This window comes from Diaporthe citri (genome assembly GCF_014595645.1).
Source record: "Diaporthe citri strain NFHF-8-4 chromosome Unknown scaffold_1, whole genome shotgun sequence".
NCBI lineage: Eukaryota > Fungi > Ascomycota > Sordariomycetes > Diaporthales > Diaporthaceae > Diaporthe > Diaporthe citri.
Genome location: NW_025064846.1, coordinates 11,388,180 through 11,522,069, shown reverse-complemented (window position 1 = coordinate 11,522,069; position 133,890 = coordinate 11,388,180). Strand labels below are relative to the sequence as shown.

General features: G+C 34.5%; 25 protein-coding genes across 25 annotated transcripts; 12 read left to right on the top strand and 13 right to left on the bottom strand.

Moving 5' to 3' along the window:
• Nucleotides 1–25,615: 25,615 nt before the first annotated feature.
• On the bottom strand, nucleotides 25,616–26,271 carry INS49_002991 (uncharacterized protein; the record flags this gene model as incomplete). Its single annotated transcript, XM_043163791.1, has 2 exons — nucleotides 25,616–26,052; nucleotides 26,112–26,271. 2 exons carry the CDS (start codon nucleotides 26,269–26,271, stop codon nucleotides 25,616–25,618), a joined length of 597 nt encoding a protein of 198 aa, XP_043032297.1.
• A 3,361-nt stretch (nucleotides 26,272–29,632) lies between these two features.
• On the top strand, nucleotides 29,633–31,102 carry INS49_002990 (uncharacterized protein; the record flags this gene model as incomplete). Its single annotated transcript, XM_043163790.1, has 1 exon — nucleotides 29,633–31,102. One exon carries the CDS (start codon nucleotides 29,633–29,635, stop codon nucleotides 31,100–31,102), a length of 1,470 nt encoding a protein of 489 aa, XP_043032296.1.
• Nucleotides 31,103–49,920: 18,818 nt separating this feature from the next.
• INS49_002989 (uncharacterized protein) lies at nucleotides 49,921–50,709 on the bottom strand (the record flags this gene model as incomplete). The annotated part of the gene is made up of 1 exon (XM_043163789.1): nucleotides 49,921–50,709. One exon carries the CDS (start codon nucleotides 50,707–50,709, stop codon nucleotides 49,921–49,923), a length of 789 nt encoding a protein of 262 aa, XP_043032295.1.
• Nucleotides 50,710–53,329: 2,620 nt separating this feature from the next.
• Nucleotides 53,330–54,142, top strand: INS49_002988 (uncharacterized protein; the record flags this gene model as incomplete). Its single annotated transcript, XM_043163788.1, has 1 exon — nucleotides 53,330–54,142. The coding sequence occupies one exon, from the start codon at nucleotides 53,330–53,332 to the stop codon at nucleotides 54,140–54,142; it is 813 nt and encodes a 270-aa protein (XP_043032294.1).
• Nucleotides 54,143–54,810: 668 nt separating this feature from the next.
• On the bottom strand, nucleotides 54,811–55,765 carry INS49_002987 (uncharacterized protein; the record flags this gene model as incomplete). The annotated part of the gene is made up of 6 exons (XM_043163787.1): nucleotides 54,811–54,827; nucleotides 55,076–55,088; nucleotides 55,142–55,277; nucleotides 55,331–55,389; nucleotides 55,453–55,625; nucleotides 55,687–55,765. The coding sequence occupies 6 exons, from the start codon at nucleotides 55,763–55,765 to the stop codon at nucleotides 54,811–54,813; spliced, it is 477 nt and encodes a 158-aa protein (XP_043032293.1).
• Nucleotides 55,766–75,643: 19,878 nt separating this feature from the next.
• On the top strand, nucleotides 75,644–77,055 carry INS49_002986 (uncharacterized protein; the record flags this gene model as incomplete). Its single annotated transcript, XM_043163786.1, has 3 exons — nucleotides 75,644–76,097; nucleotides 76,164–76,318; nucleotides 76,738–77,055. 3 exons carry the CDS (start codon nucleotides 75,644–75,646, stop codon nucleotides 77,053–77,055), a joined length of 927 nt encoding a protein of 308 aa, XP_043032292.1.
• Nucleotides 77,056–77,242: 187 nt separating this feature from the next.
• Nucleotides 77,243–79,702, bottom strand: INS49_002985 (uncharacterized protein; the record flags this gene model as incomplete). The annotated part of the gene is made up of 4 exons (XM_043163785.1): nucleotides 77,243–77,344; nucleotides 77,433–77,617; nucleotides 77,741–79,385; nucleotides 79,448–79,702. The coding sequence occupies 4 exons, from the start codon at nucleotides 79,700–79,702 to the stop codon at nucleotides 77,243–77,245; spliced, it is 2,187 nt and encodes a 728-aa protein (XP_043032291.1).
• A 1,057-nt stretch (nucleotides 79,703–80,759) lies between these two features.
• INS49_002984 (uncharacterized protein) lies at nucleotides 80,760–82,766 on the bottom strand (the record flags this gene model as incomplete). The annotated part of the gene is made up of 1 exon (XM_043163784.1): nucleotides 80,760–82,766. One exon carries the CDS (start codon nucleotides 82,764–82,766, stop codon nucleotides 80,760–80,762), a length of 2,007 nt encoding a protein of 668 aa, XP_043032290.1.
• Nucleotides 82,767–83,731: 965 nt separating this feature from the next.
• Nucleotides 83,732–86,688, top strand: INS49_002983 (uncharacterized protein; the record flags this gene model as incomplete). Its single annotated transcript, XM_043163783.1, has 6 exons — nucleotides 83,732–83,776; nucleotides 84,223–84,308; nucleotides 84,382–84,490; nucleotides 84,554–84,841; nucleotides 84,901–86,576; nucleotides 86,643–86,688. 6 exons carry the CDS (start codon nucleotides 83,732–83,734, stop codon nucleotides 86,686–86,688), a joined length of 2,250 nt encoding a protein of 749 aa, XP_043032289.1.
• Nucleotides 86,689–87,169: 481 nt separating this feature from the next.
• Nucleotides 87,170–88,345, bottom strand: INS49_002982 (uncharacterized protein; the record flags this gene model as incomplete). The annotated part of the gene is made up of 2 exons (XM_043163782.1): nucleotides 87,170–88,224; nucleotides 88,321–88,345. 2 exons carry the CDS (start codon nucleotides 88,343–88,345, stop codon nucleotides 87,170–87,172), a joined length of 1,080 nt encoding a protein of 359 aa, XP_043032288.1.
• A 2,045-nt stretch (nucleotides 88,346–90,390) lies between these two features.
• Nucleotides 90,391–92,415, top strand: INS49_002981 (uncharacterized protein; the record flags this gene model as incomplete). Its single annotated transcript, XM_043163781.1, has 2 exons — nucleotides 90,391–90,466; nucleotides 90,683–92,415. The coding sequence occupies 2 exons, from the start codon at nucleotides 90,391–90,393 to the stop codon at nucleotides 92,413–92,415; spliced, it is 1,809 nt and encodes a 602-aa protein (XP_043032287.1).
• Nucleotides 92,416–93,091: 676 nt separating this feature from the next.
• Nucleotides 93,092–93,583, bottom strand: INS49_002980 (uncharacterized protein; the record flags this gene model as incomplete). The annotated part of the gene is made up of 1 exon (XM_043163780.1): nucleotides 93,092–93,583. The coding sequence occupies one exon, from the start codon at nucleotides 93,581–93,583 to the stop codon at nucleotides 93,092–93,094; it is 492 nt and encodes a 163-aa protein (XP_043032286.1).
• A 1,025-nt stretch (nucleotides 93,584–94,608) lies between these two features.
• On the top strand, nucleotides 94,609–96,223 carry INS49_002979 (uncharacterized protein; the record flags this gene model as incomplete). Its single annotated transcript, XM_043163779.1, has 3 exons — nucleotides 94,609–94,646; nucleotides 94,747–94,913; nucleotides 94,995–96,223. The coding sequence occupies 3 exons, from the start codon at nucleotides 94,609–94,611 to the stop codon at nucleotides 96,221–96,223; spliced, it is 1,434 nt and encodes a 477-aa protein (XP_043032285.1).
• A 1,194-nt stretch (nucleotides 96,224–97,417) lies between these two features.
• Nucleotides 97,418–97,887, bottom strand: INS49_002978 (uncharacterized protein; the record flags this gene model as incomplete). The annotated part of the gene is made up of 2 exons (XM_043163778.1): nucleotides 97,418–97,737; nucleotides 97,815–97,887. 2 exons carry the CDS (start codon nucleotides 97,885–97,887, stop codon nucleotides 97,418–97,420), a joined length of 393 nt encoding a protein of 130 aa, XP_043032284.1.
• Nucleotides 97,888–99,486: 1,599 nt separating this feature from the next.
• Nucleotides 99,487–100,197, bottom strand: INS49_002977 (uncharacterized protein; the record flags this gene model as incomplete). The annotated part of the gene is made up of 1 exon (XM_043163777.1): nucleotides 99,487–100,197. One exon carries the CDS (start codon nucleotides 100,195–100,197, stop codon nucleotides 99,487–99,489), a length of 711 nt encoding a protein of 236 aa, XP_043032283.1.
• Nucleotides 100,198–101,252: 1,055 nt separating this feature from the next.
• On the bottom strand, nucleotides 101,253–103,361 carry INS49_002976 (uncharacterized protein; the record flags this gene model as incomplete). The annotated part of the gene is made up of 2 exons (XM_043163776.1): nucleotides 101,253–102,996; nucleotides 103,246–103,361. 2 exons carry the CDS (start codon nucleotides 103,359–103,361, stop codon nucleotides 101,253–101,255), a joined length of 1,860 nt encoding a protein of 619 aa, XP_043032282.1.
• Nucleotides 103,362–103,782: 421 nt separating this feature from the next.
• On the top strand, nucleotides 103,783–105,828 carry INS49_002975 (uncharacterized protein; the record flags this gene model as incomplete). Its single annotated transcript, XM_043163775.1, has 1 exon — nucleotides 103,783–105,828. One exon carries the CDS (start codon nucleotides 103,783–103,785, stop codon nucleotides 105,826–105,828), a length of 2,046 nt encoding a protein of 681 aa, XP_043032281.1.
• A 273-nt stretch (nucleotides 105,829–106,101) lies between these two features.
• INS49_002974 (uncharacterized protein) lies at nucleotides 106,102–109,911 on the bottom strand (the record flags this gene model as incomplete). The annotated part of the gene is made up of 6 exons (XM_043163774.1): nucleotides 106,102–106,357; nucleotides 106,482–107,125; nucleotides 107,230–107,429; nucleotides 107,525–107,666; nucleotides 108,529–108,898; nucleotides 109,109–109,911. 6 exons carry the CDS (start codon nucleotides 109,909–109,911, stop codon nucleotides 106,102–106,104), a joined length of 2,415 nt encoding a protein of 804 aa, XP_043032280.1.
• Nucleotides 109,912–110,758: 847 nt separating this feature from the next.
• On the bottom strand, nucleotides 110,759–113,799 carry INS49_002973 (uncharacterized protein; the record flags this gene model as incomplete). The annotated part of the gene is made up of 6 exons (XM_043163773.1): nucleotides 110,759–112,195; nucleotides 112,258–112,335; nucleotides 112,392–112,463; nucleotides 112,522–112,629; nucleotides 112,690–112,705; nucleotides 113,066–113,799. The coding sequence occupies 6 exons, from the start codon at nucleotides 113,797–113,799 to the stop codon at nucleotides 110,759–110,761; spliced, it is 2,445 nt and encodes an 814-aa protein (XP_043032279.1).
• A 4,495-nt stretch (nucleotides 113,800–118,294) lies between these two features.
• INS49_002972 (uncharacterized protein) lies at nucleotides 118,295–121,897 on the top strand (the record flags this gene model as incomplete). Its single annotated transcript, XM_043163772.1, has 5 exons — nucleotides 118,295–118,479; nucleotides 118,579–119,171; nucleotides 119,225–119,932; nucleotides 120,038–121,413; nucleotides 121,475–121,897. The coding sequence occupies 5 exons, from the start codon at nucleotides 118,295–118,297 to the stop codon at nucleotides 121,895–121,897; spliced, it is 3,285 nt and encodes a 1,094-aa protein (XP_043032278.1).
• A 976-nt stretch (nucleotides 121,898–122,873) lies between these two features.
• Nucleotides 122,874–124,277, top strand: INS49_002971 (uncharacterized protein; the record flags this gene model as incomplete). Its single annotated transcript, XM_043163771.1, has 1 exon — nucleotides 122,874–124,277. One exon carries the CDS (start codon nucleotides 122,874–122,876, stop codon nucleotides 124,275–124,277), a length of 1,404 nt encoding a protein of 467 aa, XP_043032277.1.
• A 1,542-nt stretch (nucleotides 124,278–125,819) lies between these two features.
• Nucleotides 125,820–127,148, top strand: INS49_002970 (uncharacterized protein; the record flags this gene model as incomplete). Its single annotated transcript, XM_043163770.1, has 1 exon — nucleotides 125,820–127,148. The coding sequence occupies one exon, from the start codon at nucleotides 125,820–125,822 to the stop codon at nucleotides 127,146–127,148; it is 1,329 nt and encodes a 442-aa protein (XP_043032276.1).
• Nucleotides 127,149–127,929: 781 nt separating this feature from the next.
• Nucleotides 127,930–129,784, top strand: INS49_002969 (uncharacterized protein; the record flags this gene model as incomplete). The annotated part of the gene is made up of 6 exons (XM_043163769.1): nucleotides 127,930–128,137; nucleotides 128,199–128,345; nucleotides 128,411–128,799; nucleotides 128,862–129,373; nucleotides 129,525–129,652; nucleotides 129,780–129,784. 6 exons carry the CDS (start codon nucleotides 127,930–127,932, stop codon nucleotides 129,782–129,784), a joined length of 1,389 nt encoding a protein of 462 aa, XP_043032275.1.
• Nucleotides 129,785–129,876: 92 nt separating this feature from the next.
• Nucleotides 129,877–130,311, bottom strand: INS49_002968 (uncharacterized protein; the record flags this gene model as incomplete). Its single annotated transcript, XM_043163768.1, has 2 exons — nucleotides 129,877–129,984; nucleotides 130,033–130,311. The coding sequence occupies 2 exons, from the start codon at nucleotides 130,309–130,311 to the stop codon at nucleotides 129,877–129,879; spliced, it is 387 nt and encodes a 128-aa protein (XP_043032274.1).
• A 2,006-nt stretch (nucleotides 130,312–132,317) lies between these two features.
• INS49_002967 (uncharacterized protein) lies at nucleotides 132,318–132,766 on the top strand (the record flags this gene model as incomplete). Its single annotated transcript, XM_043163767.1, has 2 exons — nucleotides 132,318–132,651; nucleotides 132,759–132,766. The coding sequence occupies 2 exons, from the start codon at nucleotides 132,318–132,320 to the stop codon at nucleotides 132,764–132,766; spliced, it is 342 nt and encodes a 113-aa protein (XP_043032273.1).
• Nucleotides 132,767–133,890: the final 1,124 nt, after the last annotated feature.

Sequence of the window (133,890 nt, the reverse complement as noted above, 5' to 3'; positions counted from 1 at the left end):
TATATATAAAGAAGGTTTGCCTTATAAGTAGTATTACGTAATAAATTATACTTACGTAATACTATAAAGGATAAGTTTTATAATAATATATAAATATCCCTTATAAATAAATCTTATGTAATATAAATAAATAAAGAAGCTTAAATATATATAAGAAAAAAAAACTTATTTCTTTAATAACTTTATAATTATAAGGGCTAAAGGGCTAAAGCCTATATATTTATAATATTAATAATTAATATTAATATATAAAAATATATTATATGCTTATATAATTAGCTTATATAAGCAAATTTTTAAAATCTTATATAATTTAAATAAAAAAACTATATATTCCTAAGTACCTTTTTAATTATTCTTAATTTATAAGCTAGCCCTTTAGCTTACTTAAATAAAATTTTATATTAACTAATTATTACTTAATTATTAGCTAATTAATTATTAATATATATTAATAAATTAATAATTTAAAATCTTATAAATATTTTATAAGCCTTAATAAAAGATATATATAAAATAACTTTTTATTAAAAATAGCTTATATTTAAAGTAATTAAGCAAGTTAATAAAAATATAATAATAATTCTTTTATATTCTTTTATACCCTTATTTTATATATATTATACCTTTGCTAATTATATAAGCTTTAATAAATTATAAGCTTAAATATTTATTAAAATAATATTGTAATTTATAAACTTAACTTTAACTTTTTAAATATATAATAATAATTAATTATAATAAATAATTTTTAAAAAGCTTATTATATTCTTAATTTATTCATTATTTAAATGATTTATAATAATATTTTTATATTACTTCCTTAAATATATATAATTAAAGGAATTTAATATATAATTTATAATTTACTTAAATAATGCTAAGAAATCCTTTATTTATAACTAAGTTTTAAAAAGTATTATTAATTATTTATATTATATATAAAAGGAAAGCTTTTATATTAATACTTTATTAATATATATATATATATATATATATATATATATTTACTTTAAATATATAAATATTATTTATATATTTATTTAAGAAGTTTTTTAAAAAGTCTTTAATTAAAATATATATTATATAACTTAAAACTTTAAAGAAATTATTTTTAAAAATAAATTTAAAATTAATTAATTTAAGGTTTATAAATTAAATAATAATACTTTTATTATTATTAATTAAAAAAGGCTTAATTATTCAATTACAAAATTTTTATATATTTTATAATGGGTTTATGTATTGCAAACGCTAAATATTATTATAGCTAAGCTTAATTAAATAAAGAGAAAGAAAGAAAAGGTATAAAAGCTAAATTGCCTAAATTTTAATAATAAAATATTAAAAACCTTAAGTTTTAAGCTAAAACCTAAAACCCTTATCTTAATAAGTTATACTTATTACATTACCCCTTTTCTACCCTTTTTTTAAATTCTACTTATTATATTAAAAGGCAGTGAAAAATTATTCATAAATAGTAAAAACCTATTTATAAGGCCCTTTTTGCAACTATAAATATTTATTAAAACTATTACTTTCCGCTCCTTTCTTTCTTTTTATTAATAATATATAAATTAAGTAAATACCCTAAACCTAAAATTATAATTTTCAACCCTTAATAATTAATATTTAAAGCTTTTTAATTAAAAATTAATAATCCTTAAAATTAAAAACTTATTATTTATTATACTATTTATTATTATTTATTTAGCTAAATTTAAGAATTAGGTAAGTTTTTAATTCTTATAATTTTTAATAATTTTTATTTAATTTCTTAATATTTTCTTAAAGAAATTAATATAAGTATTTTTCCTATCTTTTTAATAGCTATAACTATAATTCCGTTATTAATAAGAATGGCTAAACTTTAAAGGCTTATAATAATTATTAAAAGAAAAAGCATATAATTTTCATAAAAAAACTATTAAAATCCAGCTAATATTTTTAATTACTTATAATATAATTCCCTTACTTATTCTTATTTATTAAAAAAAGCTTAAGAATAATGGCATTAACGTTATTAAAATTTATATAATAAGATTTTTATTAATTTTTAAGGAAGGATTATTAAAATTTACTAACTTTTTTAAAATGCTTACTTTAAGAAGCTTTACGCTATATACCGCGTTATATTAAAGTATAAGAAAATAAGTATTTTCCTATTATAAATTGTTTTTCCCTTAATTTTTAAATATTTTTTAATAAAAATAATAATTATAACTTTATTTACTTTATTAACTTAATAGTTTAATATATTAATATTAATAACTAAGACTTTTTTAATATATTTTATTAAGTTTTTATAGGTTTTTATTTAAATTCTAGATTTAAGTAGCTTAAGTTTTAATTAATTAATTTATAAATTAATAATGCTTTTAAATTAAGAGAAAAGGATTTCTTATCTTTATATTTTACTTTATTATTATTTTAAATATTATAAAGATATCCCTAAAAATCCGCTGTTTTCCCTTAAAATTTAATATATTTATATTATTGCTATAAATTATTCCTTTAAGGGCTGCCTTTTATATTTTCCTTAATTAATTAATAAGGCCTATACCTTATTTTTTATAAATATATACCTTATTTCTTTATGCTTTATTTTCTTTAAAAGTAAAGAGCATATAAAAGTAAATTCCATTTTCTTATTGCTATAGGTTTTATTTTCTTTATTTAAATACTATAAAATTATCCTTAAATTTTAAATTTTTCTTAACCCTATTTAAAATTTTACCTTTTTTATTCTTTCTTTCTTTCTCTTTTATTTTTCCTAGCATTAAATATATTCTTAATATCCCTTAAAAAAGGGATATACTTAAATATATTATCCCCCCCTTTATTTCCTTACATTCCTTTTTAATTACCTACATTATAATTTGCTCCCTTTTTATTAATAATTATATATTATATAATTATTTAAAAGCTTATTAGCTCTTTATAAGTTTTTATATTTATATTTAAAGTTATTTTAAGCTATAATATTTACTAAGTTTTTTAAGTTAATTTAATTAAGTTCTTTATACCTTACTTATTTTATTAAGCTCTTTTTCCTAAATCCCTTATTTATTTGCTTTAAGCATATATAAAGCAACTTTTTTATTAAGTACTCTTAGTGCTTATTAATTATTATTATAAATAGCTAGGAATTCTTTTAAATTTAATTAAATAATAAGTTTAAAGCAATATATTATAATAGTTTTATATAAATCTTAGCATGCCTTTTATTTAAAAATTTAAATATTTTTATAATTAAAGAAAATATTATGCATTTTATATAGAATTTTATATGCTTTTAATTAAGTTTCTTTTTATATTAAAAAAACTTATAATTCTTTAAGTTTACTTAAATTAAGTTTTTTACTTAAAATTATATTATAAGGTTTTCTTGTAATTTATTATAAACTCTTAAGTTTATATAATAAATATTATAATAGCTTAATATAAGTTTAAGATTTATTAAAGCTTTTTTATAAATGCCTTTACTTTTTCTTTTAATAAGGTAATTAAATAAGTTTCTTATTTAATAGTTTTAAATATTAAAATAATAAAATTAAGTTAATAACTATAAGTTATAAAAAAGGCTAATATTCTTATATTAATATTTACTTAATTATTTAATATTATTTATATTATTAATATTTATTTTACTTAATTTTTTTAATTTTAATTAATAAAAGTTAATAAATAAGCCTTAATTTCCTAATTTATCCTTTTTAATTTTTTATTTATTTTTAAGTAAAATATAATATTAAGCTATTAATTAATTTATAATAATTAATAAATATACTTTTAAAACTAACTTACTTAATTTAAGCCTTAATTAAAGATAATTATACTTAGTTATTAATAATACCTTATTTAGCATTATATAAAGCGCTTAATATATGCTTTTATATTTATAAAATATATAGATTTTAATATAATTTCTTTACTTAAATAATTATAAATTATTTAAAAATATTAGTAACCTTAAAAAATAAAAATACTCTTAAATTTACCCTTTTTTAAATTAAGTAATTTTATAATAAAATCCATAATAATTTCTTAATAATATTAATTAAGAATTAATAAGAATTTTAAAAATACCTTTTTAACCTTTTTTTATATCTTTACTTTCCTATAAATATTATAATTCCTTAAAAATTATTTTACTTTTTATTATAATAATAGTTAATAAAAATGCTAACTTATAATAAAAATTTTTTTTTTTAAGATATTTATTAATATTAAAGTTATAAATACCTTAAATAATCTTTATATATAAAACGTTAACTTTTAGGTTTTTTAAGTTAATATTTTTATATTTATCCTTTATTATAATTAATGCCCTTAAGATTTATAATTTATTACAATATTTTAAGTATTTCTAAGGATTAATGCTATATTTAGCTAATTAAATGCAAAGTTTAAAATTTAAGTTTAATTTATAATCCCTTTATAAGATCGCCCTATATATTATTACATACTTTTAATCTTTAAATATAGCTTTTAATTATAATTATTGTAAATTTAAATTATTAAAAACTTAAAGATTTTTTAACTTTATACCCCCTTTTAATTAAATAATATTAAAGCATTAATAATTAAAAGTATTTTTTAATATTATTTAAATAGTTTTTATTTCCTTATTTATAAATATTATTTAGTCTTAATTCTTTTAAAAAAGGGCATTAAGTATTAATGCTTTTTTATTTAGCTTATATATTAAATTAAATAAAAAGTTTATAAAAAGCTTTATATATTAAGCTTATTTTTTTAAAAGTTATTATTTTATTATAAAATACTTTAAATTCTTATAATTAAAGAAAATAATAAATTAATTTATACTTTTTAATTTTATATATTATTAATAAAAATAGTTTATAATTATTAGCATTTTTTTATTAATAATTTAGTAATTATACTTAGCTATTATTAACTTTTTTAAGTAAAAAGCTATAAATTTTAGCTACCTATTAATCTTATAAAATAATACCCCCCTTAATCCTTAATTATTATAATTAGCCTTTAAGAATGTTTTTTTATTTAAATTTTATTATATTAAGATTAAGGCTTATATAAAAACTTTCTTAAGCTTATTAAAAGCTTTTTAATAATCTTTTATTTATTAAAATAGCATACCCTTTTTAATTAATATTATTAATAGCGTAGCTTTTATAAAATAGTTCTTAATAAATATATAATAAAAGTTAGTAAAATTTAAAAAGCTTTATATCTCTTTAATTAAAGTAAGTACTTCTTATTTTAATATTATATATATTTTCTTAAAATTTAATATATTTCTTATGCTTATTATTATAATAAATTTTAAGTATTTAACCTTTTTTTAAGTAAATTTATACTTATTTAAGTTTAAAAAAAGCTTATTTTTTGTTATGGGCTGGCCCCAAAGGGGCTGCAGGCTAGCTAGCGCCTTCTTTTATAAATTGCAAAGCAGCAACTATTTACGCTAAAAGGTACGTAATAATTTAAGCTCCCTTGGATTATTTAGCCATATTATATAAGGCTTGGGCAATAGCCTAAGCTTATTATATAGCCCCTTCCCTTAAGACCTCTTTAATATAGTAATATAATTACCCCTAAGGCTTACCCATGATATTACCTTTTCAAGCCAGGGATCTTCTTTATGAAAGGGGTGCCTGCGTAGTTGCGATAAATATAACTTAAACCCTTAACCCTAAAGCTTGGATTATTTATTATGGGCTGGCCCTAAAGGGGCTGCAGGCTAGCTAACGCCTTCTTCCATAAGTTGCAAAGTAGCAATTATTTACGCCAAAAGGTACGTAATAATCCAAGCTCCCTTGGATTATTTAACCACACTATATAAGGCTTAGGCAATAGCCTAAGCCCATTATATTTTTTATTAATTATTAAAATACCTTTTATATAATTTTTATATATTAATTATAAGTTTTATTAATATATATTAAGATATTATTTATATAAGCTAAGTAATATTTATTTAATAAATTATATAAAATGAAATTAATATATTATTAAAATATAGTAAGGGTGTTATAAAGATTAAAAAGCATAATTAATTATTTAAAAAGCTTATATTTTATTTAAAAAGCTATTTTCCATTTATAACCTTTCTTTATTTAAATCTTATAAAATGCTTAAATAATATTTATTTTAATAAATTAATAAGCTTTTATTAAATTTCTTAAGATTTTTAAAATTAAGGATAATAAATATTAATTTATTTTTATAATTTAATTTAATGCCTTATAATTATAATAAAATTATAAATCCCTACTTAATTTTTAAATAAAGATTATTAAAAACCTTATTTTATTATTATTAGCTTTAATAAAACTTTTATTTAAAAAGTTTTTAAGGGTTTTTTTAAAAATTAAAAGTTTTTCTTAAAATATATTATAAATTAGCTTAAAAAAAATAAATATTTCCTAATTCTTTTTATTAATTTTAAGGTTAATTTTATAATTTACTTTAAGTTTATAAAAATTAAGCTTATTTACTTTCTTTTTTATAAAAAGTAAAAGCATATTATAAAATTTTAAAAGAATTTTTGCTTAAAGCTTCTTTTTTATAAGCAAGATGTTTATATATAAGGCCTTATTTATATTCTTTAAGAAAATAATAAATATTATAAATTTTATTATAAATTTCTTATAATTCTTTTTAATTCTTTAAAGATATGCTATAAAAGTTAACTTAATAATTTAAATTATTGCTTTTAGCTTTTTTAATTTATTTAAATATAATTTTTAATTTATATAAGGAATTTAATAATTTACCCTTTTATATTAAATTTTCTTTTAATAAAAAATAAAAAAAGCCTTATTTATTATTAATTATAGCTTTTTTAAAATTAAGGGGAATTTTAAATTTAAAATAATATAAGTATAAATTAATTCTTAATAGCTTTTAGTTTTTATAATAAATCTTATAATCCCTTTAATAATTACTTTAATAATCCCTAATATAATACCCTTTAAAGTTTATAATTATATAAATATAATAAGAATGCTTATTTTATATATCATTTTTTTATTAATTATTATAAAATATTTATACTTTTTATTTATAAAAGCAATTTTTTAATTTATATTATTAATAATTATATAAATAAATATAAATTTTAATTTTAATATATTTAGTTTTATTTATACTTAAATATTTTTTATATATTTTATAGCTTATTTTTATTTTAAAGCTATTCTTTTTTTAGCTTAAATATATTAATTTTATCTTTTTATTTATTAAAGAAATTTAATTTAATTACTTAAGCTAAATTAAAATAAAAATTTAAATTTTTTAAGTTATAATTTAAATTTAAAAATAAAGTATAGGAATACCCTTTTTGAAAATAATCTAATATTTTATACTTTCCATACCTTTTGCTTTAAAAATAAACCTTCCTTTCCTTTTTAAAAACTTACTTTACTTATTAATGCCCTTAAAAGCTATTTATTATAAAATGTTTTTTATTTTACTCTTTATAATTTCCTTTCTTAATTATATAATTTATTTTTATTAAGATATTCTCTTTAAAATTTAAAGCTAATCTTTTTTTATTCTTTAAGGATTATAAATTAAAATTCTTATAATTTAAATTAAAAGTAATAATAATTAAAGTAAGATTTTTATATCTTTATTAATATTAATTTATAAGCAATTTAAACTTTTTTATTTATTTAAACCGCTAAGCTATTTATTAAATTATTTTTATATATTCCTTAAATATTATAAAAAGCAATATAATTATTAATTTATTCTTTAAAACTTTTAATATTCCTTAATATAATTATATTATATAAAATTTATTATCTTATATATACTTTTTAACTTTTATTAAAGCGCTTTTAAAATTTATAAAAAACTTATTAAAAGGCTAATTATTTCTTTACCTTAATTAAATTAAGTTATTTTATTCCTTTTCTTTATATATAATTATAAAAAATATATAATTTATATAAATAATTAGTTTTTATAAGTTAAAATCCTTATTTATATCCTTATTTTCTTAAAATACTTAAATCTTAAATTTTTAATTACCTTTTAAGCATTAATATATTTTATATTAAACCTTTTACTTCTTATTTATATACTTAATAGGCCTATTAATAAAGAGTTTTAAAATTAAAAAAGCTTGGAAATTAATATATTTATTTAATTTATTATTTTATATAAGCTATAAAAAAGCTTTTTATAAGAAATTTATAAGCATAACCTTAAAGTTAATCTTAAATATTATCTTTAATTTATTAAATATATATTTATTATTACTAAAAATTACTAAGGTTTAATTAAGAAATAATAAGGTAAGGGTAATTATAAAGTATAATTATATTATTAATATTAAATAAAGGGGTATTTATAGCTAACTTATTAATTTAATAAATTTCTTTAATTCTTATATAATTCCCTTTATTATATTAATAATTACTCTTAATGCGCCTTTAACTACCTATTATATAATATTATTTAATAAACCTTAATTTTATATAGCTGCTTATATTACTTAGCTAAACGCTAGATTTTAAATTATACATTATAAAAAGTTAATTTCTATATTTAAGAATTTAAATCCTAATAAATTTACATTAATACTTAATGCATTATTAAAGTCTTTCCTTAATTTAGCGATTTTTAATAATTTTCTTAATATTTTTTCGCAAGGACTTTCTTTATAATGGAAATTATAAAAGATCCTAAGGAAATTTAATAAATTATAATAAGTTTATATATTATAAATATTAAGCATTATTATAGCTAAGCTTAATTAAATAAAGAAAGAAAAAGAAAAGATATAAAAGCTAAATTACCTAAATTTTAATAATAAAATACCAAAAACCCTAGGTTTTAAGCTAAAACCTAAAAGCCTTACCTTAATAAGTTACACTCATTATATATTTAACTTATTAAATTAATAAAAAATATATATATATAAATTATTTTATAATAATAATATTAATAAATATTTTCTTTAAAATTAATAATTTTATCTTTTTATTATAAAGTTTTAAAAAAGTTATATATTATATATATATAATATAATTTATTAATAAATAATTAATAATAATAAATAATTAATTTTTTTAACTTTACTTAACTTTACTTAACTTTAATTAACTTTAATACTTATTTTATATAAAAAGAATATTAAAATTTAATATTAATTAATATTAATTACTTTAAACTTTTAATTTATAATTAATTTTATTAATTTAAGGGAATTAATAATAATATAATATAATTAAGAATTATTAAAATTTATATAAAATAATCTTTTTAATATTAATTATATTTTATTACTTTATATTAATTTTGCTTTAATTTACTTATTTAAATATTTATTACTTAAAAATTTAATAATTATAATATAAATATTTTTTTAAAAGAAAATAAAATTCTTTTAATTATTTAAATAATTAATAAATTTAAAAAGGATAATATAAAACCCTTTAATATTCCTTAAATAATATAAATCTTTTATATTTTTAAGAAAAGCTTATATAAAAAAATAAATTAAGAATATTATTATAATAAATTATGAATTAATAATTATAAATTTAGTTTAATTAAAAAATAAATATTTATTTAATATATTATTAATTAATATATTTAAAGATCTTTTATATAACTTTTTAATATAAAAAATATATAGTTTATTAATAAATATTAAATTTAATGCTTTATAAATTTAAAACTTAACTTAAAAAATAAATTTAAATATTTTTTAATTATTAAAAATTAATTTAAACTACTTTATAATATAATAATTAAATATTAAATTATTAATAATAATTTTTATAATTTTAATAATATTAACTTTATAATAAATATAAAAATTATATTAATAATTATTAAATATATTAATAAATATATAAAAATTAATTTAATTTAATTTAATAATTAAAAATAAATAATAATTATTAAATATTTTAATATAAATAAGTTATAAATTTTATTATTTATAATTATTTATAATATTAATTATTTTATTAATTAAGTAATAAAACTTAATTATTTAAATAGTTAAATTATTAAGCTTATTTTTATTAAATAAATAAATAATAAAATTAATTTAAAATATATTTAATATTTTAATAAATATATTAAGTTAAAGAAAAATATTAATTATTAAATATTAATTATAAATAATTATAAAAGCTATATATTATTTAAGTTTAATTAATATTATAAAAATAATAAAATTATTATTATTAATATATTATTATAATTATTTTACTTACTTTAATTATTAAATATTATATTATATTTATTTTTAAAATATATATAAAATAGTAAAATTAATTTCTTTATTTAAGCTTTAATTAATTATATTATTAAGTTTAAGTTTTTTTTTATATTTAAAAAAGTTAAAATATTTCTTTAAAACCTTAACTTTATAATTTTTAAGCATAATATTTATTTATAAGCTTTTATATAATTTATTTTTATTTTTATTTAAAATTAAAAGTTTTAAATATTATTTTAAATTTAATAAATTATTAAATAATTAAGCTTTATTAAAAATAAGAGTTTTATTTATTAAAAAAGCCTTTTTATATTAATTATAAATAATATTAATTAAATAATAAAGAATATATAAATAATAATATATAAATTTATTATTTTAATATATTAAGTTTATATTTTTTTAAAAATATATAATATAATATTTATTAAATATTAAAGGGTTAAAAAAACTTAAATATAGCTTAAAAAAGTACTTATAATTAAGAAATTTTAAACTTTTATTTAAAAAAAAAAAAAAAAAATAATTAATTAATAAAATAAAAATAAATATTTATAAAAAATAAAACATTTAATTAATTAAATTTTAATTATATTATAATATATTTAACTTAATTAATATTAATTAATATAAATATATTTATTTTAATAATTTATAATAAATTATATTTTAATAATATAATTAATATTATTTAATATAAAATATAAGTTTTTTTAAAAAGTTATTTATTTTAAATTTATATTAAAAATTATTAAATTAATTAAATATAAAGAATTAAAAAAAATTAATATTTTATTTATTTATTAATTTTTTAAATAATATTAAGATTAATTATAATTAAATAAAATTAAAATAATTAATTATTAGCTATTTATTAATAAATTATATTATATATATAAATTTAAAATATTTTTCTTTAAATAATAAATTTTTTTAAGTTAAAAAGAATTAAAAATTATATAATTTAATTCTTTAAAATAAAAACTTATTTAATATAAAAAGGGTATATTTTAATTATTTATTTAAAAATAATATTAAATTAATTATTAAAATAAATAATAAAATCTTTATAATTTTAAAATTTTTATATAAAAAAATCCTCTTTATTATATTTTAAAAATATAAATAATATTAAAAAGTTTTAAAGAATTTAAAGTTTTTATATAACTTTAAAAGGTTTATTATAAATTATTTAATTTTTTTAAAAGATCTTTAATATAAATTTCTTTAAATATAATATTATAAAAAATAATTTAAATAAAATTAAAAAACTTATAATAATTTAAATTTTAAATAAATTAAGCTTTTTAATAAAATAATTATTAATTAAGTTTTATTTAATTTAAATAATAATTATAAATGCTTTAATTTTAAAATTATATAAGCCTTAAAAAATAATTTTAAAGCTTATTCCTTAAAATTTTATTCTTATTTATTATAAATAAATTTTAAAGAAAAGAAAATATAACTTATTTTACTTATAAAATTAATAATAAGCTTATTTATAAATTTAAAAGTATTTTTAAAAATTATAAAAAATAAAAGAAAAAGTATTATATTTAATATAAATTATAAAAATATATAATAAATAATTATTAATTTTTATATTTTTTTTAAAGCTTTAAAAAATTAATATATTAAAAATACTTTTAATTATAAATTTAATAAAAATAATAAATAAAATAAATATTTTTTTAAATAAATATAAAAAGAATATTATTAATTAATTTAATTAATAATAATATTTTTAATTATAAAAATAAAAAAATAAATAATATTTTATATATTTTATATAAAAATATAATATTTATAATTAATATTATTAATTAAAATAATTTAAATATAAATAATAATTTAAATAATAATAAAATTAAAATAAAAAATATATTTAATAATTAATAATATCTATTAATATAAATATACTTTTTATAAAAAGGGTTTTAATATATTATAAATTTATAAATAAAACTATTTTTAAGAAAATTAATATTAATAAAATAATAATTAAAAGAATAAGTAATTTATTAATTAAATATTTAAATAATAAATTAAAATACTTTATTAAATATATTTATTATATATTTAATTTAAAAATAAATTTATTATTTATAAATAAATTAAAAGATATAAATATTATTTTTATTTAAAAAAATATTATTTTATTAAATAAAAATAATAAAGAAATAATTAATAAAAATACATATAATTAATTATTTATTATTTTCTTTATATTTATTTTTTTAAATTATTTTAATATATATATATATATATATATATATATTTAATAAAAATAAATATAATTATATATTATATAAATAATATATAATATAATTTATTAATAAATAATATATATTAATAAATAATATACTTTTAATAACTTAATTAAGTTTAAATAATAATTTTTTTTTAATTAAATATAAGCTTTTATTAAAATAATTATATAATTAAATAAGGCTTTCTTTAAATAAAGGTTTCTTATAATTTATAAGGTAAGGTTATAAAGTTATAATTATTTTATATTAAGTTAAAAATTATAATTTAAGGTAAATATTATATTAAATATAAAAAAAGCTAAAAAACTTAATAAAATTAACTTATGCTTTTTACTTAATAATAATTTAAAATTAATATAAAGTTTTATATATATACTTTATTATAAATTATATAATATATTTTATTTTTAAAGTTAAAATTAAATTTTTTATAAAAATAAATTAAATAAAAATATATTAATTAAAAATAAAAATTTATTAATAATCTTTAATAGCTCTTTAAGTACCTTTTCCTTATATTTCCTGCAAAAAGCTATAAAAATGCGCTACTTATTAATATACGCTATTTATTAATAAACTATATTATATTATAAATATATAAACTTTTTTTTAATAAAGATATTAAAAAATAATAATATATAATATAATAAATAAAATAAAAAAAAATATAAAAAAATATAAAAAAATAATTTATAAAAGTACTTTAAACTTAAAATTATTAAAATAATAAATAAAATACTTATAAATAATAAAAAATAAATATATATAAATAAATTTATAATAATTTAAAAAAGTTTATTAAATTTATTATATATAATAAATATAAATTATATAAAATATTTTAATAAAAAATTTAAATATTTAAAAGTTTATTTATTAAAATATAAAAATTAAATTATAAAAGCTTTTAATAATTTTATAATTAATAATAATAATAATAATAATAATAATAATAATAATAATAATAATAAATAATAATAATAATAATAATAATAATAATAATAATAATAATAATAATAATAATAATAATAAAAAAAAAATATAAAAATATTTTATAAATAATAAAGAAAAATATATAAATAAAATAAATAAATTTTAAAATAACTTTAATTAAATTAAGAATTATATATTAAAATACTTTTTTATATATTAAGAAACTTAATAATATAATAAAATAAATAAATTATACTTTATTTAATAAAATAAAAACTTTATTATTTATTAATAATTTATTTAAATATTTATAAAAAGAAATATTATTAATTATTATATATATAATAATAATAATAATAATAATAATAATAATAATAATAATAATAATAAAAGTTTAATAAATTTTATTATTTTATATATTATTAAAAATATTATTTTATATATTTATAATTTTAATTTTAATAATATTAAATAAATTTTATTATATTATTTATTATATTCTTAAAAAAGCTTTTAAATAATAATTAAATAAAATTAATAAAAAAAAATAAAAGAAATAATTAAATTTACTTTAATATAATAATTATATATAATTTAATTAAATATTATTTTTATATTAATAATTTTATATTTTATAATTATATATTATATTAATATTCTGTAAATAAGTTATATTATTTTTTTATAACTTTTTATAAGTTTTCTTTATTTTATATAAAAGGGCTTTTAATATACTTTTTAATATACTTTTTAACTTTCTTTTTATTATACTTTTTATTTATTTTTTTCTTTTTTTTTCTTTATATATAAAGCAAATATAAGCTTTTTTTTTATAATAGCTTTATATATATATAAATATAAATCTTTATTTTATTATATAATTATATTTTTAATATACTTTTAACTTTATTTTTTATTTAATTTTTTATTTATATAATATATTTAAAAAATATAAATATAAAAAAAGATATTTAAAGATTATAAATTACTTATATAATTAATTAATAAGTATTAAAATTGCTTAACTTTATTAATAATTATTATTATATAAATATAAAGAAATATATTTTTTATACTTTTTTATTTCTTTTTTTCTTTTTTTTATATTATATAATATTAATATATATATATTTATACTTCTTTATATATATTATATAATTAATATATTAAATAAGTTTTATTATTATTATTATTATTATTTATATATTTTATATAATATTTAATTTTATTTTTATATAATTAAACTTTTTTAATTTAACTTTAATATTATTATTTTTTATTTAAATTTAACTTTTAATATTTAAGTTATAATTTATTTTATTAAATATATTTTTAATTATATTTATTTATATACTTTTTATATTAATATTTATATAATTCTTTTTATTTTATTAATTTCTTATTTATTATATAAAATATTAAAAAATAATTATTTCTTTATTATTTTATAATATTAATATATTATATAATTAAATTATAATTTTTATAAAAGTTATTATATACTTTATTTATAATTTTAAGTATTTTAATATAAATATAACTTAATATATAAATTAATATAATAAAGTAATATTAATATTTATTATTTTTAAAATTATATATAAAGTATTTACCTTTAAAATAATATTTATATAATTTATATTTATTAATTAAAAAACTTATTATATATTTATTATAAAATATATAATATTTTATTTATTTAAAATAAATATAATAATAAAGAAATAATTAAAATAATAATATTAAAATAATATTAAAGCTAATTATATAAAGATATATTAATAAATAAGAATAATTAATTCTACCTTAAAATATTATATAATACTTCCTTATATAATATTTATTTACTTTTTTATTTTATAACTTAAATAAAATAATAAAGATAAAACTTAATTAAATAAATATTATATATATATATAAATATAGCTATATAATAAAGATTATTTAATATTAATTAATAATTACTTAATATAATTATAAATTAATAAAAATAAAAAATAAGTATTTATATAAATTCTTAAAGGCTTTGCTTAATAAAGATTAAATAGCAAAGGTAATTAAATTTAAATGCTTATATTAAAAGCTTAAAGGCTTTTTTTCTTAAGTTATAGCATAATAAAAAATAAAGAATTATTTAAAAAATAAAGTTTATTTTATTTATATAAATTAAATTTATATTACTTAATAAAAATTAAAAAGTAATTATAAATAAAGGTATATATAATTAAAATAAATATAATATATATTATTATATAATAATTAATAATTAACATAAAATAATATAAAGACTTTAAAAAATATTATTTAATATAAACCCTTTTAAAATACTTTTTAAATAATAATAAGTTATAATTATATATAAAGAAATAATATAAGAAAGTATAATTTTAATAATTAAATAATAATAATTTCTTAATTTTAAATTTTAAAATAAAAAAGAAATTAATTTTATAATATTATTATTATTTATATAATTTATAATATATTTTTTATAAATAATTATTAAAATAATTTAATTTTAACTTTAAAATAATATATTATTAGCATTATTAATATTAAACTTTAATAGATAAATTATATATTAATTAAAGTAAATTTTATATTTTTTAAAAATTAAATTATTAAGTATAATTAAAATTAAAGGAATATTAATTAAGAAAATAAAAGTTAATAAATAAATACTTTTAATTTTAAAATATATATAAATAATATTTATATAATTTACTTTTTAATAATTATAATAATAATTCTTAAGTTTTTTATATATAAAATAAATAATAAAATATATAATAATTATAAATTAAAGAAATAATTAAAGAGCCTTAAAAGTATTATTAAAACTTAATATAAGAAAATATAAAATAATTTTAAGCATAAATAATTAATTTTATTTTTATATAATAAATATTATTAAAAATAAAATATATATAAGAAGTAAATAGCTTTTTATAATAATTAAATATTATACTTATAATATATTTAATTTATATAAATAATACTTTATATAACTTATTTTTAATATAAGTAATTTATAATAAATTAATTAATTTATAATTAATTTTAAACTTTTAAAAAACATAAAGAAAGAATTAAAATTATATAAGAAAATTAAATAATTTACTTTATAATAAGGTATAAGTATTTATTAATTATTATTAAAAACTAATAATTATAAAAAATTAATATTATATTATATTTTTAAATAATTTCTTAAGTTATATAAAAGATATTTATTTATATTATATTAACTTAAATAAATATTAAAAAGAATTATATAATTTATTAAATATATATTTTAATATTAATATTAATTATAATTAATATTAAATAAATTAAATAATAATCTTATTTATATAAATTAAAAAAAAGAATTTAAATAAAATATTATTAAAAACCTTAAAAATATTTTTAAATAAGTTATAGCTTATATAATATATATTAAAAAAAATATTAAAAGAAAATTACTCTTTATATAATTATTTCCTAAGCTTATTAAGCTATATTAAAGTTAAAATATACTTTAATAAATTAAAAATTAACTTATAAGGCATTATTTATAAATCTTTATATAATAATTTAAATTATTATAAAAAAGAATTTAACTTAATAATTTCTTATATATAATAAAGTAAATATTAACTTTATAAATAAGTAATATATATTAAATTTAAATAATTATTTAAAAAGGATATATAGCTATCTTAAGCTTTATTAAACATTATATAATTATTTTTATTTTAATAAAAAGAAATTTATATAATAAAAATTTATATTATTTATATTATTTATAAATTAAACCTTTAAATAATTATTTAAATTATATTATATAAATAATTAACTTAAGAAATGCTTTATATATAAAAAGAAGGAATATTAATTAATAAATTACTTTAAAAAAAATAATATAAAATATTAATATTTATAAATATATAAAAACCTTTATTAAAAACTTATTTAAAATAAAAAGAGTTTTTACTTCTTTATATTAAAGTATAAAGAAAAAAAACTAAAAGATATTTATATAAAAAAAGAAATATAAAATTTATAATTATTAAATAATAAAAATATTTTATAATAAAATCTTATTAACTTTATATTTACTTATTATATAATAAAAAAAATATTTTTTTACTTTAAAAATAATTTTAATAAAAAGTATTATATTATATAATTTATATAATATAATATATTAAAAAAAGCTTTAAAATATAAAAATAATAAAAGTATTTATAATTAAAAAGCTTTAAATTATAATATATATTTATAAAAACCCTTATATAAAAATATTATAAAAAAAGATATAATAAAAGTTAAGTTTAAATTAAATAAAATAATTTCCTTTATAAAAATAATAAAAATATTTAATTAATTTAAAAAAATTACTTATTATATTTTAAAAATATTAATATTATTTTTTTTCTTATTATATAATATTATTAAATTTAAAGTATATTTTAATAATAATAATAAATATAATTATATAAGGTAAAATAAAAATCCTTATTATATAAAAATAAAAATATATATTTTTTAATTTAAGTTATATAAAAGATAAATTTGTTTTTATAAAATTAAAGCTTAAAAAATTATATAAATGCTTTAGCTATTTTAAAATAAAGAAACTTTATAAATATCTTAAAAATATTAAGCATAATAATATAAAAAAATTAATTTAAAAAAGAATTTAAAGATTTTATTATTATTATTAATTATATAACTTTATCTTAAAGAAATTTAAATTCTTAATTAAAAATAATAATTACTTTAATTATAAAATAATAATTAATATTATATAATTAAGTAAAAAAATGCTTTATATATAATTAACTTAAATATTAACTTTTAAATAGCTATATTTTTAACCTTTTTATTTATAAAAGATACTTAAAATATATTATATAAATATTAAACTTATATATATATTAATATTTTAAATTATATTATATAAAATTTAAATATAAACTTTATATTTAAAAAATTTAAAAATAATATAAAGATTATAAGCATTTTATATAAAGTAATATTTATTAAAGCTTATTAAGTTATTAATAAGATTAAATAATTATATAAACTCTTAAAGAAAATATATAATATCCTTAAGGTTAAAATTAAATATTATATAAATAATAAAATTATCTTTTAAATAATTATTAAGGCCTTAAATAATATAGCTAATTTAAATAATTTTATATTTATTTTCTTAATATTTAATATATATCCTTAAATCTTATATAACTTATTATTATTATTAAAAATTATATAAAAAGCATTAATAATTTAAAAGATAATAAAAATATTTTATATAATTAAAGTAAAAATAAAAGTTAATTATGCATTAAATATAAGAAATAAGTTAAATATTAAGGCTATATTATCCTTATTATTTTAAAGTAAAGTCTTTATATAAAAAGAAAATAAAAGATAAAAAGAGCTATATAAAGTTAAGATTATTAAAGGTTATATAATAATAATTAAAATAATAAATAAATTAACTTAATAATAATAATTAATTTTAAATTATTATAATGTATTATAAAGCTATAAATATTATTATAATTTATATTATAAATTTATATATATTTATACGCAATAAGTTAAGCTTTATAATAAATAAGCTTATTAAAATTATTAAACTTCTTTATATATACTTAGTAAAAATTAATAATATATTAATTTATAATAATAAATACTTTAACTTATATACTTATATTTAAAAGTAATTTAAATTCTCTTTTAATAACTTATTGCTAAGCATTCCTTTTATTACTTTTTATAACTTATATATATATATTAAGGATATTATTAGCATTTATTATATTAATAAATAATGCTTAAATAAAGGTTTAAGTAAAATAATTAGCATTAATTAATATTAATTAAGTAAGATTTAATATAAAGTTTATATTAATTAATGTTAAATTATTAAAATCTTTAAAATATTTTATAATAATATTTATATTTTCTTTTGCTTTTTATAAAAGCTAAATCCATTATTCTTAAAAATTATATAATTATATAAATTTTATAAGTTTAAGTAATTTATTAATAAATTTTATAAGTTTAAGCAATTTATTTATAAGTTTATTTATAAGTCTTGCATTATTAATAAATTCCATTAATTAAAACATTAATAATACCTTTATTTTAAATAATATATTCTTATTTAGCTAGCTAATTATTTATGCAATCTTTATTGCTAAATTAAATTAAGTAATATAACTTAATATTATAATTATAATAACTTTTTAAAGCAATATAAATAAATAAAAAATAATTTTACCTTTAGCTTTAAATTTTATAAAATATGCCTTTTTAGCTTTATTTAATAATTTCATTCTTAATTTATAAGCCTTAATAAAAAAATAAAAAAATATAAAGTAAAAATATAATTAAAAATATTTAATATTAATCTTTTATTTATAAAATGCCTTAAATAACATTATTTAGCATAATAAGGCTAAATATATTTTTTAATTTTATAAATATATTATATAAGAAATTGCTTTAAATTATAAGAATAAATAAGTTTTATTATAAATTATTATATAAGCATTAATAATAATAATATATATAAACCTTTTAAATATATAGTTTAACTTATAATAATAAAGGGGTAATTTCTTATAAATAATTCCTTATCTTTAAAACATTATAATAATTATTTTATTTATATATTTACTTTTATTATTTAAATTAAATATCTTAACTTTTATGCTAAATTAAATTTTAATTATATTTAAAAATCCCTTAATAATATTTAAGATATTATTCTTTTAAGTAATAAAGTAAACTTAATAAAATTAAGTATAATTATTAATAAATAAAATAAAGTATTAAAAACTTTTTAATAATTTTATTAAGAATTTACTTAATAAATTAAATTAAATATACTTAAAGAATTATATAAATTGTTATTTTAGCAATAAATATAAGCATTTTTTAATAAACTTTATAAATTAACATAATTTATAATAAAAATTTATTTATTTATTTAATATAATATCTTTATCTTTATATAAGCATTAAGTAATTAATTTTAATAAATTATTATAATTAAAAGCTTTATAAAATTTATTATATATTATAAATATTATAAAGTTATTTTTTATTATTTAAATTTTAAAAGTTTTATATTAAAACTTTGCTAATAATATTTTATAAAATTCATTATCTTTTAATAATAAAAAGATATTATTTCTTTATATATTTAATTAAAACCTTTTTTAAATTATAATTTAGCTAAATAAATAAGTATTTCTTAGCGCATAAATCTATAAAATATTAATAAAAATGTTTTTAATAATTAATTTATTTAATAATTATAACAAGATTTTTATAAAGCTAATACTTTTTATAATAAGTTAATTATTATTTATAATAATAATTATATTTAAATATAATTATATATAGGAATAGTATGTATGGGCGTGGCGTGCCTATGCAGTGGGTGCGTACATGCAATGCATAAATTTAAAGGTGCATGGTTTAAACTAATCTTATTAATAGCAGCTATTAGCTAGTGCTAGCTAGCTGCTAGCTAGTGGTTATATGCTTTATATATAAACTACCATAACTAGCTTATAGCTAAATAAGGAAAGGCTATAGCTTTATTATAACCTACCCTTTATATCATAGCTAAATTAATTACCTATATAATAATTATTTACTATTACCCTTATTCTTTATATATATAATACCTATTAATATTAATTAATTGTTAATTAAAATAATTGTAATAAATAATTAAATAAGGCAATAAATCTTTATTATAATTAATTAAGCAATAACTATTAATAATAAAAATTATTTTAATTAAGTTATAATATTTATATTAAATAATTAATATTAGCATTATAAGGGCAGGTAATTATTAATAATAGGGATTTGCTTAATTAAGTGCTAATAATTATGTTAAGATTAAAATTAATAGGGAGGGATAAGTAATGTTTTAACCTTCTTATTATAAAGATTTAACCTATTAATTAATAAGTCTTTAATAATGCCTTAGATTTATTAACTAAATAACGTATTTTATTATATAAATTGTTAGTAATAATAATAATTATAATAAGCCTTAATTAAAAAGCCTTTTTTAATATACTTTTAATTCCTTATAACCTTTCTAAGTAAATGCAATTATATATTATTAAGAACTTTCTTTTTAAGCCGTTTATAAGCATTTATAAAACCTTAAGTTAATTAATAAAGCTATTTATAGGCATTTATAAATATATAATAAAAGAAGATTATTTATAATTAATGCATAATCTTAAGAAGCTTAAGAAGCCTTCCTTGCAATACCCTTAATTATTAATGCCTTTGCTTATAATTAGTATATTAAAAAGCCCTCCTTATAATACCCTTAAAAGCCCTTTATAAGGCATCCTTAATTATTAACGCCCTTACTTATAACTATTATAAAAAGCTCTTGCTTAGCATTTTTAAGAAATCCTTAAAAAGCCTTTACTTAGCACTCTTAAGAAGCCCTTGCTTAATACCTTTAAGAAGCCCTTGTTTATAATTAACGCCCCTTAAAGCACTTATGCAATACCGTTAGGGCTTATAACTCTTTAAAAACCCTTTAAGCACTTAATAAAACTAAAACTTTAAAGTATTAATAAACAATGGTTCTTTTAAGCGATTTATGCACTTAATTAATATGCTTAATTAAATATTTTAAAGTATTAGTTAGCAAAAGCAAGCAATTAATATAATTATCTTATTTATTTAATTAGCTTAAAATTATTAAGGGGAATAATTAAGATTTATTATGAATTTAGCTATATAAATAACTTAATTAAACCTTTAAAATATTTACTTTTTAATAATAATTAATATTTAATTAATAAGCATAACCTTCCCTTTTTTTAATACCCTTTTTATTAATGCCCTTTAATAAGATCTTAAGCATAAATTGCCTTAAAGCTAATAAAGGTTAGTTTATTAAGCAATAATAGCATTTAAGCGCTATTATTTATGGGTAAATGGTTTAAGAGTTGATTATTAGTTTATAAGCATAGCGCAAGAACGTTCTTTCCCTTTTCTTTGCCTTATAATTAATTATTATAAAATTTGCCTTAATAATAATAAAAACAGCAATAGCTTTAATGATAGCAATAATGCCTTATTATTATATAAAAGTAGTGCCTGCTATTAAGTAAAAGTAGCCTTATTATTAAGCAAAAGTAATGCCTGCCATTAAGCAAAAGTGGCCCTGCCACTAAGCAAGAATGACCTTATTACTAAGTAAGAGTAGTGCCTTTTATTATGCAAGAATAGCGTTTATTATAGCCGTGAAAGTAGCGTTTAGCATTAGCTATAAAAAAAAAGCTATTAAAGTAATAATTAATTAATTAAAGCATAGTATTTAAATATTTTAAAGTTTTAAAGTATTAGCAATTAAATGATTTAATTAAGCGATTTAAGCACTTAAAATGTTTAAGTATATTTATATTTAAATACTTATACTTAACTTATTAAAGCAATGGCTATAAAGCACTTAACTTATTATAGCCCTTTAAAGGATAAGATATTTATATTAATTAAGCAATTTAATTAGCTTAGTAATGATTTAAAGGAAAAGCATAATTTTAAAGCATATATATGTATATATATAAAAGATTATTAATGTAAGAATAATATATATAGGCATGGCATGCTTATGTAATAAATGTATATGCAATGTATAAATTTAAAGGTGCATGGTTTAAACTAATCTTATTAATAGCAGCTATTAGTTAGTGCCAATTGGCTGCTAATTAGTAGTTATATGCTTTGCATATAGATTATTATAGCTAGCCTATAGCTAAATGGGGAAAGGCTATAGCTTTGCTGCAACCTACCCTTTATATTATAGCTAAATTAATTACTTATATAATAATTACCTGTTATCGCCCTTACTCTCCGTATATACGGTACCTATTGACATTATAAAAAGCTAAAGTTTTTTATATATCTTATTATATACTTTAAAGCATTTAAAATAAAAATTTATAATATTAAAGTATTTATAATTATTAATAACTTTATTATATATATTAAAATATTAGTATATAATATTATTATATTTTCCTTATTATTATTAAAAATTTTAATAACTTCTTTATTTATAACTTAATTTATAATAATTTATTTCTTACCCTTTTTTTATTCTTAATTAATTTTATATTTAATAAGCTTTGCATAATTAATATATAAATAATTAATAAATATAAAGTTTTATATATAGCATTAAGTGCATTTTTTATTACTTAATATAAAGTTAGTATTTATTAATGCAAACTTTATAGCCTTTTTTATACCCTTTAATGCTAACCTTTTTTATATAAAGAAAAAATAAGCTTTAAATTATTTAATCTTTATATAAAAAATAATATTTATTATCTTAAGTTTAATTTTAAAAAATATTATAAAATTTTAGCTACTTAAGTTATTAATAATATTATTTATAATATTTAGCAATATTATTAAAAAAAAGAAGCCTTTAACTTTATTACTTTTAAAAAGTAACTTTATTAACTTCTTAATTAATTATCTTAATATTAAGATTTTAATATAAAGTTTTATTTAAAGATTTTAAAAGGCATTTAAATAGCTTTATAAATTAAAGCCATCCTTATATTGCAAATTTATTAATTAATAAAAAAGATAAATAGTTAAGTTATTAATATTATAATTAAATTAATTAGCTAATATTCTTTAAGCATTAAAAAGTTTTCCGCATAATATAATAAATATTATAAGGCTTAAATATATTAAACTTAAAAGCATAATAAAGGCTTAATTATTAAGCTTTTCCTATTTTATAAAGGCTGCACCCTTATTTAATTATTTCTTAATGCTTATAATATATTTATTAAGGCTAATAAATTAAAAGCTATAACTTTATACTGCTCTTTAATTTAAAAAGTTCTTTCCTTTTAAGTTTAACTTTAAGAAAAATAATAAGTTAAGCTTAAAATTAAGTATATTTAATATCTTTTAAATAATATTTATATATTTTTAAGCATATTTTAAATAATATTTATATATTTATTTATTTATAATAATTAGTATTAATTAATATAAATAAATAAATAAAAAAGGAGTAAATAATTAAAATATTAAATAAGGTAAAAATGCTAAATTATTATAAGTTATTATTAACTATAATAGTTATTATAAGGTATAATAATAATATATAGGCAAAGGCTAGCATAGCAATATTAAAATCCTAATAATTTAAGTATAAAAATAATTATAAAAATAAAGGTATTAATATTTTCTAATATTTTAAAATATCTTAAGCAATGCTTAGCTTATAACTTAATAAAGCAATGAAGTAAATAATAATTAATTATTATTATTAAGGAGAGAAATTTCCCCGCTATTAAACGCTCAAAAGGAGCCTATTTATAGGCTAGCGCTAGCGTATGGGCATACAACCCTCGCACCTTCCAACGAAGTATAGTAAACTAATGGCGCAAGTGGTTAGCCGCAGTTGGCGATGATCAACCACAAGGAAAAGGAGTGAAACTCTTTTGCGCGAAACTTACTTTTGTGACATGATATGAGGAGGAGGGCAAATTTCTGGCAGGTGATTTGGATCATATCGCAAATGTGGTGGTGAATGAGTTCGCCAAAGATCAAGGCGTCCCTTGAGGTCCTTCAGGGCTGCCTCAGTTATTGGTCGACTACGTCTTAAGTAAACTTAAACAATGATGTCATTTATAATGACCGGGCTTCGGCCATACTATGTTTTTTAAATTAACTGTTCATTGGTTTATTTGCTGTTTACTTAGCTTTCTAATTATCCCTTAATAGCCTTAAGCTTATATATAAAGTTGCATATGGCTTTAAATATATTTTCATTTTTTTTAAATAAAGAAATATTATAATCCCTCTTTTACTTATATTTTTAATTACTTTTCAATCCTTTAAAAGGATATTTAATTATTAATAATAAAGTAGTAAATTTAATAAAACGTAATATTATTATATTTCTTTATATTACTTATTTTATTATAAATATTATCTTTATCTTTATTTAAGAGTTACTTGGCGGAATGTGCGCACAAAACGATAAGGAGGAACTCGGAGTAGTATCGCCCGCCAGTTGCCATATCACCTGTTCATTTGGTCTTTAACACGGTTCAAGTCGCAATATGAAGACCCAGCCGGGTCAGAAGAACCTGAATACTTACGCATGAAAGCTGGACGATAAACCCACATAAACATTGGAGATACCCAGGTCCAGTGAATCTGCAAGAGCTTCGCTAGTGTCGGCCGGGGAATACCAGTCTCGCCGGCGATGTTGCCCAGCGCATATGTTTCCCAGATCGATGACTCTTTTGAGTAAGAAGATAAAAAAGTTCGGGCGCTCATCATCGATGAGAAATTGTCGCAAGTCGACGATAAAGACGTCGGTGTGGCCACTCTGGCGGATTGTGCACGGCCCGTAATAACATATCGTGCCATGTTCGTCGACGCTTAGGTCAGTCGCAATCCGGTCCTCAGGTGGGATTGATATCGTAAGATGGGTCTGCACTGGCTCCGTGCTGAGCACCGTATCATGTTCCCCGAGGTTCTGGCCAGAGGATGTGATAGTGGGCCATGGATGGTCCTCCACGAGGGATTCTGGTGCATGTTCAGCTAGGTTTGGGCCTGTTTCGGGAGATGTGCGCGCCCCAGGGGACCGAACAGGATTGCTGTCAACAGGTGAAGAGGGTTCAGGAGCTTCGGAGATGGAGGAAGAGCCTCTTCGAAGTTCGTTAATGGTTCTTTCGGCATCCTGAAGGCCTTTTGCCATTGCAAGTACTTAAGACATTGGCGGAGCTTTGTCGTATCGGCAATCATCGTGATATACTTCGCAGGTCTTACAGGTAGGCTGGCTGCCTTCGCACCGAACCTGTGAGCCAACAAGAATGAGCGTAAAATTTCGAGAGTTTTGTCAATTTGGGCATGCCAAGGCTTTTCTTTTTTCTCTGTTTTTCCCATTTTGGCGTACCTTTCTTGCGCGACAGTTGGCACATGTTAATCCCTTAGATTTTCGATTGCCGTGGGTCCGTTGTCGGCGAGGATTTGTGGCAGGTATTTGGGCGTTTTTGACGCGGTCTTGGAATAATTTCCCAGATGAAGACTTCCGAATCAGAAGTACAAACACCGCTTGAGAAACTAGAGACGGCTTCAAGTTGCGTTGACGATCAGGCTCTGTATCTGCGAGACTGCTAAGACGTTGCAGCTCCACATCTTTCCCCGCACCATGGGTTCTCCATCCCCAGCTTTCTCCGTTTCTCGATCCCCGCATCCAGAAGATGGATGTGACCCCTGTGTCAAAGCACCGAGGCTGCCAATCAACACTCTCGGCGTTTGGCCGCGGTGACCTTCCGCGGCGGAACCTCCCAGAGGTCGCAGAGCGAGTGACCCGAAGCCTGCTATGCCTAGACATGTATTACCTATGACGCGTTCCGCGCTGCCGCTTTCTTGATTGGTTATGTGAGCCGCGCCGCACTGGCAGCCTGGAAGGTCCTGACCGGTACCTTTCCTAACTGCTGGACAGTGATCAGGCAGTTATGTGTGCTGTAGCCCCTGGCTGAGGGGGCAGTGCAGCAACAGCGAGCTGGGCGCCTTCGTGCGTACTGGCCAACCTATGATGCCCAATCCGGTTCACCGGGTGTTACGCTCAAGGTTGGCGTGATTTCCTAGGATGCTTGAACGAGAACTATATGCTATTGCTTGAGGTAGCCATGGTCATGCTGGTGGATGCGATTCTGGTATACGGCGCCCACACGGATGGCTGTACCTGCACGGTGACTGGTATTACAAAGAGGCTTTGAGACCAGTCATGAAGCTGTACTGGTCATGAGGAGGAGGATGCTGGCCAGTATTTATATGTGACCAGTTACCACGGGAAGAGCAATGACTGGTTATGTAGTTGGTCACCCAGGGCCCAGGCATCCCGTCGCTGTTTAGTCAGCAGATCATGCTCCGTTTTAGTAGGGGCTGCGGACTGAAGGTCTTGTTGCAAAATGTTCCCCCTGACCATCCGCCAAAAACCAGCCCACAAAGCGTCGTGCGTCGGCCCACCCTGCTCTTTCTATACGCCCACCATTAACAACCATGCACATGGACCGCAAGCCGCAGAATTCAACTGCTACCGTGGTGCAAGTCCAGCGGCGATTGACCATCACTGACTACACTTTGGACCATGTCGATCTTCGGAATTTCTGTCCCGTCGACTTTGACACCTCATGCGAATGCCATGGACTCTCGCAAACAAGAACAGGGCTCGGCCAGCTGTGTAAGCTGCCAGTGGAGATCCTTACCGACATCCTTCTGGACCTCGACGTACTGAGCTTGCTCGCGTTCAGGCAGACCAGCCATGCCGCTATCATTTTTGTTGATAACTTAGCCAAATACTCGGTCATACGGCAACATTGTCCTGACATCCTCCGGGCCGCCTTGGCCATTCGTGCCAATTCCTTCAGCTGCAACACGCTCTACGAAACTCTCGCTACGCATTGCTGTGCGACATGCAATCGACCAGGAAATTACCTGTACCTTATCACGTGTAAACGCGTTTGTTATTTCTGCTTCAGGGGACATGTAGACTACATGCCCATGTCGTCAACCAGGGCCGCCAAGTGTTCTGGTCTGTCATTAAAAGAGGTCCAGAAGCGATTGGCTCACGTCCACAGCATTCCGGGACGATATGGAGGCTTGACGGGCCGAAAGTTTCCATCGAGGAAGCTCCTTTTTGATCGCCAGGCTGTGATAGAGGCCGGTGTGTTTGAGCGGGATCCTGCAATAGGCACCGTCAAGGAAGACACGCACGATCCCAGACGCCACATGGCCATAATCACGATACCTTACCTAGGCCGTTCGATTCAAACGCCAGTAGACTGGGGTCTATATTGCCTCAGCTGCACCAGTTCTAGCGATCCGGCAACGCATTTTCGGAATCATTACACTGCTCAGGGCATCTTGGACCACATCGATCACCATCATCCAGGGGCAGTTTTGCAGCTGGTGCCTGACCGCAACAGGGCTCGTCCGTGGGACTTTATAGAATGAGCGTCCGAAGAGACATGGAAAAATCTGCCCTCGCAGAGAAGCTGCTCTGGGATCAGGCGGACAACAGACACCTCAACACCACTGAGGCTTCGGCCACACTGTGTTTTTTTTTTAATTAACTGTTCATTAGTCTGTTTGCTATCTGCTTAGCTTTCCAACTATTCCTTAGCCTTGAGCTCTTATATAAAGTTGCAAACGGCTTGATATATTTGCTGATGGTCCTTTGGGGGAGAAATTTTAAAACCCCCTTTTTTGCCCTTAATTCTTAATTAGTTTTTAATTATTAATGTGATGGGCTTGGGCTGGAAGCCCAAGCCTTATATAGTGTGGCTAGGTAATCCAAGGGAGCTTAAATTATTACATACCTTTTAGCTTAAATGGTTAAAAGGTTGCTGCTTTTGCAGCTTATGGAAGAAGGCGCTAGCCAGCCTGCAGCCCCTTTAGGGCCAGCCCATAACAAATAATCCAAGCTCTAGGGTTAAGAGTTCAAGTCATGATCTCACCCAACCATGAAGAAGATCTCTGGCTTGAAAAGGCAATGTTACGGGTGAGCCTTAGGGGTAGTTATACCACTATATAAGGAGGGAGCCCTGGAGGAAGGGGCTATGTAATGGGCTTAAGCTGAAAGCTTAAGCCTTATATAATGTGGCTAGGTAATCCAAGGGAGCTTGAATTATTATGTACCTTTTGGCTTAAATGGTTAAAAGGTTGCTGCTTTTGTAGCTTATGGAAGAAGGCGCTAGCCAGCCTGCAGCCCCTTTAGGGCCAGCCCATAACAATTAATAATGAAAAAGTAAATTTAAAGTAATATAATATAACTATACTTTTTTTACATTATTTCTTTTATTTTAAATATTATATTTACTTTTTTAAAAAGTTTTATAATAACTTTATATTATTTCTGGGTGGATTACCTTGTGTGGTAAAACCCCCCTGCTCCGCTGATTGCTTTTATTGGCTAAGTGCAGCTAGGTGTGGCACAGCTTGCATGTGCCCTGGAGCTCCCTGCAACTGCTTGTGGATGTACTGCTTATCGCTTATCTGTTAAGGCTGTTGCTAGGCAGCTTATCGCTTACCGGCTTTCATAAACAGAGCCCCACTCGTCTAGCCCCAACCCGACTGTGCGAACTTGTCGTCCACCAACATGGTGCTGCCACCGATTTCAAAGACTGGTATGCCACCTTTGGCACAACCACACCATACGCTCAATCTCATCAACTTCTGCCATCCCGGCTACAGCTATCCTGCCAATGTTCTCTTTAAGCTGTACGCGATCGAGCTTGCGGATGAGCCTGCGACCGACGAGCCCGCGACCGACGAGCCCGCGACCGACGAGCCCGCGACCGACGAGCCCGCGACCGACGAGCCCGCGACCGACGAGACCAATCGACTGGGCGTCCACCATGAGACAGCTCGCATCGCGTGTGCGATACTCGCGAACAATACGTGGGATGGTTACCTCACGGCCAACACACCAGATGGGCCAGCCGTGCCTCTAGATGACCCTGATCGGGTCCTCACTGCCGACCATTACTATTTCCATCACCCGTCAGACCCGAAGTATCCCGTAGTTGCGGACTTTGAGTCTTGGAAGTTCCCTACGTCCACGCCTGGCCAACTGCCGTCTTACTGGCGCTCACTTGCCATCCCTCCGCCGCAAATACCTCAAACCACACCTACTCGTTGCTGCGCAGTCACAGGTCGGCATATACCGCTCGAGTATGCACATCTCATTCCAGTTTCGCAGATAGCATGGTTTGAAAGAAACCATATGAAGGTCTTTCAGAAGCGGATGGGCCAGGACAATATCAACTGGATCAACCAGACATGTAATAAGCTGTCGCTGGCCAGAGATATTCATTACCTGGCGGACCAGGAGCATCTCGTCTTTGTGCCACGTATTCACCGAGGCAAAGGCGACGGAATTGCCACCTACTCGAATGGTAGGCGGGAGGCTGAAGCAGTCGCGCTCGTCTGCTACACACTCAAACCCGATGCCTATTACGAGCTCATTCATCTATACCACCTTCACTCTCTCGAGCCCCTCGAGGATATACCAGCAGAGTATATCTTTGCCAACTTCGCCCATGCTATTTTTCGCATCTGCGAGTTCTTCGACAACGATGGTGAACAGCGGAAGTGTGTCCAGCTTGAGCAAGAGGTGGGCCAGAAGCCACAATACAAAATCAGGGACAACCCAGAGCGCAAAGACTCGGGGACGCTGAGCAGGAGCCCGACTAAGCGCCGGGGGACAAATTACAGCTCACCTGAGAAGCGCGCCCGGAGCAACAACGAGGACGGCTCAGATGGCGAGGACGCCCCGGTCGGCTGCTCGTTCTCAAGCGGGACAACCAATAGCGAGGGCAGCCATGGGTACGAAGACGAAGCGCCGCGCGGTCGCACACTCAAGCGGCGACGAACGCCACAGCCTAACCGATCGCCATCTTGGTCTCATTTGAGCTACTATGACGTACCTAGCTGGTACGTCACTGAGCAGCGTTTCCCCGTAATTGTGGACGACCATGTACAAGATACCGTGGCGGGCCAGCACATCTCGGATCTTCAGGAAACGCTGCATTCGCCGTCACGAAAACGGCCCAGGACGTCTGTTTAGGCATTTCTCTATGGCATGTGATCCACATCGCCACTAATCTTTCATAAAATGGCGGGCGTATGGTAATGTTGATGATGACCTCTTTCGTTTTGCTATGATAGCATTGTTATTTAATGTGGAAGGCTATAATTATTGTGAGGGTTTGAAAGCATGATTATAAAAGCGTTTATTTCCTAAGAGTAGTTTAAAAAGAGGAAATAAAAGAAATTTAGCTATTTAAGCATTTTAAAAAGTAGTTATAAATTAGGGTTAAGAATATATATATAATATACCCCTTAGTTAAAAGGTAATTCTTGCCTTATTAATTACTTTACTTTTTTAAATAACTTATTTATATTTAAAAATATTAATTACAGCTTGCTAAGTAATTAATTATTTAATTTTTCTTATAATATATATATTTTATTATTTAAATTTTAACTATTTATAGCTTTATAATATAGCTTATAATTAATAATTAAATCTTTTTTTTAAACTTTTTAATTAAATTTATATTTAAAAATATTTATTTTTATTAATTTTAAATACTTTTTTAATTACATTAAAAATAATTAAAAGTAATAAAAAATAAGTTTTTAAACTATAAGCTATTTAATTTTTTTATATTTTTAAGGTTTAAAAAACAAATATAAGCATAATTAAATTAATAAGAAAGTTATTAATAAAGATAATAAAAGCTTTAATACTTTTATTAAAATATTATTAAATAATATATTTAAAAATAAGTTTTTTAATTAATTTAAAATTTATTTTTAAAGTATATATTAATTTTTAATATAGCTTTAAAAAATCTTTAAATATATATGAATAATTTAAAACTTAAAATAAAGTATAAAGAAAGAAAAGAAAATATAAAATAATTTAAAAAAATTAATAAGCATTATATTTCTTATTTTTTTTATATAAAAAGGTTTATATATAATTATAATAATAGTTCTTATATAAATTATAATAATAAAGGTAATTATTATTATTATTATAATTAAGGTAATTTTTATAAATTATTTTTAATTTATTTTTTATTATTTATACTTTATTTTTATTATACTTAATTTAGCAATTTTTTAATATTTAAGAAATCTTAATATATTTAAAAAAAGGCTTTAAATATATATAAATATAAAAAGTTTAATTAAGTTTACTTTAATTATATTTTTATAATTTTATTTAATATTTAAAATAATTTTACTTTATAATAATAACTTTTAAAAGTTATAAAAAATAAATATAAGGATATAATAAAATGTTTTTAAATTTAAATTATAATTACTTTAAAATAATATAATAAAATTAATATAAAGGCTTAAAAGCATTAAAATTAAGTTATTAATAACTTAAAAATTATAAAAAAGTATAAAAATTTTATTATTATTAAAATTAAGTTTTTTACTTTTAAAAATAATTTTATAAAGTAAATATTATTAACTTTTAATTTAAAATTATAATTAAGAATTTAATTAAAGATTAAAAAGATTTTTTAAAAAAGTTAAGAAATTATTATAATAACTAATAAAAGATTTTTAATTATAAAATAATTTTTATATAAGGGTTATATTATAGTTTTTAAAAAGTATAATTTTTAAGATTTTTAATAAAAATTTAATAATAAAAATAATTAATAATTAAATTAATTTCTTTTTATTAATTCTTTTATATTTTAAAGATTTAAAAAAGCTTTAAAATATTTAAATTAAATATTATAAGCTAACCTTAAGTTATTTATTATAAAGTACTTAAATAAAGTTTATATTTAAAATATAAAAAAAGAAATTTACTCTTTATTTATATTTATATTAAAGCTTATTTTTATAAGGTTAAAGCTTATTAATTAATTATAATAAGTAAAGCTTAATTAATAATATATTTTCCTTTTTAAGTTTTTATATAAGCTTTAAAAGGTAATTATATAATAAAAATAAAAAATATTATAATTTAATTATAAATTAAATATTATTCTTTATTTAATTATTTAATTATACCTTAATATTTTTTTTTAATATATTAAAGGTTTAACTTATTTTTTATAATTAATATACTTTTAATTCTTATAATTTAATATATTAATTAAAATAAATTAATAAAAAATAATTATTTAAATATAAATTAATACTTAAATTAATAATATTTTTATAATCCTTTAATATAAACCTTTTATATAAGTTTTTTTTATTTAAAATCTTAAAATTATAAATTTATTATATAATTTATAATTAATTAATATTTAATTATAAGTAATTTATTTTATTAATAAGAGATTTTTAAATTTTAAAAGCTTTATAATATTAAATTAATTAATATATAATTAACTTACTTTAAATTTAAATTAATATTAAATTAATAATATTTTTAAACTTTACCTTATAAAAAAAATTTATATTTTTTTTTTAAATAAATTCCTTTTTTTTTTAATTTTAATTAATAAAGATTATATTTTTATTTTTTTATAATAATTAAAATAATTATATTTATAATAATTAAAATAATTATATTTATAATAATTAAATTAATTATATATAAAATATTTAACTTTATTTATTAAAATTATTATAATATTAATATTTATTATTTTATTATTTTAAAGTTAAATATTATTTTTTTTTTATTATAATATTAAGAATATCTTTATATTATTATAAAATAAAATAAAAAATCTTAAATATATTTAATTACTTTTTATAATTAAATTAAGCTTTTATTATAAAAGTTAAATTATTAATTATTAATAATATTTTATATTTATTTAATTAATTTTAAGTTTTTATTAAATAAATTAATTAATTAAATTAAATAAAAGATTTTATTATTTTTTTATAATATTATTATAATATAATTAAATTAAATTTAATATATTTTTATTTTAAAAAGTTTTTAAATATAAAATAAACCTTTTTTAAAAAACTTTTTAATTATTTTTTTAAATATTTTTATAAAATTAATATAAAATAAAAATTAATTATAAAAAGTTTTTAATTAATTAAATATATTAAAAAATTAAACCTTTTTAATATTAATTATTTTTTTATTTATTATAAATTTAATATTTATTTTTATTAATTAAATTATTAAGTATTTTTAAAATAAAAGTTTTTTAAAATAAAAAAAACTTAATAAATTATTATTATTTTTTTTAAATTTTATTATATTAAATTTTATATAATTAATTTAATTATTATAAATATAATTATTTTAATTATTATAAAAAAATAAATTTATATTAATTTAAATAAAATTAAAGCTATATTTTTTATTATTAATAATAAAGCTTTTTAATATTTTAAATTATATTTTTTAAAAAATAATTTTTTTTTAAATATAAATTTAATATTTAAAAAATTAAAGAAATATTTTTATATTTATTTTATTTTTAATAATATTAAAATAATATATAATTTAAAATAAAAATATTAAAAGCTAAAGTTTTTTAAAAATATTTATTAATTTTTAAAAGCATTTCTTTATTTTTTTAAACTTTAATTAAAGCTTAATATTAATTAATATATTAATTATTTTATTATATTTTAATATAATTAAAAAAAAAATAATAATATTTTAAATACTTTATTAAAAAAAATATAAAAAGTTTATTAAATTAAAAAAAAATTAATAAATATTAATTTATATTTATAATATTTATTTATAAAAGAAAATTATATATATTAAAAAATAAATTAATAAAAAAAATTTTATTTTAATTATTATTAAATTAATTAATAAAAATACTTAATGTTTAATTAAATTTTTTTATAAATAAATAAATATTAAAATTTATTTTATAAATAATCTTTTTTTTAATAATATTATTTTTAATAATATAATTAATTAAAAACTTATTTATAAAAAAAATTAAAATTAATTATAAATAAAAATTATAAAAATAAATATAATGCTTAAATTTAACTTAAATTTTCTTTAATTAATAAGAAATTAAAATTAATATTTAATTAATTAAGTATTATTTTATAAAAAAACTTTATTTATTTATTTTTTAATTAAAAGAAATTTTTAATATAAAATTAATTTTATATTATTTAAATTAATATTAATATTATGCTATTATAATTTATTTAAATAATTCCTTATAAAGTATATTAAATAAAGGTAATTTAATTTTTAAAAGCTTTAAAGAAAAGAATTATTAAAATATTTAAAAATTAATAAATTAATAATATTATTAAGGAATTTTATATTATTTATAAAAATTAAAACTTTTTTATAAAAAAAATCTTAATTATTAATTTATTAATAATATTTTAAAAATAAATAAAGTTATTATTAAAAATATCTTTATTTCATTATTAATAAATAAATTTATTAAATAATTTATAATATATAAAATATTATTTTTCCTTAATTATTTTAAAAATATAATTAAATTAAATTAAATAAAAAAAGTTAAAATATTAAAACTTTTTTATTTTAATTAAATTATTTTAATAATATAAACTTATTTATAAAAGTTATAAATTTTATTATTTAATTTATATAATATATAATTTAAATTTTTTATAACTTAATTTTTATAATATATAAACTTTTTCTTAATAATATTATTATTAAAAACTTAAAAATAAATTATAAAGAAAAAGAAATATTTATTTTATTAAAAATTTAAAAATATATAATTAAATATATTAAGAATTTTAATAATATTTTTTATAATTTTAAATTAATTAAAAAAATAATTAATATTATTAATTATATTTATAATATATTTAATTAATATTTATTAAATATAAAAATTATTAAACTTAATAAATAAATTATTTATAAAAATATAATTAAGTTTAAATTAAGCTTAATAAATTTTTATAAAAAATAAATATTTTTATATAAAATTATTATTAAGTTATTATTTAATTTTTTTAAAAAATATATATTTTATTAATAAATTTTAAATTATTAAAAAATTATAAATATTTTTAAAATTATAATTATTTTAAAGCTATATTTAATTAATATTAATTATTTTAATAATAAAATTATTTTTATAATAAATTTAAATTTTAAAAAATATTTTATATATTTTATATAAATTAAAAATAAAATATAATAATTAATTTAATATAAAAGTAATATTTAAATAAAAATTAAAAAGCTATATAATATAATAAAGTATTTATATTTTTATATTTATAATATATACTTTATTTTAAAAATAAATTTAAATATTTTAAATATTTATATTATAAAATAATTAATAATAATTAAAATATTTAATTTTATAATTTATTATATTAAATGCTTTAAAATATAATTATAAATATATTTTTTAAAAAATTATTAAAGCTATTAAATAAAATAAATTATAAATTTAAAGAAAATATTAAAAATTAATATAATACTTTTTTAATTAATTTTTTTAATTTTAATTATTTATAATTAAAAATTATTATTACTTAATAATTATATTTAATTAAAGAAATTACTTAAAATTATTTAATATTTTTATTATAAAATTTATTTTAAAAACTTAATATTATAATAATAATTATTTTTTTATAAAAAGGCTTATTATTTCTTTATTTATAAAGAAACTTTTTAAAAATAACTTAAAAAGAATTTATTATAATAATAAGTTATAAATAATTATAATTAAAAATAAAAGATTATTAAAAATTATTATACTTTTTTAAGTATTATAAAAAGAATATTACTTATTTTTAAATTTAAGCTATATATTATTAAAATAAATATATATTAATATTAAAAAGATTATTATTAATTATCTTTATTATTAGTTTGGCTTTCATATGGTTGGTAATAGATAAATAAAGTATGTAATTAATTTAATTATAATATAAAGGGTAGGTTATAGCAAAGCTATAGCCTTCCCTTGTTTAGCTATAAGCTAGCTATAATAGTTTATATATAGGGCATATAACCATTAGCTAATAGCTAGCTAGCATTAGTTAGTAGCTGCTATTAATAAGACTAATCTAAACCTTACACCTTTAAATCTATGCATTGCCTGCAATGCACTTATTGCATGGGCACGCTGCACGTAATGCCTATACGTATTATTCCCATACTAGCAGTCTTTTATATATATATATATGCAAATGCTTTAAAATCATGCTTTTCCTTTAAATCATTGCTTGGTTAATTAAATTGCTTCGTTAATGTAAATATCTTATCTTTTAAGGGGCTATAATGGGTTAAGTGCCTTATAGCCATTGCTTTAATGGGTTAAGTGTAAATATTTAAGTGCAAGTATACCTAAACGTTTTAAGTACTTAAATTGCTTAAAATTGCTTAATTAAATTATTTAATTGCCAATACTTTAAAGCTTTAAAGTATTTAAATACCATACTTTAATTAATTATTATTTTAATAGCTTCTTCCTTTTTATTACTAAGTTAATTAAGGTGCTTAAGGGATGAATTAAGCTTAAGTTAATGGTAGTTATTATCATTATATTTCTTAGCAAGGAGGCTATTATTGTGGAAAAGGTTATTGCCATAAGGCTTATGCTAAAAGCATTACTAATTAATAAAGAGGTTATAATTAGTAAAGAGGAAGAGGTAGTTACTTTATAATGATTGGCTTTGTTTTAATTGGCTTAGGCTTCTTTTTCTTAAAAAGCTCTTATTAATGTTTATATGCTTTTAATTATAAGTAAAAGGTTATTATTATAAACTCCTCTTAAGGCTATTTAAATATCTTTAGCTAATTGCCTTTATTATTAATTAATAAAGCAATTAATGCCTTAGCTATTAATATGTAATTGCGTTTTATATAAACTTTATAATGGCGAAGTATTTATTTAAGCTTATAAAGAAGCTATTAATTAATCCTTTAAAAGCATTCCTTTATTTATTTATTAAACTTATATTGAAAGTTTTTAAGAAGATCCTAATTATAAGCTAAGTACCTCTTATAGCTATTTAATATATTAATAACCTCCTTTTTATTAAAGGAAGGAATTATTATTAATGCAAAGATTATTGCCATTAAGTAAATCTTATAATAATTAATTATAAGGTAAAAGGAAGGGGAAGAATGTTCTTGCGCTATATTTATAAACTAATGATTAGCTCTTAAATCATTTACTTATAGGTAGTAATACTTAAATGCTATTATTGCTTAATAAATTAACCTTTATTAGCTTTAAGGTAATTTATGCTTAAGATTTTATTAAAAGGTATTAATAAAAAGGGTATTAAAAAGAGGGAAGGTTATGCTTATTAATTAAATATTAATCATTATTAAAAGGTAAATATCTTAAAGGTTTAATTAAATTATTTATATAATTAAACTTATAGTAAATCTTAATTATCCCCCTTAATAATTTTAAACTAGCTAAGAAAGTTACTTTTTTTGCTAATATTTTAAAGTATTTTAATTAAGCGTGCTAATTAAGTGCGCAAATTGCTTAAAAGAAACATTATTTACTAATACTTTAAAGTATTTAAGTGCCTTATGCTTTATTAAATATTTAGGGGTTTTTTAAAGGGTTAAAGGGCTTAAGGCATTAATTAAGTACCTTAAGGGGCGTTAATTGCAAAAGAGGGCTTCTTAAGAGTATTAAGCGAGGGCTTTTTAAGGTTGTTACTTAAGGGCTTTTTTTAAGTATTAAGCGAGGGCTTCTTAAGGGTGCTAAGCAAGGGCTTTTTAAGGGTATTGCGAGAAAGGCTAAGGGTGCGAGAGCAATATAATTAAAAGTTAAGCATTTACTATAAATTAATTAATCTTACTTAAAAGTTAAGCGTTTACTATAAATTAAATGGGATTAAGTAAAGCTTATTATTAATTTATTTAATAATTAAGGGTATTGCAAGAAAGCTTTTAATAATTGGGGAAGGTTGTGATTACTTAAGGGTATATTAAGGAAGGCTTTTTAACTAAGGCTTCTTATAATTATTATCATTGCTATTAATAATCTATGTTAATAAATGCAATTAAAGATTGGGTATTATCGCTATGGATTGGTTTTTAATGCTTAATTAAGCTTTTTAGCGGCTTATAATATTATTATTAGCATAAAGTCTCTTAATGAAATCATTGCAAGCAAATAAGCTTTTAAAGGATAAGATTTATTTCTTTAATACCTAACTATTTATACTTCTTAAGTAAGCATTAATTAATATTAATTTAGCTTTTATACGATTAGTAATAAATAAATAAAATATATAATTAATTTAGCTATAATATAAAGAGTAAGTTATAGTAAAGCTATAGTCTTCCCTTGTTTAATTATAGGCTAGCTATAATAATTTATGCATAAGGCATGTAATTATTAGCTAACAGCTAATTAGCATTAATTAGCAGCTATTATTAATAAAATTAATTTAAACCTTGCATCTTTAAATTTATGGATTGCCTATAGCGCACTTACTATATAAGCACGCTGCATATAATATTTATATATACTATTCCTATATTTATTATAATAAATAAAATATTTAAATTATATTAAATTAATTATTTATTAAAATTTATATTAATATTTAATATTTACTTTTTAATTAAAAATATAATATATTAATTAAAAAATAATATAACTTAATAAAATAAATTAAAGCTATACTTTTTAAAATAATTAACTTAAAAAGTATTAAAAAGTTTTTTATTTAAAAATTTTTTTTAAAATAAAAGTTTTTAATAAAAATAATAATAAATAAAAAATATAAAAATATAAATTAATTTATTTAATATTTCTTAATAATTAAAATTAAAAAAAATTATAATTTTAATATATAATTCTTATATTAATAATATATTATAAATATAATTATTTTATTATTATAATTATTATTAAAAATATACTTAATAAAAATATTAAAAATTAAATATAAATTTTATTTTATATTTTCTTTATTAATTAAACTTTATTTAAGAAATTTTATAAAAAGAATTATTTTTATTTTTTTATAATTTTAAATTAATTATTTTAATTAAATTATTATTTCTTATATAATATATTTAAACTTAAATTTTAAATATATTTATTATTAATTATTTTTTAATCTTTTATAAAATATAAAGATATATATTATAATTTTTCTTAATTTATTTTCTTAAAAAGAAAAAGTTTAATTTTATTTATTAATAAATAAAAAAAAAGTTAATTATTCTTTATTTTAAAAATTAAATTATTATTAATTTAATCCTTTTATTATTTATAAAATTTATTATAATAATATTTATAAACTTTAAATACTTAATAATATTTATTTTTTAAATATATTTTTATTAAAATAATTAAAAAGATTTATTAATTATTTTAAAATATAAAAACTTAAATTTTATATATTTTAAGAAATTACTTTTATAAATATTATAAATAATAATAACTTTTTTTTAAATATTTTAATAAATTTTAATTTATTTAACTTTATTTTAAATAACTTTAACTTTAATTATTATTAAAATTAATTAAATATATTTTTATTTATTACTTAAATATATTAATTATTTATAAGCTTAAATTTATTTAATTCTTTAAACTTTAATATTTAAAATATTAAATTTATAATATATTTATATATAAAATAAAGAAAATTAAGAAATAAACTTTTATAATTTATTAATATTTCTTTATTTTAATTAAATAATCCTTAATATTCTTAATATAATTAATTTAATAATACTTTTAAATTTTAATTAAATATTTATTTAAAAAAAGAATTACCTTTTTATATATATATATATATATATATTTATTATAATATAAACTTTCTTTTATATATATTTATTTATTTAATTAAATTTAACCTTAAATTTAAATAAAAAATATTATATTTTTAAAATATTTATTATAAAATTTATTATATATTTATTTATTATTTTTTATTTTTATTAAAAATTTTTTTTTTTTTTAATAACTTAATTTATTTATTTTTTTTATTTTAATTATTATTTATACCTTATTAAAAAAACTTATTTTTATAATTAATATATTAAAAATTTTATATTATAAAGTTATAATTATTACTTTTAAATAATATTAATTTTTTTATTTTTAAATAATATATAAAATTAATTATTTATTTAAATTATATTATTTTATTAATAATAATTATTAAGTTAAGTATATTTTTAAATATTATTTATTTAATTATTATTACTTTTTATATTCTTTTTATATTATTATATTTATAAACAATATAATTAAATATTTTAATATAATAAATGTAATAAATATAATTAATATAAATATTATTATAAAAATTATATAAAAAATAATAATTAAAGAAAAGAATTATAATAAGAATATTTTTATTTATAATTAAAAAAAGTTATAATTTATATATTTTAAATAATATTTATAAAGGGAAATATTTTAATAATTATAAAAAGTTATAAATAAAGTTATTTAATAATAATAATTAAAGTAATTATATATTATTATTATATACTTTTTATAAAAAGCTTTATTACTTTTTTTAATAATAATAATATTTATATAGCTTTTAATTAAATTCTTAAAATTCTTTAAAAATTATTTTTTTTATAACTTATTAAGAAATTTATTAAATAGTTTTTTAATTATTTTTTAAAAAGTAAAATTAATAAGTTATTAATAAGGTATTAATTCTATTTAATATTAATAATTTTATATATATAAATATCTTTTATAAAGATATTATAAAAAATAACTTTTAATATAAAAAAAATATAAATATTTATAAGAATAAAATATATGGGCATTACGTATAGCGTGCCTATGCAGTAAGTACGCTGCAAGCAATGCATAAATTTAAAGGTGTAAAATTTAAACTAGTTTTATTAATAATAGCTGCTAGCCAATGCCAGCTAGCTGCCAATTAATGGTTACATGCCTTGCGCATGGATTACCATAGCTAGCTTATAATTAAATAAAGAAAAGCTGTAGCTTTGCTATAATTTATCCTTTATATCATAGCTAAATTAATTACATACTTTATTTATTTATTATTAATTATATAAAAGCTAAACTAATAATATCCTTAATTAAAATTTATTTAGCTTATAAATTATAATAAATAGCTTAAAAAAAAGGGAAATCCTTTTATATTAAATTTTTTAACTTTAATTTAAAAAGGTTTTTTAATAAGAATATTATTATAAAAAGATATTTAAAGATAAAAAGATTATAATATTTTATTTTAATTTTAACTTAACTTAAAGGTTAATTAAAATTAAAAAAATATTAAAAAAAAAAAACTTAAAGGAAAAGAAGAAATTTATATATATAAAGTTATTATAATAAAAAAAAATAAGTAATATTAATAATAAGCTACTTTATTATTAAAAAAGTAATTTATTACTTTGCTTTTAATTAAGATTAATTTATTATTTAAAAAAAGTTACTTATCTTTAATTCTTTATTTATAAAAAAGTTATTTATCTTTTTATTATAAAGAGTTTTTAATTAAATAACTTATTTTAATTTATATTTAATAAATTTATAAATTAAAAGAAAATATTTTATAATTAATTATTATTTAAAAAATAAAAAGTTATATATTTCTTTTATTTTAATTATTAATAAAATAATAAATTAATAGCTTTTAATAATAACTTATAACCTTTTTTATTACTTCTTTTTTTAATTAATATAATTATTTAATTTAAAAGTAATAAGTTATTAGCTTTTATTATTTTAAGCTTATATATATTATTATATTTATTTATTTATAATTAAGCCTTTTTCCTACCTTTTTTGTTTCTTTTTCTTTTTACTTTTATATAATTATTAATTAAAAATTAAAGATTAATTATTACTTAATTATCTTAATAAAAATATATTTTTAATATATTAATTTTTTTCCTTATTTAATTTTTATTTAAAAATAAATAATAATTATTTATAAAAGCTATTTTAAGCTATAATTAAATATTAATTATATTTATTTTTTATTTTTAATTCTTTTTACTTTAATTATTTATATAATAATTTTTTTAAAAATATAAAGCTTTTTTTTTTATTATAATTCCTTTTTTTATTATTTAACTTTTATTATTTATTTTTTATTTTATTATTTATTTACTTTACTTAGTTTCTTTATAATTAAAAGTTAAAATATTTTTAATTAAAAAAATAAAAGTAAAAAAGTAATTTTAATTACCCTTATATTATAAAGTATTTTAAAATCTTAATACTTTAATTTTAATAATTAAGCTTATTAATTTAAGAAAAAATAATTTAGCATTAATAATTATAAAACTTTCTTATTTTAATAACTTTAAAGATTTATTTAATAAAGTATTATAATTTTTAAATATTATAAATATATAAAATTAATAAAACTTTATTTAAAAAATAAATATTAACTTTTTTAAAAATTCTTTTAAAATAAAAATTATTATAAATAAAGTTTATTTAAATAATATTTAATAAATTTAAATTTTTAATTAATTATTATTTCTTAATATAAAATAAATAATATTTAATAATAAGCTTAAAAAGATAATATAAAAATATTCTTTAAATATTAATCTTTATTTTAAGTTAAAAGAATTAATTAAGTTAATAAATTTAATAAAATAATATTAAATTTTTTTTATTTTTAATTTTTTTAATATAAAAAAAATACTTTATAAATATAATAAATTAAAAACTTAATTTATTATAATTTTTATAATTTAATAACTTTTTAATTTTTAAAATATTATATTTTTATTTAAAGAACTTTTATATTATAATTATACCTTATTTATAAAATATTAATAATATAAATTAATAAAGAATTATAAATTTATTATTATATTTATTTATATATTTAATTATTAAATAATAATAACTTTTAATAAAATTAATAATTATTATTTATTATAAAATAATTTTATATTAATAAATAAAAATAATAAAATAAATAAAAATATTAAAATATTTATTTATAAATATTTAATAATTATTTTAAAAAATAAAATATAAAAATTTAATAAAAAGTTTATATTAAAATTAAAATAAATTAAAAAAGTATTTTATAAGTAATATATTATTAATTTTATTAAAAATTACTTTAAAGAAAATTAAGAAAAAAATAATTAAAAGATATAAAACTAAGTTAAGATTACTTTAATTAAAATTATATATCTTAAAATACTTAAAATTATTATTAGCATTATTATTTAAATATTTATTATTTAATTAAAGCTTAATAAAATTAATAACATTATTTAAATATTTATATTAATTCTTTTTATTAAAATTAATAATATAAAAATAATTAAAATAAAAAATAAGCTTTTATTATAATAAAAAATTATTTAATAATAATTATTTAAATTATAATATATTAAAATTATTATTAATTATAAAAAAATATATAAAGAAAATAATGCTTTTAATATAAATAAATTTAATAATTTAATTTTAAATATTTAATATATAATAAAGTATAAACTTTTATATAATTTAAAACTTATTAAATTAGAATTTAATTAAATAAGCCTTTAACTTAAATATTATATTATAAAATATTTTAAAATTAATAAAAAATGCTTATCTTAATATATATAAGGATTTTTTTATTTATTTTGTTTAATAATAAATATAAATAAAATTTAAAATATATTAATTAATCTTAAATCAAGAAAATAATAATTAAATTTATTTAAAAATAATTTAAAAAGCTTATAAATAAGGTAATTAAATAATTAAATATAAAATATAAAATTTAAAAATAAAAGCTTTATAAAAAGTAAAAATAAAAATTAATAAAGCTAATATATTATGCTTAATATAATAATTAAAAAAGAATAAATTTACTTTTTATTTTATAAAAATATTTAAATCTTTAATAATTATATTAATATTAATTATTAAATTAAACTTTAATAATTAAAAATATATAATTAATAAATATATTATTAAGTAAATTTTAAAAATATTTAAAGTTTTTATAAAAAAATAAAAGTTATAATAAAATAAATAAATAAGAAAGTAAAGATAATAATAATAATTAAAATTATAATAAAAAATAATAAAGTTTTATTTTAATAATATTTATAATATTTATTATAAAGTGCTTAAAAAGGGGTATATTAATAAAGATAAGAAAATATATAAAGAATAATATTGCATTAAATTTTAATTAGCTATAAAAAGTTAGCTTTTATATTTATTTTAAATATTCTTTTAAAAAATTAACTCCTTTTTTTTCTTATATATTTAATACTTTAATTAAGCTTTTTATATTTTTAAGAATTTTTAAAATATTTACCTTTTCCCTTTTTTTAACTCCATTTTATTTTTATTTTTCTTCTTTATTATATTAAAGCTTTTCCTTAAGTTATTCTTAAAACAGTTTAGCAAAACCTATCCTTTATTTATTTAAATAGCTTATTTTTAATATAAAAAGAATTAAAAAGCTTAATATACTTTTAATAATTAAAAATATTTTATTTATTAATAATAAAAAGAATTAAAAATGCTTTTAAGGATAAATAATATTTTTTAAGGACTTTATATATTAAAAAATATATAAATAAATAATTATTTTTTTCCTTTAATTATTAAAATTTAATGATTAATTTTAAAGTATATAATTAAGAAAATAATAGCTTTAAAATACTTATTTAAAAATATAATCTTAAATTTAAATAAGCCTTAAATTATTTATTATAATAATAAAATAATTATATATTTAATTATTAATAAATATAAATAATTAAAAATAAAACTTAAATACTTAAATACTTAATAAATATAATTAAAATAAAAGTTTTAAAAAAATATCTTTAATATTATATATTTAAAAATTAAAAAGATATTAATAAATAAATTTATTTAAGTTTTATTATATACTTAATTTAAATATTTTAAAGCTTTTTTAAATTTTTAAATTATAAGGAAATTAATAAAAAGAAATTAAGTTATTTATTTATTATATTTATTATTAAGTTTTTATTAAAATTTTTAAAAATTATACTTTTAAAAGATTATAATATAACTTATATATAAAGATTATTTTATAATTAAAAATCTTCTTTTAATTATTATAATAATTTCTTAATTTTTTAAAAAAGCTTTTTTAAATTTTAATTATATTCTTAAATTATTAAGTTAAAATTTTAAATTAAAATATAATAATATTTATTATTAAGAATTATTATTAAAATTAAAAGTAAAACTTATTATATTAATATATATTATATATTTCTTTAAAACTTTTAAGTTATTTATAATTTAATTTTTAAGCTTTTAAAAAATATTATTAAGAAATAAAACTCTTATAAATATATAAAAAAAGTATAAAAATATAAATAAAGATATTATAAATAAATCTTTAATGCTTATATATATTTAAAGTATTTTTTAAGTATATTGAAAATCTTTAAAAGCTAAGAAATTATTAAAATAAATAAAATAAAAATAATATATAAATAATAAAAGATAAATTAAAAATAATTTATAAGAATTATTTTTAATATAATAACAATAATAATTATCCTTATTATTATAATTTATATAAGAATTATTATTATAGCTATATATAAAATTCTTAATATAAGGAAAATAAGAAATATAATGCTTATTAATTTTTTAAAGCTTTTTTATTTTTTTATACTTTATTTTAACCTTTTTCTTAAAAAACGTTTTTATTTTAAGCTTTAAGCTATTTATATAAACTTAAAAATTCTTTATAATTATATTAAGAATTAATATATCCTTTAAAATTAATTTTTAAACCTTATTAAAAAATTTGTTTTTAAAAATATTATTTAATAATATTTTAATTAAATTATTAATGTTTTTATTAATTTTATTATTAAACTTTTTATTAATTTTAATATATTTCTATTTTAACTTTTTAATCTTAAAAGTATTAAAAAGTTAATTAATTTATTACTTAAAAACTTAATTTTTATTACTTTTAATTAATTTTAATATAATAAAAGAAATATTTTAAATTAATAAAAATAAATATTTTTAAATATAAAATAAATTAAAAGATTTAAAAATAAAGTTTAATTATTAATTATAAGTTATATTATAAGGTAATAAATAATTAAAGTTTAAATAATAAAATATATATATTATAACAAAATTAAATAATTAATTATTTAATAAGTTATAATTAATGTAATTTATTAATAAGTATTAAATATTAATAAGTAATGGATTTTTATAACTTTATTTAATTTTAATTAATATTAATATTATTTTAAGGCTAATAAATAAATAAAAAGTTAGTATTAATTAATATTAATTACTTTTAATTCTTTATTTTTAATTAATTTAATTAATTAAAGTAATTAATATAAATATAATATAAATTTAAAATAAATAACTTTTAATAAGAAACTTATATTTTATATTAAATAATATTAATTATATTATTAAAAATGCAATTTATTATAAATTATTAAAATAAATATATTTATATTATTTAATATTAATTAAGTTAAACTTATTATAATATAATTAAAATTTAATTAACTTAATCCTTTTTTATCTTTCCTATAAGTTCTTACATTATATTTAATTTTATTGCAATTATTATATTATTATTTTAATTAATTTACTACAAACCGCCTCTTTAATACTATTATTTATTTTATTAGCTAGCTGCTTTTCTTTTTATTTCTTTTAAATAAAAGCTTAAAATTCCTTAATAATAAGTGCTTTCTTAAGCTATATTTAAGTTCTTTTAGCCCTTTAGCATTTAATAAGTATTATATTAGCATTTTTAAGAATATAAACTTAATTCTTTAAAATAATAAGTTTATATATTATTACTTATATACTCTTTATTATTTAATTAATAGCCTTTATAATTAATATAAAAAAGCTTTCTTAATAAACAAAAATCTTATCTTTAATAAAGCTTAATTACTTAATAATTTATTAAGCATTAAATAATATTTAAGATTTTTAATATTAAGGAAAAATAAAAAGAGTTTATATAAAAGTTTATAAATATATATTAAGCTTAAAAATAATAAAATTTAAGTTTTAAAGTAAGATTTTAGCTTTTTTAAATATTATCTTAATATTATTCTTTATAAAAATCTTATTATAAGCTATTATAAATATAAAAAAAACTTAAACTTAATAATATAATTAATAAATACTTAAATAAAGAAATTAATTTAATTATTATATATATATACTTTAAAAGTAAATATAATATAATATTTAATAATTAAAGTAAATAAAAAGAATATAATAATATATTAATAAAAATAATATTATTATCTTTATAATATTAATTAAACTTAGTTAATATATAGCTTTTATAATTATTTAATATTAATATTTAATATATGCTCTTTATTTATTATTTAATATATTTATTAAAATATTAAATTTATTTTAAATTAATTTTATTATTTATTTATTTATTTAAAGTAAGTTTAATAACTTAATTATTTAAAAAACCTAACTTTATAATATAGCTTATAATATAATAAGCGCCTTAAATAATTATAAATAATAAAATATATTAGCTTTTTATATTAATATATTTAATAATTATAGCTTATTCTTAATTATTAAGCTAAATTAATTTAATCTTTTTATATTAATTAATATATATAATTATTATTAATATAATAATTATATTTATTATAAAGCTAATTTTATTAAAATTATAAAGATTATTATTTATAATTTTATATTTAGCTATTATATAATAAAGCAATTTAAATTAATTCTTAATAATCTTTAAAATTTTATAAAAAGCCCTTTAATAATTATAAAAATAATTAAACTTAATCTTAAGAATAAGTTATAAATTTATAAAGCATCAAGCTTAATACTTATTAATAAATTTAGCATTATATAATATTAATAAAAAGTTAACTATATTTTTTATATTAAAAAGTTATAAAGGAAACTTTTAAGCATTTTACTTAATAATATATTTAAATAAATATTTATTCTTTAATTTAATTAAATTTATATATATTAATATATAATTCTTTGCAAAAGTATTATTAATTTATTTTATAATAAAATATAATTTTAAGAATATAAAAGATCTTAGCAACTTAAATTATAAACAAGGGTTTTATATTATCTTTTTTAAACTTTTAAATTACTTAAATAATTAAAAGGATTTTATTTTCTTTAAATAAAGAATATATTAATAATTATTAATTTTTAATATATTAAATATTTAAATAAATAAATTAAAGCAAAATTAATATAAAAAATTAAGATATAATTAATATTAAAATAAAACTTCTTTATTAAAAGTTAATTGTTTTAAACTTTAATGCAACTATCCTTAATTACTTTAACTTAATTAAATTAATTAAAAATAAAGAATTAAAAGTAATTAGCATTAATTAATAATAACTTTTTATTTATTTATTAGCCTTAAGGTAATATTAATATTAGCTAAAGTTAAGTAAAGTTATGAAAATCCGCTAATTATTAATATCCGCTACTTATTAATAAATTACATTAATGTTTTTATATATAAATAAGTTATTTAAAAAAAATAAGGTAATTAATAAGCTAAGAATTGCCTTTTAATTAAAGGGTATATTATATATATATCCTTAACTTTAGTTTATAATTACTTTTTAAAGTGCTTAAATAGCTAAATTTCTTTTATTTCCTCTTTTTATATTACTCTTAGGAAATAGATGCTTTTATAATCATGCTTTCAAACCCTCACGGCACTTATAGCCTTCCATAGATATGTCGTCTTCTGTTGAGACGGCCTCGTTTTCCGATGAGACGGCCTCGTCTTCTGTAGAACAGGCATCGTCCTCCGTCAATGCCGCCCCATCTGACAGTGCAATATCAATTTCGGCATCTTGAGCGATATCCACAGGGGAGCAATCCTGATCCGGGAAAGTTCCACAATGTCCAGTGCGGTCAGTCGTGTCTCGGACCCCATCGACAACAGGCTGGCCTTCGACCTCCTTGTGTTCACTTATGGCAGCACGCTATTATGGTCTCTGGCCTGCTCGCCCGGCTGCACGCCCACGCTGATAGCCTTGGTGGTATGTGAAGTGTGAAGCCTGTCGTGAAGCCAGGTATGCTGGAAGCAGAAATGCGCGGCAGCGCCCAGGCAGTCCTGGCATTCATACCACTCCCCGTCCATGTGCTTGCCGCAGAATCGACATGGAAATGGAGCTGCCCGATCGTGACCGGTATCCTTAGGTAGAGAGTCCACGCCATCCTCGTAAACCAATTCCTTGTCCTTATCGTTGTGGTTGTCGTCAAGGTCTTGGCTCAACTTGTTTACCTTGTCCATGCCACCGTATACGACAGTCGCCTTATGGTCGGTCGGTCTGAAGGAATGGCCACGGAAGGGGTGAGCCAGCGGTGCGTATATTATGCAGTGCGAGCACAGATACACTGCGGCACAGCTCTGACACTGCTTGATTTGAGCTCTGCTGCCGCAGACACTGCACTGCGGGGGTACGCGGCTGCTCTGATGCCTCTTCGTGGGTGTATCCTGCCCAGTGCTGCCTCGACGCTTGCGCTGCTGAGAGTCCGGCGGTGTGAGAAGGCCTGCACTGCTGGTCCGAGGCGCGTTGACGCATGTCTCCAGGGCGTGTGGCCGGCTGGAGGGGGTGTTGTCATCGTCGCGCATCACACGACCAGTCGGTTTGAGAAGTGATGACTGAGGCCTCTTCTCCGACCGCTCTCTTCGCTGTAGCAACTGTGCAAATGATGAAGGGTCGTAGCTGCGTTCCGTGGCGAATTTGAACGACATCTCGTGTGAGGACAGGCTGGGGGCGCGTGCGTGAGCCAAACGACTTGATGTCGCGTTTGAGGCATTGTGAAACGACGTGATCCCGTGCCGCAGTAAAATGAACGTGGTTGTCTTCTGTTGCAGTGGGAGGAGAGGTTAACTCTTCAAAATCAAGAGGTACAAGTTGTGGTTGGAGGCCAAAGCGTCAAGGTACATGGCCCGTCGTGGCATCCCTAAGATTCGTGGCGAGCTGCAGCGGACTCCACCTCCTTCTTAGGGAACTCCTACGCCGCGCAGCTAACTTTAATATTATAAAATAATTATAAATAAGTATTAAGGAAGTTAATTTTTATTTTGGCTTTTATTAAAGTTAATAGCTTTAAGATTAAATATTAATTATAATAATAGCTTACTTAATAAGGATTCTTTTAAGAGCTTATAATATATATTAATATAAATAAATAAAAATTAAGCTTTTAATTAAAATTATATTTATTGGATTTATTTTATAAAGATTATTTTGATTTTTGCCGTATAATTAATTGCTTAACTTTTTAATTTATAGCGCCGTTAAAAGAAATTCTTGCTAGCCTTATTTATATAGCTATTATAAGGTTATTATTATTTTCTTAGCTATAAGCTATAATTATATTTGAAACTTATTATTATTAATATTGTATTATTTTTTTAACATTAGGTGTTTAAGCGTTTATTACTATGTAAAGGGACTGGATGCATATTGCTTAAGAAGCATACATGTACAGATTAAAAACGAGACCACTCAACACCACTGACGAGGTGAACCATAAGCCCAGGAGCCTGGGCTTCATCACGGAGTAGTATGAGATTTGAGTCACTATAGTCTGCCGAGGAACCTAGAATTCTGTTTCATGGATGCCTGGCTAGACGCTACCAGCTGCTGCAGTCACAGTATGAAACACGAACGACGAATGGCAGGGTGAGAGGAAGCTCCTCACTGAAACGCACTGGAACTGAGATTCGTCTATGTCGACTGAAGCGCTTTCGATTCAGGGAAGACAGCATACTCGTCTCACTATGCAATCATTATCCAGACTCCTCAATTAAAGAAGAACTCGCGAGTTCGCAGACTACCTCCAGATGTTGGATAGTTTGCCTTGAGCAGTTCCGACAAAGTGTGAATTGAAGTGTGTAGGTAGTGAGTTTTCCTATGTAGACCGACTCCACTTTTCTCAAATGGGGATATATCTAATCAAGCCATCTCCAGTTCCTCTTTACTCTGACAGCAAGACCAGATAACTCAGAAGTAATGACTGCATTATCCCTCCGGGATCCTTTGGTAGCTCTCTGCGGTCTCCACGTTGACAGTGACACCTATCTTAGTGCACTTCGGCAACATGCCTGTGCTTCAACGGTGCATCTCGTCCTTTCCCTGCTTGACCATATGTTTCTTGCACATGTGCGCGGAGTTTGGCAGAAATTCCTCTCTCACAGGTGTACATTTGACGTTGGTTCCCAGTCGTTCTTGACATTGGACAAATTCTTCCATCTTCTTGCAACCGCAGGTGTAGTATCGGGCCCACTGCGTGCACATTGTAGAGTAAGGGACGGCACTCAAGCTGTCTTTTCACAATTTCAGCGGACCTTTGCGTACACTCGATGTTAATACTGTCCTAAGGTCTCTCCACTAACGTTAAGGGCAGACACTCACAATATGTGGGATCGCAATGGTTGTGTAGGCAGCTGCGATACTGAAAAATGGGACAGGTAGAAGACTTCAGGCAGGACTTCGGGATGAACGTTGGATGGGGGATTTGTATATCTGGGACTGCGGCCGCCGAGGATGGGGACTTCGACGCGTGAATATATAGTGGCATATGTATCAAGCTTCTCAGTCCATTGAGGCGAACTCATGGTCACAGAATGAGCAGGTCGTTGGAAGGTTGATCCAACATGTTGGTGCTGTTCCCTGTAGCGTGCCTTAGTAAACTGGGCTGAGTCGGTGGCCTTGCTTCAGCTACGCGCTTGGTGAGCCAACAGGTCAGGATGTTGCCAATCAGTATTCATAATGGGAGGCCTTTATTTAGTAAACTTTGGTTCCAATGAAACACGGCGTATCGCCCAAGTCAACTGTATGTCAACAGGAGGATCCGAAGCAACAAGGTTACCCTTGCTTCAACCGGGTTCAAAGTTGATAAGCTGTTGGTTCAGTGGGATAGTAAAGAGCTAGAAGTCAGCCTCCAAGTGAAGAAAGGTGCACGAGCCACCCAATGGCTCGTGCACTACCAACGGACTGAATGTCTTTCCAGTCGTTCTGGCTGGATCGCATTTAGCCCTCCCTTCTTCCTTTCCTTTACGCAGAACAAGACCTTTTCATCACTCATACTATTTCTACTTGTTACGTTATCACGTGATATACCTATCAACACAAACTGACCAAACCTTTAAGCCGACGAGTTTCCTCTCGATTCGGTAAGCATCCGCATCGGTCTACCCTGAACAAATTCTTTGCCACAAGACACGCGACGCTGCCAGCAGGCTGGAGGTAAAAGAAATGTGACTTGCCATAGATACCGATATGTGGCCTAACTGTACATCTAGATGAACGCTGTGCGAGACGTCGAAGCGTTTCCACAGACAGTATCATAAAGAGGCCTCAGCAATGCAACCTGGATCAGAAGGCATCGAGCTCCTAGCGGCTCTTGTGGACCCTGACGGCGTCGAAGAAGACGAATACCGTTTTTTGGTCGACGGAAAGCACGTTAAGTACGTGACTATTGAAGCAGGTGCTCTTCCTGCTGAGATCCATCGTTCTTTCAAACCTGATGTGCTTCGAGCGATACCTGAGTTCCCACACGGCGATTGGACCAAGGGCCGTATATCAAAGGATAACCGCACTGGGAAACCGGTCTTCTCATCGATATCCTCGGACAAACTCCCCGCAGTCGAATCTGTCTGGTGTCCGATCGTCGTTGACCACCTGGAGCTCAAGACAGTGGCCCGCGTCCGCCAGAACATCCATAAAGTCAGCCATGTCTTGTTTCCGGAGCCTGTTATCTTTAAGCTTGCCAATTTCCCTTGGGAAATCCCGTTTATGGAGGTGGAGACCAGAGCTTACTCATGGATTCAAGATGAGGACATTGGACCTCGTTTCTTAGGACATGTGTCAGAAGGCGGAAGGGTCGTCGGATTCCTGATGGAGAATATCGATGGAGCCTCCCCGGCAACACTTGATGATTTAGAGGCGTGCAGGATGGCACTTGCTCGGCTTCATCTTCTTGGGGTGCAACATGGAGATGTCAACAGGAACAATTTTCTCGTTCAAAGACCCGAGGGCAAGGTGACGATAATTGACTTCGAGGTGGCGAGGAAATGTGATGAGCAGGAGCGGTTGCAAGCTGAGAATGCGAGTTTAGAGGAGAGCTTCAGAGATCCATCCAATCGGGGTGGTATTGTTGTCATATCTGCAAATTAGAGCCGAGAACTCAAGGTATCCAGCCAGGGTCCTGGGCAAGAATCTACAGCCTCTCGGCGCTAGATCGGTTTGAAAAGGAAACTTGTAGCGCTTTGATACTGACTCGATAATTTCACGGAGTCCTAATAGACTGATATCAGCTAGCTGTAGTCTACTCAGACTGGCTGGCACTTTCTGACCGCTAGAAATAGCTGCCCTACACTGGCATTCTGTGCACTCATGCTTAGTCGATGGCAGACTGCTGGTGGTTGAGCCCCATGTTCGTACAGATTCAGTCCAACCAAACGGCCTCGTAGGGTGCGTCGTCTCCAGGATAACAGAACTCAGCCACCTGTACCAACGTGTGATTTTGAGGCGCCCATCCCAGGAACCCATCCCAGGACGAACATACATCCTACCGACGTGTCACTCAGATACACATAATCCGTAAGACCTCCAGTTACGATGCTTGTTTCATCCTGCCAGAAAGCAACCCGCAGTCCACCTGCGGAACCCAGTGTTAGGGGAGCCTTGAAAAAGGCCACAGGCTCCTCACTCGTCAGATACCCGGCCTCATTCAGCTGATAAGCAGCGACCCAGCCATTGGCTTCGGTGTTGTTCCAGCCTCGGATGCTGGTGAAGATATACCTGCCGTCGCGGGACGGTTGCACGGTATTGCTCCGATACGTTTATCTGCCTCGGAGGTCTGGTGAAAAAGATGTTAGCCCTGAGTTGTCGTGAAGAGAAAGAAATACAGAAAAAGAAAAACTGTGCTTCATGAAGACGCGTCTCAGTATTCTCGAGGCTCCACTGACCATTGGGAATTGCAGTAGCTCGTTGCTTGTGTTCCAGGCGTGTGTTTCCCACCTCGTATACATCAAGATACTGACCTGGATTTGGAAGAGCTCGGCGTTACTGATTACGAAGCATCATGCATTTCGATGATCAACTCACTATGCTCGTTTATCTGGTGTATTCTATTAGCTTTGTCACCAACTTTTGAGTGCTGTGAAGGCATACAACGTAAAGAAGCTTTCCGTCTGCGGTCTGGTAAGAGTTTCGAGGTCCATCTCCTGACGAGGGACTCAGATTGACGGAGAGCAAATCCGCTTTTCCATCTTCGCCAATGTCGTACATGAAAATGGCGTCCCAGCCACTGTAACATTCAGCCCCGTGAGCAAGCAGAGGTGCGGGGGCGATCAAACTCACATATGAGGGATAAATGCCTTCTTGTTGATGTTCACATCGAAAGCGTATCCACCGTAAAGCTGAAACGTCAAAAAAATCAGCTTTTCTTTCCCACGGCATGTATGTTTGTGAGAAGTCCTTACAACAGCCTGGCGAGTCTTGTCCACATTCGGGATATCTTGCTGGGGAACAAAGAACAGTTCGTTGACCTGTTCCCCAATCCCGCCATCATCAGTCATAGCATTGATTCGTGCACCCGGGCCGCCGGCACTGAAGACGTAGTCCCCATCGTCTGACAAGTAGCAAGAGGAGGTTGCTGTGCAGTTAGTTGCTAGGACCAGGATAGTGGATCGGGACGCCGACGGCCAAGCACTTACTGACGTTAGCGGTATCCAAGTGAGTGAACTCCAAATCCTCTGAAACGGTCCATGAGAAGATGCGTGGTGGTTCACTCATGGTTGTTGCATAGATGCGGTCGCGGGCTTTATTAGATGTGACATATTGGTGCAAACCGAAGCCGGGCACAGTGGTGTTGAGTGTCAATGTTCGAGCAACGGTGTTGAAAGCAAGGAGAAATAGGCTCGTGTTGGTGTATGATCCTGTAAGAAGGTGGTGGACGCCCCTCCTCGGAGTCAGCGTACGCCCACCCAGCTTCCACAGTACGCCCACTCAGCTTTCAGCGTTGGCCCACCCAGTATAAGGAAATTGGCTGCATACGCTATAAAATATACACTCCTCCTACACAATTTTGTCTTAGCAGCTTCTATTAAGGCAATTGCCTAGTATATATTAAATTTATTAACACCTATTTAACGATAGCTATTTATAAATAGCATTATAATAATAGCTTTGCTATTACCGCTAAGGCTTTATACCCTTAAGACCTTAATAAATATAAAAGCTATATTTTTCGCTAACTTTAATGATTTCTAAATTATTTAATATAATAAGCGGTATTACGCTAAGCCTATACTTAGCTTATCGCTACCTAAAGGAGCTATATTAATTAAAAAGAACCTTTTTATATTTATAATAACTTTAATGCTTACCCTTATTAAGCTTTTTATAAAATTTAAGGTTAATATAAAAGCTAAAAATAATATATTCTTATCCCTTATATAAGCATTAAATAACGCCTTTTAATAATTTACTTTTAGCATTTAGCTAAAAGCCGCCTATAAATTTCGTATTAAGTTTAGCATATACCTTTAAAACATAATTATTAAGGAATTAACTTTAATTCTTAATGCTTATTTTAAATGCATTACCCTCTTAATACCCACTCTACCTTTATTAATAAGAAGCCTTATCATTATATCTTATATAAGGGCAATAGCAACCCCTTTACTTATAAAAGCCTTAATATCTTAATTAAAGATATAAAAAGCAAAGCTTACTTCCTTATATTATAAGAATATAAAGCCTAAAAAAGACTTATAAATCTTTTTCCACTTTAATAAATAATTATCTACTTAGCGCTATAACTTTTATATATTAAATAATTTTATTTATAAATATATAAACTTATTACTTATAAACTTATTAAATGCTAATTAAGTTAATATAAAATAAGCTATAAAGTCTTAAAATAAACTTATTTATTAAGCACTTTTTATATATAAGGATAAGCTTACTTAATTCCTAAGATATACTAAGGTAAAGACTAGCATTACTTAATATATTTATATCTTAGCTAATATCTTAATAAGAATTTAAAATTGCAATGGTAAAAAAGTAAATATAGCCAAAGTAATATAAAAGGAAACTTTCGCTTAAATTAATGCTTAATTAATCTCTTACTATTTATCCCATTACTTTAATAAAAATCTTAATATTAACTTTTAAATTATTTTATTTATTAAGCCTTTTAATAAATGCTTTTACCTTTTTAATTAAAGCTTATTTTTATAATCTTTAAAGAAAATATTTTAACTTCCTTAATGCATTAATTACTAAGAATTTTATAAAACCTATAACTATAAATATTGCATTTATTATAATAATTATAATATAAGCAGCCATTATTATAATAATTATAACCTTTTATCTTAATATATTAATTATTACAGCCCTTATTATATTAACTTTAAAGAATGCCCTACTTAATTAAAGCTAATTAATAAAAAAACTATTTACTTAATTAAGTCTTAGCGAAATAAAATCTATATAAAAGGAGAAAAAACCTATCACGCAATAAACCCTAAGGTAATTATTATTAAAAAAGCTAATAATATAAGTAAATATTAACCCTCCTTTCCCTTAGCTTTAAAAATAATTTATCTCTTAATGCGCAAATAAGCTATACGCTTAAGTATTAATTTAATAAACTTAGCTATAAATATTAATACATAAGTATAAGGCTTGCTTACCTTTACCTACGCCCTATCTTATAACTAAGAAATTTCCATTTAAACGCTAATAACTATAGCCTAACCACCTAATATAAAACATTATATTTTAACTTAATATTAATAAAGGCATAAAGAATAACGCTATACATAATATAGCTTTATAACTTATATAAGCCAATAAATTTAATATTATAATAATCCAGGAATCTTAATCTTATATTTTCCTTAATAAGAAATGCATAATAAAAACTTATATTAAATATAATCTTTTTTTCCTAACCTCCTGCTAAACCAATACTTTAAATAAGCTATGTATTGCAATATATATTTACAAGAAACAAAGCTTTATTTCCAATTAAATCTCCTTAATAAAAATATAGGATATTTATTAAGTTAAAGTAAATAAATAGATTTTTATTAATGCTTATAACCAACCCTACCTAATAAATAAATAATTTAAAGTTAAAAAGATACTTGCTAAGTAAACCCCTTTAGCGAATTGCTTTATTAAAGAGGATTTTAATTTTATTTATTAATATTAATAATCCTTTAAACTTATTATAAGCATTAATGCTTTCTTAATAAAATAAATAAATAAATATAATTTTAAACTTTTAAATAAGCATAATACCTTAATAAATAAGTTTAGCAATACTTTAAATTTAGCTTTTATAAACATTTACCTTAGTTTTTATAATATTAAAGAATATTTTAATATTAGCTTAAATTACTTTACGCTTATCTTTAAGCTCCTTGCATTATAAATAAGATTAAAGCAAATTAAGCACATTCTTTATATTAATAATAAACTTAATAGGCTAATAAATATTATTTAAATAAAAATCTTAATGCTTTTAGCAATTAATAAAATTATTTAAAAATTAAAAACTTACGTTATAACCCTTTTAAAGCTTATTTATAACTTAGCAAAAGCCATTAACTATTAAAGCAAAAATATAAGGTATGCCTTGCCTTAATAAATTAATAATCTTACTAAGCTATATAATAAGCTTATTTATAAATAAAAAGTTAATTATAATTAATTTAACCCTAACCTTTACTTAATAAAGATAAAATTTTATATAGCAATATAATAAGTTAAAAGGAATTAAAATAAAGAAATAATTACTAATTATACATTTCATAAGGATATATATAAAATAGCCAATTAGCATTGCTTATAAATAGCAATAGCCCCCCTGCCCTTAGTAATAAAAAATAAGGTTTTTATCTTTTAAAAAAACAAGGCTTAGGCACTTAGCAAAGCAGTGCTTTAACAATATACCGCTAAAAATAATATTGCCAACCCTTAAATTCCCCTTATTATGCATTAACATATCCTATAAAACCCTATAATATCCATAAATAAAGCCATTAACGCTATGCTTTAAACTAATAATATTGCCCTTAATAAGAATATAATAATTATTAAGATTTTCTAAGCAATTTAAAATATAATTAGCAAAGCTATTTATATTTTCCTTAAATAAAGCCTTTAACTTAGCTATTATTTATTAATTTTCCATATTATAATAATGGCTATAATTTTAAAAATTAATAAAAGAAACCTTATAAGCATTTATATATAATAACTTATTATTTTTATCTTTACTTTTAATAAAGGCCTTAAAAGGCTAATTACTAAATGCCTTTTATACTTAGCATTAAATTATAAGGTTTTTTACCTTAATTAAATAAATATATTATTAAAATGCTTAGCAATAAACTTAGCTTATACCCTTATTTATAATATTTATTACGCCCTTTTTATTAATTAAGTAATTATACTTATTATAACTAATATTTAAGGCGCCTTTAACGCAATCCTTTATAACCGCCTTGCTTTATGCATGCATAAGCAAGGCTAATTTAACGACCTAATTTAATATATTATTTCTTTCCTTATAAATAAAGTAACGCGCATTTATTTGCAATAAACTATAATAAATATTATTAAACTCTTATATAGCCTCCTTTAAGGCTCCCTTCTTTCACCCATTTTCTTTTTACTTTATATAAAACCAATTTATAAGCTTAGCAAGCTACATTATTGCTTTAGGTATGTAAATAATATAGCCTTTATCTTAATTAAATTCTTCCTAAAGGAAATTGCTAATATTATAATTAAAAAGCTTAATAAGCTCCTTATTTAAAGCAAGGAAAACGCTATTTAATTTAATTAAGCTAAAATGAAAGTTATATATATTTCTTATATTAAGAATAACTTATTAAATCCCTTAGTATATTATAATAGCTTTTTATATATTATAAAAGAATCTTTATATTAGCTTAATATTTACTTTAATTAGCGCCTTATCTTTATTTAGTATATTAATATATAAATTATTAAGGCTAAAGTAATGGTAAATTACCTTAAGGGCCTATATAGCATAGTTTTTAAACCACCTATTTACTTAGTTTATTAAGCTATATAAGCATGTATTAAGCTTATAGCTCTTTATAAAGCCGAGATTTAATTCTATGGATATAATTGCCCTAGTGCTAAATCTTTATTTAATATTATTTATATAAGCAATAAAAAAATGGTTAATAAAATTAATGCTTATCTTTATCCCGCCCTGCTTTTTATGCTTTTTATATATAAAATAACGCTTATAAACGCTTTTTATTAAGAAATTAATATCTTATATGCTAATATCCTACTTATTATAATTAAAAACTACTTTGCTTTTTAATTAAGCACTCTTAACTTAACATACCTATTAATAACTTAAATTTCACCCCCTAAGGGCCCTTAATGGCTTACCCCCTTTAACCTTAAATATATTTCTAAGCTCTTACCCGCCTTCCTCCATCCTTTCCTATAACCTTATATATATTTAAGGTACTTGCATTTTTTAATTATTAAAATAAATAAGCAAATTACCATAGAAAATTACCTATTATAGCTTAAATTAATACCTTGCTTAAACTTAATAATATACTTAAATAAGTTAAAATAAAACACTAAGGTTATGAGTTGGAGCTTTACCTTTTATTATAATAGTTTACTTATTCATTCTTTAAAAAGCTGCATAAGCAAAGCTAAGGTCTTTAATATAAAGGCTATTAAAGCCCTAAAAGGGCTTAAATTTGCTTTTTATATAGCTAACCTTATTAATCACTTATTATTAATTAAAGTTTATATTTATATTAATAATTCCTTAATTATTTAATACCTATAAGGCACCCTATCAACGTCTTTTTAAAAGGAAATTTATTAATTTTAAGGGCTAGCTAAAACTCACGGTAAGGTTTGCACTCATTAAAGCCCCAGCCATTGCGGTATTAAAGGGAATAAAAAAGTAAATAAACTTGCTAAAAAAGCCTATAACCTATCACTCCCGCCTAGCACTTTAATAATAACAACGTTATTATTAATATGCAAAACTATTTGCTAATAAGCTAATAAAGACTTTTAAACTTAATAATTAGGCAATGCATTAAAAAGATATAAGCCTCTTAGCCTTAAGGCTAAAATTACTACCCTCCTAAAGCTTAATATTCCTTATATATACCTATACTAACTGCTAGTAGTTAAATTAAGCTATAAGGATTTTTTAAAGTATTATAAAAGGTTTAACTATCTTAACGCTAACATTTTATATGCTTATAATCTTTTAAAGTTACTTAAATATATTTTTTAATGCATTAAAATCCCTAAATAATTTTAAAAAAAGCTAATACTTTCTCTTAAAGTTACCGCTAATTAAATAATTAACATAAGCTTTAAATATTTTATTAACTTAGCGGTATGCTTATGTTTTTTTAACCGCGCCGTTAAGTAACTTAATAAACCCTTTATTTCCTCTTTATATGTTTTTATCCCCTTTTATTTAACCATTAAGCCCTAGCAATAAGTTTAGCGGCTTTCTCTTAAAAGACTGCTTTTTAAGCTTTTATAATAAGTTCCTCTTATAAGTTATATCGCTACTTTTTAATATGCACTTAATTAAAATAAAGTGCTTAAAGGTAAATATTTATATGCTTTAAGCCTAACGATTTAGCAATATAAAAATTAAAATAAGCTTAAAAGAAAAGAAAAGTTAAAAGGATAATAGGTAAAAAATAAGAATTAAGGGATTTTCTTTTTTAGTAAATTTAATGCTATTTAGCGCCTTTTCTTATTGCTTAAGCAACCCTATATTTTAAGGCCCTGCTTATTTATAATTAAGCTTTTTTTATCTTTTAAGTTTAACCCTTATTTATTAACATGCTGAAAACAAGCTACCCAAATAATAAAGAATAGGTTTTGCTAAACCCTCTTAAGGATAACTTAAGGAGGAGCTTTAACATAATAAAGAAAAAAGATAGGAATAAAAGGGAATTAAAAAAAGGGAAAAGATAAATATTTTAAAAATTCTTAAAAATAAGAAAAGCTTAATTAAAGCATTAAATATATAAGAAAAGAAAAGAATTAATTTCTTAAAAAAATATTTAAAATAAGCATAAAAGTTAGCTTTTTATAGCTAGTTAAAATTTAATGCAATATTATTTCTTATATAATTCTTTATATTTATTAATATACCCTTTTTTAAGTATTTTATAATAAATATTATAAAAATTATTAAAATAAAACTTTATTATTTTTAATTAAGCTTTTAAATTTTAAAATTTACCTTATTATAATTTTAATTATTATTATTATCTTTAATTCCTTACTTACTTATTTTATTATAGCTTTTGCTTTTTTATAAAAGCTTTAAATATTCTTAAAACTTACTTAATAATATATTTATTAATTATATTCTTTTAGCTATTAAAGTTTGCTTTAATAGCTAATATTAATATAATTATTAAAAATTTAAATATTTTTATAAAATAAAAAATAAATTTATTTTTTCTTTTAATTATTGCATTAAATATAATATATTAACTTTATTAATTTTCGCTTTTATTTTTTATAAAGCTTTTGCTTTTACTTTTACTTTTTATAATACTTTTGCTTTTAATATTTATATTTTGCATTTAATTACTTAGCTAACTTATTTATAAGCCTTTTAAATTATTTTTAAGTAAATTTTATTATTATTTTAATTATTTTAAGTTAATTAATATACTTTAAATTTTATTTATATTTATTATTAAGATAAGTAAATAAGAAAGATCTTTATATATATTAAGGTAAATATTTTTTATTAGCTTTAAAATATTTTATAATATAATATTTAAGTTAAAGGCTTATTTAATTAAAATTATACTTAGCTAATTTTAAGCTATTTAAAAATTTATACCTTATTATATATTAAATATTTAAAATTAAATTATTAAATTAATTTATATTAAAAATATTATTTCCTTTATATCTTTTTTATAATTAATAATAATCTTAATATATTACAATTTAAATAGTTATTATTAAATAATATTTTTTTATAATAAAAACCTACTTTTTATTTTAATTACTTTTATATTATTAATTTTAATAAAAGGAATTAATATAAATATTTAAATAGCTTTATTAATTTTATTAAGCTTTAATTAAATAATAAATATTTAAGTAATAATGCTAATAATAACTTTAAGCATTTTATAATATATAATTTTAATTAAAAAAGTCTTAATTTAATCCTATACCTTTTAATTATTCTTTTCTTAATTTTTCTTAAAGTAGTTTTTAATAAATTTAATAATATATTATTTATAAAATATTTTATTAATTTATTTTAATTTTAATATAAACTCTTTATTAAAATCTTACATTTTATTTTTTAAAATAATTATTAAATATTTATAAATAAGCGCTTTAGCATTTTTATTTATTTTATTTTTTTCATTTTTTAATGCAAAATTATTTTATAATAAGTAATAATTTTTTATTTTATTAAAAATTGTTATTATTTAATAATTAAGTATATAAATAAGTATAATAATAAATTTATAATTTTTTATTAATTTATATTATTAATATTTCTTAAATAAGGTATAATTATAATATAAAGGTTCTTTAAGTAAAAATATAATATTTTAAAAATTAAAAAGTTATTAAATTATAAAAGCTATAATATACTAAGTTTTTAATTCTTTGCATTTATAAAATATCTCTTTTATATTAAAGAAATTAAGGGTAAGAAAAGCTTAATATTATTTTATTAAATTTATTAACTTAATTAATTTTTTTAATTTAAAATAAAAATTAATATTTAAGAAATATTCTTATATTATCTTTATAAGCTTATTATTAAATATTATTTATTTTATATTAAAAAATAATAGCTAATTAAAAGTTTAAAATTACTAAATATTATTTAAGTAAACTTTATTTATAATAATTTTTATTTTAAAGGAATTTTTAAAAAAGTTAATATTTATTTTTTAAATAAAATTTTATTAATTTTAAATATTTATAATATTTAAAAATTATAATGCTTTATTAAATAAGTTTTTAAAGTTATTAAAGTAAGGAAGTTTTATAATTATTAGCATTAAATTATTCTTTTTTAAATTAATAAACTTAATTATTAAAATTAAAATATTAAGATTTTAAGATATTTTATAATATAAAAGTAATTAAAATTACTTTTTTACCTTACTTTTTTAGCTAAAAGATATTTTAACTTTTAATTATAAAAAAAAAAGATAAAAAAAATAAGTAATAAAATAAAGAATAAATAATAAAAATTAAGTAATAAAGAGAAAAGATATAATAATAAGAAAAGCTTTATACTTTTAAGAATTATTATATAAGTAATTAAAGTAAAGAAAATTAAAAATAAAAAAGAAATATAATTAATATTTAATTATAACTTAAGATAGCTTTTATAAATAATTATTACTTATTTTTAAATAAAAATTAAATAAAAAAAAAGATTAATATATTAAAAGTATATTATTATTAAGATAATTAAGTAATAGCTAACTTTTAATCTTTAATTAATAATAATATAAAAGTAAAAAGAAAAAGAAAAAGAGAAAGAAAAAGAGGGCTTAATTATAAATAAATAAGTATAGCAATATATATAAATTAAAATAATAAAAGCTAATAATTTATTACCCTTAAATTAAATAATTACATTAATTAAAAGAAAGGAATAATAAAAAGGCTTATAAGTTATTATTAAAAGCTATTAATTTATTATTTTATTAATAATTAAAGTAAAAGAGTATATAGTTTTTTATTTTTTTTAAATAATAGCTAATTATAAAGTATTTTCCTTTTAATTTATAAGTTTATTAAATATAAATTAAAATAAGTTACTTAATTAAAATTTCTTTATAATAAAAAGATAAATAACTTCTTTATAAGTAAAAAATTAAAGATAAATAACTTCTTTTTAATAATAAATTAACCTTAATTAAAAGCAAAGTAATAAATTATTTCTTTTAATAATAAAATAATTTATTATTAGCATTGCTTATTTCCTTTTATTATAATAACTTTATATATATAAATTTCCTTTTCTTCCTTAAGTTTTTTCTTTTTCCTTCTTTTTTTTAATATTTTCTTAACTTTAATTAGCCTTTAAATTAAGCTAAAATTAAAGCAAAATATTATAATTCTTTTATTTTTTAATATCTTTTTATAATAATATTTTTATTATTAAACCCTTTTTAATTAAAATTTAAAAATTTAATATAAAAAAATTCCTTTTTTCTTTTTTAAGCTATTTATTATAACTTATAAGTTAAGTAAGTTTTAATTAAAAATATTTATACCTCCTTTAAGCTAAAAAGCATTTTTAATAAAAATTAATTTATTAAGATTATTTTTTATAATGCCTTTATAAAAAGTATTTATATATATAAAATTATTAATATTAAATAAAATTAATACCTTGCTTAATAACTTATTAATTTTATTTTTAAAAAAATAATTAAGGAATTATTTAATAAATTTTTTAATAAGCTATAAAAAAAATAATTTTTAAATAATATTAAGAATTTAATTAAAAGCTATATAAATATTATTATTATTAAAGAAAATAATAAAACTTTTTATAAAAAGTATATAATAACGATATATAATTACTTTAATTATTATTATTAAGTAGCTTTGCTTATAGCCTTTTATAATTATTAAAATACTTCCCTTTATAAATATTGCTTAAAATATATAAATTATAACTTTTCCTTAATTATAAATAAAAATATTTTTATTATAATCCTCTTTTTTAATTATTGCTTTTTATATAGTTTTTATAATAATACTTATATTAATTATATTTATTATATTAAAAGATTTAATTATATTTTTAATAAATATAATAATATAAAATAAATATAAAAAGTTATAATAATTAAATAAGTAAAGTTTAAAAGTATGCTTAGCTTTATAATTATTATTAATAAAATAGCATAGCTTAAAAAAATAATTAGCTTTAATATTATTTAAAATAAAAAGGCTAGCATTATTTAAGGTTAATAACTATAACCTTATAATATAAAATTCTTATTATATTAATTATAAAAATAAGTTTTTAGCAAGGTATAAATAATAATTAAAATAAAAAGAAAAAGAAAAAAAATAAATTAAGTTATTAAAAAGAAAAAGAAAGTTTTTAATTTTAATAAAAAAATAATAAATAAATATGCAATAAATTTTATAATATATTTTTTAAAAATATAATATTTTATATTTAAACTTAAAGCTAAATTTAATTAAGTAAATAAATATATATAAAAAGAAATTTTATATTATAATAAATATATATATATATATATATATAAAAAGATAACCCCCCTTTTTTTTAAATAAATACTTAAGCTAAGATTTAAAAGTATTATTAAGCTAGTTATATTAAGAATATTAAAAGTTATTTAATTAAAGTAAAGAAATATTAATAAATTATAAAGGCTTATTTCTTAAGTTTCTTTATTTTATATATAAATATATTATAAGTTTAATATTTTAAATATTAAAGTTTAAAGAATTTAATAAATTTAAGCTTATAAATAATTAATATGCTTAAGTAATAAATAAAGATATATTTAATTAATTTTAATAATAATTAAAATTAAGGTTATTTAAAATAAGATTAAATAAATTAAATTTTATTAAAATATTTAAAAAGGAGTTATTATTTATAATAATTATAAGATTAATTTCTTAAAGTAAATAAAGTTTAAATTTTTATATCTTAAAATAATTAATAAATCTTTTTAATTATTTTAATAAAAATATATTTAAAAAATAAATATTATTAAGTAATTAAAATTTATAAATATTATTATAATAAATCTTATAAATAATAAAAGGATTAAATTAATAATAAGTTAATTTTTAAAATAAAGAATAATTAACTTTTTTTTACTTATTAATAAGTAAAATTAAGTTATTTTTTTTAAGGGAATAAGTTAAGGAAAATTATAATATATATTTTATTATATAGCTTTCTTTTTATAATTTAAAATTAATTTAATTATTACCTTTATATTTTATAAAAAATTAAAAAGTAATTAAAATTAAGAATTAAAAGCATTTTAAATAAATATATTTAAAGTTTAAATTTAAATATATTATATAAAAATAATAATTTTAATTAAAATAATTAATTTAAAGCTATAAAAAAGATAAAAGAAATTCTTTTTATAAAATCTTTTAAATAAAGTTTAATTAATAAAGAAAGTATAAGGTAAGATTTATACTTAGCCTTTAATTTCTTTATTAAGCATTTTCTTAATAATAATTATAATAATAAAGTATTTATATTTAATAATATTATTAATATAAGGATTATATATTAAGATTATAATTTTCTTAATTTTAATTATTAAAAAATATTAAGTAAATTAACTTATATTTTTTTATTCTTTATTTATTATTATCTTTATTAAAAGCCCTTATTTAAAAAAGAATTTTTAAATAAAGAACTTTTTAATGCTTTTTAAGTTAACTATTTTAAAAAATATAACTTTAATTTATTTTATTAAGTTATATTATTTTTTAATTAACTTATTATATTTTTAATTAAAAGATAAATATTAAATATTAATATAAATCTTAATAAATAATTAATTTAATATAATTAAAATAATTTTATTATTATAAATTTAAATATTTTATTTATTATAATAAAAATAGCTAAAAATAACTTTTTTAATATTAATATATATTCTTTTTTAATAATATATAGCTTAAATTTAAAAATAAGTAACGTTTTTTTTATAATGCTTAAAAAAAGCATAATAATTTTTAATAATTTCTTATTTTTAATTAAAGTTATTAATAATTTATTATTATAATAAATTCTTTTTAAGTTATTTTTAAAAAGTTTCTTTATAAATAAAGAAATAATAAGCCTTTTTATAAAAGAATAATTATTATTATAATATTAAGTTTTTAAGATAAATTTTATAATAAAGGTATTAAGTAATTTTAAGTAATTCTTTTAATTAAAAATAATTATTAAGTAATAATAATTTTTAATTAAATAATTAAAGTTAAAATAATTAATTAAGAAAAGTATTATATTAATTCTTAATATTTTCTTTAAATTTATAATTTACTTTATTTAATAATCTTAATAGCTTTTTAAAAAGTATATTTATAATAATATTTTTAAAATCTTTATTATAATAAATAATAAAATTATATATTTTAATTATAATTAATTACCTTATAATATAAGTATTTAATATATTTAAGGTAAATTTTTTTAATTATTAAATTAAAATATTTAAATTTATTTTTAAAATAAAGTAAATATTATAAATATAAAAGTATAAGCACTTAATTATATATAAAATAGCTTTATATTTTTATTTTATTATATTATATAGCTTTTTAACTTTTATTTAAATATTATTTTTATATTAAATTAAGTATTATAATTTATTTTTAATTTATATAAAATATATATTTTATTTCTTAAAATTTATATTTATTATAAAAATAATCTTATTATTAAAATAATTAATATTAATTAAATATAATTTTAAAGTAATTATAGCTTTAAAAATATTTATAGCTTTTTAATAATTTAAAGTTTATTAATAAGGTATATTTTTTTTTAAAAAGTTAAATAATAGCTTAATAATAATTTTATAAAAAGGTATTTATACTTTATAAAAGTTTAATAAGTTTAAAAAGAATTTAAGTTTAATTATATTCTTATAAATATTTTATTTATTAATTTTAATAATTTTCTTATTTAATAAAAATTAATTAAGTATTTTATAAATATAGCTAATAATATTAGCTTATTACTTATATTATTTTAATTTAATAATATTAATTACTTTTTTAATTAGCTTAAAATTATAAAGAATATTATTAAAATTTTTAATATATTTTATTATATATTTTTAAATTCTTAATAAAATAAGTATTTTTTTATTTTTATAATTTATTTTTAAATTTTTATTATAATATTATTAAAAAAGAATTTATATATTATAAGAATTAAGTTATAAAAGATTTAAATTATATATTATATAAATTAAGTAATAAAATTTATAGCTTTTATAAATAAATTATATTATTAAAATAATTTAATTAAAATAAAAAAGATTATAATATTTTAACTTTTTTTATTTAGCTTAATTTAATTATATTTTAAAAAAAAGTTAAAAAAAAATAATATTTTATATATTATAAATTTTTTAATAAATTTATTTATTAATAATAAAATAAAAGCATTTTTAATTATAACTTTATTAACTTTTAAAATATTATTAATAAGTTAATAATTAAAGTTTTTTTTTTTATAAGAAATTATTAATTTTTATAAATAATATAAGATTTCTTAATAACTTTATTAGCTTATTAATTTTTAAGCATTTTAATAATTATTTTCCTTAAGGCTTTTAAAAGCTAAATTATTTTTACTTAATATACTTTATAAGGAATTATTTAAATAAATTATAATAATATTATATTAATATTAATTTAAGTAATATAAGATTAATTTTATATTAAAGATTTTTCTTAATTAAAAAGTAAATAAGTAAATATTTCTTTTTTTTACTTTAAAAAAAAGTTATAATTTTTTTATAAAAAAATATTTAATTAATTAAGCATTAATTTTAATTCCTTATTAATTAAAGAGAATTTAAGTTAAATTTAAGTATTATATTTATTTTTATAATTTTTATTTATAATTAATTTTACTTTTTTTTTATAAGTAAGTTTTTAATTAATTATATTTTTAAAAATAATATTATTAAAAAGATAATTATTTATAAGATAAACTTTAATATTTATTTACTTATAAAGAATTTTAATTAAAGGTTAAAAGGTTTTATTAATTAATTTAATAGTTATTAAAGTAAAAGAAATTTTATTAATTTATTTTTTAATATATATAGCTTTTTTTTATAAATAAGCATTATAAATATAAATTAATATTTATTAACTTTTCTTTTTAGCTTAATAGATTTTTTAAACTTTAATTTAAAAATCTTTTATAAATATAAAGATTAAACTTTTTATATCTTTATTTAAAAGGATATTTAAAACCTTTTTATTTTCTTTTATTTTAATATTAAAATAAATTAATATTATTAATATATTAATTAATATTAAGCTTTAATTAAGGCTTAAAGAAAATAAAAAAATATTTTTAAAAGTTAATAAATATTTTTAAGAAACTTAAGCTTCTTTAAAAAAAATTACTTTAAAAAGCTTTTAATTTTTTTATTTTAAATTATATATTACCTTAATATTATTAAAAATAAAATAAATATAAAGGTATTTCTTTAATTATTTAAATATTAAATTTATATTTAAAAAAAAGAATATTTTTAAAAAAATATAATATAAAGTATTAAAAGCTTTATTATTAATAATAAAAAATATAATTTTAATTTTATTTAAATTAATATAAATTTATTTTTTTATAACTTTAATTAAAAATAAGAAATTCTTATTATATATTATTAAGTTTATATTATTAAGTAAAGTATATAAAAGTTTATTATATTTATAATATAATAAAGATAAAAGATTTATTTTAATTTTAATATTTAAAAAAGTAAATTATAAAAAGTAATTATTTATTTTTATATAAATTATTAAATAAATTAAATTAAAATATTTTTAATTAATTATATTTATAATAAATATAGCAATAAAGTTAACTTAATATTAAATAATTTATAATAAATTAATTAAAATATTAACCTTAATATTATTTTTTAAAAAAGTAATTATATTAATTTTAAAAAATAAGTTTTTAATATAATTCTTAAAATATATTAGCTTAAAAAGTATTTTTAATAAAATATATACTTTAAATTATATTATTAATAAGTACTTAATTAAAATTAAATTAATATTATTAAATATTAAAATACTTATAATACTTATTTTAATAATTATAATTAAAATTGCTTAAGCTACTTTTTCTTTAAATAATAAAGGTTATTAAATATATTTCTTTAATTTTAAATTTATTATATTTATTAAGCTTGCTTTTATTATAAGAGATTTAGTATTTTCTTTTTAAATTTAATTTTAATTAATAAATATATTTTTTCTTTTCTTTACTTTTTTCTTATTTTTTAGCTATAATTTATTATTAATAATTTAAAATTAATTATTTTTTATTTTTTTAAAGTTTTTAAATTAAATATAATTAGCTTTTATAATTTTTATAACTTTATTTTAATTTTTAATATCTTTAGCTATATATTTTTTTTTAATTATAATAATATTTATTTAAAAAAGCTTATTATTACTTATAATTATAAGCTTTTTTTTAATATAAATTATAATTTATAAAATTTATAAATATTAAAATTAAATTAACTTTTTTTTAATTATTAAGCTTTTAAATTACTTTTAAGGCTTTTAATAAAGCCTTTTTTTTAAATAAAAGATTTACTTTAATAAATTTATAATATTTAATTATATAAAATAAATTAAACCTTTTTTTAAATTATAATTATTTTAATTATAATATAATTAAATATAAATAAGATTTAAATATTTTAAAAAGCTAATTTAAATATTTTTAAATAAATTAAGGAATATTAATAACTTTTTTAACTTAAAAGCTATTAATAAGTTATTTAAGGAAAGTTACTTAAATTTATTATATTAATATATATTATAATCTTAAAAAGTATAGCTATAATAAACTTTAAGTAATTTATTCTTTTTTAAAAAAAGCATTAAAATTATAACTTATACCTTATTCTTATTAAGATTATTTTAATTAAGTTTTGCTAAAGGCTATTAAATAAAATTTATAGCCCTTAGCTTAATTATTTTAAAATTACTTTATTATTTATTATAAAAAAAAGCTTTAATATTTTATTAAAATAATTTAAATTTATTTTTAAATTTAATTAAATTAAGTTTTAATTTTATAAATCTTAATTATATTTTTTAATAATATTAATATAATTAAATTTAAAAATAAAAATTATTAAGCTTATAAGTTTTTATTTTAAAGATAATTTAAAGAATTAAAATTATTTTAGCTTTTTTAAAGAAAATTTAGCCTTTTTAAATTAAGTAAATTTTAAATTAAAATTATTTTATATAAATAAATACTTATTTTATTTAAAATATTTAAGTTTTTTTAATTAATAACTTTTAATAAAATATACTTAAAATTTAATTAAAGAATATTTTTTATAACTTATAAATAATTTCTTTCCTTATTAATTACTTTTTTAAATATAATAAAAGCGCTTTATAAAAAGGCTAAATTATAATAAGAAAGATATTATTTATATTATTAAGTTTTTAATTATATTTTATAATTTTTCCTTTTTATATTTTTAAATTATTATAAAAGTTATTATAAATAATATCTTTAATAATTATAATTAAATTTATATAATAAGTTTAATTATTAAATTTATAAAAAGCAAAAAGCTTTTCTTTTTAATTTTTTTAAATAAATTATTTAATAATAATGCTTTTAATTATTTTTATTAAAATTAAAATAATATAGCATTGCTTAAATAATTTTAAGATTTAATTATTTAAATAAGAAAATTAATAAGTAATAATTTTAAGGTTATTTAAAATCTTAATAATATTAATTTTATTAAACTTTAAAATATTTAAATTATAAATTATAAATAAAGCTATTTATAATAAAATTATTATATTAATAAAAAATAAGATTTTTAAAATATTAATTTAAGTTTTTAACTTATTGCTAATAATAAATTATAAAGTTTAATTAAAGCAAGGTTAATGCTTTAATTAATAATAAGTAAGATTAAATCTTTTTTTTTTTTTAATAAATTTCTTAAGATTTCTTTCTTAGCTTTAAGTAAAAAAGAATGGATAATTTTTAAAATTTAAAGGTAATTTTAAAGTAAAAGTAAGTTTAAAAAAGCTTTAAGCTTAAAAATATAATATATATATTATAATAATTTTTATTAAAATAATAATAAAATAAAGAAACTTAAAAGTAATAATATCTTTAATTAAAGTAATTGCTTTTAAAGAATTTATTTTTAATATTATTATAAAAAATTTAAATTAAAGTTTAAAGAATAAAAGTATTAATAAATATAATAAATAAAATAAATTTAATAAAAAGATATTTTATTAAAAAATAAAAATTATAAGGTTATAATAAAGAAAGCCTTTTAAATTTATATTTAATGCCTTGCTTATTAATATTATATTAAATTTTTAATAAATTAAATTTAAGTTTAATTAAAGCTTAAATAAAATTATACTTTAAGTTTAAGTTTTTTATATAATTTAATTAATATAAAAATATATAATATAATGTTATTTATTAAACTTATAAATAAATAAAATAAGCATTTTAATTTTATATTATAGCTTTTTTTATTTTAAGCTTAAAGTTATAATAATAATAATAAATATTAATTAAAAATTTAAAGTATTTTTAATTAATATTAAGTAATATTTATAAAATTTAAATTTATTATTTTAATTTTAAGTTTATATTATTATTATATTTTAAGCATAATTTTTAATAAGAAACTTAAAATAAATTTAAAGCTTAATAATATATTAATATATAATTAAGGTAGTATTTTATTTAAATATTAAAAGTATAAAAGATATCTTAAAATTAAAAAATAGTTTTAAGGTACTTATAATATTATTATAAATTTAATTATATTTAACTCTTTTTTATAATAAGTTAAAAATAAATATAAGCTTTAATTAAAGCTTTAAATTAATATATAAAATAGTTTAATAATATTTAATATAAAAATAAAAAAAGAAATAAAATTAATAAATAATTAACTTATAATTAACTTTTTATTCTTTTTATTATTAATTAAAAATATATAAGATTAAAATTATGCTTAAGTTAAATTATTAATAAAAATAAGCTATTTAAATAATAAGGAATAGGTTTTACTAAACCTTCTTAAGGATAACTTAAAAAAAAGCTTTAATGCAATAAAAAGGAAAGATAAGAATAAAAGGGAATTAAAGAAAGGGAAAAGATAAATATTTTAAAAATTCTTAAAAATAAAAAAAGCTTAATTAAAGCATTAAATATATAAGAAAAGAAAAGAGTTAATTTCTTAAAAAAATATTTAAAATAAGCGTAAAAGCTAGCTTTTTATAGCTAGCTAGAATTTAGCGCGGTACCATTTCTTACGTAATTCCCTGCACCTGCTAATAATGCTTTAATATCCCCATTAATATAGGATAGATTATAAGTTACTTAGCGGTGCCCTTATAGCACTGTTAGGGCCTATGGCCCTAGCATTTATTAACTTCTCTCTCTTTATGCTATAAAATATTGGTATTGCGGGGTTATTAATAAAGCATAGCTATAGCTATCCCAAAGGGGTTTCATAGCTACCTTAAAGGGGTCTTATAGCTACCCCTTTATTTGCAACTTAAAAGTTACTTTTGCCCTTTATGCCCTTTGCGGCCCTTTGCGTCCTCTGCGGCCCTCTGCGCTCTCTGCGGCCCTTTACGCCCTCTGCGCCTTTTGCGCCCTCTGCGGCCCTCTACGCCCTCTGCGCCCTCTGCGCCCTTGCGGCCCTCTGCTTCCTCGCGGCCCTTTGGGCCCTCGCGGCGCTCTGGGGCCCTCTGGGCGCTCTGGGGCCCTCTGGGCGCTCTGGGGGCTCTGGGGGCTCTGGGGGCTCTGGGGCCCTCTGGGCGCTCTGGGGCCCTTTAGGCTTTTTAAGCTTGTATTTTTAAAGTATTGCTTAAATTGGAAAATAGCTACCCTGGCTTGTTGGGAACCTCGCAGTACTTGCATTTTAGTGCGGATGCAGCTAATTTTCTTTGTACTGGGTGGGCCAACGCTGGAAGCTGGGTGGGCGTATTGTAGAAGCTGGGTGGGCGTACGCTGACTCTGCTCCTCGCAAGAGCTGTAAAAGGTTGGGGTTAGAAGCAGGGGGCAGAACAAAAAGCCGTTTCAATGTGTAAAGCCAGTGTAATTGACGATCACTTTATAACGATGTATCCAAGTTTCAGAGCCATCAAAATGAAAATGCGGATTTGCAATATCCAGTAAATAGAAGAATCAGCCATCGAGAACAATCTTCTGGCCCCAGCATCTGCACAGGATCCGCCGAGGGCTTACTCCGCGGAGTCTACCCGCCTCCTACAGCGTGTTGCCTCTTTTTTCGATGCGACCACACTCGATGCAGGTTTCTATTACCAACAGTTGGCTATTAGGGAACAAGGAGCATCTCATCTGTGGTGATGCTCACTACCGACCGATGTACAGCAACAAGGCCCCAGCGCCGTGGTCGTGGACACAGGCCGCGCTTGTATACTGGATCGAAGATCGAAAAGGCTCAGTAGCCAGAAACATCAGTGACCTGCTAGATGGTCCAATTATATTTCACGATTTTCCAAAATCCCATTCTGTTAAGATAATTGCGATTAGCATGTCTCCAATCCGCGGAAGGTTCCCGTCGGGGTTGTGCTCCATTTACTCCCCTGGGTATCATTGACAGTCAAAAACATGGGATTGGATACAGTATTTACCTAGTTATACAGTAGTCCTGCCAGGAAAGAAAGTCGTTTCGGTGAGTAGCTGTTCCCAATTCGCCCGGTCTCCTACTTCACAAACACAGTTTCAATCACTGCTCTCCGGCGTCTTTTCCTCGTACCCAACTTCAGCTCAACATGGCAACCAAGACCCTGGCGACATGGGCACTTGCTCTTCAATACAACAACATCCCGTCAAATTTTCATGACATTGCTGCCAAGAGCATCTACAATTGGGCAGGATGCGCAATCGGCGGGTGGCTTCAGCCAGCACCAGGCCTGGCCCACAGCGCAATCGCGCCATTTGTCTCGGACAACGGCAATTCGACCATCCTCGGCACCGGTGTCGTCGTCGACGCGCAGACGGCTGCGCTGATCAATGGCATTGCGTCCCATGCTGACGACTACGATGATACCCACCGAGACAATCCAATCCACCCGTCGGGGCCAGTGTTGTCTGCTCTTCTTGCGGTGGCGGAGTGGCAGGGTTCCGTTTCTGGGCCGGAGTTTCTGACGGCATTTGTAGCTGGTGTGGAAGCAGAGTGCAAGTTGGGCATTTCTGTTTACCCGGAACATTACAATGTAGGGTGCCGTAAGAAGACCCCTTCAGTCTCAAGTCTCAACATCGTGAAAGGTTGACTAACTTGATGATCAAAAGACATCGTTAGTACAGTTGGTTCTATTGGCGCTGCTGTTGCAGTCAGCAAATTACTTGAGCTCGAAGTTGAGGAGCTACAGAAAGCTATTAGCATTGCATCTGTTCAAGTAACCGGCATGCATGACTTCTTCGGAACGGACACTAAGCCTTTCCACGTCGGGAGGGCGGCACAAAATGGCTTGATGGCAGGCTTGCTTGCAAAAAGTGGTTTCAGCGCTCCTTTGGACGGTCTTGAGGCCGAAAGAGGTTGGACTCACGTCGTCAGCACGCGAGAGAACATCACTGCAGAATTCGACACCTTGGGTGAGGTGTGGGAAACTGCAAGGAACACATTCAAGCCGTTTCCTTGTGATCGAATCATCCACACCGCGATTGACGGCTGGATACAGCTCCGCGAACAGGCACTCGAGCAGGATCTTGATACATCATCCATCACGAATGTGACGGCTCGAACCCATTCAAGGGTGCTATTTCTGACCGACAACCCGGAACCGGCGACTGGGCTTGAGTCAAAAGTTCAGCATCTATCACGCGGCAGTTATTGCTGCTTTACGGAGAGGCAACCTCTTCACAGTTTCTGGACGATGTCGCCCAAAACCCGACCGTTATCGAGCTGCGGCGGAAAGTCCACGTCACCAGTGACGACACTGTCGAGGAGCATGAGGCATCTGTGTCTGCCACTTTCGCAGACGGTACAACACTAGATGTACACGTCGAGCACACGATTGGCAGTTACGAGAATCCATTTCCAGCCGATCAAATGAAGGCTAAATTCCTGGACCAGGCTGGAACGGTAATCGGAAGCACAAAAGCTGAAAAGGCATGGGTGACATTTTCAACCATAGTCATTGCGACCGATGTCGCAGAGGCTGTCCGGCTGTCCAGGGTCTAATTTTTCTGGACTTTGTATATTTCGCAACACAGTCTTGTCCACATCTTCTTAAGTAATTATTATGAATGGAGTGGCGACGTTCTTCACCCGCGCCGAGTTAACACTAGATATCAGAAGACAACGCCGGAAAAAGAAGTCTTGTCGAAACAGGCAACAAGATGACGAATCGTGTAGAGCGATGAGATCCTCATTCATCCTCGTCCTCATCTTCGATCTCGTGATCATATCCCTCGTCCTCATCCTCGGACGTCTCCGTCTCGTCATCCTCAGTATCGGACTGGTGTTGATCCTACGACACGAAAAAGGAAATTAGCGACAGCGCGCATTCTCATTTGCTAAGGCATACCATAGTATGCAGGGTTGGCCCGAGTACTTACAATGCGTCGCCGCTTGGTCGGCCGTCGAGAACCACCATCAGGGTTGTTCTGTAGCTCTGGCATGTCGTAGACTATGTCGGGGATTTGCTGATCTGCTGGACCTGTCACGATGCCGAACTCGTTGCACATTCCGTATTGGCCACTTGTGCCATAGAATCCAATAATCTTCTGGTTGGGTCCCGGAACTGGTTTTTCCGTGTTAGTGAAGCTGATCGTAGTAAAGGCGTATTTGCACGTGACTAGCTGGAAAATAACAGCGAACGATAATGGAACGCACGTCAATTGTGGTGCGAAGGCAGCAAACTTACCAAGAGTTTCGACAGTCCCGTCATAGTCCTTGTTCAAGGCTCCCATAGCCTTGCCATTAGACAGCCACATTCTCAAACCCTGTAAGCCCCAGCCACTTCCCTTCGTCACAGCGACCTTGACGACATCCACACGCTTCGGAATCGCAATCTTGCGCGCCTGGTGGCCACCCATCCCGGGATCGTTCCCATTCTTTCCGCGCGGGCCACAAGGCACCCGCGTGCCGTCCTTGTAGTACACCACCGCGCCGTCGAGCCCACAGCCGACCCTGAGGTCGATCTTGTGCGCGGGCACGAGCTCGTCCTGGCGGCCGCGCTTCTTCAGCATCACGGCCCACTGCCAGTCGTCCTTCTGCGGCTCGCCGCTGCTGACGCTCTGCTTCTGCAGCCGGATGCTGGTCCCCGGCACGCGGATCGACGACTTGTTGGAGAACAGCCGGGACAGGTCGGCCGTCTGGTGCTTGCCGTTCATGGCCAGCACCTCGATCTCGAGCGGCTTGAGCAGGTCGAAGCGGGTCTCGAGCTCGTCCAGCGTGAACTGGAGGGACGTCTGGGGACTAGCTAGAGTGGCGCCAGCTTCGACCTTCCCATCGATCAGCACCTGCGCGATTCCTGCCTCGCAGGTGATGACAACGCGACTGAATTCCTCGTCGTCGCGCACCTCGAAGCTGGGAGGCTTGTCGTCCCGCGGTGAATCTGAAGGCTGTCTGAAGTGCGGCAGGTTCACGAAGCGAAGCAGATCGCGGATGTCCCACCGGCAGTCGTTCTCCGTGGACGGCGTGACGGGCTCGATACCCTCGGTCCTGGTATGCGTGCAATATGCGGTCTTTGCCAGGAAGCATTTGGGCCAATTCTTAGGGTAGCCCCTGGCCATGATGCCTGATGTATGCGGCGCCGAGAACGCGTGGCCGACCTCGTGCAGGAACGCCCCCTGGCCAACGGAGCAGGCTTCCCACATGGAGACGCACTCGCCATTGTCGTTTCCGACCCGGTCGCCGGGTGCTGCTTCGTCCAGCAGACAGTCGGGAACCTCCTCCATGAACCGCGGCCACGAGTACGTCAGGTGGCTGCCGAATATGCCAAGGGAGAGGCCGTTGGGATTGTGTGCACCCAGAGCTGCATGGGCGAGAATCAACTTGCTCTCCGCGTCGTAGTGCGAGTCTAAGACCAGGCCGGCGACGACCGGCCTTGCCTCGGAGACAAATGGTCCCCCGTGTGCCAACAGCGCTTCGCTGAAAATCTTGTGCAGATCGTCTCTGCGCCTCCCACCGGAATTCTGCTGGGCAACCTGCGCATCGCGAAGCTCAGCAACAGTCTTGTCTGCTCGGATCAAGTGGATCTTGGCGGTGGACTGCATTCTCAAATCGTGTGAAAAGGAGTGGCTCAGGCTGTCAGCGGCCCATTCTTCCTCCAGGCGGAACGATCGTCGACCGAGACCGTTCTTGCGCAGCTCTTCGGCTGTCAGGGCCTGCCACATGTATGCGGTAACGCGGAGCTTGGCGATGGCGGCTTCAAGGCTGGAATGGGCACTTGAGAGGCCACTGTACTTGCGTGGCGGACAATCAATCGCCAATGGTGAGTCTTTGGCTACCATGATGGCCAGATGCAAGGGTGGCGCCTGGAGAAGTGGGACATATTGCAGACGGAACTGGCATGTTGTTAATATTCCTATCTTCGGGCTTGCAAAGTGGCCTGGCTGGCTCGGCTTACACTCTTTTTGTGAGAGCCATCCTGTCCAGATGTGATGGTGACGATATTTTCTCCTGGAGTCAAGATGAGCAGCGCCTTGAACCAGCCAAGGCACATTGGCCATTGCTGCTCAGGGAATAGATCAGCACCTGCATCATCTTTGGTCTCGATGCGCACATGGGCACCGCGCTTCTGGCTGGCTTCACATCGTCCGGTGACGAGGACACAGCGCTGATAAACGACCTCGCCGTCGTGCACATTGTCGAGGGAGAACATTGTCTTCTTATTCAACCGTGTAAGATCTGTGGTTGTTTGTGGCGTTCCAAAGAGGACGAATGATCAGTGCTCTATACAGAATTGATCTGGATCTAGTGAGAGGACGTCGAGTTTTTATCCTGTTCTGTCTGTGCATGTTTCTCGTGGTTCTCACCTTCGACTGGCTAGGCAGCGTGTCTGCAGCCTGAGCGATGTCCGCTGTTGACGGATGGTGTACTAGCATCCCCCTACTACTATGGCGGGCTGCTGCCTGCTCCTGCGCTGATATACGAGTGCTGGCTGTTTGGCTAGCCGTTTTCGGTCTGTGGCTTACCGCCAGCTGCTGCTGTTTCGAGGCAGCTAGGGGGTTGCATGAGACATACAGTACAGAATATTCATGGAGAAAAGTTCAGATCCTCGTTGTATGTGCAATTCAATCACAACGGTACATCAAATTGCGCTTGTCAAGAAAGAGACTGATGAGTGTCGCAGCGTGCGCAGATACTATCAGCACACATCGTGTTCACATCATGTCTGTTCCGCGGGTGATCCTCACCCCCTGTAAGCTTGTCGTACTGCTAAGGGCCGCTGCTTGGCTGTTCTGAGCTAGTTGATCCAACCCCTGAATTAAAGCCTAGCATAACAATGGTGTCAGTCCAGCTATAGGGGCACACAGTACCTGTTTACCTGCCTGCCTAAATACCTAGGTAGGCTCCTAACAGTTGGTTGGTAGAATCAGTACCGGGAGAGCGTTCCGCGTTGTTCACTCGTACTGCAATCCCATTGCATAGGTTCTGCATGTGTAAGTGTGAGTGTGTGACGTCCCCAAAAGGGCCATACATGTCTGACTCCGGCCCGTGCTGCATCACGAGCTGCATGTGAGCAGTGTACTCCAATATGACTACATTACCGTGTCTTTCAAGTTATGCTATCTGGGCGTCGAAGGCTCCCCAGATCGGTCCAAGATATGACTTGGGATCAAGGCAAAAACTGCGTTGAAGTATTTTCTTACGCAGCGAGGACAGTGCAAGTCCTGCCGAAAAGTCATACGACTCGAGTATTATTCAACATACGCACACTATTTTTGACCATCCAGGTCGCAACCAGTCGCCTCTAATACAAATACCCCAATCTTATCCACAAATGGACCGGTCCAATCTTGGCCATCAAGTCTTACTGCCTCGCATTCCCATGGAAGAACGACCTCACCTACCGTTGTCGCGGGAACCGACACATTGGCACTGAAGCCACCATCCTCCAACCTCCAGCTCACATCAAACTGCCCAAAGGGGCTCCTGAAACCACTCTGCACCTGCTGCACCCCGCCGCCCGGCTGCGGCGCAAACGTCCACCTGAACCAGCCGGAGAGCTCGAGGCCCGCGAGCTTCGTGGTGAGCGCGACCAGCGGCCCCGTGGACCAGCTGTGGCTCATGCTGGTGTACGCCGCGTCGTAGTTGTACCCGGACGCGCCCCGGTAGTACAGGCTGCCATTGGCCGCCAGGCCCTCGGCGAGGGTGCTGCCCGTCATCTCGGGCGAGTCGAGCAGGTAGCCCCACAGGCGCTCGGTGAGCTCCAGGGCGCGGTCCGGCTCGCCCGCCGCGAAGTGGCCCAGGACCTCGACGCCCGAGATGAACGGGGAGATGACGTCGGGCAGCTCCGGCGTCACGGGGCCGAAGCTGTTCCAGTTGGTTTCGAGGGCTTTGCTCAGGGCCTTGGCCTGCGTGGTGTCCCGTGTTAGGTTGAAGAACAGGGCCATGGCGTTGCCGTCCTGGGGGTGGAGGGATGTCGTTGTGTTGTCGTTGTAGAGTGATGCGTCGGCATCCCAGAGGTGTTCATTGAACGCCTCCTTGATGCCTTCTGCGGCAGATTCCCATGCTTCCGCTTCGTCTGACCTGTTCAAAGCCTCGGCGAGGGACGCAATCGAAACTAGAGCCTGATAGTCAAGTGCATTTAGAGCACTATTGAAGTCACCTGTGCCCTGTCGGCCCCAGTCGTTTGCCCCAACTTGCTTATGCAGGCCGACACTGCCGTCGATGCCGTTGAGAATGTATCCTACGGCGTTGGTGATGTTGTCCCAATGCCTTTCCACCCACGCTTCGTCGCCGGTAAAGACGGCATAATGGTAGATCGCGATGAGGTTCCACGCGTGGTAAGTGTCGCTCTCCTTGCCCGAGTTGAAAGACCGCGTCGATGGCCCGGCGTAAGGGAACCTGCCGCTTGCGTTTTGGTAGTAGAACATGGTCTCGAGGGAGTTGTTGAATGCCTCAAGCCCGACGTCGCCGAACGCGAGGAAGGCCGTTTGGCCCGAGATGCCGTGGTCACCGGGCCACACCGCGCGATCCCGCTTTGCCCCGTCCATCAGGACTGGTCCGGCGACCCCGGTGCTGGAGTTGTATGCCCAACCGTGCTCGACCTGCGGTAGGTGACGTCCCGTGTCCACGGGCCCTATGTTGGTCTGCGCCGTATAGGCTGCCGCATACCAGATCCTGGACAGAAGGTCGTGGCCGGGCGCGGAAAAGTAGCCAGAGTAGTCCCGCAGGTCGGCCTGTGACGGTGAGAAGCCAATTGCGCAGGTGATGTTGGATATGGTAACTGGTGCCTTTGCAACAATCGTCATGAATCGAAACCCCCCTCGGAACCTTTCCTGCGGCATCGTGTAAGTCACCACATCTCCGGCGTCAACAGTTACGTTGAGCTCCCTGTCCCAGTCTTGTGAAGCTATGGAACCCGTCGCATCGTCTGATATCGGCCCAGCGTGTGCAGGAGACTCGGCAAATGCCAGAGACAGCTGAGAGCCCTCGGACCCGTCCGCCAGTGTCTCGATATTTAGAGTGACGAGCCCGCCGACCTCGACGCCGAAGTCTAGGCTGGCTTGCGCCCCCATGTCGAGGGACAACACATATCCTTCCGCACCGGATGACACCTCATGATGCTCGCCCTGGACCGACGCGTTGACCGGCCGCACCGTACGCGAAGAGGGGCTCAGGATATAGGGCTCCCATGGCGTCGCCTGGGCCCTAGCGCGTGATGTTATCAAAAGGCCCCAAACGGCCAGCTCGGATAGGTTGAGCGCGGAATGCAACATCATGGGTAGTCTGACAACTCCGTTGCTGAATCCCTACAATTCCCACCCCTCAGGCGCAAGAAAAGAGCCGGCACTCTTATAACGATGTTTATGTTGCAACTGGCTCGGCTATTATTCTCCCGAGCTCATTTCCGCTCAAGCGGCGGAATCCTCGTCCACAACACTTGTTATGTTGGAAGTGGAGAAGTTGAACAGGCTCCCCCTCAATGGGCGAGTCCTTGGCGGCTACAATCCAGAGACGACCTTATGATCGGCATCACCAATCATCACCAATCACCTCAGGCTGAGGACTTTTTTAACCAGTAGTAGACGGTGGCACTGACAATATTGACATAAACAAAGACACCAATGCTTGGTCTAATTAATCCAGCTAGTTTATATACAATGATCATACCAGCAAAGAAGCGATTAGATGGGAGTGGGAATGGCAAGGGCATACAAGGGCATTTACCGGAAGTCTCTAGCTTGGCTGCTAGTAATTTTCACGGCTTAAACTGGGAGGTTGGGGCCACTCCTTGTAGCAACAAATTGGAAAATGTCAAGCTTGATGCAAAATTCTGCAGATTTCTTATTTAGCTTTCGTTGGTGCATAGGTCGATACTTCGCAATCCATAGTAGCCTCCGTGAGTGGACGGCCTAGGATTGGTTCAGCGATGTAGGGGAGTCTACTTATAAGTTTCAGTCATTCATCGCTTCTACAGTCGTTGACGCAGGACAGACGACTCGCGATGGGAAAAGTCCTGAAATACCGGTGAACACAAGTATAAGGAAGATGAGTGCAAAAGTGATGGTAGGCAGCCCGGCCCAGCTCAGCTCGGATACACGGAGTTGCTCAAGCCCTCGACATCCGCCACAGTGCCACCAATACTTCGATTGGGGCTTTCAAAGAACGTTGCCAGCATAAGTAGATTGTTATCGAGCTTGGAAATAATATCTCAAAAATAAAGAGAAAAGCTGGGGGACCAATGGTCCCTATGTATCTCGGATACGGGGAATCGAACCCCGAGCTGGTGAGTGAGAGTCACCGATGTTAACCATTACACCATATCCGAATGTAAGCATTCGGGAGATGTCCTGATGCAAGATTTGCAGTATATGAAGCATGCTTGATGGGGTGGGGCTTGGTATAGCGCCGGCACGCGGGTATGTGGATGTGTGAAAATCACCGAGCCGGGACCGATGGGGCGGATCGATAAGCGGCGAGCGGCCGGGGTTGGGGTTGCCTGCCGGGGGTCCCAAAAAAATATTCGAATCACTACAGGCACATGGGATACGCGCCACGCTTCTCTCTCGCCCCAGTCCTTCCTTAGGTCACATCCCCCATGAATCTGTGAAGATGAGGGCCTCAAGAGCCGTGGCCGTCCTTGGTGACGGTCGCATCCTAAGCTCGAGCCCCGGTGCCAAGCTCTTGAATCTGAGCTGGAGCTGTAGAGCGAGCTCTGATGCGCCGCGACAGTGGCAGCAGCCCGTCCAGATCGATGGCGCGAGGAGCTTTAGCCAGTCTTCCAAGCGAGGCGCCGCCCTGAACGCTGCCCAAGAAGCGTACGTCTTTTTATGCGAACATTGTAACCAATGATGGCAGTCCCGCTGACAATCATGCTTTACAAACAAACAGTCTCAAGGCCGCCAAGGAAGCAGCCAACCTGTCCCCCGAAGTTGTCAAGGCGCGCATGAGTCCCGAAGAGACCAAGCGTCTTTCTATGGTTCGAAATATTGGTATTGCAGTAAGCGTTCCCTCCCTCCAGGCTTGTCGTCTGCTCTACTGCGGCCAGAGCTGACAATTACAGGCACACATCGACAGCGGTAAAACAACATGCACCGAACGAGTCCTCTTCTACACCGGCCGAATCAAGGCGATCCACGAGGTTCGAGGTCGAGACAGCGTCGGCGCAAAGATGGACTCTATGGAACTGGAACGCGAGCGAGGAATCACCATCCAATCCGCCGCGACCTTCTGCGACTGGGACAAAAAGGAAAACGGAAAAATGGAAACCTATCACATCAACCTGATTGACACCCCTGGCCACGTCGACTTCACCAGGTCGAGCGAGCCCTGCGAGTTCTTGACGGCGCCTGTATGATTCTCTGCGCCGTCAGTGGCGTGCAGAGTCAGACCATCACCGTCGACAGGCAGATGAAACGGTACAATGTCCCCCGGATTAGCTTCGTCAACAAGATGGATCGTATGGGTGCCAACCCCTTCAAGGCGGTTGAGCAGATCAACTCCAAGCTTAGGTTCCCCGCTGCCGCTGTTCAGATCCCAATCGGCTCCGAGAAGGAATTCGAGGGTGTCGTGGACTTGATCCACATGCGCTCCATCCGAAACGACGGCCACCGAGGTGTTCAGCTCAAGATCTCCGACCAGATCCCCGAGGATCTCAAGGAACTCGCCCAGCAGAAGCGCCAGGAGCTTATCGAGAAGCTTGCCGACGTCGACGACGAGATGGCCGAGATGTTCCTGGACGAAAAGGAGCCTACCCCTGAGCAAATCAAAGCAGCCATTCGCCGATCCACCATCGCCCTGAAGTTCACTCCCGTCTTGATGGGTACCGCTCTTGGTGACAAGTCTATCCAGCCGATGCTCGACGCCATCTGTGACTTCCTGCCGAACCCCTCCGACGTGCAGAACATGGCCCTCGACCGCTCCCAGAAGGAGAAGCCGACAGCTCTGGTCCCGTACAACGCCCTCCCCTTCGTCGGTCTCGCCTTCAAGCTCGAGGAGAACCCCTACGGCCAGCTCACCTACATCCGTGTCTACCAGGGTCAGCTCAAGAAGGGCAGCTACCTGTTCAACTCCCGCACCAACAAGAAGGTCCGTATTCCCCGTATTGTGCGCATGCACTCCAACGACATGGAGGACGTCAGCGAGATCGGTGCCGGTGAGATCTGCGCCGTGTTCGGCGTCGACTGCGCGTCCGGCGACACCTTCACCGATGGCAACCTCCCCTACACCATGAGCTCCATGTACGTCCCCGAGGCCGTCATGTCCCTGTCTATCAAGCCCAAGCGGAGCAGCGACGCCGATTCCTTCTCCAAGGCCATGAACCGTTTCCAGCGCGAGGACCCCACCTTCCGCCTGACGGTCGACGATGAGTCCGAGGAGACCATCATCTCCGGTATGGGCGAACTGCACCTTGAGGTCTACGTCGAGCGTCTCCGCCGCGAATACAAGGTCGAGTGCGAGACCGGTCAGCCCCGTGTGGCCTACCGCGAGACCATCACCCGCCGTGCCGACTTTGACTACCTTCTCAAGAAGCAGACTGGCGGTCCCGGCGACTTTGCGCGCGTCATGGGTTGGTTGGAGCCGTTCGAGGAGGACCCTGAGAAGAACCACTTCGAGACGCAGGTGGTGGGCGGCACGATCCCGGACAAGTTCCTGGCGGCGTGCGGCAAGGGTTTCGAGATGGGATGCGAGGAGGGCCCGCTGCTGGGCCACAAGGTGATCGGCGCCAAGCTGGTGGTCAACGACGGCGCGACGCACGTGACGGACTCGTCCGACTACGCCTTCCAGATGGCGACGCAGTCTGCGTTCCGCAAGGCGTTCAAGGACGCCGGCGGCACGGTGCTCGAGCCGCTGATGAAGACGACCATCACGGCGCCCAACGAGTTCCAGGGCAACATCATCATGCTCATGAACAAGCGCGGCACCATCGTCGACACCGAGATCGGCCCGGAGGACTTCACCCTCATCGCCGACTGCTCGCTCAACGCCATGTTCGGCTTCAGCTCGCACCTCCGCGCCTCCACGCAGGGCAAGGGCGAGTTCAGCATGGAGTTCAGCCACTACGCGGCGGCACCGCCGCAGTTGCAGTAAGTTAACCCCTCATAACACGGCATAAATTTGACCGAATGGATGCTAATGACCTCAACTTACAGGAAGGAGCTCATTGCCAAGTATGAGAAGGAGAGATTCGCGAAATAGAGATGACACATGGTGGCAAAGAGGCACAGCCTAAGTCGTGCTGTGGATTCGACATGGCCACCAAAGGCGGCCTGCTCAAGAGACGTACTACAATATAGACGATACCGGGTATGTTCGTGATCTGGTGGAAGTGTACTATATATCAGACATGTGTGCCCAAACATCTAGATGGGTGCGCATCTGTACTTCATTCTGGCATGGTTTAGAATCCTGACCAGGAGGAGCGAGGGCTGGCAGACACCAAAGACGGCCGCTGTTCTCATACAAGCGTTGCATAGACTGGTAAGACTGCTTGCGCCAAAAGGAAATACAAACTATCCTCTCTCGAGTGCTGGAACTTGTATGGTTTGGTTCTCTACATTAATCAAACAATGCAACTTAAGTAGTGGCTTCATGTCTTGGTATCCATTTTATCTATGCCTATTCCCCTTTTACACCGTCAGCAGTAAAGAGACTGCGATCTACATATACGTCCGACGGCTTACAGACGCTTCAGGACGTCCTCGAGAACCTCGGTGGTGGTGTTCTTGCCGCCCAGGTCAGGGGTGACGATTCCAGCGGCGAGGGTGGCGTCGACGGCTGCGTAGATGCTGGCGGCGGCCTGCTCGAGGTCCATGAACTCGAGCATGACGCCGACGCTGCGCAGGGTGGCGATGGGGTTCGCCTTGTTCTGGCCGACAATGTCCGGGGCGCTGCCGTGGACGGGCTCGCCGATGGCGAAGCCCTCGCCGACGTTTGCGCTGGGGATCAGGCCGAGAGAGCCGAGCAGGCCCGCGCCCTGGTCGGACAGGATGTCGCCGTACAGGTTGGGGGCGACGATGACGTCGTAGTACTCGGGCTGCTGGACCAGCTTGAGGGCCATGGAGTCGACGATCTGCTCCTCGACGCGGATTGCGGGCGTGGTCTCGGCCAGGGCCTCGCGGGCGGTGGTGCGGAAGAGGCCGTCGGTCTGGGAGAGGACGTTGGACTTGTGGACGACGGTGACGAGCGGGGAGGTGTGGATGCTGGAGGCGCCCGCGTCGCGCATCTTCTGGCGGCGCTGGGCGATCTGGCCGGCCATGGCGGCGATGCGGTACGAGGCGCGGCCCGAGATGCGCTTGATGGCCTCGGCGACGGGGCGGCCGCCGGGGCCGCCCTGGGTGGTGGTCTCCTCCTTGACGTAGAGGTCCTCGGTGTTCTCGCGCACGATGACCATGTCGACGGCGGGCTGGCTGAAGAGGCTGGTGGCGACGCCCTTGACGGGCCGCACGTTGGCGTACAGGTCGAGCTTCTTGCGCAGGGCCACGATGGGCGACGAGTAGCCCTTGACGGCCTTGGACGGCGACTGCACGGCGCCGAACAGCGCGCCGTCGCACTCGGCCTTCAGCGTGTCGACGGTCCGCTGCGGCAGCGCCGTGCCCGTCCTCTCAAACGTCTCGAAGCCGGCGTCCAGGTCGACAAAGGAGAACTTGAGGCCCAGCGAGGCGGGCAGGGCCTCGAGCAGCCGGCGGCCGGCGGGGATGACCTCCTTGCCGATGCCATCGCCGGGAATAAGGCCTGCGTGAAGAGGCGCGAGCGTGTCAGTGGACGGTGTTCTTTGGGTGCCTCAACTGGGAGAATATTGGTGCTCTGGTGCTCTGGGGACTTCCATACCGATCCTGAGGGTTCTGGCAGCCATATTGGGATCAATTGGCTCGTGGAGCTGGACAGAAGTTGTGAGGCTGCTGGAAAAAGCTTGCCATGACGGCCATTTCACGCGTGCTTCCCCAGAGCTTCTGAAGATCTCAGCGACGTGGGGCCGAGCGAGTCCGGGGTCGGAGCTTGGCTCAGCCCAGTTCAGGGTCCGGTGGGATCATTTGACCACCCCTGCCTGTTTGGGCTGGAGGGTTTGCTTCCAACTGAGCAGCTGCACGCTGAGCACCAAGCTTCATCATCTGTATTAACCACATCCATGTCCATATGTATACAATATCCCCTCCTGCTTGCTGGAGGTCCGTCACAGCCGAAGTCGCATGTGCTTGTGTAGCTGGTGTGACCGAAGGAACGGCTTGGCCCTGTCAATAAATCCTGCATTCTCGAAAGATCACATTTGCTGCATCCTTCCCAGCGGGCTGGTTGGCAGGTCGCACAGACGCAACTAGACCGTCGACGGCAACGCTGTGATGGTGTGGACTACTAGTATATCAATGGCGAGGCTCAGGCCTCTACCAAGTAATAAGATCAGTCAGCTGGACCGAGACTATGAGTTGAAAGCCTCCTTGCACTTTCGTTCTGACCGAGGGGATATTAGCACAAGCCCATTTCGGCACACATGGTCAATCTTGATCCTTGGGTCATGCCTGTCCCCTGTCGTCTCACCATGCCCAGACCTGCATACAGAGGCACAAAGCTCGATTTGAAACGTTCAAGCTCCAACGGGATTACCATGCACAACTATTGGAAAACCCAAATCTGAACCTACATCACAACTTTGTCTCATCAGCTCGTCTACGACAAGACACTTTTTAAATCTGGGTAGAGCACACGTCTGGCCACGAAGATGGCCAGCCCGCCCACTCGAAAGACCTTGAGGGGGGCCAAATGAGGCAGCCCACCCAGGCCCCCTTCTCAAAACACTTCTAATTTAAACCAGCCCTTCCCTTTTCGGCACCATCACACTGCTTGTTGTACATTACGTACGTACAAACACGGTCCACCGAGTGAGAAGTCCAACGGGTGGCCCTCAATTGCGGTGTGCATCACGACGAGCGCAGCACAGCACATCAGTCACTTGTCCTGGACGGTGGGAGCAGCAAATGCGCCACAATTATTTTTATCCACCTCGCACCGTCCCGAGGCCACCCGCGGCCGAGGTCGATGGGGGCAAGGGAAGCTGGGCACCAAGAGTCAGACTCAGACTCAGACTGAGGGTCTCAGGCTGGCAATTGGTGGTAATAACAATAATGAGATGAGCAAGATGGTGAATGTTTCTTGCTATATCCCAAACGAGCCCTACGAGCCCTGTCGGTCGAGTGGGCCCTGCGACTCCCCTCCTGTTATTTGCCTCATACGTCTGCGCTGGGGCAGCCACATTCAAATCAGACAATAACCCGTCGAGGGCCATATCAGACTGTCTGTCCACATCTTTGCCACAGCTTATACCTACTCAGCCCATCACATTATATCATACCGAACTGTCTCAACTCTGGTCTTTGAACGTGGTTGTGGTCTGGTCAACACTGCCACAGTCTGTCTGTCTACTACCCTGAGTATCGATACGGACGATCGGCGCAGCGGCAAGCCCCCGCCAATCGTCGGATACACGCTATAGCTGCACATCCACCTCTCTTGACTCTGTGCTGAGTCCAGACGCGTTCGCCTAGCGTCAGGAGCTCCCGCTCCCGCGTCGCAGAAAAAGGGGCCAGGGATCCAGGCTGGTTTGATAAACCCCGGCGGCCGCCCTCCAAACAGCCCTTAAGACCGACCAAGGTCAGCCCTTCCCTGACAACCACCATAGCCTACCCAGGCAGGAACCCACGACAGCTTCGCAACGGCCGAGGCCAGCTCACGCCTTCCTCCCTAAGGCCCTTCTCTCGCCTCACAACAGACAGCCCCCCCAGCAACCCCAGCACGAGGAAGAGCTCCCTGCCCTTGCTCCTTCCCTACAACCTACCTGACTCTACGCCCACGACCACCCAATACCGGCCGCGTTCGAGCCATTCTTGCCCCAGACAAACCGCCAAGATGAGTGTTAGGAACCTCCGGGCCATGTTCGAGAACAAAACTCAGGATAGTCCGCCCGAGCGAGGGCGATCACCTGGTGTGTCTTCGAGTACAAATGAATCTGCCTGTTTGTTTCACCCCTCTCAATTGCTCTCGTCTCCATCTATCCTTTGCGCTCTGCCCCCTACCATTACCACCAAACACTCTGCACCCAAGAGCCTCTGCAACAACAGCAATCTGCTAGAGCATGGTCTTTCTAGTTTCTGCGTACCTGGTCCACCAACCCACTGCTAACTCGATTTCTCTGTCCTAGCCGGCACCGAGTCGCCTCGTCCCCTTTCCAAGGTCCGCACAAGCTTCGTGGCAATCGAGAAGGACGGCCGCATAGGCCTACAACAACGGAACCCAAGCGAGGCCTCGGCATCCAGTATATCTGGGAGGAAGCTCAGTGGTGACACCGAAACGACCGAAGCTGCGTCTTCAGTCCAGATGGACAACACCGGTCCAAATGTCTCTTCCGCAACTACCAGCCAGCCAGAGCCCGTCAGGGAAGTCGCCGCCCTTGCCGGAAGCGGTCCGCCAAAAGGGCTTGCCGAGTCCCCGCAGATTAAAGAAGATCCCCGCGCGAGGAAGTCTGATTATGGCATTCAAGCTCGGAAGAGTCAAGGTGTTGGTGACCAAGAGCCAGCAGCACCAGAGCCAGCGCCAGCGCCAGTGCCAGCAGTCGTGGACGCGAACAAAACAAACAGCGCGAAGGCTGTAGGGACACCGGCAAAATCCACCCCAGCAGCGTCAGCAGCACCAGCAAGTGATGATACGAACAAAACGAATGGCGCGAAGGCAGTAGGGACACCGGCAAAACCCACACCAGCAACGTCAGCGGGACCGGCAGTACCAGCAGGCGACGACGTGAACAAAACAAACAGCGCCAAGGCTGTAGGGACGCCGGCAAAATCCACCCCAGCAGCGTCAGCAGCACCAGCAAGTGATGATACGAACAAAACAAATGGCGCGAAGGCTGTGCAGACACCGGTGAAAAGCATACCAGCAGCGTCGGCAGGACCAGCAAAAGCAGAAGCAGCAGGGGCACCGAGAGCGGCAGAAGCAGCAGGACCAGGACGGCTGGGACGATCAGCAGGAGCACCGGCACCGGCACCAGCAGCAGTACCAGCGGCGGCGGCACCCTCCAGCAAAGTGACAAGCAAAGAAGCTTTGAAGTCTCCCGACCCAGCACCGCAACCAAAGCCTGCGAGCAAGCCTACCAACACGGCGTCTCACCCGCCAACGACACCAAAGGCTGTGAAGCCAAACACCGAAAAGAAAGCAGCACCGGTCAGCGCCTCTCCTGGGGGCTTCGTCAAGCCCAGGCCCAAGTCACCAACACGCCCTGTCAAGCTACCTCCTAGCCTTACTACCCACACCACTGCCTCTGGATCCAGGACCAGAACTTCTGGCAGCGCTCCTCCATCCTCTCACGAGAACTCGGCCCGCTCCGTAAGCCGTTCCAAGGCGCTCGGGAGGTCGTCTTCCGCAGCCAGCAGGCAACGGCCCAGCATTGGACCTCCACCCAAGTTGCCTGCCAAAGACCACCCGGTCGTGAAGAAGGACGCCAAGGTCGACGAGGGCTTCTTAGCAAGAATGATGCGACCCACCCAGTCGAGCGCCTCCAAGGTAAACGAGAAGGTGCCCGTCACCCCTCCGAGAAGACCAGCAGCAGCACCCAAGAAATCGGCCAGTGCAAAGTCTGCCACAACGAAGAGGCCGGTATCTAAGACAACTTCTGCGACAACCTCCGCGGCCCCAAGCCCTGAGAGAACCAAGAAGGAATCTTCTGCGGACAGAGATATTGCGACAGTCATCGAGAAGATGTCTATTGCGGAGAATGTTCAGGAAACCCCCAAGACCCCTGAGCGTGAGGCTACGATAGCAGAGGAGCTGGAGGAGGAGAAAACAGCTGAACCTTTGGCCAATGGCGCCCACAAGGAGACAGAGGCAGTCAGCCAGCCAGCAGACAAGGGAGCTGAGCCTGAACAGGAGGAGTGGTGAGAGCGGATGAGTCTTGTCAATGAATTCGATGTTGTTCTATTCTCGATGTTCATACTGCATGGATATCATGACGTTAGGGAAGCGATGGGTTTGTTTCATATGATACCTCAAGGAGCAACAGGGAAAAGCACAATAGAACTCGAGATATGAGCACAAATGGATATACCCTTGCCGTTCTTCGACTCCATTCTCCTTATTTGCCCCGCACCTCGTGGACTGCGTATTCTTCTCCAGCGTAGTGAGGCGTGGCCTCTTACATGTTGTCACATGGGCATCTGCTGGTGATTTCGACTCGGCTGTAACCAGTACAGTCCAAACTGGCGCACATTTTCCTTTTGAACCGGTCAGTCTCCTGGGTGAATGGTTCGATTTTGTCCTCATATTGGAGAGTATGTTACAATGACGGCTGCTCTCCGCAACCAAGCCAGCCCATCTTATTCGATCATGGCCTCCTCGTACAGGCACTCGCCCGTCGAGTTCTCGATTCGAGAGAATCTTGATCTGACGATTGGCCGAGTCCCGGAGTATGCTCTCGCCGGTGTCGCCCTCGCCTATCCGCAATGGCGCGCTTTTTGGACCCAAGCCCTTGCTGTCACCCGTTCCTGCTTTTCCCTCCTTATTTCTCTCCTCCTTATTCTTCATCCTCTCTCCGTCTCATATCCCCCTTGGGCCTACCTCAGTACGGAGACACACGCGCCAGCATCAGCCCGCCAATCTGCTTCTCCATCGCCTCCCTGATCTCCAGCACGCCCTTGTCGGTGGCGACGAACATGCACTCGCCCATCTTCAGCCCGTCGATGTAGCCGCTCTCGAACCCCCTCGCGACGCGGCGCAAGCCCGGAAGCTTCAACGTGATGGGCCGCTTGGGCTTGCTGATGGACTTGAGGTTGCGCATCACGGGCTCGTCGCCGATGTACTTGAGCCCGAGCCACAGGCGCCGCGTGGCCACGTTCCGCGACGTCACGGGCTCGGTCTCGAAGGTCAGGAGCTGCTCGGGCGGCGGCGGGGTGGGGCCCGCGCGCGTCACGCTTGATACCAGGCCGGACCGGTGCAGCGCCAGGGCGAAGAGGAGGTTGTATTTTGTGTTGGGGAGGGAGGTCAGGCCTAGCCGCGCCCGGGAGGCGTTTTGCAGGTGCGCGCAGGCGTTTGTTATGTTGAGGATGCCCATCGTGCCGGTGAGTGGCTGTGTGTGTGTGTGTGTGTGTGTGTGTGTGTGTGTGTGTGTGTGTGTGATGTGTGTGTGATGTGTGGTGTCTGGGAAGAGGGAGCGCTCTGCTGCAGGAGAGGCCCCTCTTGTTGAGCTCGTGATGGGATCGTTCGGCCCGTCGCTGGAGGGTGTACGAGGTTTGCGAGATGGGTGGTGAGGGTATGCGGCGGGCTGCGTCGGTGGGTAACCGGATGCTATGCGGTGCCGCTTGGTATTGAGGTGGTCTTGTCGTCGGAGAGGTAATCTCTTCACCAGGTCGTAGGAGGGCAAATGTCGCGATGTCACCAGCGATACACCATCAACGCCAGCATCCAAGTGCAATGATCGTCTCCAAAATTTCGGGAGCCCGCGACGCACAGACCACCACGGATAGCTTCAGCAAGTACCTAGGTACCCAGACACCCAAGAGTCTGGAGCCAACCCCTGCCCTGCTTCTGGCTCCCGTCAACCCCACTCTCTGCCCGCTCACCTCCAAACTCACCCAGCCATTGGCCAACCACCAGGCGATGCCACCCAGAGACGAGCACTGCTAAGCGCCCAACACCCTCACCAGCGGCCAGTCTCGTGCATCCTGCAGACGTCTGTACCGGGATCGTCGTGATAGACGAGAGGTGAGACGGACGTTGATTTGAAGGTTTGGAGTTGCACATGCCCGCTAGTGCTTGCATGTCTGCGTCCCTGTCCCGCAGGTGGACCGCCCGAGGTGACGTCCCGAACAGCTGAGTGCGTCGCTCTTAAAGCTGTGGGCGAGGTCTGCGTATCTTTTTTCTCTTTTCTTCGCACTCTTTCCTTCAGTCGCGAAGGTTCTCTCGATTGCTATTTCTATGCCTTTTGCTGTTACTGTTGCGTTAGTTGTGGTTTAAGCGAACAACAAAAGCTTGGAATTACTCCTGATCTCGCGCGTTGCGCTCTCCTTCCTTTTGCCATTGGCGATCTATTATCCCTCTGACGGGGAGCTCCTGCGGTGCTCTCGACCCCTCCAGACAATGGCTCTTCGGCTGGGAGAAGAGAATGTGGCTACGCTGTACGTGCAAAAGAAAGGTGTCAATCCACGGTTCGACAGGCAAATGAAGGGGCGTTCATTGTTGTGCCCAGCATAGCTGACAATGCTTGCTCACCCACAGATTTGGCGACGTCCATTACTTTTACGGCCCGCCCACCGACTCACCCCCACACCACCGCTTCGACAAGGGCTCATATGTCTACCTGTTCGAGAATGCAAATGAGAGGAGGGCGCGCATAGAGGTTGCAAATCATGTCGGCACGGACGACCAGGATGCCTTTGACGGCTGTGAGTGATGACCCGGCCCCGGCCTCTGAGCCAAGTGGAATGAGATTGGCCCAGCTGATTATCAACTCTTATAACCGCCAGTCTTGGATAAAGTCCATGTCACCTACTCTTACAGGCAACACTGCATGGTAAACCTGGAAGTCGGCGAGGTCGAAGGTCATGAAGAGTGGCACCTGCCGACGTACGACCCTCACAACCAGAACAAATACCACTACAAGCTCCACTCCCTCGACATCTACTTCTGGACCCAGAACGACGCCCTGTCTTTTGTCAATGGCATCAGGCGAGTTCTGCCACCGAACCAGGTCGATGTGCAGGATGAGCCCGGTCCACCACCACGAAACGAGCAGCAGCACTCGGTTGATGTGAACCCTCTCGTCCAGAAGCTGGAGAATGCCGCCATCTACTCGGACTCAAAGATACCGCCCCCTCCCCCTCAGACCAACGGCAGAGACAGCAACAGCAACGGCAACATCCCCTCCTTTGCTCCCCCGCCACTGTCCGCCGTGACCGCCGACGACGATCACGACTCCAACTCCGCCAAGTCGCCGGCCAGCTTCGTCCCCATGGCCTACAACCCAGCCGCCCCCGCGGCGCCAGAGCAGATCCGCCACCGCGAGAAGACCCCGCCGCCGGAGGACGGCGACCTGAACCCCCTGCAGGCCCGCCTCGCCCAGGACGCCGGCACGCCCTTCTCCCCGGGCCTCGTGTCCGGGATGCCGTCCCACATGAGCCCCCTAAGCCCGGGCATCCCCCCTCCGCAGTTCAGCGCCGTCCCCGGCGCCCCGAGCTTCCCGGGCCCGCCGGTCCAGAGCCCCGGGATGCCGCCGCAGGGCTTCGGGAGTGGTGGCCACCCGGGCCTGGCGCGCGCCGCCACGATGCCCGTCCACGGCATGCCCTCGCCCGCGCTGCAGAGCCCGTACGGCGCGCAGTTCCCGGGCAGCCCGGGCTTCGCACCCCAGCAGCAGCCGCAGGCGCCGCCGCAGCTGCAGCACCACCAGTCGACGCCGGGTGTGATACCCGGCCAGCACAGCACGCCGACGCCGCCAGCGGTGACAAGCCCCAGTCTCCCGCCGCCGCCGCCCCCGCCCGGCGGCTTCTCCAACTACACGTACGCGACGCAGCAGGGCGGCGGCCACGGCCCCAACGAGTACAACATCCACCAGCAGGCGTACCGGCCGACCGAGGGCGAGGCGGCGGCCAGGTACAAGCCCAAGAAGGAGCCGAGGGGGCGGCTGGAGGAGAACGCTGGCAGGCTTGAGAGGGGGGTTACTGGGATGTTCAAGAAGTTTGAGAAGAAATTCGGTTAAAACGGGTTCTTGGAATGGCACGGCGTTTCTAATAGCTTGAGGGGGTGTTAATAACCCATGATTAATGAGAATCCTGCGTCCTTGAGGCGGACAGCCATGGTGTTTTTGCGTCTTTAAAGGTGAGGCTAGTGATGGGCTCGGATGGATCTCTGGTCGTGATGATTCAAACAAGGCAGACTGGGGCTTTCAGTCTTCATCCCTGGCCGACTCCAGCGGAGAACCCATGTCGATTCACCACGGCGTAAACAGGTGTGAGAAGTAAGGAAGACATTACGGATGGCACTATGTCCCAAAGGTCTCTATTGGTATCACATTTAAATTATCTTAATTTCATGTGCATAATGCTTGGGCAGCCTCAGTCGCCGCCAACATGACCTCCTTGAGTCCAATACACCAGAGCTTTGCGTGAAGAGGAACATTTGTACATATACAAAATTCCTTGTCCGCGCGATCGGTTTCTTTCACCTTGCCCTCGCAACTCCTGGATGGGGGTTCCTAGGTGCTAATACGTCATGCTGAAGACCGGGCTGCACCCGGGGGTATCAATATACTGTCTCCTCATACCTCTCATATGGGTCTCATAGTATCGTCGACTTGGTTGATTCGCGCTCGTTGTGCTATAATAATTCGGCAGTGTATGTATGGCGGGTCCAAAGATGTCCGGTAGAATATGCGACAGTGGTACTCGATCGACGACTTGATGTCCCGAGACACTCTTCACAGCGCGTCGGTGGCCCACCGAACGAATGAGCCGTTATTGGGCAATAAGTTGCAGGAGTCGAGCCGGTGTATGGCTGGTTGCATTGCCGCGGGGCTCCGGAGGCGTCCTTCTTCCAGCTCAAGGTGGAAAATTCGGCGACACTATGGGCCTTGATGCTCACCGGAGCGGTCTGTCTAAGGTATCGACCCCCTCGGTGGCTCGCCAGTGGGGGCAAATAGATGCAGGGTTATTTCGTGCATCGGTCCCGTATTGAGATACCATTCGGTTGGCTGCCATCATGCATGGCAAAACAGTATCACAAGGCTATCGTATCAACCCCCGCCATGAGAAGCAGCCGAGGTTGAAACAAAACAGGGCCGGGAGGGCTCTCTCATGGCGAGTGCTGAGAAACGTGAAACGGCGGCACGGCGGGTTTGAGGCTAGCCCCTTGCGCGTGACTCCCTGCCGCCCTCAATCCGAATTCTCGACGCGTTTCAGGGCCCGAGAGCCTTTTCGCATACGGGGAAATCTTGGTCGTCGCCGTCCTCGTAAAAGTGGCGTCGGCACTCGTGCAGGCGCTGCTGCTGCTTCTCCAGGCGCCTCCTGGCGCAGGCGAGAAACAGCGCCAGTCCCAGGATGGCGGCGCCGCACGCGACCAGAAACACCTTCAGGAGCAGTGGCTGCCGGGCCAGGTCGGCGCCGAGGTCTGCGAGCTGCTGGGACAGGAAGTCTGCTGTGGATTGGAGCACGCCGGGCCTCATGTCGAACTGCTGGAAGGGGCTCTCATAATGAGAGTGGGAGTGGTGCAGACGGCCTGCAGCGACGCATGTTAGTCGGGGCGGGAGAGTAACAGCAGGGCCTCGGGAGATGTGGGGAAATTGGAAAGCGTACTGGAGTTCCGTGGTGGGTTCATTGCAGGCCAGTCGAAGTGGCCGACAAGTGGTTTCTGGGCTGTTGGAGCCATGGTGGGGTTCTGGGGTTTGGACGTTTGGTTGAGCGGGATCGATGTCTACCGGACTGACGGGTGCCAGCTTGAGTCTATAATCTGAACTTTTGCTCGCGCAGTTCTGGGTGTGCCGTGATATATCAGGTTTCCTTTGGGCGAAGGGATGCGGATGCTGGCATGCAGATGTGGGGCGGGAGTAATAAGGGTATTCCTAAGCTTGGATTCCCGTGGTGGGGCCCTCGAGATCCTTATACGGTGGGTTCCAGGACTGGAATGTGAAGCGATTTATGGCACATGCGTGCGAATGCGAGACTGAAGGGGGGGGGGGCAATCCGGGCACTCAAGCCCTCAGAGCCAGGCTAGCATGCCTGACCACCTAGCACATAAGGCTAGGGCTAGCCAGCTGTGCATGCTCATCGTGCTAGTCGAGTCGCTCCAACGGCCCTGTGCTAGTGGAGGCGGCACTTTGGGTCCAACGCGGGCGCTGCGGGGTGGAACGGTTGCGATCCGGCCTCTCGTGCGCCTGCCCAACGCCCAGAGTTGACTCAGGTGACCTCGGTGGCGCAATCCAAAAGGCGGGATTGGCGGCGAACCCATGGCCTAGAGCTGGAAAGCCTGGGACGGTAGAGAAGGAAGGATGCGGTCAGCACACGGTAGCACTCGGCTGGTCTGCGTGGTAGCCTAGCGGAAGCGACAGGGGACGAGAGACAAAGCAGCTGCCTCGTGGTTTGCCATGGTGTGTTGTGGTGTGGGTGGAAACCTTGGAAGGCGGGCCTGCAAGGCAGGCAGGTGCAGTGCAAGCAAGGGCACGACTGGTTCTTGCCAAGAGAAGGATTTACTTCCAAGTGGCTCAGTCAGCCCCAGTCCTCCAGTTTCCACTCTCCCCAAAAATATCTCTTTTTCGGATGGTTCCCGGTATCTCTTCACAATGAATTGGCTCTGGTTTCTAGATGTGCTGGTCTGTAGCTCAACGTGGTCGTCAGTCGGTCAGTCTGGCAGCTGGACTACAATCTCCAGCCTCGTCCCTGACCACGCCTCACTTCAGAAAACCTGATTGCTGCATCCGGAAGGTCACACCAACTCTATGATTATGCCGTCAGCCTCCCAGCCTGCTTTACTGATTGATGGTTGCCGTAAGACTGCATGGCCCCACCAAAAAGATTATTGAGCCTCTTCTGGGCGATTGACACCACCCGCACAGGCCGGCCATCCCCCGTAGATTGGCTTCCGCGTATCCGATTCACCAGCCGAGAGACGCTCATCTGCTGCTGAGCCGTGTTTGTCCCCGATGTTGCAACCCGGCCCTGCAGCAAGCCTGCTTCATTAGCTATTGGGTGAGGAATGAGACATGCGCAGTCATACATGCTGGGGGAGTCTGACTTACAAGAACCTGCCGCCACGAGTGACATGTCCCTTTCGCTACAGTCGGCTCGTAATGATGATCGTACGGTATCCCTCCGGCAGTAATGACTGCCTGCTGGCGGCTTCGGGCAGATGCGCAAGTACCGTGCAACAGAGCATCTGGGCCCGATTTCATGGACCATGTGTAGCGTCCATGCCTCACGTAGTCTCTGACTGTGCAAGTCTCTGGCACATGTGCCCCCTCGAACTGAGACCTCACCAGCTCAGCGCGTCATTCGCGACTTTGGCATCGGGCTGAGAAGGTGCCACAGCTTTGACCCTGGCCACCGGCTCAGCAGCGGTGTCCTCCTCGTCCCGGCGCTGCAGGAGAGGCACCTGCTCCTCGAGTCCCCACCTCTGCATCTGCGCCTCGACCGTGGCAGTCCACCTCCTCACGAGCGGGTGGGCATCGGCCACGTGCGAGAAGACGACCTCGTCGTCATCCGCCTGGCCGCCCCGGGACCCGACCTCGTACTTCCACGTCCCGTCCGAGTCCCAGTAATCTGGACTGAACACAGCCTGTACGTCCAGCTCCCCTCGCGCCTCCGCCAGTAGCCTGCCCGCCTCGGCGTGGGCCGCGGCGAGGGAGGGGTCCCTGCTCAGCGCAGCGGCGACGCCCTCCAGCACGCCCAGCAGGTAGCCGACTTTCAAACCGATCGTCGCGCCCAGCCCGAATCCCTCGTCGAACCCGGCCTGGATGCTGGTGCCCTTAGCCACCGTGATGCCCTCGCGGTAGCCCGCCGTCGTGTGCTCCTGCCGCAGCCGGTGGATGTCCGACGGGTGGTTTTGCGCCGCTGGATTTGCCTCGCGGGCAATCCGTATGTGCTCATCGTCGCCCTCAAACACATCGTCGCCGTCGGAGCCGAACACGTCGTCGAGCGGGTCGGTCCGCGGGGCGGCGTCCTGGGTATGTCCGGGTGAGCCCATGGCCGCTGCCGAGATGCAGCCGTCCACGTCTGCTGGCTCTGACTGCCTGAGGAGCATCCTTCCCTTCCGAGCTTAATCCTGTGCCGTTATGGTCAAGGTTCCTGGTGCTATGCTTGAGCTGGTGCGGGTTGAGATGAAAATTTTAGAGTGTGGTCCGGTTTGCAGATTGAAGACTGGATGAATCATCCTCGCAGCTGATGACTAATGACAACCTCGGGATTATAACCAAAGTCAATCGCCACAGTATTCACCTCACGATGATTGGGATAGTGGCATGGCTTCATGTTTACATATTTTCATTATTTTTGCCTTTGTAAACATAATTCAAGCGTCTTGTAGCATTGAATTGTTTGTAAGTCGTACCGAACAGCAGCTTCGCCTTCGACTGTTTCTGTGTGACAACGTCCGTTCCCTCATTGGGCTATCTTGCATTTTGATTTCCCTTGCCTTTATCGCTGCACAGGTTATGAGGATAATTGAGGTGATTATTATTACTGCCAAGTCTATAGAATAAGCCCTTAGCTGACATGGATCGGGTGTAATTTCATCCATCATGGTTCCTCTCCTGCTCCACTGACCCAGTATTCGCATCCACAAAGACAAGGCGCCCTCGTCGGCTTTCAGCTATTCATGAAAGCTATAGTACAACTTAAAGTTACTGTACGATATTATGACTAGCGAGGCGTGTGAATGTTGGAAAGTCCCGGTGGCCGCTATGACCCCTTGGTGGAAGGGAAGCACAGCGATCTCACTAGCCAGGACGGCACGGCGAGCCCATGGACGGTCCGTGGCCAAATGCCCCGGCACAGTCATGAACACAAGAGCCACAAAATGGTGTGCCCCGATAACATGGCTCTCGGCCTGCAACACGCTAGAAGCTCCCACGAACAGAGCAACGACCACGCCAGATACTCTTCTCAGACCCTTTTGGTGTCGTTCTGCAGAAGATCCATGGCGTGGCAGTGTTGTCGAGGTGAAAACCCACTCTTTCACAACAGATCCCAGAATGGCGAAGGTGGCGGAAGGAAGTCTGACGGCGAAGGTGGCAGATTCAACTAGAATTCCAACCGGACGTTGAAGGAGGGCGGTCGCACCTGGGCGAGGTACGCACTCAGATGGCCATCGTTGTCGATTTCCACTGGAATATACTGCCCCGGAATCCCCGGCATCTTGAACAACCCTTCTACTCTTAGGCATGTTGAGCCTGGGAACCTCTGTTCGGCGATCTGGCGGAGTTCATCCAACGACTGGGAGGTCAAGAAGACGATGGTGGGTCCAACACTTGGGTCGATATTCCCCGGGCTGATCGGCTGGAGATATACCGGTCTAGGTCCAGTATCTGTGATAGGTGCCGTCTGGAACACGACTGGGGGTGCCGGATCGAACGGTGACGGAGCTTCCATGGGCGACGGGCCTGCAAGGAAATGTTGGTGAGGGTTGACAAACGGGTTTGGGGGATTTGGATCCAGGAGCATTGACGATCCAAGATGGGGATCCATAGGTACTTGTAGGTCCATCTGCGGACCGAGGAGGTGTTGGTCGGAAATCAGACGACTTGTGTGGGCGTGCCCGTGGTGGCTCGTATCGGCACTGGGCGGAACAAGCATCTGGGCACCGAATCCAGAGACGTCCTCGCCCATGTTGTCCATGACAGCAGCATCCTCCTGGTAGTCTTCACCCGCCGCAGGCCCTTCAGAGGACCTTGCTCTGGTCTGCTTAGAACCCTTGCCTCGACTTTGGTCATCCCTCAAGCGCTTCATAACGTCTCTTGCCAGCGCTTCCACGGCCCTTGTCTTCATGTCGTAGCTTTGCGCATCGTCAAGCCTGGTCAATATTCTCTTCAGCATGTCGGACTCGTCGATCCATCTCTGCTTGAGCTCCTTCCAGCGCTGAGCCCCCATAGCCACTTTCGAGGTGAAGCCATCCGCTTGCAGTATCTTGTAGAATGCTGAGCGCACTCTCCTGGACTCCTCTGGATTCAAGCCAAGGATGTTTTTCGCATCTGCTAGCAACATTTCCTTGTCGCCTCCAGAACGCATACGCTTAGTGACGTCTGAGCATATAACATCAAGCGCGAGCTTCTTCCTGTCCAGGTTCTCCTTGCTGACCCACAAGGCGTCCCGAAGTTGTTGGAATTCGCCAATCAGGCTCTGTTTCGCTGATTCCCATGCTTCAGGACCGGCCACTGTCTTCTTCGTGATACCCGCGCCTTCACAAAGGGCCTGAAACTTGTCCCGAACAGCAGTATAGGCCGCTTTATCAAGCCCCAGGATCACTTGACTCTCACCGAGTGTTGTTTCGGACGGAAAGCGAGGTGGCCCGGGTGGATCAGCAGGCATCCCGGCATACTGCCTCGTGCGCCGGCGGCGTTTCTTATTAGCCCACAGCTCGGCAGATTCGGCTTGCATTTTCCGGTTGCGCTCCTCCTTGAGTTGCGACGCTAGGTCAGGCCCGCCAGGAAGGCTATACGATGGGTGTTGCATGGCCATCTGTAGCTTGTCATCATCTTCCTCATCCTCGCCATTGCTGGCCCCAGCGTGCGGGGACAGGTCGGCCCCATCCTTGGTCTTGCCGGTTGGCACACGGAGCAGCCATCTATGCTTGCTGCGCACGCGGTTCAGCTCGCGGGACTTGATGTGGTAGCCGTCCTCGTCGTTGAGGATGTGCAGCATCTCGGCCTGGGAGAGGTTGCGCTCCCATAGCTCCTTGATGCGGGCGACAAGCTGGTCATTCTTAAGAGCCGGCTGGTGTTTTGAAGGGAATTTCCATCGTCGGAACTGAGACTGATATGCGCGTTTACTGTAACGGACAGACGATATCAGTACAAAATGAAATGCGGAAATGAGTGGGCATTCGGACGAGGAGACGCGGCTCCGGACATGAGACGGCACTGAGAACCTGGATGGTCACTGAGGTCGCCGTGCTTGGTGGCCGGCGTGAGCCTCTACGGCAGGGGACAAGACGTCCCGAGGCAGTCCGGAAGTGAGCCGTCGCCGTGCCGGATGTTGCCCGAAGTGCAAGCAAGCACGACATGGGCCGTGAACGTACCTAGGTGCGAAGTCGTGGTTTGTCCGCATATACGAAATGATGTCTTCAACGGATCGCTTTTCGTCCACATAAAGCCTGTTCAGAGTGTCTCTATGTGCTTCCCAGTCGTACACCATCGTGTGCTGTATCGTGGTCAGAGTACCTCTCGCTTACCGCTTGCAGACTGAGCACCTTGATGTCGCGTCGGCGAGCCCGAACTTGCACTTGCACACCTGGTCTATCCCGCCGCCCAGACTTGGCGTTGTGTTTACTCCACCGCCAGCTGGGTTGCAGCTGGTGGAGCTTCTTATCGATAACCGACAGTTGTTCGAAATTTCTCGACTGTCAATACCGGCAGAACCGAACATTACTTTGTACACCAACGACTGATTACAATGCTGCTGTCAATCTCGGATTGGCTCATTCACCTCTCACAACTTCCCTGCTACCACTTTATTTGGTGAACCTCGGCTGGCGACGGTCATATCACGCCTTCGCTGGACAAAAGACTGCGCCCATAACTTTGCGCAGGCCCCCGAAGGCCACCCAGTACACAGTATGGATATCTTCAGGGCTCTGTCGCTTGGCACGACTGTGAGGAAGGGAGGCAAGTCGGCACCTGGCGGCACACTCCCCTCAGCCGGGAGCAGAGCGAACGCGCAACTTTACCATGACGACGTCGGGACAACGAGGGGCACCAAGAGAAAGAGGGCAGATCAAGGTGGAGATGATGAAAGCGACGAGGATGACGCAAGCAGTCTGGACTTCTTCGCCCCAAAGGAACACACGAAAGGCGCCAAGAAAGTCTCTGCGCAGCCCAAACCAGCGCAGAAGCCCGAGCCGTTACGGAAAGCGAAACTCTTGGACGAGGACGAATGCAAGCAGATCTTGCGATCGCACCGCTTGAAGTTTACACTCCTATCAGCAGGAGCTGACAAGAAATCGAAGGTCAAAAAAAGCAAGAAGAAGGCAAAAGCATCAGCCAAGGAGACAAAATCAGAAAAGAAACAGCTGTTCCCGCAGCCTCTGCAGACTTTTGGCGAGCTGAGGTCTACCTACAACATTTCACCCCGGCTGGCGGACAACATAGATGCTCAAGGATATCGAGAACCGACGGAAGTGCAGATGGCTGGCCTGCCTCTGCTGCTTGACCCTGCGCGAGCTCTTGGGACGGCCTTGGGCGAGGATGTACCAGTCGAGTCGGTCGACTTCATGGGGGTGGCTCCCACCGGCAGCGGAAAGACTGTCAGCTTCTTGATTCCTGCCATAAACAGCATAATGAAGAGGCGGGCCGGATCCGAGGAGCGCAAGGCACACGACCTGGAAGCGATCATAGTTGCGCCAACAAGGGAGCTGGCGAATCAAATACACAACGAGGGCCTCAAGCTGACTGCGGGCACGGGTGTCAAGATGGCGATTATGAGAAAGGGCATGCGAATAGTCACGGAGGATGGGATTGCCGAGATCGAGGAGAAGGGAAGTGAGAACGAGTCTTCCGAGGACAGCGAAGAGGAAGACTCAGACTCGGGGAGCGACGAAGACGACTCGACTAAGCCGGTTACGAAAGCCGACATACTCGTGACGACGCCAATGCTGCTGCTCAACTTCCTCAACAGAGGAAAGTGGAAACGGGCAATCCCATCTGTCAAGTCCCTCATTCTTGACGAGGCCGACGTGCTCCTGGACGAGCTCTTTCGGGACCAGACCATCGGTATCTGGCAGGCTTGTACAAACCCAGAGCTACACCTCACTTTCTGGTCTGCGACGATGGGGTCCAACATCGAAACTCTCGCCACAGACCAGCTGAAATCTCACTACAAACAACGAGGCACCGCACCCAAGCCTCTCATCCGCTTAGTTGTTGGACTGAAGGACACAGCGGTGCCGAATGTGACGCACAAACTCACGTACACTGCCACAGAACCCGGGAAACTATATGCCTTGCGCCAACTTCTTCATCCTGTCTCGGGGTCTGAGGAGGGCCCGTCTCTCCGGCCACCGTTCATTGTTTTTACCCAGACAATCGAGCGTGCCACTGCTCTACACGATGAGTTGAAGTATGACATCCCAATCGAGGCGGGCGGCTCAGCCCGCATCGCCGTGCTCCACTCGTCGCTGTCAGACTCTGTCCGCTCCAACATCATGCGCCGTTTCCGCCTCGGCGAGATCTGGGTGCTTATCACGACGGACGTGCTGGCGCGAGGAGTCGACTTCGCAGGCGTCAACGGCGTGGTCAACTATGATGTGCCCACGAGTGCTGCAGCATACGTGCACCGGGCCGGACGAACTGGACGGGCTGGGCGCGAGGGCGGTGTGGCAGTGACGCTGTACACAAAGGACGACATGCCGTATATCAAGACCTTTGCAAATGTTATTGCGATGAGCGAGAAGCAGGCGGGCAAGGAAGAATCAAGGGTTCTGAGGGCACTGCTGGATGCGCTGCCGGACGTGAAGAAAGAGGACAAGAAGAAGCTCAAGACCAGGGGTGTGGAGACCCGAAGAACAGGGACCGCGATGATCACTTCGAAGAGTGCTTGGGAGAGGAAGAAGGAGCATAACCGGAAAGAGGCCATCAAGGAGAGCCGAAAGAGGAAGACTGGTTAATCGTGCCACTGGGCCTCCTTCTCGCCGGACGTCTGTAAGACAGCAAATGCACAAAGTCTTCTAGATACACAGGAGTGCAGAGGACCTGCCCAAAACAGTTGAACCAACCTTGAGCATGGAGAGAATGCCAGGTCTGAGGAACATGGTGGAAATATGAGAAATCATTTGTCAAATGGAAACCTCCAGGACCTCCCTAGTTAACCTGGAGTCACTGCTCTGATCGCTCAACGCCCACATTCCCTACCCCGTCCGTACCCCGTCCGTCCGTGGTCCTCAAGCCTGCGTTCCAGGCGTGACCGACCCACCGCCCGAGAGTGCGATCGTCCCGTTCGCCAGCCACCCATTGAGCAGCGCACCCGCATTATAATACACATTAAGCCCACCGCTCTCGATATTCGCCAGGGTCCCATCCGCATCCGTAAGGTTCTGGACGTACGAGTCCGCGGTCAGCGTCCAGTTGCTCGTGGCGTCCAGCGCGACGTCGACGGGCGACTCGCCGAACCCGGAGTACGCGGCACCCTCCCGGCTGCTGTGGGACGTCAGGTTCCAGGAGATGTACGAGCCGTTGTACGCGACGAGGTCGCCTGCCAGCGTCGACTCGGCGACGGCGATGCTCACCTCGGCGGGGGCGAGGGCCGAGTTGTCCCGCGTACGAGGCGTAGTAGTCGAAGTCCTGCGTGATCTGGGAGTAGTTCGCGACGACGAGCGGCGCGCCGTCGGCGAGGTCGACCTGCACGCTGGACAGCCGCACGCCGGCGATGGTGTCGCCGAACCACAGGCCCGGCACGTCCGCGCCGGTGGTCGCGATGCGGCTGTCGCTGATGTCGACGCTGGCTCCGGACAGGCGCACCTGGCTGCTGAAGATGACGAGCCCGCCGAGCAGGCCCGCGGTGCAGTCGCTGTTGGCGATGCTGACGTTCTGGGCGCCGTCCATGAACACCACGGGGCCCTTCTCCGACACCGACAGGACGTTGTCGGCGAAGATCTCGCCGAGGGCGTAGGAGGTCGCCGAGCCGATGCCCGCTGTGTGCGCGACGCTGTCGCTCACGTAGATGATGCCCTTGGGCGAGTCGCCCGAGAAGGCGGAGCTGCGGTAGCCGCCGGAGAAGTGGGCGATGCTGCTGCCGTAGATGGTGGCGTTGCCGCTCGCGTACAGGCCGTGGGAGACCGGGCCGGATGAGTACAGCCATGGGTTGGTCACGTTGACGACGGTGTCTGTGCCGTAGGCGTACACGTTCGCCGCGCCGTTGTGCACGGTCACGTTCACGTGGTCGAGGGACGCTGTTGATGCATTTGCCTGTGAGTTGTCAGATTAGCAAAGCATGCCACGAGAAGGGAAATGGGGATAATAGGAATGAGTTGATCAGTGCCGGCTCTGAGGGTGGTGATGTGGGAACGTACCACATTGGTGGCAGCATTGAAGCCCCAGAAGCTGGCGGAGAGCAGATCTGAGGCGTACCCATACTTGACCACATCCACATACGACAGGCCAAGGTCTGCCCCTCCAGCAACGAGGATGACACTTGTGTCATTGGCGTCCGCAGAATAGGTCTCATGGTCGATGGAGGTGCTGTTCTCATCGAATGTGTTCACAGCCACGACTATTCACCGCATGCCGCTTGAGTTGGCTGAATGACCATACCATGTTTGAGAGGAACACCATGTTGACGGTTCGCAAGAAAGAAATGAGACCCACTGTCCGAAGGTTGGTACTCGAGGAAGGGGACATTGTAGTCGGGGACTATGGCATTGTCTTCCACCCAGTCGCTGGCAGGGATCACATCGGATGGGATCTCCAAGGGTGACCGAGGCAAGGGCTGCTCTGGCGGCGAGGACGCCTAGCGGCTGGATGAAACGAAAGGACATCATTCTCGCTGTGTCTAATAACCTATCTCAACAGGCTGAGATGAACGAGCGGAAGGTACGTGAGGCAGAACACCACCAAAGCTTGGCCGGTGGATGGCAGGCCTCACACCTCAGCATTCTCGACATCTACGTCGTTATATTTATACAATTCGATTACCCCGGATTTCTCGTCGGGGACGTGATACCCTTGTCGGTTCTTCTTTTATTTCCCCACGGGGTTGTAGCCCGCCGTGGCCCCCCTTGCAGGACCGGATGCATGGTGGAGTAGCGTGCGTTGGGCTTGCAACGTTGGTGTGGTCTGCCATGCAGGGACGGGATGTGAGGTGCCATTGACGTTGACATCCCGAGGTTGGGCTTGCGTGGGCTTGCGTAAGCTGGCAAGACCGTCACGAGAAGTAGACTGGAGTCTGCTAGAATGGAAGCCGTGATGAGAATCATCGCAGGCAGAGTGGTACATGGCATGGATAAATATTCATCTCGGGACCTCTGCGTTCCTCGAATATCAAGTAGACTAATTGACTTTCGGCGAGAATGCAGAATCCATGGTGGGCCCCTGAACTTGCTGCGTGAGAGTCCCTGCGGATAAGCATTAATACTTATCAACAGCAAACAACGCATAGTCCTGTAATAAGGTCGTGATGAACAGTGACATGGAAAATGTGATATCATTCAACAGCCAGTAGACGTGCTCTCAGTTGATTGCCTTCTCTCCTCCCCCGCCAGTAACAAAACCCACATCCCTTCCGCACCCCCTGGAAATAAGCACATCACAAGCCGCATCTAGTAAGGCTTGTAAGCCCACCCCCTCGGATCCAGCACCACCTCAGCCCCCACCTGCCCGAACGTCCCAACCGCGACCGCCAGGTCGTGATACCCCTCGAGGCCGGTGACGGGCAGGTCCGTCTCCGCGTCGAGGGACTCGTGCAGGTTCCAGCGCCCGTCCAGCTTGCCGTTCCTCGTGAAGAAGACCTCCGTCTCGATGACTGTCCCCGCTCCTGCTCCTGCCCCCCCACTTCCTTTCCCCTTCTTCTCGGAGGAGGAGGAGGTGGCCGCCCCAGCGCCAGGGGAGAAGGTCATCCCGATGCCCACGACCTCGCCCTTCCTGAAGGGCGCGGTGAAGTCCTTGCCTCCCCACCGGTCGTTGACGAACTTGTGCCCGTCGTCGCCGTGGACGGCCAGGCTCCCGCGGTGCCAGCCTGGCATGCTGCAGCATTTATGATTAGTGACCAGAGCTTTCATGATGAAAAAGTTTTGGCGATGTGAAAGAGAGCCAGGCCATCATGTGGCCTACAGCCCGCCTCAAAAGCTCCAGTCTGATGAATGGAAGCTTCCAGGCAAGCAGTGAAGCAGGCCGCGGATGGACATATATCCCTCCTGCAATGGCCCCAACTGAGACATCAAGAAAGCAACTCACCGGAACGGCGGATAAGGCAACGCAGTAAACCCCACCGCAAACCCAGCATCCCTCCCCATCTCGCGCACGTAGGCCTCAAAGTAGACCGTCGCCGGCCTCCCCGTGGCAAGCGGGCTGTCCCTCTGCACAAGGTACGCATGCGGGTACCCAATGATGCAACAGTCCCCATTCCGCTTGTCGCTCCTCACCGCCCAGCTGCCCGAAGACGCAGACTGCGTCAGCGTGCTCCCGCTGGACCCAAACACACCCGCCGGGGGCGTGATCAGCCGCGGCACGATCCCCCGCTGCCGCAGCCCCGGGTCGGCGCGGTTCAGGTCGGTTGGCGGGGACAAGGGGTACCGCCTGCACCAGGCCTCGCCCGCGTCGGCCTGGTCCGCGGACGCGTTGGTGGCCGGGGAGTGGTCCCAGCCCGAGAAGATGTCTGGTGGGGGCGGGAACCCCGACGTGTCCGGGACGGCCTCCTGCCAGTTGTGCTGGGGCTGTTGCTGCTGTTGCTGTGTGGGAGGGGGGCCAGGTGGCGGGGCGAAGTCATCGTCGGCGGCGGGCTTCTTGCCGTGCTGCTGCTGCTGCTGAGAGGGCGGCGGGCCTGGAGGTGGTGCATAGTCGCCCCCGGGGCCCTGCTGCTGCTGCTGGCCGTAGGATGGCGGGGGCCCCGGGGGCGGGGCGTAGTCTCCCTGGCCCGGTCCGGATCCGGCGCCGGCGTAAGAGGGGGGCGGCCCTGCTGGCGGGGGCACGTCGTCCACGTTGTTGTTGGACGAGTGGCTCCGGAAGGGGTTGTTGGATTTGAGAGAACTGAAGCCCATGTTGAATGTGAGAGTTTGAGGAAGACTGGTGGGGCAGCTGGTAGTGTCGGTTCGTATGTTTGGGAGAAGATGGACAGATGCCGAGTTCGTTCGTTTTGTTCCCCGTTGTTTGTGTGAGCGATGTTTGTTTCAGGTTTGAGCGGCCCCAAAACAGCACACAAACACTTAGCCCAGCAGGGCACTTCTCTTCGACTCACTTTAAGACACTGCGATGAGCACGGCAATCTGATTCAGGTGACTTGAGGCCGCCCGGATGACGATGGTCTTTCAGTGATGAGGATCGCGGGAGGCTGTGTAACACCAAAACGCCGCCAAGCTAATCCTCATGAGACCCGCCACCAATCAAGACAAAGCGGGCTTCCGCGCTTACAACTTCGTTGTTCGATCCGCTTTCTAGAAATACGCCAATACGCCTGTCACTGATTGAGAACTAAACAAGCTCTTCATACTCGATGGAGCGCTAATTTGGCAGCCAATGGTCACTTTGCCATTCTGTCCAGTGCGCAGGCCTACGTGTACATTCATCACGGAATGATGGAAAAGACGTCATTTGTTTAGCGAGCGACTTCAGTTAGATTTTATGTGTCAATCAAATATGAGCAGCCCAACAGTCTGGCCGCATCGTGGGCCTGTCCATACCCTCATCACAGATGAGTTGGACATCTGTTCAGTTCCAAAAGAAAAGAAAAATCCATCTCCACCGTGAAGCCAGACCAAGAAACGTGGCCGGCGGTCCAATCTGTCTCCAAGTTTCCCATCATGAATATGATGACTTTTCAGTCACTATATCGCATGACAATCGCCATCCCATCCTTCTCTTCCCCGCAAGTCCTTTTGTAGATCTCCACTACCCCCAGACACTGGCGTCTTTGGCGTTGGGATAAAAGAACGCAGCCAGAGCAATGATCACGTACGTAGTACACAGTAGCGCACCCTCCAGGTAGTTGCTGCGGCCGTCGAGGACGAGAAAGTTGGCGATAAAGGCCGACACGAACAGGCACACCGTCTCGAAGAGCGTGAAGTAGAGCGTCATCTCCTTCTGCATGATCCAGCCCAGGATGACCGTCAGCGGCGTAATGAACAGGGCGATCTGGATCGAGCTGCCGACAGCGACACCAATGGCAAGGTCCATCTTGTTCTTCATGGCCACCGTGATGGCCGTGACGTGCTCGGCTGCGTTTCCCACGATGGGCAGGACGATCAGACCGATGAAGGCCTCGCTGATCGTGCTGGTCTCAACGAGTCCGTTGATAGAGTCGACCATGAACTCGGCACACAGCGCTACCAGACCCGTCGAGGCGAGCAGCAGGATGACCGCACTCGTCCGAGATAAGTCGTCCGCGTAGGGGTCCTCGGCTGCCTCCTCGGCCACAGCGATCGCGGGCATGGCTCTGGCCGGGATCTGAGACGGCAGCATCGCTCCAGGGGGGCGGAGCTCCGTGTTGAGGCGACCCGGAAGCGAGTTCGTTCTGCGGATACCATACCGGACACGAGGGATCGGGCCGGTCGTCGCTGCAGGCATCCCCGCCTGATTGGTCTGCTGGGTGAAGACGGTCGGAGCCAGGCTCTTGGCCGTGGGCTTCAGGGACAGCAGGGCATCAAATGGTCTCCTAACCAGAGCAGGCTCTCCAGCTGTACCTTCAGCGTTCCCAGGGACTGTATCAAGGGCAAAGTCCACACGCCGGGGCTCGCCAGGAGTCGAGGTAGTTTTCTCCACATTTTCCGGGCTTTCGTCGATCGTCTCCTCAGCCGGACTGTTCGTGCCATGAGTGTGAGACCGGTACTTCTTGTGGTGCTTGCGATCGCGCTTGGAGCGTTTGTGGTGCTTCCTCCGGTATCGACGATGCGATCTATCGTCTTCGATAGCCGACTCGTCGCCCTCAAAGGAGATGGTCCTGCCGAAAACACCCGGTCGGGCCTGATGCTCTCCGGGTGGCCCGTCCTCGTTGGTGGGGCTGACCGTGGTCCCGAGGGACGGTGTACTCCGAAGTGGGCCAGTCTGTGCAGTCTCCACCGTATCCATCGAGGCAACACTGGACTTGCGACGGCGCCCATGACGTACCATGCGCTTCACACGCTTCGAGACGGTGTCCCGCGATTGCCCGGATGAATCCGAGTCGGACGAGGAAGAGGAGCTGTCGTCAGAGCTGGAGGAGTCGAACCACGCGACCGCCGGGCCGGGAGTGGATTCCGCATCGATGACATCTTGTGGCGTTGACTCGTACATGTAGGCATGGGACTTCAGCTGGAAGACCAGATATATGATGTACACCAGGAGTAACACCTAGGGGAATCATGAGCTGTCAGCGACTGCATGGGGAGGAGGGGTCATTCTATCCAACTTACCACGCTGGTACCTCGACTGATGATGAGAGACTGCTCGTCTGCTTTGTCGTTATCACTGAAAGAGGCATGGAAGGCGGTCTAAAGACACCAATCAGTGGGGGCAATTGTTAAATCGCAGCCATGGCAGAACAAACCGGCAAAACGAGACTGATGACACTCAGACTTAGCAGGCAGGCGCTCATCTGCGTCACGGTGCTATTGTAGATCTGGAAGAGGGGATGGTCAGTACAACGGTCAATTAGAGAAATTTGAGGACTGTATTACCTGCTCGCGGAAGCGTAGACCTCCCAAGACGAAGCACATGCCCAGGATGAGAAGCAGGTTCGCCAAGATAGACCCCAGAAGGGATGCTTGGACAATACGGATTTCATCCTGATGACCGCCGTTAGCCGTGGCCACACGTGACAGATCCTAGAAAGGACGGAGACTCACCTTTACAAGAGCAATGCTGTAGCGTTGGACAAGGAGTGTTAGTGAGCAAGATGAGGAGGGGATCATGGGTGGGCCACAGGCACGCTCGGAAACAGCGGCAGGGACAGGCGGGCGGGCACTCATGGGTCAAGGATATGGGACGCGATTTGATTTGATAATGCCCATAAAAGGCTTCTCTCTTCTGTCTCTTGTCTTGATCACTTTAGCAAGGCGGACATACATGCTGCAGAAATGGTTAGCAACCGTGTATACAAGTCCTAGACCGGGAGCCGGCTGGTTGGGAGAATAGGAACTCGTGTCCCAGCAGGAACAAAACGGCAAGCTCCATTCCCTCCCGACCAGACGGCAACCTGGCACATGTTGTGCAATCACGTACAAGATGATGAGTTCCACAGCATTGCCAAAGGTGATATTCATCAGGGCACCGATGGCGTCGCCGAAGCGATGGGCCACTGTCTCGGTCGCGTGGCTGAGGAGGCCGGCGAGCGGGATGATGGCGATGGCATTCATTGCAAAGATCACACCGGGGCTCATGCCAGGTACGAAGTTGACGGCGATGCCGACGGGGACGAAGACCAGCAGGACGTTGATCCAGCTGTGGAAGATGACCTTCCTGAAGACATGGACGAAGCGCCTGAGGACATTGGGCTTTTCCTTAGCCTTGTCCTCGCCTGTGTCTGTCCCGTTTTCTTCTGACTTTTCGTTCTGGGAGGGGGGCCCGGAATCTAACTGAGACCCCTTCCGTGAAGCCTGCGGTGACTTATCGGCAGGCAGGCCTCCTCCAGGACCGTTATGCGGCCCATTGTCTTTTGAGGAGAAGCTACTGCCGCCTGCGCCGCCGTTGGCATCGACGCCGAGACCGAGGCCGACATGACTGCTGCTGGAAGGCTGGAGGACGGCATGGTCGCTGGCCTTGGCGTTGTGACTGCTCGCGGAGGTGTCGAGAGTCGAGTTGGTACGGTTTGTAGGGTTGTTAGTTATGGGAAGAAGGTCTGGGTTGGAGTTGGGAGTCGCTCGTCTCGCCGTGCTACGGTTGCCGCCATGAACTTTGGATTGTGCCCAAGAACGAAGGCGATCTATATACGGTTCGTCAGGTGAAGTTTCCTTCATCGAAGTTCGTTTGGCAGGTCGAGGCAGAGATTAAGCACGACTGGAGCGTGTTGTCTAGATGGGGGGATGTGTGTATGTGTGGGCGTGGGTTTTGCTGGAGGGCAAAAGGCTGGGTTGAGGAACGAAGGGGGAAGGAAAAGAAGCCAGATAACGACAACTAAGTGGTGGCTACTTTATATGGGATAGGTGAGTTTCACGCAATCGCAATCGACGGAGGGAGGGAGGCACAAGCACTAGCACAAGCACGAGCTACTGCAGGCGTGGGGACCCCTGGGGGGGCAGGCTGGCAGGGGGACGGGGGCAAGAGACACCCGCCCACCCGTCTCCACCGGCTCGACGGTCACTACAGCCCTGCCCCAGCCAAGTGGATTCGTACTCGCCCTAAAGCGGTATGGGCTAGTGATAGTGCACTCCAGCAGCTCTCCCATCGACCCCTGCCGGATGCTCAGTTGACCTGTGACGGGGCCTCGAAACGGCATCATCATCCGCGCCAAATCCGTCCATCATCATGTCCAACCTCACCACAGAGGGAAGGCCACTCAGTCCATCGACTGACTACCTCATCTGGACGTATGGAGCACCACCCACCGGTGAGATGAAGAGGGACGCCGAATGTCACGGTTTAGCCATTCATGACGCAAACCGGAGAAGTGCCGTGCACCTCTCCTCATTCGCCCGTGTGCTACAACGGAACATACAGTACATGATGGCATCGACCATCGAAACAAAAGCATTGTCGCTTCCACCTGCACTTCAAGCAAGCAAGCCATCAAAAAGAGGGATATCCCAGCCGAGATCGACAGACTCTCCAGTTGAGCTATCACCTCCTCGACCATCCAGCCCATCAAAGCGGCACGGCAGCCACGGCACTCCGCAACTATCGCGACACGGACCGGACGCTCCTGCGACGGTCCATCAGCACGTGCCCGCATGGGGGGTCGGTCTACCGCCCATCTGATAGTCAAATACTGTAGTGCGTGCAACGGCCACACATACGACACGCAATGCAGGGCAAAGCAATGCAGTGCAATCACTCGACGGGGGTGGTTTTGGCTTCGTGTTTGGTCTCAAGTCAGGGATGAGCCGCCCGCGGGGGAGCTTACTATGCATTGTACAGTACCGTCTAAACAGCTCGCTGCCACATGCCAGTTACTGCACCAGCCGCCGGCCGCTTCGGTCTCGCTTGCCGGGGATGGTGCTGCAGGATCACGTTGCATTCCGCTTCCGTTGTGTGCTTAATTCCTTGCCCTGCCCGTTTCCTCTGCCCGGTCCCCTACCTGCTTATCGCCGGGCTCGGGCATGCTGGCTCGTTGGCTGGCTCGTTGGCTGGATGATTGGGCACGTCAGCTCAACTCTCATCCCCTCCTGCTCCTCCATCCTGTCTGCCAAGCAGACCAAGCTCCAACCGGCAGGTCGACACGCTGATGCCGGTCCTAGCTCTTGGACCTTGGCCCCAAAGCTTGTTCGAGTCGTAAGAAACACGTAAGGCTGGTTAATTGTGGGTACTTCCTGGCCCAAGGAAACACACACACGCCTCCTAGTGGGGCAACCAGCTCGCGGTCGTAACAGAACGGACAGCACGCGAATCGGCAAAGCAAATGTGCAATTCACGACAAGACAGTTGGCACGATTGAGATGGTGAATTTGGAAAGTATCCACTGTAATTATACGGGCTTTTTGATAACCACACGGCAGTGCCATCTCTTCGCAGCGACTGCCACCGGCCACTGGCATCACCTCAGCGTGCTTGGTTCAACTCCAGTCCAACCAGAGGCGTGACCGCGGTGTGTGTTTCGAGACTGATGCCTCCCACACTGCCGGTGCTGTCTTCCAATCAGCCCGACAATGTCGATAGAGCCTTGGAGTATCATTTCCTTGACTATAATATTTGTGTTGTGATCACGCTCTAATTCTCTCTGAGTGACTTTAATCTTGAACATGGCCTCTAAACGCACCGTGGCAGCGTCAAGAACATCGTCGTCGACCATACTCCAGACGATGAGTTATTTTTAACGTCACTTTGGCAGACTCGGTGGGAATAGCCTGCATATCCGGGGCATATTATACGCATCACATGCTCTTCATGCCAGTTTATTTGCTTTCATGTAGGGTTTCAGAGTCAGACAGAGTTGGATCAACAAGGAAAGTATCACTCTTCCAAATGAAATCCCGCTCATGCCTTCAGCTTCAAAACCAAACCATGGGCCTGTGAGAAACGTAGCTCAACGGTGACTCATTCCCACGTTTGTTGAGGGCAAACATCACGCGTCTGATGTCCGAACTCTGCTATGCACTGAGGATGATGCGTGCACTCATACAGATCCCTCATGGAACGTACTCCCCAAAGACTTTGCTGCAGGAGTGCCGACCTCGTAAATCGATGTCAATTTACGAGGTCTTAGAAGATGACAAAACAGGGCTGGGTTGCCGCGCTGATGCTTTCGTTTGCGCTCATGCCCGCCGCTCGTGACTGCCGGCTTATACGTGAGTGAGTGGCAAGCTAGCCTTCACTCTGAGAGAACAATCCGTACGACTGATTCACGATCGAAGGTATGAGCTTTGGATGTATTGACCTCGGTACTAGAGTTCCCATTGCCACCAACCAAAATAATCGGCTCCTCAGCGTGTCAGGAACATGGAGGAGAATCAGCCCAGTTCTATGAGTTGAGTGAAGTCGCCTGCCCGCGTATCCAGAAAGGCGCTGACAGACATTGTGCTCGAAAGGAACTTTGTAGCAGACTCCGTTTGGCTACTCACAACCATGCTCGCAGAACGAAAACCCTGTTCTTGTGGATAAATGTCATAATCAAGTTTCTGGGAACACGGCACCGCACGCTTTCGCTCAAATACTGAATACTTCGTGAAAAGAAGGAGACTGCATTCGGACCCAATGTTCTACAAAACAATGATGCCAATACAGCCTAGGTTTCTGGCTTTGCGAGGCAAACTCAAGAGTCTGACGTTGTCATCTCAGTATCTCACGAGTTACCCTCCATTCCCGCGACTAAGCAGGTAAGGTCGCCACGACGGTTGCAACAAACTGTCCATCCCGAAAACTACATCACCAACGTCCAACGAAGCTTGGCGAGCATACAGTTATGTATGAACCTAAGTCGACCATTTGCCTTTGTCATTGTGGAATCCAGTCAGAAGTGTTATGTCGTCTCGCTTCGAGACATCCTGTCCTGTCACACTACCTACTTACCATGATAGACCGCCATGCAAATTCCATCACATCGTCCTCGGCATGTGGTCCGATTTCCTCCCTTCATGAAACTCTAGGATCTTCCGAGGTTGTCACTATCCCTAGATTTCCCATGCAGCACTATTTACAATTCAAGTTTTAACGCTGGGTGTTTAAGCGTTTATCACTGTATGAAGGGACTGGGTGCATATTGCTTCAGAAGCATATGTGTACAGATTAAAAACGAGACCACTTACAATTCAAGGTCAACACTTATCCGAACTCCCCGCCGGAATGAGTCCAACTGATGTAAGGAAGAGCGAGTGGGACTCGCCATCTATGAGAATGGAATGGGCCGCAAAGACCTCGAATAAAAATTGGAATCCAGGTTTTGAGAATACATAATTCTAGGCACAGATGATGCCGAAACTTCGATGACTGTGTGTACGTATGGGCGGTGGTCTGTGAGGGGAGATTTGTGCACCGGGTAGTCCAGTGAGCTGCCTGCGTATTGTCTCACGAAACGAGGAACCGGTGTTTTCACGAGAGGTCCGACAAGAGCAAGGTGAAGTCTGGATCATAGGCAGCAATATATGTGCAGCGGAAGATACTCGGAGCCCCATAGACCTTACCAATGATCAATAAGCTTTGAATGTAGGGCCTGGATTTGTTCTGAGTCGACCGTTCGATGCTCATGCTGTCTATGTGGGTCTATTATTCCCAATGGTGAGATGGTCTGCACGTCGCCAAAAGGAACTTCGGAACCGAGCTGAGATGATTCGGTGAGTAGCAAATCTGCGGTCTATCATGATGGCCTGCATGTAACCTCCGAGGGAGTACCGCCGAACTTTCTTGCGAGAATTCCCCTTACCAGGGCAGTGACATCCTGCCCGGCTGTTAGTGCTGCTCGGTCAGCCCAGATCGTCGCCGCTTGGCTGCTGGTTGTGAGGTGATACTGCGGGGAAACCGGGGCGGGATTTAAGCTTCTTTTCTCCTTTTGGGGTGAACACCACCCGCAGTGCTTGGTTTTCGGGAGGGGCTGCCCAGGCAATTCGGTCTAGCTGGAGCTTGATGCTAGGCCCAGTGCTACGCCGCTAGACCTGCACTGACGACACGCCTTTGATGCCCCCCCCCCTCATCTGCGTCGCTGTAAGTCTCGCGATACATGCAGCAATAGGTCTGCAGTCGGCCCGGTGAGATCTACTCATTAGCCCATGGCCCGATCTTGTGGCACCCAGGCACGTAACGCACTGCTCCTGCCGTGGTGGGCTTTCCCCCTTCCGGACACGACAGCCAATCCTATGACATCTCATGGACATCACTATGTGTGGAGAGACTTCCAAGGGAAGCCTCACCCCAGGAGGGGTGGCTGCCTTCTTTCGGTCAAATGCTCGCCTGGAACCTCCCTCGATATTTAAAGTCGCCGACCCGGCCCTAGTCTTCACCTTCTGCCTCTGGCTCGCACTGAGGCTAGCAGTCCCCCGCAAGCTCACCAAGTACGTGGACATGGCAGTGATGGCTTCTCTTTTGTTGACTTGGTTTCTGTTGGGAACATGTCACTCCGGGTTGGCCCAGACCCCATCATCCACACCCAGTGAAACGGGGACGACGACGAGCTATAGAGAGGTCTTCACCGTCCCCGCCGATTCTGATGTTGGACAACCCCTGCTACCGAACGTCGAGGACCCCGAGGCTGTCGATGCGCAGAGCGTCTGCCCTGGATACACGGCATCAAACGTGCAAAACACTACCACCGGCTTCACGGCAGATCTGAGCCTGGGCGGTGACGCCTGCAATGTCTACGGCAACGAGATCGAGCAGCTGACCCTGACCGTCGAGTACCAAGCCGCGGACCGTTTGCATGTGGGGATCCAGCCCCGGTACATCGGGCCTGAAAATGAGACGTGGTTCCTCCTCCCAGAAGCCATTGTCCCCAAGCCGGCGTCATCCAGTAATGGAGACACGAGCCCTGCCAGCAGCGACTTTGAGCTGTCGTGGACGAATGACCCTACATTTTCGTTCACGGTGAAGAGAAAGTCCAGCGGTGACACTCTCTTCACGACTGAGGGCAGCAAGATTGTGTACGAGGATCAGTTCATCGAATTTGTGTCGCCTCTGCCAGAAAATTACAACCTCTACGGTCTTGGTGAAGTTATGCATGGCTTCAGACTGGGAAATAACCTTACAAGTAGGCTCTCGAGATTTCTTTCATTAGGAGGATCATGGCTAATCATCAAGCAGGAACTTTCTATGCGGCGGATGTTGGAAATCCGATCGATGAGAATATTTATGGCGTGCACCCGATTTTCCTAGATACGAGGTACTTCCAGGACGTGGACGGACAACAAACCTATGTAGCAAACGCCACTGACACGTCAGCGACGTATAACACATCAACCCATGGAGTCTTCCAACGGAACGCTCATCCCCAAGAGGTCCTGCTGCGGCCAGAGGGAATCACCTGGAGAGCTCTGGGAGGCACGATCGACCTGTACTTCTACTCTGGGCCATCCGCATCAGACGTGGTCAAGTCATACCAGGTCAGCACCGTCGGCCTGCCGGCCCTCCAGCAATACTGGACTTTCGGATACCACCAGTGCAGATGGGGGTACGAGAACTGGACCAGGCTGCAGGAGGTGGTCGACAACTTCGCCGCCTCCGACATCCCCCTGGAGACGATCTGGAATGATATCGATTACATGAACCAGTACCGGGACTTCGACAACGACCAGAAGAGGTTCAGTTACGAGGAGGGCGCCGAGTTTCTCTCGAAGCTGCATGCGAATGGTCAGCACTACGTTCCGATCGTCGACTCTGCGGTTTACCACCCGAACCCGGACAATGCGAGCGATGCGTATGCGCCGTATGACCGTGGGGTCGAAGCCGGTGCTTTCATGATGAACCCAGACGAGTCACTGTATATTGGCTCAGTCTGGCCTGGGTACACTGGTGAGTCCTTCTCCGACCATGATTTGGCATTTCTTCCATCCTCAATGTGAATACTGTGTGTCAGTGAAAGCTGCAGAACACAAGAGACGCTGACGTCGAGTCCAGTCTTCCCGGACTGGGTCGGTGACTCTTTGGGCGCGACCAATGGCTCAGGCGCCTTGAGCTGGTGGAGTAACGAAATCACAAGCTGGTACCAGAACGTCTCCTTCGACGGGATCTGGATCGACATGAGCGAAGTCTCGTCCTTCTGCGTCGGCAGCTGCGGCAGTGCTAACGTCTCTCTCAACCCCGCCCACCCACCTTTTCTGCTTCCAGGCGAACCAGGTAACGGTGTATTTGGATATCCTGAAGGTTTCAATCTCACCAATGCAACCGAGGCTGCAGTGGCATCGTCAGCGAGCGCGTCACAGGCCTCTGCCTCCTCGGCGACTGCGTCAAGTTCGTCATCTACAACGACCTCGTACCTTCGCACGACGCCTACGCCTGGCGTCCGGAATGTCAACTATCCGCCCTATGTCATCAATCATGTGAGCGGCGACCTCGCAGTACATGCGGTGTCACCAAATGCAACCCATCACGGCGGTACACAGGAGTATGATTTCCATAACTTATTCGGCCACCAAATTCTCAACGCCACATACCACGGCCTCCTCAACACCCTGCCCGGCAAGCGACCATTCATCATCGGCCGCGCCACGTTCGCCGGCTCCGGCAAATGGGCCGGACATTGGGGCGGTGACAACTACAGCGTGTGGTCCTCCATGGTGCTAGCCATCTCTCAGGCGCTCTCGTTCAGCATCTTCGGCATCCCCATGTTCGGGCCCGACGTGTGCGGCTTCGCCGGTAACTCCGACCTGGAGCTGTGCAGCCGGTGGATGCAGGTCGGCGCCTTCTTCCCCTTCTACCGCAACCACAACACCCTCGGCGCGAGCTCCCAGGAGCCTTATGTGTGGAAGAGCGTGGCAGCGGCGAGCCGCTCCGCCATGGCGATACGGTATACTCTCCTCCCGTACATGTACACCCTCTTCGCGGAGGCGCACTCGACCGGCAGCACGGTCCTGCGCGCGTTGGCGTGGGAGTTCCCCGAGGAGCCGTGGCTGGCGAACGCGGACCACCAGTTCCTTCTCGGTGGGTCTGTCTTGGTCACGCCGGTCCTGACGCAAGGTGCGGAAACGGTGGATGGCGTCTTCCCCGGATCGGGCGACGGCACTACTGTGTGGTACGACTGGTACAACCAGACTGCCGTCACGGGCGTGTCGAGGGCCCAGAACGTCACCATCGACGCGCCGCTGGGCCACATTCCAGTTTACGTACGGGGCGGAAGCGTTATTCCAACCCAGCAGCCCGGTAAGACGACAGCAGAGAGTCGACAGAACCCGTGGGGCCTGCTTGTAGCACTTGACCTGCAGGGCACCGCTCAGGGGACTTTGTACCTGGACGATGGCGAGAGCTTGGAACCCAACGCCACCACTTGGGTGCAGGTACGTACTGCTGTGATTTCTTGTTGGAAACTGCCCGTGACACTAACACAAATATTCGTAGCTGTCTGCTTCCAACACCTCCGTCACTGCGCAGCCGACGGGCAACTACACGGACTCTGCCGCCCTGGGCAATGTGACAGTCCTGGGCGTGACTGGCCAAGTGTCTGACGTGACGCTCAACGGACAGTCGGTGACGGATGGTTGGTCTTGGGACAGTGCGACTCAAGTCCTCAGCATTACAGGCCTCAACAACCTGACTTCCAATGGAACGTGGAACTCAAACTGGGAGCTGCAGTGGAGCGTGTCTGGCAATGGCTCCGGCTCCGGCTCCGGCCCCGGCTCTGGCTCGGCCAACAGCAGCTCTGGCTCATCCGGCCAGGCGGGAGACGGCGACCAGTCGGCGTCCACTGGCGGTTCTGGCTATGTGCTTGTTCCTGTAGCTACCTTGGTAGCCATGCTCGTGGGTGCTTTGGTCATGTTGTGATCAGGAGAATATGCCTGCCACTCAGCGTCATCGAGGGCGATCACGGATGACGGTCATTGAATGATGCTGCTCATTGTACCTGTGTTCTTGACAAGACTGGTCACAGATTGAGGGCATAATCCTACAGGCACTACTAGTATGTCACTATGGTGCGGACAGCGCCGGCTTTCACTTCATCTCAGCGTACCTGTCCTTCGAAATCGGCCAAGTTCCATTTTCACATCACTAGAAACTAATCAATATGGTTCCACTCAAAGCTATTGTTGACCTCGATGATAAATCTGACAGTTTTCAAACTGCTATACGTTATTTCGGACAATCTCGTCATGCAGCTGAAAGGCCTTGCGGGTGCAAATGAGTGGGCAATGCGACCTGGTGATCGGTGTGCTCGGGGTTGAGTGACGTACCATCGGCAAGCACAGGTTCCTCGCGCCTCTGGGTCAAGTTTTGGGCGTGCGGTGGCCAACTAAGCTCCCTGGCCACGGCCTACTCTGCTCGAAGTACAAATACATTGGAAGAGTGATAGACTCGCAAACAGAATTGGACCGAAGAATCGTAGAGCTGGGATGACCGTCACGTTGGCCGGTGTTGAGTCTGCAGGCAAGGGTTCCAACTTGCGGTATCAGAGCGGCTATGTGGGAGTGTCGACTCTAGGGCTACGCTACTGACCCATATGAGTGACCAACCTTACAGAAAACCAATGAAAATGACCTATAGGCATGGGCATAGAAGAGGTGAGGTGAAAATCGTTGCAGGCTAAACCGAGTTCAGAAAATTTGTCAGATTGTGAGTGCAGTCAGACGAGAGATCCTGTGGTACCGACGGAAATTGGTATTCCCCCCTGAAATCAGTCAGACCGCCATGTATTAAATTTTTGAACTCTACATATGTAGACAGCATTTCAGACACGGCTATATTGTCGCGCATCCGTGTACCAATTGGTCTTCAGCAGCTTATCAGCATGTTCTATTAGAAAATGGCTACTATCCACGATCCATCCCTGATTGACCTAATCCCCTCCGAGCTGCCCGGCATCCCCGACCATGATACCACCAAAGATGATTGGGTGATTGGCATCGGAGCACAAGGCAACAACACCTTTTTCGATACACAGTGGGTACAATGCTCTTACCAGATAAGTGGTGGGTATGGGCACACACCAAGATACATCTACTACTTCCTGATCCTCTTCGCCATGTGGAAGAGGCGCACCGATTGGCTTGCGGAGGCTGCGATGGCGTCCGTCATGGTATACAGCGGCTCTGCGGCCATCCATGCCGTCGTACTAGCTGCGACAAGGGGAAAGATGGCCCCACGTTCCATGCTCCAAAACTACGGGACAGTTCGGGTAGAAGGCGCAACGACTACTGGCACTGCACCGACCTGGGACAGCAATCAAGATGAATGGATCAGTGATGGCCCGTTTGACAACAGCCTCTGGCTACCGGTCCTCCCGATGGCTTGGGACTCTGACGTCGACGCCACTCTTGCCATCGTGGGAACAGCGTTTCTGGTACTATTACCAATGCAGACCTGGTCAAGAGCACTGCGCAGGTCTCGGGTCAAGATCGTGGTCTGGCTGTGGGGTACCTTGTTGCTGACGGGCATGGTTTGTGCCTTGGTTGCGGAGCAATATATCCAAGCTTGGTACTTCGGACAGCTGCGGTTCTGTCCCACCGGAGCTCACGATAGTCTCCCTCTGATGAATGATGGGAGGCAGACCGTGGGCGGCGAATGGGACGGCTACGACGGGTACGACTGGAATCGGACGATCAAACGGCAATTCATCGACAAGACCAGCACCGAGGCCTTGAGCAATGTCTGCATCTACCCATGCTTTGATTTCGACTGGCCGCTCCGCGACAATACGGAAATTTTGGCTGTGGAACGGAACTACAACATCATATTCGTTTCTGACACGTTCTTCGTGTTGTTGATAATATGTTACTCCTTGGTAACGTCGACCGGTCTATCCAGTCTGACTATAGCAGTTCTGACCAGCCTTCCTCGACGTTGGACACTCCGTGGGCTCCGTCCACACTCGGACCAAGACGCCTTAAAACTACGCCTGATACCCCAGCAGCTTCGGTGGATCAGAGATGCCTGGAAAAATTATCATCTTGGTTGGATCGATCGAACTGCGAAAATAGCACTTTCCACTTACTTCCTCATAGTCTACGTTTACACCTTCTTTGTCAGCCCTGTGGTGGTGTTCTTCTTTGTTGGTTTCATGGAGTGGACTATCTGGGGCTCCGATCCTGGCGGTGAGACCTTCTACCACGTTGGGCAATGGAGTACTAATGTTGCATTGGCATTGGTCTTCATAGCTGCTGCTATATCTCATTATAGCAAAAGTCCGAGTCCCACTGCCACCCCTTAAGAGGTGGGAATGTCATATTCACAGGAACTTGGAGTTAAAATCGAACACTGAAAGTGGTAATATACTTGACCTGTAACGGAAGCATTGTGCTTGGTAATCCTGAAATGTGCATGCAGGTATGAATGAACTAATATTGACAGCCAGAATTCTGTTGTTTTGTCGTGTCAAAAACGAGCAAAGTCCTTTATTCGTAGCCAGTTGCTAGGTGGGAAAGAATGGTTTCTCTCTCACCTGAAGATGGCTTGTATTGCTTTCAAATGCACAATCCGTGACTCACATTCCACCCAAGGCAGAGACGTAGCTCAAGGTATATAATGTCGCCAGAATTGCCTCGCGGCAACGGCAAGGAAAAGGGGAAGACCTTCTATTCAGACGACGAGGGACATACCAGAAATTGAAGCGAGGGTTGTAAGATTGTGTCTAATACCTGGCTCGTCTGTGATGGGCAGGGGATCCATTGACAATTTCTAATGGCCAGTTAGAATCGCTGGACATGCATTCAGTCAATACTCTGGCTTGAAACCCGCTACGAGGTTAAAGCCTTCAAAGAGATCGTTGTTATTTGATACTCCGAGCACGTTTTCCGCGAACAACGCACGAGCGCCGTAGAGAGCCAAGCTCTCGTAGTTCAGACAGAGATGCAGAGCCCCATTCATCGGGACATGACGCACGAATTGAAAGAGCATCGGCGTTTGTACCGGGAACAGTGCGGTGGGCCCCTCGCGGTGATGCCGAGAAGCTTCAGACCAGCTTGGGCAAGGGTTCGAAGGAGTGAACCTTTTTTAAAAAAGAACAATTCCAGAATAACTTTCAGGTGTGTTTCTTTAACTCAAACACGCAACCATAATTGCAGAACCAAATGTTGGTATTGGCGAAGGACTTATCGTCATCCCGCCACTCTGGTTCCTATTTCCTCACAACGCTTCAGGAAGCCGACTGGTTCTTCCGTTCTTCGATAGCAACGCATACTGGCGTCGTCACGCGCGGCTGGTGGTAAATGCCATCCCAAGCTTATCTATCGCGTAGATTACAGTGGGTCGTAAAGTCAATCTATTCGAAACTTTGAGTTCTGTTATCTAGGAGAAAAATATTGCTATGAGTCAGAAACTTACAGAAAACTACACGTGCAGGAACTGATGGACGGCTCGTCTCACTCCAGACACGCCGGGTAATTGTTTATAAGCAGATGATCGTCGGTACGACTCAAGAAGCACTTTGGTACGACTCAATGAGCTAGTAGAGATCTTACGCCTGCGCCGAGGACGCCCACACGGGTAGGAATTACGGGGCCATCTATTTTTATTCGCCCCCTGTGGCCAAGACCACGTGAAGATATTCTTCGATTTCGTGCTTGTTGAAGAAAGCTCTTGGACATCATGAAGCCCATCATGAAGCCCATTGCATATAAATATGTACGGGATGCTCTCATGGCGCGACATCCAGAACTAATCTCAAGGCAACCGTAAAGCCCAATACCCACGCAAATCCGTCCTTAGACGAGTACACTCTTTCGACTTGCTTATTCATTCTTTATGACCTGAAATGACATCAAGACGTTCACTTTTACTTGGCTTCTTCGCCAGCCTTGCGCTCGCTCAGAGCTCCACGCTCGACTGCACCCCCTCTTCCAAATCCGGGCTCCAGCCAGAATGTTGGGCTGAGCTTCAGGTCTCGGAATACATCAAAAAATGGCTCGATGCCAACAGCACGGCCGCGGACTGCGACAACTTGGGATTCGCTCAGTGCTTCCTCCAGTATAACGGCTACAGTGGAAAGACATGCAATCTACTCAGCAGGGGCACGTGCGACTCTTTCGAGACGACTGGCTCCGAGGCCACGTACTACTCGTCTCAACAATTCTACACTCTTTGGAACATATACGCTGTTTATCAATTCTTCAATCAGTTCTCCGAGGCTCTTTCGAACGGGGCTAGTTTGGCCGGGACCACCATCGACGACATCGTTGCTACCGTCAGCCCGCCCACAGACGCCAGTTCTCCGAGCACACTCCTGTGGACGGCGATAAGCGGAGGATTCTGGATGCTTGCTGCGACACCCCTCGGGCCTTTCGCTGCTCTTGTAAACACTGGTCTGGCCGTTGTCACAGGCATGAGTAGCTTTTTCATGGGCAGCATCTCCGGCAGCTCGACCGCACGATTTGTTCTGCTGGGCGACATTGGGAGCGAACTCACCAATCTCGTCACAGAATACCAGACCAGCCTCGAGGAAGCTCTCAAAGAGCTCCAAGGGAACAGCGCTCTCTTCATTGCGGCAGCCGAACCTGGCGGATTCAGCACTCGTGCCGTCACCAGCCTGAACACTCAGAGCGTCGACATCTTCCACGATCTCCAGCTGTACATCCTTTCCGAGGCACTTAAAGGCAACAACATTGTGTCTGCCAGGTCTACGGATATAATCGCTATGGATGTCGCCACCAATACTGGCGCAATCGATTGTCCCAGCCTCGGCCCTGCGGGCAACTGCTATCAATTCTGGGTCGACGAGGAGGAGGGGAATACCTATGCGCTCCATAACACGAATGACTGGGGCTTTGATGACAGCACTGATGTCATTAACAAGATCGTGGACTCTGGCTGGGCGAACCTCTCTGAGATCTTCAAGGTTGAGGACTGCCAGGACAAGGAGCCCGGCTTCGACGGTACCAAGGTGTCGTGCCTAGCCACCCACAAATACTGCCAGTGGGACTATGCTTCTCAGGTCTCTGGCGGAAAATGGAACCAATTCACCAACTGTGACTCTGACTCCAAGTGGGGTACTCAGTGCAGCTCTTGGTCTACCATCTATCTCATCCCGGACAGCTACCTCGGGCCGGCTTTGGCCGATGACACTCTGTACTGCAGGAAATTGTAGAGCCCCGTTACACGAAGCCCGTTGTCTTGAACATCGCGCTCCTAGTGCGAGAGAAGTCCAACTAAGGACCATCATTGTATAAATTTCACATGAATAGAAACTACATAAACTTTACAGCTACATGGATACGAATATCCTCACAACGTCACTGATTGTTATTCGGACAGGCCTGATCTATTGAGATGCCCGAGTCCAAGCCAAGATCCCAAGCAGCAGCAGCCCAGTCGGGGAACAGATGATCAAGTTGTCATGCCTGCTGGCCTGTCGGGGCTGTCTTGGCTCCGGGACCAAATTTTGAAGATAAATTTAAGACTGAGAAATAAGAAAATTGACCATCCGAAACTTTTGAGGCAACTGGAAGCAACGCTGTTTCGTTTCTCTTTTCCCATGACGCCATGACGCATTTTCTTAACACTATTCGACCCAACCCTCCAGTGGTTATTCCCTTTGCAACCAACACTCCCAAGTTCTGTACTTTTGTTTTACATATATGGTTCACCTAATTCTGTATATATACTCAAGACTGCTGCTCATTCCTCTCAACACTCCCTGTGACAAGTCACGAAGGTGTACTGTTGGGGCAGTCTGTTAGGTCGCTTACATAAGCACTCTAAAGATACTCACGGATTCTACCAAGACCTGTTGGCCCTAAGCAATTATCTTCAGACTTTGACCGCCCCTCCTTTTCCTCTTCCCTATTCTTCGTTTCAGCTGGACATTTTCGAGGCAGTCTCTTCCTGTCCTTGTCTTTATGAGAACTGTTGACATGGCCCGAGCCGACATGGAGTCCAGCATCAGTTGGCATGTTTTAGGTGGAGCAGTGGTAGCCTACTACGCGACCCTTATCTTCTATCGTTTATTCCTGCACCCTCTGGCACGCTTTCCAGGTCCCCGACTGGCAGCCATTTCGCGTTGGTACGAGGGTTACTATGATGTTATCTTGGACGGACAATACACCTCCAAGATCGCAAAGCTGCACAAAATATATGGTATGGATCTGCTTGCCGTCCGATCCACTCACTCTGTGAAGCTCTGACTCTTGATGACCAGGTCCGATCATTCGTATCAGCCCACATGAACTGCACGTCGACGATCCAGCATTCTTTGACACTCTCTACCGTACGGATGGGCGCTGGGACAAGTACTCTTGGTCGTACGATGCCTTTGGTGCCAAAAACTCCACCATTTTCGGCTCAGGTAGATGCTGTGTCCCTTCCTTGCAGGCCTGGCCCTAGACCCGATGTCCTAACTCACATCTCCAGACCATGACGCCCACAAATCCCGACGCCGTGCTATAGCCCCATTCTTCTCCAAGCCCAATATTGCTTCCCGGCACCATGTTCTGCGCCGGAACTTGGACAAGCTCTGCCAGCGCATTTCCGGGCTCGCTGGATCCACCTTCAACTTAGGCGCAGCCATCAGCGCCTTCACACGAGACAGTGCCAACGAGTTCATTGTGGGCAGACAGTACAACGAGCTTGACTTGAGTGACTTCGGGGTTGGACTGTCTATGGCATCTCAAGGCGCGGGGCCTTTCTGGCGTATAACCAAGCACGTCCGCTGGTTTGGTCCCACGATGAGGGCGATGCCAATCGACTGGGCCATGAAAGTGGCTGATGATAACACTAAGGCTTTCCTTAGCTGTCTCAAAGTAAGAGACTGCCGAGCCCAGATCTTCGAGGACATGAGCTGGCGCGCTGAAATTCCGGTCAGCAATCCGAACAAGATACGCGAGACACTCTGGCCGTCGCGGCATCTTCCTCCCCAGATAAATCAGCCAACGACACCATGCTTCACGCCATCATTTGCTCTGACCTTCCAGCAGCTGAGAAATCCTTCGACCGTGTTTTCGAGGAGGTAATGACGGTGACGGGTGCGGCGTTTGAAACAACCGCCAGCGCCCTAAGATTAATATTGTACCATGTCTACACCAGTGAGGAGATTCTTAGCCGGCTCAGGGAGGAAATTGCCTCCCTCTCTATTGGTCATTCCGACCCAATTCTTCTGAAGCAACTAGAGCAGCTGCCATATCTCACCGCTGTGCTTACAGAAGGCATGCGCCTGAGTCCTGCAGTCGCCTCACGAGCGGCGCGTGTCACGGGCAAGGATCTCTCGTATGGCAAATGGCGGATTCCTGCTGGGACACCACTTGGCATGACTACCCTATTGATGCACACTGATGAGACATTGTATCCCGACCCGATGCGATTCAACCCAGATCGGTGGTTGGTGTCTGGGGCTGGGGGTGCAACCGCTTCCAGATATGCTCCATTCGGACGAGGAACGAGAATATGTCGTGGCATGCAGTGAGGTCTATCCTTCTCTTATGCCCACCGCACGTAGAGGCTTCTGCTGACGCTCCCGACTACCGTACAGCCTCGCTTGGGCCGAGATGTACCAGCTTCTTGCTGCTTTGGTACAGAGGTTCGACTTCACTATCAAGGATGCAACAGCTGGTGACTTCGAGTTGGAGAAAGACAATTTTGCAATCGGAACCAAGGCTGGTTGCAACTTGATGGCTCATGTGACTCTATACAAGGATGGACCTCGCGTGGCCTGCTTGGAAGATCTCACCTACAAGCAGTGTGTGTGGAGTCTGGGACCTAGAATGGGAATGGTGAGCCCAGGAAGGATAGTCGTCGTACGCAAAGACGCATACAATTGTTTGATCCGTGACTCAGCCATTTCCCTTATACTCGATACCGCACGTAAAACGATCTATCTAGCTCTAGCTTGACCAGTAGCTGGAGGCCATTCCCAGACTGTTATACAGCTCCTTGACTTCCTCTGGAGTTTTGCGTGTGTACTCGTATGTATGCTTGTCACCATACCAAGCCTATACGTCGTTAGTCAGCGAAGAGGTTGAGTGTCATTGTCCACGTACCAGAGAAAGCTTCCAAAGGGTTTCTGCGCTCATAACGTCACCTTTTCCGAACCCGTGACGTTCGTGATACTGCTCGGCTTCGTCCCTCGTTGTGCATAGCTGGATGGTGCTGCATGCATAGTGCACATCTGTCCACCACGTCGACGGGGGCGTGCAGAACACTGTGCAGAGTTCCTCTTGCGAACCATCCAGCTCAAGCTGCCCATTCGCCATGCTGACAGTGATCACTTCACCCGTGGCGCCGAGGACCTTGACTGATGCTCTTGCGGGGGAGAGCATGGCGGCAGCGCCAAATGCACACCAGGCACAATTCGTCCACCATGACTTGCCGCCGGAGTTCTATGTGATTTGGGAAACATTAGCTGTTTTTGCTTGCCGCTTAGTCATTTCCATGATGTGTTTTTTTTTTACCACAACATTTGGTGTTGGCCTAGTGCAGAAGTCATTAGCAAACCGAGTGTTCAGATTAGTAGGATTGCAGTGTGTCTTACAAATGCGAGAACGGGTGGGCCATAGCGATGGGAGTTGGAGAAGGCACGCGGTCGTCGTACAGCTTCACATGGTGAAGGTCGCGCAGCCTTTGCAGGCCCCGATCTATATCTGCATTTGGAAGTGACAGCAAGGTGGATAGCTCTTGAACGGTGGGAGGACGACAATTCTCCAAATAATACTGGAGTATTTGGTACCGGAGCTTACGCTCGAATGAATCCATAGTAGCCGATTCAAATGCTTGAGACTTGAGTGATGGCGAAGGCCTTTGAACGGTTACGCAGTCATGCAAGCGATGTATTTGTAGGCGTCCTCACGGCTTCTTACCTAAGAAGACGCGAGCGGCATATGCCGATGCCGGGGCAAGCCTGGATCAAATCACCTGGTCGGAGGACTCTACATTGCCATCTCGCTCCACCTCTACCAAATACCATCTGCTTTTACGCATACCCAAGTAATATTCATATTTCTGACATTACAGTAAATGGATTCAATGTGTATTAGTGATGCATTTCTTCTCTCAGTAACAAAATTAGGCACACGGGCTTAAATGTGCTGTTAGCTACGGCGCATAGAGCTTGGATCAGTAATCTTGTTGGAGGCCGCGGTTCCACGCATTCGGGCACCGCCTGTTGAACTGCTCATTTGCGCATTGCAGCATGCCGGCTTCCGTTCGTCAGCCAACAACTCTGAAAAGTCATTCAGCGAAGCATGCCTCGCCTCCTAGAACTCAAGTCCACGGCGTCTTAAGACAGCGTGACCGAAACACTTGACAAATTGTGGTCAATATTCTCCAATGCTCCCTGCCATCTGACAGGGAGAAGCCAAATTCCCCATAGTCGTATCCTTCCGGCTTCCGGCCTAAGACCCCCCCCCGGCTCCCCCGGCTCCCCCGGCTCTTTTTGGTGGCCGTCTCCAGTGGCCTCGAAATTTTAACAAGGTCGGTTGCCCAGTCCCACCTCGTCCGAGACTCTCCGTCGGTCGAGACAGATGTTAGCCACTGCATGCGCATACTCCACCACCATTCACCAATTCCTGTCTATCTCTGCACGTATTGCTTTGGGCCGAAGAAGAGTAACAGTACTTCGACAACTGGAACCTCGGCGGGATTGAAGAGGGGGAAGAGTGACGTTCGAGGATTTCGGCGCACCGAATTCCAATGTGAGACTGAACAGTTGTCCATTATGTCTGGGTTCTCGTGCGATTGTTACAAACAGCTATGATTTCATCTGCACAGGCGACACTGTGTCCAGAGGGTCACCCCTTAGAGCCTAGATAACTAGACATGCATGCATTTTGGTGCTCATTCAAACAAGCAATGACTCCCTATTTGATTGTATAGGAGTTTAAACCAAGTGTCAACATAAGTATTCCCCAACAGAGGGTCAGATAATATGTTGAGCTATCAGGCAGACACCATAAGGCCTGAGCAAATGTGGGTTTACTTCTCAAATATTGTACTGCGATAGACCGAATGTGGCCTCTAATGGTTGCCTGAAATTTTGACAAAGGAGCAAGTCTGACATGCATCTCATAATCACGTGCCTAAGTATTTTAGTTGGCATCGATACCAGGATTGTAGTCTCCTGCTTCTTGGGGACCAACAGGCCAAGTTGGCTACAGCCGTGGGCTTAAATCCAACCATCTTTCCCCCTCAGACAAATGTGACAAATTTCCGTAAGATCACAAGCCGGATGCTGTCTGTACTTTACTGTGCACCGGCCCAAATCGTGCACTTCCAGAACCTGAACATCTTGAAGAAGTCCAGCCAAACTATCTAGCCTCCGTTTTTCGCAATGACAGCCAAGCCTCCCAAACCCGCAATTCTACTCGTACAGGGATCGTTTCAGCTTCCGGAGGCTTACGGCAAGCTAGCCTCCGCCCTTCGCTCCCGCGGGTTTCTCGTCGTCCAGCCCCGGCTTCCTAGTTTGACAGACCACGACTCTCCCGACTTTGCAAAGCAAGATCTCTCCGACGATTCGCGTGCCATTGAAGCCGAAGCGAAGCGTCTCGTCGTTGACGAGGGCGAGAATGTCATGGTCGTAATGCACTCCTACGGCGGGCTCGCCGGGAGCGACGCAATTCCCCAAGACTTGAGCTTGCAGAGCCGCCGCCGGGCTGGCCTTATTGGTAGGTCTCTCGTACGTATGATAATCGTATGGGAAGCAATCATGTATTGGTGTTGTTCTGTTTAAGTTTTGAGAGGCTACGTGCCCTAAAGGGGATAACTAAAATAGCCTTTTAAATGCAAGAGTTATACTTACCAATACTCATAGTTTTTCTCTTCTTTTAATAAGTATATATAATCCTTATTATAATTAATAATTTTTATTATAATTAACCTTAAAATTATAATTTATTATATATTAAGTATATATAATTTTTATTATAAAAAAGCATTATTAAAAAAACTTAAAATTATAACTTATAAGTTTTAAAGCAAATTTTAGCAATCCTTATTATTATATTACCTTTTAAACTTATAATTATTATTATTATACCATTCCTTAAATATTATACCTATTATTCTTAATACTTAGCTTTTAAAATTGCTTCTTTATAAAGATTATTAATTTTTATATAATAATCTTAATTTTAAATTTTTTCTTTATAAAGGAAGTTAATACTTATAAAGCTAATATTAAACTTTTTAATTTATATTTATTTTTATTATATATTTTTATAATATAAATATTATTATTTTTATTTTTACTTTTATTATTAAAATATATTTAATATTACTTTAAATTAATTTCCTTTAACTACTTTTTATTCTTTTAAAATTAAGTATTATAAGTAACTTAATTATTTATTATTTTCTTTTTTTACTTTTTATTATTTTTTTTAATTTTCTTAATAATTATCTTTTATTTAAATTACTTAAGTAATAATATATATTTTTTAATAAGTTTTTTTATATATAAGCCTTATATATATTTATTATTAATTTAATATAAAAAGTTTTAAAGCTAAGTTAATATAATAATTTAATTCTTTAATAATTAAATCTTTTTAATTTAATATATATAAAAGATACTTAAAATTAAAATTCTTATTAAGTTATTTATTATAAAAATTATAATAATTTAACATTTAAAATAATAATTACCTTAATAGTTTTTATTATTAAGGATGCTATATAATCTTATATTAAAAGTTTTAATACTTTTAATATAAATATATAGCTTTTTAATTATATTATTAAAAAATATTTATTTATTTTAATATTAAAAGTTATTAATAATTTAAATAATAGCTATTATAATAATATTATTTAAGAAAAGTATTTTAGCTTAAGTTATAATTATAGCCTTTAACTTATTAATTTTAGTAATTCCTTAAAAGTTTATTTTAATAAATAGCTTACTC